This window comes from Pomacea canaliculata, linkage group LG9, assembly GCF_003073045.1.
Source record: "Pomacea canaliculata isolate SZHN2017 linkage group LG9, ASM307304v1, whole genome shotgun sequence".
Taxonomy (NCBI): domain Eukaryota; kingdom Metazoa; phylum Mollusca; class Gastropoda; order Architaenioglossa; family Ampullariidae; genus Pomacea; species Pomacea canaliculata.
In genome coordinates, this window is record NC_037598.1 from 24238997 (window position 1) to 24360117 (window position 121121).

At 38.9% G+C, this 121121-nt stretch overlaps 14 protein-coding genes across 19 annotated transcripts; 10 read left to right on the forward strand and 4 right to left on the reverse strand.

Annotated features, from left to right (window-relative positions):
• Window positions 1–25994: 25994 nt before the first annotated feature.
• LOC112571993 lies at window positions 25995–28653 on the forward strand. Its single transcript, XM_025251462.1, has 6 exons — window positions 25995–26008; window positions 26401–26563; window positions 26939–26966; window positions 27361–27546; window positions 27827–27942; window positions 28127–28653. The coding sequence occupies exons 1-6, from the start codon at window positions 25995–25997 to the stop codon at window positions 28250–28252; spliced, it is 633 nt and encodes a 210-aa protein (XP_025107247.1). The 3' UTR covers window positions 28253–28653.
• Window positions 28654–30020: 1367 nt separating this feature from the next.
• LOC112571990 lies at window positions 30021–34479 on the forward strand. Of its 2 annotated transcripts, XM_025251456.1 has the most exons (8): window positions 30021–30048; window positions 30426–30609; window positions 31693–31743; window positions 32151–32322; window positions 32638–32665; window positions 33030–33197; window positions 33709–33824; window positions 34226–34479. In XM_025251456.1, exons 1-8 carry the CDS (start codon window positions 30036–30038, stop codon window positions 34352–34354), a joined length of 861 nt encoding a protein of 286 aa, XP_025107241.1. In that variant the 5' UTR covers window positions 30021–30035; the 3' UTR covers window positions 34355–34479. The 2 variants fall into 2 exon arrangements, with proteins under 2 accessions (XP_025107241.1, XP_025107242.1); XM_025251457.1 differs by lacking the exons at window positions 30021–30048; window positions 30426–30609 and having other exon boundaries at window positions 31694–31845.
• A 942-nt stretch (window positions 34480–35421) lies between these two features.
• LOC112571992 lies at window positions 35422–38327 on the forward strand. Of its 2 annotated transcripts, XM_025251461.1 has the most exons (6): window positions 35422–35573; window positions 36182–36353; window positions 36559–36586; window positions 36987–37154; window positions 37501–37616; window positions 38002–38327. In XM_025251461.1, exons 2-6 carry the CDS (start codon window positions 36183–36185, stop codon window positions 38128–38130), a joined length of 612 nt encoding a protein of 203 aa, XP_025107246.1. In that variant the 5' UTR covers window positions 35422–35573; window position 36182; the 3' UTR covers window positions 38131–38327. The 2 variants fall into 2 exon arrangements, with proteins under 2 accessions (XP_025107246.1, XP_025107245.1); XM_025251460.1 differs by lacking the exon at window positions 35422–35573 and having other exon boundaries at window positions 36120–36353.
• Window positions 38328–40743: 2416 nt separating this feature from the next.
• LOC112571991 lies at window positions 40744–43790 on the forward strand. The gene is made up of 6 exons (XM_025251458.1): window positions 40744–40901; window positions 41653–41824; window positions 42190–42217; window positions 42584–42751; window positions 42998–43113; window positions 43507–43790. Exons 1-6 carry the CDS (start codon window positions 40816–40818, stop codon window positions 43633–43635), a joined length of 699 nt encoding a protein of 232 aa, XP_025107243.1. The 5' UTR covers window positions 40744–40815; the 3' UTR covers window positions 43636–43790.
• A 3353-nt stretch (window positions 43791–47143) lies between these two features.
• On the forward strand, window positions 47144–49696 carry LOC112571994. The gene is made up of 6 exons (XM_025251463.1): window positions 47144–47273; window positions 47683–47854; window positions 48014–48041; window positions 48395–48562; window positions 48815–48930; window positions 49410–49696. The coding sequence occupies exons 2-6, from the start codon at window positions 47684–47686 to the stop codon at window positions 49536–49538; spliced, it is 612 nt and encodes a 203-aa protein (XP_025107248.1). The 5' UTR covers window positions 47144–47273; window position 47683; the 3' UTR covers window positions 49539–49696.
• A 4065-nt stretch (window positions 49697–53761) lies between these two features.
• Window positions 53762–56698, forward strand: LOC112571996. 2 transcript variants are annotated; one of them, XM_025251465.1, is made up of 6 exons: window positions 53762–53920; window positions 54585–54738; window positions 55074–55101; window positions 55592–55771; window positions 56106–56221; window positions 56386–56698. In XM_025251465.1, the coding sequence occupies exons 2-6, from the start codon at window positions 54586–54588 to the stop codon at window positions 56506–56508; spliced, it is 600 nt and encodes a 199-aa protein (XP_025107250.1). In that variant the 5' UTR covers window positions 53762–53920; window position 54585; the 3' UTR covers window positions 56509–56698. The 2 variants fall into 2 exon arrangements, with proteins under 2 accessions (XP_025107250.1, XP_025107251.1); XM_025251466.1 differs by having other exon boundaries at window positions 53779–53930.
• Window positions 56699–59875: 3177 nt separating this feature from the next.
• On the forward strand, window positions 59876–63040 carry LOC112571995. The gene is given in 8 exon segments (XM_025251464.1): window positions 59876–60021; window positions 60230–60389; window positions 60665–60692; window positions 60889–61040; window positions 61042–61069; window positions 61793–61908; window positions 62322–62467; window positions 62814–63040. Coding segments are annotated over 6 exon segments (603 nt in total). The 5' UTR covers window positions 59876–60021; window position 60230; the 3' UTR covers window positions 62442–62467; window positions 62814–63040.
• A 2790-nt stretch (window positions 63041–65830) lies between these two features.
• LOC112571997 lies at window positions 65831–69061 on the forward strand. The gene is made up of 7 exons (XM_025251467.1): window positions 65831–65990; window positions 66246–66416; window positions 66690–66717; window positions 67070–67252; window positions 67864–67979; window positions 68441–68576; window positions 68853–69061. The coding sequence occupies exons 2-6, from the start codon at window positions 66255–66257 to the stop codon at window positions 68564–68566; spliced, it is 615 nt and encodes a 204-aa protein (XP_025107252.1). The 5' UTR covers window positions 65831–65990; window positions 66246–66254; the 3' UTR covers window positions 68567–68576; window positions 68853–69061.
• A 1342-nt stretch (window positions 69062–70403) lies between these two features.
• Window positions 70404–75837, reverse strand: LOC112571998. 2 transcript variants are annotated; one of them, XM_025251469.1, is made up of 6 exons: window positions 75438–75837; window positions 74270–74992; window positions 73308–73513; window positions 72132–72596; window positions 71303–71649; window positions 70404–70998 (listed from the first exon to the last, which is right to left on the reverse strand). In XM_025251469.1, exons 1-6 carry the CDS (start codon window positions 75516–75518, stop codon window positions 70592–70594), a joined length of 2229 nt encoding a protein of 742 aa, XP_025107254.1. In that variant the 5' UTR covers window positions 75519–75837; the 3' UTR covers window positions 70404–70591. The 2 variants fall into 2 exon arrangements, with proteins under 2 accessions (XP_025107254.1, XP_025107255.1); XM_025251470.1 differs by having other exon boundaries at window positions 75671–75834.
• A 2141-nt stretch (window positions 75838–77978) lies between these two features.
• LOC112572003 (putative universal stress protein SH1215) lies at window positions 77979–89948 on the forward strand. The gene is made up of 4 exons (XM_025251477.1): window positions 77979–78143; window positions 84469–84549; window positions 84934–85040; window positions 86407–89948. Exons 1-4 carry the CDS (start codon window positions 78080–78082, stop codon window positions 86608–86610), a joined length of 456 nt encoding a protein of 151 aa, XP_025107262.1. The 5' UTR covers window positions 77979–78079; the 3' UTR covers window positions 86611–89948.
• Window positions 89949–90367: 419 nt separating this feature from the next.
• On the reverse strand, window positions 90368–93844 carry LOC112572002 (transforming growth factor-beta-induced protein ig-h3-like). Of its 2 annotated transcripts, none has more exons than XM_025251474.1 (7): window positions 93724–93844; window positions 92189–92401; window positions 91810–92018; window positions 91431–91620; window positions 91093–91194; window positions 90818–90928; window positions 90368–90609 (listed from the first exon to the last, which is right to left on the reverse strand). In XM_025251474.1, the coding sequence occupies exons 1-7, from the start codon at window positions 93830–93832 to the stop codon at window positions 90482–90484; spliced, it is 1062 nt and encodes a 353-aa protein (XP_025107259.1). In that variant the 5' UTR covers window positions 93833–93844; the 3' UTR covers window positions 90368–90481. The 2 variants fall into 2 exon arrangements, with proteins under 2 accessions (XP_025107259.1, XP_025107260.1); XM_025251475.1 differs by lacking the exon at window positions 93724–93844 and adding an exon at window positions 92511–92609.
• Window positions 93845–95842: 1998 nt separating this feature from the next.
• On the reverse strand, window positions 95843–103250 carry LOC112572001 (synaptotagmin-1-like). The gene is given in 10 exon segments (XM_025251473.1): window positions 95843–97039; window positions 97547–97675; window positions 97970–98102; window positions 99265–99341; window positions 99983–100156; window positions 100469–100509; window positions 100512–100728; window positions 101212–101409; window positions 102497–102661; window positions 103105–103250. Coding segments are annotated over 9 exon segments (1218 nt in total). The 5' UTR covers window positions 102659–102661; window positions 103105–103250; the 3' UTR covers window positions 95843–96952.
• A 100-nt stretch (window positions 103251–103350) lies between these two features.
• LOC112571999 (protein transport protein Sec61 subunit alpha) lies at window positions 103351–113231 on the forward strand. Its single transcript, XM_025251471.1, has 13 exons — window positions 103351–103497; window positions 103767–103834; window positions 106657–106722; window positions 107040–107118; window positions 107249–107380; window positions 107712–107821; window positions 108147–108300; window positions 108646–108806; window positions 109198–109338; window positions 109601–109657; window positions 110872–111063; window positions 111415–111562; window positions 111862–113231. The coding sequence occupies exons 1-13, from the start codon at window positions 103491–103493 to the stop codon at window positions 111975–111977; spliced, it is 1431 nt and encodes a 476-aa protein (XP_025107256.1). The 5' UTR covers window positions 103351–103490; the 3' UTR covers window positions 111978–113231.
• Window positions 113232–114334: 1103 nt separating this feature from the next.
• On the reverse strand, window positions 114335–120773 carry LOC112572000 (ruvB-like 1). The gene is made up of 10 exons (XM_025251472.1): window positions 120535–120773; window positions 119297–119383; window positions 118903–119119; window positions 118244–118401; window positions 117659–117808; window positions 116725–116788; window positions 116331–116529; window positions 116003–116105; window positions 115730–115821; window positions 114335–115366 (listed from the first exon to the last, which is right to left on the reverse strand). Exons 1-10 carry the CDS (start codon window positions 120673–120675, stop codon window positions 115207–115209), a joined length of 1371 nt encoding a protein of 456 aa, XP_025107257.1. The 5' UTR covers window positions 120676–120773; the 3' UTR covers window positions 114335–115206.
• Window positions 120774–121121: the final 348 nt, after the last annotated feature.

Below are 121121 nucleotides of genomic sequence, written 5' to 3' on the forward strand. Positions count from 1 at the left end.
TTCTCTAATATCGTCCGCCCATCTCCCAGGAAGAAAACAGTTTTTCTGTCTTGAAGTTGTTGTAATCTTGTCGGACATCGTGACAAGTTTGTATTAAGGGATGGACGGACTGGGAAATGTACATTTGTTATGTCAACATCCGAGTGTACCAGTATGATTGCATGATCACATCACCGCGTATGTCCAATAACTGAACTGATATATGTTTATTAAAACTGTTTCTGGAATTCTGTATGTTGGTGAGGTTGATGGACTCTCCGACAGTCACTTTTATAAACACGAGCACTTTAATATAACAATATTAACCAACAAGATTTAGAATTTTTTCAGAACAGGAAGCGAAAGAAAGCACACATACACGCTAAGATGAACAAGGTAGAAAAATTTCGAGAAAAGATAACGACGGTTTGCCTCAACAGTTTTTGTAAAATAATTGCTGAACAACAGTTAGAAGGTCAAAGGTCACACAGTTTGAAACTATGTCTATATATTTAAAATTTAATTGTTCTAAAACAAAATGTACGGGACAACAATTTGTAGAACTTCTGAAATAACCGTCGCTTTAGAAAGATTAATCTGGTGTATCATCTGTAATTTCATCATGTAACTCGTGTCACAACAATTTTATTGTTTCCAATTCCTACAAAGTTCAGAAGACTTCAAATGTTATCTTCCTCACACAAAGTGCCGGAGTCAGGAGACATCCTGCTTAATGTAGTCAAGGGGGTGACAGTCATGTGATGACCCCACGTGATTACCTAATGACAGTTGAGGTATGGACATATGTTGCCCAATACCAGCATGATGTGTGTCCCTGGTAATGTGGATGGAAGTGATGTGTGCGTCTCCCGTCTTGTCGCCGTTGTTATCAGCTCGAGAGGCGCTGCAGCGGTTTCCGGACCTGGCTCGAGAGGATATTAAAAGTTCGTTTTGAGAGCCATTGGAGCGGATTCTGATCGGGGCAGAAAGCCACACAAGAACCGGTTCGAGGCTGTCGAGGGTCCTCGACTTTTGCAGACGACCCTTCCTGTCTGCTGCTCAGGAAATGCAGCGACAGCGCTGAGTGGCAAAAACAGGAAGAGAGGGCGAAAAGCAGAAACAGACAATTCTTTTTGCCGGCAAGTGTACACGATCTACATACATACCTACAACCGAACGCACACACACACATGCACACGCACACACATTCACTCCTTTATTTACCCTCCACCTCCATCCTCTCCAGAGTGAGAATGGGAGGACAGATTGAAATATAAAGGAAGAAGAGGGACATCAGTCACTCGGAGACAGTCTCTGAAAAACTAAACTTTTCACTCTCTATTCAAGAAGATACGAACTACATATCTATTCTGTCGGGTGATGAATAACTGAAGTGGTGACAGAAGAAGCAAACAGTTTACAGACTGGAGACATTGTCTTCCTGGACCACAGAAACTGCGATCATCAGAAGGGAAATTTCAAGACAAATCTGGAAAAAACCCAACAATCAAAGACAGTTATAAAAAGATGCTCACACTTCTATTCAGCCATACAGTCATACCAATCAAGAAAAATATATTTTCGTTTATTTGTTCGCTTATCTGTTTTTATTTTATATTTTAAAAAATGCAGTGTTGAATCTTTGCACGCAACCACTCCTCTCTCCTAACATAACGGGTACAAAAAAAAAAAGGGACTGAAGGACCTGGACATGAAAGACGAAAGCATCGGGACATCTGTGTGTCGGGAGGTTAGCAGGTTTATAAACAAAGCTGGAGGGATTTTCGCGTGACAGGCACATCGTATTCGTTATAATCTTTCACCACCCTCGTCCTGGATGCCGCCTATAACTGGGTGGGGAGGGAGATAGAGAGAGGGAAGAGGGTTGCTGCGGCCCACGAAGGACGACAACCCTGACTTAATTGCTGCTACGAAAAAGAGGCTGGCTGTCCTTGTGTCGCCAGCACTCCGCTCACCCTATCACCTCACGCGCCAGCACGAGACCTGAAGGGGAAGCGCGGCTGATGAATGCACAGCTGACTGAACAAGACACGCACCCATAGGGCGCCAGGGGAGACTACGACTTCCTCCGGTCTCCCTCCCAGAACGTGCGCGGTGCCCCTTGCGCGTGCGAGTGGGGGCAGGGGAGGTCTTTAAAAACGGGGCAGAAGGCGGGTGGTAAATCTACAGTAAATGTCGAGGGGCTTACACCCTGCAGCTGCTTGAGAGGCTTACAGCCTGCAGCTGCCTGTAAGCGTACCTAACTTTCTTCTGCGCATGCGTCGCACGCACTCAGGCGTGACATTCGACCTGACGTCGCGTTATGTAACAAGGAGAGACGCAGTGATGGCGCTCATGGTCTCCCCTATCGAGCCGCCTGGCGGCCATGCACTATATTTCTTTTGAATGTTTGTGGTTGATGCACAGAAAGAAAACAAATTGGTCAGGAGGAAATAGTGGAGGGAATACAATGGGGGAGCCCTGGCTCAAGGTGCTCGTAGGTTTGTCTATACAATGTGTGACATGGATATACATCTAGTCGCGTATGTGTGAGTACATGTGTCTATTCAGAGTCATGATTTGACAGAAAACCAGAGAAAAGAAAACAATACCAGTGAAGATGTTTTGCATGTTCTCCAGCTTGGAGTTTTAGAGTCGTTAATGTAAGTCGTAGTAATGACAATATTGAAAAAAATGATAACGCGATAAAAAAACAAGAGCGGCAGGAGGGAGGCGAACGCTTAGAAGTCACATTTTTACACTGAAAACAGCGTATGCCAGTTACAAAAAGTCTTCAGCCGTTCACATTGATTTTCCCATATCCAAATTAATCCTTACTAGCGCACACAATAACAGGGAAGGAAAACACAAAGATAAAAAAAGAAAAAAAATGGAGAAGAAAGTAAAAAAATGTAGAAAATGGATGTAAAACAGAAAAAAAGGAAAGAACGAATGATAAGTGATACTAAAAACTAACAAAAGAAAGGAAGTAAAAAAGAAATTTGGATGGATGGAGAACAAAAAGACTATTTCTTTAGTCGGTATGCCAAATGGAGCTCAAAATGTGGCATCAGTCGAGCAGGATTTTCTAGCGACTTCATCTAGTAAAAGAATTCCTCTTCCTTCTGACATAAAAAGAGACTTTGTGCTCCATCCTACATCATCTCGCCGAGCAGCAGCAGCCGGTGGGGAGCATTTAGTTGTCAAAGGGAGAGAACCATTTCAGCAAAATGCATTTGGCAGCAAAGCATGGACTCATTATGACTCATTATGACACAAACCCACCTCAGAGTCCAGGCATGGGGCTGGAGATGACTGCCACCTCCCCTTTCCCCTCCACCACAAATAGCTGCATGTCCACGTCTCCATGACAGTCGCAACAGAACTGCTGACAGGGCGAAATCATAAGAAACTCGCGGAATAAAAGAAACTCGGTAATCAGCTGTATTATGTATTCAGCTCCCATAAGAACCCGACCACTGTCTTCTCCATTTCTTTGACATTTTTCACGCTCACTGCCTCCCCGCTTCACAGTTCTTTGATTTTCTTTTGTTTTTGTGTGGATGTTTTTTCTGGTTTTGTTTTCAAGGAGGGTTTGCGAGAGAAATGTATCAATTATATTAACATGAACAGTTGAATTAAATTTTAAAAAGTTGAACTAAATAGAAAATCTCAGTTTTGTAGATATTCTTTAAATTTTCAAGACAAAGACAAAAGTATCGGGAAAAAGTTTCTATTGTGCCTCGAAAAAGACACAAAATGATATTGGAATTTAAAAGAAATATTAACAAATGAAGGAAGGGAAAAAGTGGAACAACGGGGGAAATGATGTAAGGATGGCAACATTGTCATCCGCTTTTGTGTCTTCTTTGAAAAATTGTCTTCCTCTTTGCCGTGTCTGTTAGAACATTTGTATTTCAGCTACTAATATAAGCTTTCGCTTTTCTTTTAGTTACAATGATAAGCTTTTTATTTTATTTACTTTTAAACTTATTTCTTTACTTACATTTCAGTTATTATCATAAACCTCCCTTCCAAATAACCAAAATCTTTTGCTCTTCTTACTGCTGACTAGTCATTGCCCTAACTCTTATAAAAGGAGACAAAAAACTGCATTTACCTTTTTTTTCTTTCTTGATGTTTTATCTCGAGAATCCTTATTCTTAATGTAGACATGAAACTGAACAACATGAACATATTAATATTCCTTAATACTAGTGGCACAACAGCGGTATCTTCTAGAAACTTCTTTTGATCTTGGCTTATGGATTGTGGGATTGTTAGCCGTTGTCAGGTCTGAGAGCACGTTCTGCTGAGATGACAAGAAAATAGGAAAACGCATAAAATAAACACAACAACAAACCATTTCAATCAGTTTGATTATCTTGTCGCAAAAGTCAAAAAACATCGGACGGGCTTCCGAAGAAACTTCCTTCGAGGATTTTAAAGTCAGTTTGTTTCGTCATCTTGTCCATCCACGCTTATAATGCAGATAATTCTAGATGAAGGATAATCACTAGCTGTAATCATTGCCATTTTCCTCGTCGTCCAAGCTTGTTTTTCTGTCGGAATACTTTTATAAAAATTGGCCTTGATTGATTCCAACTTCCTAGGCTTTGGTGAAAATTTAGGCTTATTCTTTGAAGCTAACTAGTATGATCCCCTTCTTTATTTGCCAATTTCCTACCTGCATGTCAAGCTGGCTGGAATGTCAGCTTCCAATGTGATCATCATCCAAAGTAACATAAAAGGATGAAAAAAAAATAAATCCTAGGCAAGTTTTAGCCAAAAGCAGCCTTGTTTTGTGAAAACTATTGGCAAGCCGAACTTCTTCCGCAAAGGGCAAGAACGCTAATGCTTCCACCAACTGCCAAGGTCGGTTATCTGTCTGATTCATTTGGATTTACGTTTCTTTTCCTGCTCTGGCGTCTTCTCGGAAGAATCGCAAGATAAATGAAGAAGGGAGGCTAGAAAATCGAGGTACTGTAGGATTTGTGCTGCTTCGCGGACCGCAAGATCAAAGAAGGCCTTAATGTGTGCAGACTGGTAATAAATTTCCACCAAAAGCCTGCTTTTGGATCAAAGCTGGATTCTAGAAGCTTCTCAATGCAAGACTTCGCTTTTTCCCCTCAGCTTTTTCGAGACTTTTGTTGCTGTCCTTATCCACGTGACTTTTATAGAGTGCCAACGGGTTTTTAACGGCGTCGCGGGGGTTGGGCCACCTTCACGTACTCACGTAGACCAGCGAGACAGGGACCGACTAACGGTTCTCGAAGATGTTTAAATGTGATGGGGAAAATCATTTCAGGTTTGACATCTGATGACCTTTTCCATGAAGCCGTCGACATCTCACTCCATCTTTTATTAAACTGTAACATTGGCAACATCAAGCGACAACAGTCAACAAAAAAACAACGAAACAATCACAAGCTAGAAAATTGTCACCTGATGTACAATATGGAGAAAGCGAGAACATGTTTCAGGGCAAGACATGACAATGACAAGAGCAAAACACAAGGACATATGACTATTGACAAACCTGGCAAACGAGGAGGTGACAAATGACAGATGATAACTCTCTTATTTTGCTTAAACAAACTTTTCTCAAGAAAGAACTAACCCAACACCGTTCTTGAAGAGAAGGACAGTCTTAGAGTGTCATGTCGGGTGACATGGAGCAAACCCGACCTGTTTCTACCCATTGACGACTGCGAAAAGGGGTTTTCTGTGTTTTCTTAGGGTGGCAGCTTCGTTCCGTCCCAAGTCATTGGTTTCGCCAAGATTCCTGTCTCCCATACGCACGCAGACCCGACTCCAAGTCTCATAATGCAACCCTGATGGAGTTGCGGGGCCAGACCCTGAGCAATCCGGTCATTGCCCCTATCGTGTTGCTTGCGATCCTGATAAGGATGTCAAAGATCTGTTTAGATGAGCTCTCTCTTGGTCTGAGGCCAGTCTGTCCTGCTAGCAGTTCATCACCGGCGGTGTTAATACCCTTCTAAATTACTTTCAGCATCACTTTTCTTGGGTGGCTGATTGAGCTGAAGGTTGCTTAGTTTCGGGACTGTCTACTGTTTCATTTCTATGGTAAGGGCATGAATAGTGATTGTGTTCATTCTTTTGGACATTTCTAAAGATTGACATAAAGCAAACAGGACCTCTATTGTTTCTTTGGACACCATGCTTGAGCAGCTCAGCTGAGACTTGTGACTTTCAACCTTCATACTGAGTACTCTTGACAAAGTTTTGGAGGACAGGCTGTGGTAGAATAGTCCAGGTCTTTGCAATATTCAACCCACGAGTTTAGTCGAGAAGTGACCTGTAAGAAGACGACCTTTTCGATGACTGAAGTCTTCTGGACACCCGTCTTGCTGAGGATCTTCATTTTTGTTACCGGAGACTTAACTCCGACCAGGCCTTGACTGTTCATGTTGCCATACTTTTGAACAACCTGCTTTTGAACTGATCTTTGTATTACAAAGAGTTATTTGCACTTGGAACCAAGTAAGCGTAGAAGATGTGAAAGCTGATTCAATCCAATTGCACGGAAACTATCCACCTGAGCTGCGGCTTAGTTTCTTTAAGTGACATTTTGCCATCTAAGGTTAATTCCCATTGGGTCAGTAGAAATCTCTTGAAAGAAGCTTCGGACAAAGATGCCTACTTGAACACGATTGACGAAATTTTCCGCAAAAAGGGTCTTAAGCTACAACTTGGAAGGAATTCACGATTGGCATTTTTGTATTTGTCTGTTAAAAGTGCTCAGTCCTTCGGTCCAGAAATCACAACACGCTTATGTCCTGATTGAAGTTGTTACAATGCAAATTGAATTATGTACAGCTTTGTGCAAAGTCAGCTCTGGTTCTCTTAAAGCTTCTACAAATTCTCTTGTTTTCTTCTTTTTTACATTCAGGGAATTGTTGTCACAGAGACAAATATAAAAATCGTGGACACAGTCAGGAACCTGAGTCTCTAAACGACACACAGACCCCATATCGAGGCTACGACAAGATGGTGCACACGTGGCAGTAGAAATAAAATTATCCGGAAAAAGAAGAAAATGTCTCAGATATATAAATCCACCCAGGAACATAGAAAATGGAGTAAGAGATTCATAATCGACAATATGCACAACACTTGACACAGATCGACAGTAAATACAAAAAAGTGATGGAGAGCCAGTTAGGCAAAGGGACATCACTCTCATGTTCCTGTGTAGCCACTGATTTCTTGCTGCCCTTCCTGTTCACATGTAATCCTGGGTTAAAGTTACTTCTCATTGAATATTATCACCTCTTGAGCGATAATAATCATTGACTTTTCAAATTTGAAAAAAGATAAACAAAAGTTGTAAAGTTGGATGATTATAAGATATCAACCAGAGAACGAGTCACACGGTTCTTTTCTCATTTTGTCTTTCTGTCTGACTCCTATCCTTACTTTCCCTTGCCTCTATTTATTTCTTTTTTCTCTCTTTCTTCTCTCCATTTCGTTTTCCTTTTTTTGTTTGTTGACATTTTCCTTGATTCTACTCCATAGCTGCTGCACATTTTAATAAAATGTAAGTTTCTCCGATTCTTGTGGCCGTGAAAAGGAAATAAATAAATATTTGCTACACTCTCAGATTTTCAAGTATCCACGTGATCTGATTAAGAAATGCATCAAGACAAAGGAAGAAAAAGTTTCTCGACAAAAATGTCCCAAAAGAACTCCTGAAAACAAATTCAAAAACTCCAGCAAAACCCTGGTAGCCAGGGGCACTCAGAATTATCAGAGTGTTACTCAGCTGCTTTAATGCTTGAAACTAAACAAGAAATTGCAAAGGATGCTCGGCACCAGCGCCAACATTTCAGCTCCAAGCTCCATTTTACTTTTAAAAGGCACGTGGACAAAAAGATGGAAGAAGAGAGAAATGGGAAGGTCGTCAGAAAGAAATAAGCTTTTCGTGTGGAAATATTTCAAAAAGAGCGAAAAGCACCGAGAGACCTAATGCGCGGAGACACTTTCCGTCGCCATTATCATGTTAGTCACCGGCCGTCCATCGTGCTCTGCGCCTGTCTCTCCATCCTGCCACCTGTTAGAGGCTGGCTTTATAAAGGGGTGGGCCTACCTCTCCTTGACCCTCGCCATTATCGTCCTCCCCTCTTCTCTCTCTCCACAGAGCGGTCAAGACTGCCAGCCACCGAGCACTGAAGTGTCTGCTGATTCCATAAAAAGGCCGCCCATTAAAGAAGCATCGCGAGCGTCCCCTATGTCATAAATAAAAATCATTCTGATGAGAAGGGCAAAAGAGGCTGAACATAATCTGAAATTAATCTAAAAACATTACTGTCTCTTTCTTCCACTCTACATTTCAACCTCTACTCTCTCTTTCTTTCTTTCTGTCCCTTCTTCTGTTCTTTCGTTTATTTTCAAATTATTCTACGCCGCTTCCCTCTTTTTTTTTATCTTTCTCTCTCTTGTTTTGAACATCTCTGCATCTGCTACTCCCTTCATCTCATTTTTTCTGAAAGAAAAAAAAAATGATGCGAATATATTTTTTTTACACACATGCACATGTAGAAATGATTCCTCACTCATGTGCATGACCTCCACACTCACTCCTTTTTTTCATCTGTCAATAACCATACCAGAACCTGGAGACAAAATATTTTATTTATTTATTTTTTAAGTGTATGTCAGAATGCTGAGGACTGAATACTATCCTCTTTTTTCAAAGAAAAATACTGCTTTCTGTCTTTCCGTTGCCTGCCTCTGTCATCCCACACACAAAGCAGACGCCAGGCAGGCCTGCCCATGGCAAGCCGGGACTCCCAGCAGCCTCTGCAGCTCACACGATGATGGCTGCATCCAAACAGCAGTGACATGATGTCAAGTTGCTGGCAAGATGAGGTAGCAACCGTGTGATGGCAAGCTTACACATGACACACAGGAACGGTCCTCGCATGGCGCTGCAGTCTTCTCGCGGCCTCATCCCATAAAAATTATAATTCCATTTCAGCTCATCTAGATGCCCACGCACCAAATTATCCTTCTCCGTCGGACAATAAGTCTCTTTCTCGAGCCGAATGGCACCAGGGACAGAAAAAAATTGTCGCGAGATTTTGCGGGGTGGGAGGACGGATGGGGAGGGATTGGGAGGGGGAGAGAAAAGACCTGTGAGGTTAGATACTGTATTTTTGTCTCCCCCTTACTTGACAGGGTCCGCATCTTTGAGGCTGCAGGAAACAACAACAGCATCAACAAGCCTGACCCCTGTTCCTGACTGGAATAAATGATTTAAATAAATAAGCGTAAAATGTTTATACCAGAGAATCTAGTAAAAAAAAAAAAAAAAATCCCAGTAAATTCATAATTTATAGCAATTGAAAAGAATGAAGTTCCTTTCCTTATTTTTCACTGAAAGGAATACAAAGTTAAATATTTTAAACTAATGGTAATTGCATTCAAACAGAATTACTTCTGTTGAGGTATATAACAATCACTTGTATAAAATTTCCACCAAGTACTAAATTCAAAGAGAAATATTTATTTATATTCATCTTACATAATATTTTGAAAAGGATACAACAGTAATGACTAATATTCTTGATGTTGATACATTTCTGAAATTACATTGTCCATCTGAAGTCTGCGAATGATATTAACACATTACATCTAATTAAAAATTAGAAAATACATAAAAATTATAACTGGTATAAACACAATAGAATTATAACAAATTAGAGATTATATCAAGGAAACTGTACCTGACATGAACAATTAAAATAATTATTGTAAATCATTAAATAAAATATGATGAGTGCACTAAAAAGCTGCGAGCGACATGAACATATTAACCTCTAACCTCTCACCTGCCGGCCAGCCCTGGACAGTGAGCACGAGCTGGTGGCACAAGTCTGTGTCTGGTGGCACTACAATGAGGTTGCTGTGCGCCTGGTGTGTTTGTGTCATGTCACCGTGTCATTGGTGATTCAGTCCATAAAGTGCGGCCAGCAATTTCTGTGGAGGCTGCGTCTTGCTGCTGCATGGCAAATGCAGGCGCGGAGAGGCGATACCACCAGTAATAAAATCCTCCCGGCCATGCCCCAGTCCCGCATACATTATCATCACACTAAAGTCGCCTTCACACCACGCGAGGTGTTGCCCACGGAGGGCAGATAACTCTAAATTACAACACATAAATAGCAACAAGTCTGAATAATTCTTGCTTAAAGTCGGTGTCATTGGAAATTGTTGACGAGGTCCGCTCACTCATTCACTTACTCGTCATGTCTTCTGCGAGTTTAATGCAAATGCTATTCAGCTTTCTGTATATTCAAGAAGCAAGCAGCGAACAGGTAAAAAAATAATTCTCAACGGCAAAAATAACCAGAACTCCTTTCACACAAAAGTTTCTTATCCTACAAAAACCACTGGAAATCTACATTTTACATTAAAAGGTTTTCCCATAAATTTTGTCTTTTTTTTATTCTTCTTCTCTCAATTGTCCTTATTCTAGAACTTACAAAGTTTTGTTTCTCTTGGTTTGGCTGCCTATTGATCCCGTAAGCCTAAAGTTTGGTGAATATATTACTTCTTCCACCTTCCTTTCATTTTTCGCGCACTTTAGCCATTAAGCGGAGATGGAAAATGGCGCTCATGGCTCTGTGAAATGGTTCGCCTCTCCGGCAAGTGTTGAAGATGCCAGGGAATATATATATTTTTTTCTTCTTCTTCTTGAAAGTGTCCTGCTGAGTTATCAGCTCCTGTTTCTTAGGCAGCCACGTGCTTCTTGTCATTTTGTGTTTGCGTGCTGGTCTGTGAGGCGGAGTGGATGAAATGGTTCTGTCAGATGGTCAAACTCTTTCTCTTCTTTTTGGTCTTCCCATCTGTCTGTCTCTCCGTCCGTTCATCTGTCAGTAAGTCATATGCATATTCTTCTTTACAGATTATGGGAGAAGCAAGACCTTTGGTTCTTCCCTTCTGGTGTCCTTTTATTAACAAGTTTTTTTTCCAGGTTTTTGGGCCATGGTTGGGAAGTATTCTGTATTTTTCTGTAGAATAGCTTCAACATTTTCCTTTGAACGACTGCCTCGTGCCATAATTGCCATCCATTATAGTTAATTTGATTTATATTACGAGTTTCTGCCTGCATTTTGTCAAGTATGCTTAGCCTCTTCTTTAGTTATTCCAGGTTTTCCCCCGTCAGGGCCGACTGCATTTTGTCAGTTATGCAGATCTTTCAATTATTTGCATCTGTGATGTAACCAAAGGCCTCAAAACATATAGAACACATTTTCAACGGTTTTTTTTCCTATATTTCGCTTCTGATACTGCGGAATAATGTTGGCAAATATTAAAACCACTTATGCAAACTAATCATATCAAGAATATTCTATTTTTAACGTGTTACTAGAGCTCTAGATATAAAATCTTACACTTCCATGGAGTCTGCAATATTTAAACATATTTATCATTGAAAACCATTATTAGAATGTCATTATTACAAACCAAAATAAATTATTGATTAATAGTTTCAAGAAATAGACTTTAAGCTCAATAGTCAAAACCGGTCTTTCAAAAACTGGTGACAACTATAAAATAATAAAATTCAAAGAGAAACTGAACAGCTGGAAAAGAATTGTATCTTCTAATTTTCCACCAATGTACTATTATCAGAGGAAGAGTAAGTTGCGGAAGGAGTTTTCTTACAATGTGATGGTGTTATTTGTTCTCTCTACTTCTCTCAGAAAGAGGGAGGTAGAAAAATGGGTAGATGAATAATGTAAAACAAACCAAAACTAACCAGAAACCAAATAAATTCAGACAAGTTTCAAGAAATTGTGTGCAAAGCAGGAGAAAAATATAAATCAGTTTTTATTTTATCTCAGCTTTGAACTGATTTTTAGAGCTTTACCCAAGTTTTTACTGCAACAGCTCTTGAAAGAAACAAATAAGTAACATTTTCTAATTTCCTACTTTAGTATGAACCTAGGTCCTTGTATTCTGCATTGTATTATAACTATATTTATTATATTAGACAACACGTCTTCTCGTTATCTCGTTCTCTCTCTCTCTTTAATATTATGTTTGAGTAACTCGCTAAAACCAGAGAGAAAGGCTCGTGTCATTACTAGCGCCAGTAATGATACAATTTCTTGCCAGTAAATCTTAAATATTATCCGATCGTCGGCAAGATGAATGGAATCGCAGGAACAATAAAACATCAAAATGGTCTGGACATTAAGCATGTCTTCCACAATGCGACACAGTTGAATAGAAATCGAGGTCTAGAATCAGTTTGAGCTTCACCAACAAAGATTGTAGCTAAATAAAACTGAAACATTTTTCTCACCACAGTTTCTCCTCACCGGGACAAAGAAAATTATTTCCCATTCGGTAAGTCTTCAGTCCAGTTGTCATGGAATGGTGCTCGTGTTATTATTGTAAATTATTACAAAATCTCTGTTTATAAATGTTTTGTTAGACTTTGTCGCACTGTGTGAATTCGGCTTTAGCTGCGTGGAATCCAGCAGTCTGACAGTCGCTTCTTCTAACTATCCAGATGCAAAGAAGACTCATTGTCCAAGTCCTGTCGCGGCTTCGCGGGTGACATTTGTGCAGATGAATGGAACATTAACAAGGAACGGTCACTCCTGTGCCGCGAGTCATGACCTCTCCTCTGTGCCAGCTGTCATGGAAAGTCAATCAACTAGAATAGCTTCCCCTTACCCCCCGTTCGAATTAGACTTTTATTCACAAATGACCATGTGAGGTCATTGAAGCCGACCATCCATCCCTACCGACGGCTGCGCTAATGGTACAGGCGGCTGATGAAACTGGTTGAAACAGACCGGAAGCAGAAGCGAGGGAGCCATAAACCAAAAGGCAGAAGTCACAGGAAGCCACGTCGAGTGCCAGGATGCTTGGGGCGAGTGGGGGAGCTAGCAGGGGAGGCAACCGTAGTCCTGTAAAAAAAAAAAATACACCGCTCCCTCACATAAGAAGTAAATACTATTCTGTGTGCTTTGTCGACATCTTTTTTCATCTGCCTTATTCTGTTTAGTTCCCGCCATTCCGCTAGACTTCACCTTCCGGCGTTGTGTTTGCTGTGCGTGAATGGAAACGCTTCTGGTTGGTAATTAAGTAATGGACTTTGGTTTCCTCCCGAAAGAGCAGCCTAACTCTTGAGATTTTAAGTGTCCTACCCGTCGAGTACAGGCCATCAAATTACTGCGAGAGCAGCACGAAAAGATGTTATTACTCTCTGTATATCAGATATTTTCCTACACCTCGGGAGAGCGCGAAAACCAGTTCTAAGGATGTACCCCATTAAACTAAACTCAAAGATTGCCAGCCACCCACGGAAACTCTGCGGCGACCGGAAGCAGCTTTTAGTACTTATTTATCGCTGGCTCCGACAGACGGGAGAGAAACAAAATGGACTTCCACACGCGAGAGTCCCGCAGACAAGAAGAGTCCAATTCTGTGATTAGGTGTGAAAAACTGCTGGAGAAGCCACCCATGCTGAGTTGGATAGAACTTATGGATGCTTGATGACAGCTGAGTAATGATTGCTACCCGGTGTTCGTCTGTCTATCTAATGTCTCTGTATTGTCGGAAGGAAGGAAGAATGAAGAAAGGAAAGGTGAGAACGCAAAAAGGATGGAGTTCCAGCAAAACCCATGGACTCGCTGGCAGATGGATGGAGGCTCAGACTAAAAACAAACAAAAAAATTACTGAAAGGTGGGTTTTTCGGCATGAGTGATTTCTGGACGTCCCAGTGGCGGCGGCACAAAGCCACAGACCTGGTGAGGATGTGCACTGAGGCATCTGAGGTACGGTGAGGCTGGTGAGGAGGTGCAATGAGGCCTGAGCAGTTTACCCAGCGGCTTACGAAGACTTAAGAGAAAAGTTTCGAGGTTCGTCGTGTGAGCTCGGCGAGACTTCAATTGTCTGCAGCTTAGCTGTGCGCATCGTGTGTATACAGGGAGTGCAGCTGGTGCTCGTAGCGCCTCCTGGTGGTAGATGCCAGGGTGCTCCACACACACATACACATCCACACACTCGCACAACTACAAATACCTGCACACACACACACACATACACATCCACACACACAAGTAAGACATCCCCATATATACATATACACACAAGTATGAACACACCCGCAGACACATATACGCACGCATATACATGCATAAACACACGCACACAGACGAACTCACCAGCAAACATATACAAAGGCACATACACACGTCTACACATCTACAAGCAAGCACGCACACAGCATGCAAGCATAATGCCCACTGACACAAACACACAAACACACAGATAGAGGCACAAGGGAAAACAATGAAAAGTTTATCTTGGCTGGAGAGAAGGAAGAAGAGAGAAAGAGTAAAGATAAATAAAGATAGAAAGAAGGCAGAAAAAGAAAATGACGAATAGATTGAAGGAGAAAGAGAGAAGGTATAAGAATGAATAAATTAAGTTACAAACAAAAAGAGAAAGAGGAATGGATTCTATGAGAGGGACAGAGTGAGAAGCTTGTAAAAAGACCTTCCATTAGTCCAGCCATAAAAAAATAAACGGACGGAATTGTGAGCGAGCGAGCGACAAAGATGCAGAAAAAGGGGAGACGTGGATAGAAAGAAAAGTGGCAACCGTTACCGAATTACACGCATCATGGTTCATCCATCACCCAGGACGTGTGAAAATGACGTCAAGGAGTTCAAAAACACTTTCCAACTCAGGCAGAACAAGGCCCTCCCCACCCCTTGTCCTCCCTTCCTACCCCTCCACCCCGTCATCGTCCCGCGAGGGCTCGGCTACTCTTTCAGCAGTGTGCGAAAGTTAATCAGAAATTGTTGGGCAGTGCAAGGTGAGCCATCGTCCCAAGGGGTCGTTAAACATTGGGACCCATCTCCACCCGCCTCAGTCCCAGTCTTTCCAATGTTAACGGAAGAGAGGGGTGTGTGTGTGGGTGGGGTGGATGGGAGAAAGGGAGAGTATCGCTTTTTTGACTTTGTCCCCTTGCGTTGGCCAGGACCACCCTCGCCTGCGCCCCCAAACACAATATTCCCCGACATCAATTGACTTGGGTCATTTCAATATGAGCAACTGAGCAGCAAGATGAATGCAAGATGATGACATGCAGCTCACTTGGGTTCGAATTAACGCAGGGGAAGTAGAGGGAGGGGGAGAGAGAGAGCCATAAAGACTTTTCAAAACGCAGAGTTTTTTCTGTGGAGCGTGCAGGTCATAATGGGGGGCTGGTGTGAGCCCTCGCTTCCAGCTCCTCCGAACTTCGCTCCGAGGGGCTGTTAATGTTTACATAACACTAGACCAGATCGTTCGGGGTAGGAGAAGCCCTGCTGACGAACCCGTGAGAAGGGGGCATAAATCATTAAACACTCGGAACTCAGCCCCTTGTCGTCGCTCTCTGAAGATCGCTGCCTGGGCTCTTTGTTGCAACTGGTCCAGGACAGGAGGGAAATTACTTGTCAGTCCAGATGCCTGGCTACCTGAACTACACTCACAATCTTGGTCTCTTCACATAAGCTAAGACCCTTCCAGAAACCTTCCTCCGTCTTTCTCTCTCTTGCTCTCTCTCTCTCAGCTCCAAGCCACGTGCACAGTAGTCTGTGAATCTTTATCGTGTTCGTAAAGAAACACCGGACATCGAATTAATTTGTTACTTACGAGACCTTTTGAGATCTCGCAGATGGTCCTGGTAGTCCATGGACTGGATTCTGGATGTACTCGGCGACCACACGTAATGCTTGTGAAAGATTTAGTTTGGGAGAGACATCTAATTGTAAATGAAATGATCCGGGGTGCCACAAAGATGGGACTAAAGTCGTTATCATTAGATTGAGATAATCGTGTGATTTAAGGAATTAATAAATTAATGAAAGAAAGACGAAAATTAGAAAACATATAGAAAGAAATAAAAAAATATTAGAAAGAATAACGAAAAAGACACTTTTGGTGGTGGTGTCCACTACCTGTCTTATTGGCGTGTCTTGTCTTCAATGTCCACTACCTGTCTTACTACCATGTCTTGTCTGTAATGTCCACTACCTGTCTTACCGATGTGTCTTATCTTTTCTGAACATTAAAGACATTGCTACAGCCATCTCACCATCACACAAAGTTAGCAGCTCTGATATTCACATCCGAATTCTCATAAATCTTTCGAATAAGCAGATACATGAAAAAAAGAAAATACACAAAATTTATTAGAAACCTTATGTATTCTGTAAAAAAAAGTAATACTAAGTTCAAATCCAGATTAAAGTAGAGAAACGTGTACACAGCAGAGTCACGGAGTATTTTTATGAAAGACAAGAAAAGAATGGCGAGGGCAGCTTGAGTTCGTGACCTCAAAGCTGTAGGTCTCCAGAGACCTGTAGGACACATTCAGTGATAGGGGCAGTCCACTCTTGTCAGCCTTATTCCCTTGCTGGCTTTCCATACAGCATCCCTGTGTGGCTTGTGTCACACAGTTATTCATTAAAGGAGCTGAGAGGCAGAGCAAGGACTTCCCTAAACGGCCTTCGTGTAGCAGCTTTAAAGTTTTATCTTTTTAGTTTTAGTGCCACTCTGTTTGTGTGCGTGTCTGCATTTAAACACAGGGTTAATGATGTCTACACTAATGTGGAGAGTGACTACTATTGTCTACACTAATGTGTACAGTGGCTACTATTGTCTACACTAATGTGGAGTACTGTTACCAATGTCTACACTAATGTGGAGTACTGTTTCCAATGTCCACACCCATGTTGTCGGTAAACATCATGAGACAGGATACAGGTACTAAAGCTCCTTGTGAAAAGGTGTTAGCTCCCATGAGTCCACACGGCAGGGGAGTTAATAGCTCCTTAAGATGTCTGAGAGCAGAAAGAGCGCTTGTTCATTTATTGAGACGAGCAAACAGAGGGAAGATCTTCTCGCTTCATTTGTGTCGCTAGTAGTCCAGTCAATATTGACTCCTGCTGAAGAGTGTCCTGGACGCGAGTGAGGTCCCTTGGCATGCTTAAAGACCAACCTGAATAGTTCGTGTTTTTTCTTTATTTGCAGATATTAGTAGATATAGGCGATATAAAACTAACCTGTAAATTTCAGCCTTCAAAACACATTCGTTAATTAATTACCTGCTAGCAAAGTACGCGATTTGTACCTGTGATCAACGAGCCCCGCTAACAGTGTACCAACGTGACGTAGTATACTGTTAGTGTGACGTAGTACACTGTTACCAGTGCTCGTTAATCGCAGGTTCGAATCGTAGCTTATAATTAATTAACAGATGGATAATTAACAAATGTAATCTAGAGGTTATGTTTATATCGCATATATCTAATGATATCTGACAAAGACCACAAACCGCTCAGGTTGGTCTTTAACAGCGTTAACGATTTCTGTTCATTATGGACCAGTGCTGCCACCTGGCCAGGGCCGATAGTAAATCTTGAACCTCTTGTGACAGAATATTAAGGATCGTGGGCAAGGGGAGAGAAAAAGGGGCACAAGCAGAGGGTGTGATGGACATAGATGGGATAGACACGTCATGGAGGAGACGGTAAGTGTAAAAGCAGACGAGAATCAAATTAAGACGAGGCTCAACAAAAAAATAGCTCATGGAGGCTGAGATATATATGGACATGATGCCGTGCTTGTCGGCTGTAACATGATCTGTATCTTTTCAAACTCACGCACTTATTGCACTCGACGCACATAGAGAAAGAGAAAGGGATAGAGAACGAGAGAAACATTTACATGTATATTTACACTCACACAGAGATAGGAAAAACACCAGATAAATACATATGCACAGAGAGAGAGAATTATATATACACACATATCTATATCCACACATAGAAAACACACACGCACACACATATAAAGATAGAAAGATATATATACCAAGAAAGAACAAATACCCAGAAAAACATATACACAGAGAGAAAGAAAGAGAAACACACATTCACAGAAAAAGAAAACACACCTACAGAAACATAGAAGTGAAGTACTGATTTTAGTGTTCCGGTATTATTGAGATGTGGTAACACAGGTGTAGACTGTTAGGAGTGTACAGATCGTAAAAGGTCTTAACGACTCTAACAGACGTGTATACATATAAAAGTGCGCATGTGCAAACAGTTGGCAGCAGACCACACCCCCGGCCAGGAAGATGAGCAGGCAGACAGAAAGACAAACGACCTGTACACTCAGGCAACACAGCACCAGAAAGCACCAAAGAGGCACAGATGAATGTCGGCCTCGAGACAGCCACGTTTAACTTTGTTTCTTCAGCGAGTGGTCAGGGTCTTGTGGCGGACGGATGGCATTTTAATCAAATAACGGTGCACTGGCATCCTGTAACACAACCCAGGTTTCATCAGGGGCAGACAATTCATTCCGTCCCCATTCGTCCCTGCACCACCCCTGGGAAATAGGTTTGGTCTTCTCCTTTCCGAGTGGTTAGTGAATTTCTCAGTCGTCCTTCAGTTTCAATGACCAAACAAAACAACAGGCTGCAGCAATACGGAGGAAAGCGACTGTGGTATTGCAAGTGTCTCCACTGCTTCCAAGCATGTTCTTTCTTTTGATTCCCAGGGAACTTTTAAGTGTACACCACAATCGTTGCACGAACGCATCCACAGAAGAGTGTTTCCCTTTTTTGAATCTTTCTCACTCACTCTTTCATTCTCGCCTCTCCCATTCTCTCTTTCATGCATTCTAATTCCCTTAAAGACACGTTCAAAACAAGCATGAACAAACCTTTGACCGAGTAAAATTTTTTTATATTTGTTCATTTCGTTCAATCATTTATTCCCTTGATTTGTGCCAACTGGCGAGTCGTTATGATGGTCCCCGGTAGGGGTCGCCAGGAGGATATACGCAGCGGTCAAGTCTCGTCACTCTCGCATTCATGAGCGGAGGTGAGGTACTCCTGCTTGCAACGACCAGTCCTCACCTTCATGTTTGCCTCCTTCTGTCCACATTTCCTTTTAGCTAACCATCAGAAATTTTGCCAGAGCTGTCTACAACTGTCTCAATGAGATTGAACTTTATTCACACTTATTCTTTTCTCGTCCTCCAACTATGCCATTGCATGGAATCCTTAATATTCAGCTGAATTTACTGACAAAATCTGTTTAAAAAATTCAGTATTAACATCAGGTTTTCTTTTCTTCTTTTTTGTGGCAGCATGTGTAATGCGTAATATTGTTTCAAAAGACGGAAACGAAAAAGTATCGAGAAGAGATGTCTGATTTAAAAATATAAAAAGTAGTGCTTTGTTAGCTTGAGAAGCAAGAAAATTTACGACAAGGAGTATAACATTGACGATATTATAAACATATATTTTAACAACTACATCATAAAAAAAGTTGGCATATGGATTTTTTTTTAGTGCCAAAAAGAACCTTGAACAAGTTACCTAGCTCAAAAAACATTTTCCACTTGTTTACGTCCAGAGAACCTCATAAGCCGTCCCGTCACTTTAATAAGCAAGAGACTTACTGCACACGCGCGCCATCTATCATTGCTAATGCTCTGCGCATGTCCAGCAGGCATCCATAACTGCGTGCAGCATTTCCCAGCTTCATCTGGTCCTGTAGCTAAGACGCGGCAGATCCATGCCCACCCCTGCCCCCTCTTTTGCCGGCTTCTTGCCGATCAGATTGCGGCCGTTGGACGGCGAATTTCGAGAGACTCCATTCCTTGTTCATGTTCCACTCCAGGAATGAGGGATTGCCTAACACTCGCCCCTTTGCCAGACATGCAAACCACCCATCAGTACGTCTTTCTGTGTCGGGCGAAGTTCTCGCCTCGATCCGGGAACCCTTTGAAGGCTTGCTTTCAATCCCCAATCAGGGGTCTCCCTCTCTCCCCTCTCAACCCACCCCCACACCCATGCACACTTGCTAACTAGGGTTGAACACGGGAGATAATCATCGATTAATTGCCGGCAAGGGCTGTTGTGACGTTTCCAGGCGGCTTGGTCCTGAAAGTGGCCGCCCTTGCAACTTCATCGTGGGCGCCTAAAAATATCGAGAGTTTGAATAAACCGCGAGAGAACATTTCCTTGAAAGGTATGGGAACAGTACAAAAAATTCTACATGTGTTTAATGCTCTGGGAAAAAGGTGAGCATTAATTCACAAATTTTATTACTTCCTTCGTTCACTTCCTTTCTTTTTCTTCCTTTCCTTGTTTTATGCAATCATTCATGCTTTTTTTCCTTACTTTGGCGAATAATTCAAATAATAAAGGTCGCAGCTATCCATCTAGAGAGGAAAATCGTGGATCTGATAAAAAAACAGAGACGGATCTCTTTTATTCCTGAAGTTGGTCGCTTGCAGAGAGTTGGTTTCTTGAGGAAAGATGAGGGACCATGAAGATGTATAACAAACACTGAGCAAAACCACTATGTGCTTAGAAGATGACAATGATTCTCACGCTCCTTAAAAACGCGGTCATGGGAAGGTCGTGCATCCATGGTGACAGGAATCGCATCAGCAAGTGGAAATGCATCCATGGCTACATGGACATGAGTCACTCACTCAAGAACAAAGCAGCTCTGGTTGTTTGGTACTGTCTCACTCTTCACCATCTGAAAGCCACAGAGAGCAACGCAGAGTTATTGTTCTTTCTGTTGGCTTGTGCGTGCATCCTTGTTGTGTGTGTGCGCGCGTGCATGCCGATCATTCAATACAATTCACACCTAATAACCATTTGTCTTCAGCAAATCAAATACCAACATATTTTCACTTTCCCACTAGTTGAAAATTAAATCAAGGAACAAAACTCAGCTGTAAGGTCACATCAAGAGGTGCAGTCCTAACAAGAAAAATCATATCAGCGCATCATAGGATACCCGATTATATTTATCAGGAAGATGAAAGAGCCGAGCTCATCTATTAAGAATTAAAAATTAATAATATAATAAGAATTATATGAACAAATTAATTCCACATCAAATATACGTAACGACATTATCTTTTTTCTTTAAAATTATCTGTCGCAATGATAAACTCTTCGTTTTATTTTCTTCTTTCTCACTCCATTTAACACTCGCACTAAGCTGACATGAGAATGTCCACACTCACAAAAAACTCTTTTTCTATAAATATACACAATCTTCTTTCACTTAATGTTACCGCCCTTTGAAACCATTATCTTTATCGTCAGCATAAATAATATGGAAAAAATATTTATGTTATGAATAGAAATAGTAACTTCATAAATAATTTTAAGCAGTAATGAGATGAAATTGGACAAACAACCCTTTCTTGTTTTTTGGGGTTTTTTTTTTGGTAGAGATGTTTTGGTATTTCACTCTTTGCTAAGTCTTCAGTCATTTAACACTCAACAGCTGATCGAGATTTATAAGTCTCCATGTTCATCGACAATCCCCTTTTGTTTTTGTTTTTTCTGTATTTTAATTCCGTGAACTTGGTTAATCTGGTTTCTAAAACTGTACACGAAACCCCATGGTCTAAGGGATACAACTGCGTGATAGCGTCAAAATCCAAGGGTATCTTCCCTTGGCTGCCACGTGCAAGAAATCCATATTTTTAAAAAGTAAAACTTAAGAAAAATTCTCGCTGCTGCTCTTTACACACACGGCGGCGAGTCATAAGGTTATGTTTCTTTCTACAGAAAAGCCAGGAAACATTACTGAGGACAAAAGAAACAACAAAAGAAACAAAAAAAAAAAAAAGAAAAAAAGACAAGAACAAAGATTAAACGAGACAGATCGAGACAGCATAATGAAATGCTACTCCTTTGAACCACCTGGCTGCCGTTGTAGTAGAGTTCAGACAACTCTTGTTGTGGCCATCGATAAGGTGATAGAATATGACCTGGTGACAGTCAACATACGATGTATTGCAAGTCAAGCGTGGTACTTAATGCAAGTATAGTTTAATAATACACAAACAATAGGACAATCAAACAATAGAGAGGAAAATAAATTTTGGTATAAAAAGTATTGCAGTATTTGAATGAAATAAGCAGTGTAGTATGCCACTGGAATAAGCAGTAACATTACTACCATATCCTGGTGCATTGCTGTTCTTGTAGAATGCATGATATCTCTATAATATTCTTTAAATAATAAAGTTGTCTGTCTCTTGTTTATTTTATATTACCATTAAAATGAATTTTTTACCATATATCAATAAAACCCAGAGATTGGATGAAAAATTATTATTTCGTTTGTAATTAATAATGATAATAAAAGTGGAATTTATGTAAATGATGATTCCGTCCATGAAGGACAATGCTCTCAGCGCTTCAGACAAGTAGGAAACATGGACAGAATACGAAAGACAAAAGGAGATAAAATACGCAGACAAGCAACAAAAGACAAACATAAAAGACACAAAGAGAATCAGGAAATTACAATAGGGATGAAGTAGAGCGGACTTGATTCTCTGATCGCTTATCTACAATCCTGCCTCATCATCTCTTCATATCTTCAATCCTACTTCATCTATTTTCTTCACTGCTTCTGTGTTGATGTGACCTCCGTGACAGTCTTATGTGTGCCAGTCATGAACAACTGTACGTTCTTGGAGCTACCACCTCCACCACTACTATTCTAATGGTTGCTAAAAATAAAAATTACAGCTGCAGCTGGTAGTGTAACTGAGCTGTAGTGACAGCATCTATGCAGACGGCATTCGCCTTGAAAACACAATAAACTCTTCTGAGGTCATTATTGTTTTTATGTCTCTGAGTGTTTACATTCTTCTCTGTAAATCACTTTGAGATAGCCTTTGATGTCAGGATAATGAGCAAAACAAAAAAAAAAACCAAAAAAAAGCATTTAATGAATTAATTAGTAGAACATTGTGTCGCAGAATGAAGGAGGGGAGAGAAGACAAGAGGGACACTGCAAAGCTAAGACGAGTTATATCCCTTAGATTGAGGGCAATATCTCTCTACATCTTTAGGAAACAAAACGTGGGTTTTTCATCTATATTTGACAACATAAGATGATTGTATATAAATTTTGTCGACCACAATAAGTGTGTGTAATTTATACTCCGCAGAATAACTCATATTCACAGACGGCAGCTTAATAAAAAGACGGTAAATTATTTTTTGGTCTTAATGAAGTAGTTCCACAGACACATATATCAAGCTACCTTTTTATATATATATGTGTGTGTGTAAAATATATTATTTCATAGAGTGAATAAGGATGATAGCGACATTTTTATTTCAAAGGAAACATAAGTGGGAGATAAAGCAGAAATCCTAAATCGTAGTCAAAATTAAGAGTTAATGTTCTTTGATTAAATGTTTGTTTTGTCTGACTCCTCCCCCCCCCCTCCACCCAGTCAAAAAAGATCCTTACAGTAAATAATGTCAAACAATCCATCAAGCAAGAAAAACAGTTTCATGATGTTATCAGCTTATAAAAATGTTCTCCTACAAGAGTTTTGCTGATATCATGCTATTCTAGTCCTTTTGTTAAGCATGTAGGTGAGCACATGCACCATAATCAGGCGCGCGCGAGCACTCACACACACACACACTGCTGTTTGTTTATGCAGTCAGGCAAGAAAACTCAGAATGAAACGCATAAATAAATCAAGAGACTAAAGAGTGACACTAAGACTAAAAGATAAGAATAAATGATAGAAGACGGATCAGAAATGGAATCGTAAAACTGTTGCGTCAGACGATGCTGAGAGTGTTATGGCCTTAGTCACCTCTGGAGCATTCATCACCCTGTCTATCGACACTTTTGTCGGTGTCCTGCACCATCTATCAGAGTTCAAAACAATCCCATGAAACACTTTCCCATCAGCTTAAACATCCGCGGGCAGGGCTGGATGGGTGGGTTGATTACGATGCTCACAAAGTCGGCAAAATAGTTTCCCACCCTCATTAGTCAGCTGTCGAGGTGTAAGCAAATGGGTCTCTAGCAACAGCTTGTTGTGACTTCACATCTTGTTCCAGCATGAAAGTGGACACATCCTTAAATTTAATACCTTTTAGCACTTACTTTTTACCTGTGTAAATCTCTTGCAGAGAAAATACACAACCTTCGGTTGATTCTTTCGTACTTGTGTTTTAGAAATTATTACTTTTCTAGTCACTGTATCTTCTCTCCATCTCTCCCCACCCTCCCACACACACAGTACGAAACACTCATTTTTATACGAAGCATAAAGTACAAGAATATATTTCTATTTCAATAGAATTAATTTTTTTTTTTACAAAAGCTTATATCAGATTGCACACGTGCACTAGTGTAGGTTTCTAAGATATACCTGGTTGGTACACAAATAGCATCTGACATGACATCATACATTTTGTTGAAAGAAGGAAAGAGTGATACCGTTCTTTATAGACCTAGTGGTAGTGTCAGCACCTAAAAGTGCACACTAGCCGTTTCAATACCTGTGTGACTCAGGGTTGTCTCCTAGCTGACCTAGCTGTGGAGCGGGCACCCATCTCCGTAGAGGGTTAGGGAGAGAGAAGACAAACAGAGAGAGGGACACCATCCTCAACGATGGATGGATTGAAATGAGTTTGGTCTCTAACATCTCCCTCTAACACCGTGAAGTCACGAAAATAATTTTTTCTTTTATAACTAGCCGTCTATAAGAGTAGAAAAAGTAGTTTTGTGACTTTTTGTACCGTCTTATTACTGACACGTACTGTGATGGCGACACAATAAACTTGAAACTCTCTCAATCATAAGTTAGTGGGGGATGTTCATTTGCAAAATTATTTGCCAATGGGTGTTATGCATCGTTATTTTCTTTTTGTTTGAGGGGTATTTGTTTGTTCATTTCGTTTTAGATACAAACAAAAGATCCCACATAAACATACATATAAGTCCATATTGGTAAAAACATACACAATGACACAACTGAGCCCACATACATAGAGAAGTAAGCTTCTACATTCATACAAGTGATGAGCTTGCGTCTTCAAACAAATCAGTCGATATGATTATGCAAGTGAGTCAATATTTCTATCTTTGTGATCCCAAATTTGAAAAAGCAGCCCCTCTGTGAACAAAATGCTCAACATAAATAAGCACATTAACCCATACCACAACTAAACAAACCTACTGATGGACGGACCCGGGGACCTCGTTGTGATGGAAGTTGCTGAAGTCTCTACGCTGTCATCGTCATGTCATATAAGCCATCAGGAGACACAGATTGGCATCTGCCTCATCGGTTTTGAAATCAAAGAACTAAAGCAGAATAGGAAAACAAAAAGCACAAACCATTGACGGTTTATGGAGAAAAAACAAAAAACAAAAAAACGACAAATACAGGGGCATGGAAGTCCAAACACTGAGAGATTATCGCTTTATCAATAGCAATAAGGTGGATTGTCGGGTTCAAGCAGAGTCAGTCAGGTCTTTCCATTAGTTTCACATCAGCGAAGCATACAAACGAATAAATATGATATAGAAATGATAGGTGCCTGATTTTTTTTATATTATTATTTGCGCAGGTGAATCACACAGACAGAAGACAGACAAAATGAAGAAAGATATCGATAGAGGGACAAAACAGGTGTACAGGTATACGGTCAGGTAACAAGAAAGCTGCAGACGCCATTGCAGTATGTCCTCCAGCTAATTGGATCGTCAGTCTTCAGGTTAGTAACTAACCCCCCTCACACACTCTCTCTCCCCTCCGCTCCCAGGGCCACGTCATCCGCCATCATGGACGCTTTGCCCCGACAAAACTAAAAGCTTGAAGACGACAACAGCAACGATTGGATCCAGCGAAAAAACCTGCTGACAACTGTCCAACGTATTGAGTGACAAGGACATGCTACTCCAGCCTCTCGTAAACTCTCGTCTCGTTCTTCTTGGGCTGCGACTCGAGGCGGAGCCAAGTCCCACTCAATGACAGCCCTCGTCCATCACCAGATGGAGGCCGCCGGGTATAAGAGGACAGGTGCCTGCGAGCCCTTGCCACAGAAGTAGTCACTGTCTCATCCGAAAAGCGCTACAGCTGTTGCGAGGTGAAAAGCATCATGGCCGAACACAGGTATCTGTTTCTGTCCGTATCATGATTCTTGTCAACATTCACAAAGTAGCAACTTTCCTCTCTAAACCTTAATCGTTCTTTGAGGTCCTAAGAATCATCCTGCAAAAAAAATATTTGAAAAGTATCCAAAGTCACCGTGGATTTGAGGACTAAGATGCTAGTGTTAACGTTGCAAGTAAATTGTTTGTTAGACAGACTCGGTGATGAGGCCAACAGATTAAGGAACTACAAGCTCATCACACTTTCTCTTGAACCTTTGTCTCCTCTTGAGGGGGTCTTAGGTTTATTAGCACGTCTGCAAAAATTAGAGTCTGTTGTCAACTTTTCTTTGTCCGTTTGTTTGTTCTTTTGTTTTTCTGTTTCATGCACAGTTTTTTTAATACTTTTTTCAGGATTCCAGTTCTCCTGCTCCTGGTAGTAGTAGCGGCGTCATCTTTAGCCCAACAGATTCTTCTCCAAAAGCACTACATAATTTATGAAGTCAGAAACATCGAAAAAACACCGGAGGAGGTCAAGGAGGAGATGAAAGACACTGACATCCTTTACTCATTCAAGGTCAGAACTTCTTGTAAATAAAGATGTTTCTAGATTCTGCTGCAGAAAAAGTTAGTTTGGCTTAAATTTGAAATCCAATGTTTCAATCTCCTATGCCATAATACATTAAAAAAAATATGCAAAAATGTTGTTTTATAATGCCTACACACTGTCTCAAGATTTGTCTTCTGTATGTTTTTTCACGAAAACTTAATAAATTAGCAGTGAATCAAATATTCGATTCTGTTATTTGATAGCTGCCTCACTTTACTTTTAGGAAATAATTAAATTTATATTTCCTTGCGTATTATGTTTTCATTGGAGGAGAAAATAGCTATTTATAGCCTTTTCATATCTGTTGAGTACAAACACGTTTTAATTGTTTTTAATTAACAGGCACTTGGCGCACCCTCATATCACATTGGTATGAAACATATTTATTTTTATTTCTTATGACTGAATGTGGGAATGACACAGAGAATTTTATACATAGGGGGATATCTGGCTGTTGTTTACCAAGACATTTAAACATACAAATATATCGTTCCAATAAAAATGTTTAGTTTAGTAGATGTTATTCCTCGAGAAGCATAGTGCCGCACAAATAAACATGACATTGTCAATAATTTTCTTTATTAATTTTTGTATGTCTGACATTTGAACTAAACTGTATATTTTTTATTTTTGTTCCGATTTACGAGGCATTAAAAGCAAATAAAAGGAAAAAAACGTTTAAATAGTTAAAACCATAACATTCAGAATCCTCTTTTGTCATGTGTATATTGATGGTGGCGAGAGTTTGTGACATGTTGGTGCAGTGGTAGAGGTCAACCCCCGGAACATGAGAAAGTTAGAAGAGGTGGAGCTGAAAGGCAAGATCAGGATGGTCCCTGTGGTTAACATGGTGGACGTGGCGGAGACCCTTGGCGTGTCATGGCCTCCCTGTGGAGCAAGATTGCCAGACGTCAACCTCACCCTCATCGAGCGCACTCTTAACCAGGAAGGTTAGACTGTTGTCTCAGAATCTCATTCGTATCTTCCTCAAGAGACTTTGCTGCTAAAGAAATTTAGCTCCTCTACTACTTCCTTTCTATTTATTTTTCTATCATGAATTAAAACATCTTCTAGTGTCAGATCTGAACTTCGTATGCCATTTCACATATAATTATGAATTCTAACTTATCTGTGTCATTGAGTACGTATCCCAGTACTCTTGTCACAGTAATAATGCTCCTGCACACTCGTGTCCCTCAGCATTTGAAATTATTGTAACACTTTCTACAGGACTGACATCGCAAGAGAGCGAGGCTCACCTGAAGGGGTTCATGGAAGAGTTGAAGGACAGACTTCAGCAATACAACTACCAGGCGTTCTTCACCATTGGCGCTTCTCCACCTAAGGTAAATAACCTGGAATAGACAAGTTGCTGTCGTCTTGTCACTCCGTACCTCGGTCTGCCAATCTCTTCCTCAGTCTCAACGTCCACTCTGTACAGACTGTCCACGGTGAACCATACCTTCCCTTGACAACTGTCATCGAGCACAGTGAAAACCACGTGATCGCTGTTTGATTTCTTTTTTCCAGATGTACATATACATCAACATTCCATACGAGGAGGTAGATAACTTTGCCTTCATAGGAATAAACCAGTTTGGAGGACCTGCGGCTGTAAACACCACCGTTAGCTTCATCTCAAGCTTCCCGAAGTAAGGCAGACCGCCCTTGCTACCTCCAGAGCCGGCTCGTCCTCGACGTACAATCATAAAGCCTCTGTTCACCATTTTACCGTTTCCAGATTCCCCACAGACTTCATACACCAATTCCACTGCTGATTCCGGCCCAAAAGTCCGTGGATGCTTCTTCTCCCTTTTTTTTTTTTTTTTTTGTTGACTGCTGCCAGAAAATATGGCTGACCGTGGGGCAGCCCGAGGTTTCGCTAAAGGAAGGGAAGCAAGAGGAGTTGTAGTCGCTTCTCTTTATCTCCCCTTACGACACCTTTAACGATACTTCTTTTGTTGAAAAAAGGACTCTGCCAAACGGTAAAACAGTCAGAGTCTCTGGGATAGGCAGGCAGAACAACCGAAAATAAACAAATGTTAAATGTACATCAACTGCTTGCGTCGCTTGGTTTGTGCGAGTGAGCGTTTGTGTGCAGCACGTGACTGTACAGACGTGTGTGCACGTGCATGCTGATGATTGGTACTTGCATTTTCTTTTTCATTTTTCATTTTTTGTCTATTACTTTAAGTTTTTTTTCCTTATTATAGCTTTTGTCCATCTTTTTTCTTCATCTCTTTACCTTTATCTCTCTATCTCTGTTTCTTTGTCTGTCTTTTTGTCTCTATTTCCTTCTCACTGATAACCTCTTACTTTCACGTCGTCTAACTTAGATCACATTATTTTCAACTCTTCTATCATGCATTTCTGCACAGACACACAATGACCAATAGTGCATCGACCAAAGTAGATAATGGTTGACCTTTACTTCACTGCGTCTTACATTACATAATCACTGAGATGCACCTTGCGCCCCAGTACAAGGGAGGGACGGCAGACAACTCTCATTGGAGCCTGACTGATCCAGTGACGCTGCCTTGCTTCAATGTGTTTTCACTGCCTCTTCAACAACTAATAATAATAATGATAAAAATAGTAATAATAATTAGTATTAAAATTACTTTAATTAGTGCTATTTTCGCTACTTTTGTAGCTGTGACGTTGAGGCTACTAACAGCTAAAAGAAGCCCCCGCCCCAAAAAAAAAAAACAAAAAACAAACAACAACAACAACAACAACGAAAAACAAGGGTCACACAACCTTTGCCGAACTGCCGATGAAACGGAAGTGTATAGGAGCGAATATTTTAGAGAAAAAAATTCTGTAAGAACCATCCAACGTCAATCAACAAAGTGGGAATGTTTGTAATGTTCTGACGAAGGAAGCACTGGTTAGAACGCTGGCGGCCAGACGCGGAGGAGAGCTGGTTTGAACCCCGTGGCAACTACCCCCGCCCCCAACACACACACATAGGTGATCAAGTTGATGGGAATGGTTGCCTCACTTTTCACAGGGCAATGCAGGTAAAGCTGTTGTGAATGAGTACATGGCTGCATAAAGGAATTCAAATAAAGCAGTAAGCGGGAGAGGAGACGTCCATCGCCCTCACAAATAAAAGTCTGTTCAGGATATAAAATGTGGTTTCTGACACCTAGTCCCCAAACGACCTCAACAAAGCTAGGAGACGACCTTGACCTTCATCATACATGTAACAGGTCACGATGACCTGCATCACAGAACTTTTTCACACAAGGCTTTAAAACCGACATTTCACTTGCACGTAGAGGAGGCAGCAGGCAGGACGAAGTATGTGTCTGAGAGGTTTATTCTCTACCACTGGCTGTAGCCTTTTGCATTATAGTACATACAAAATATAATGCGATATATTATGTTACTTTCTTCTGTGCCAGTCGATGTCTGTAAGCTGTATGTGTGTATGTATACAGAAAGTAAGTAAATAAGTACCCAACTAATTACCAGAATGTGTATGAAATAGGTACCACAATTAAGTACCAAGAATAAGTGTCTAAATAAGCCGACTGATTTGAAGAGTGAAGTGCACACATTGCATAAAGAATAAAGGTCACTCCCTGCTTCTTGTTCTTCACGGCTTTTTTCTTCTTCTCTTCTTCTTCTTGTTACCCTTCCTGCCATCTTTCTTGGTCTCATTGCACTTGACTATTGATTGTAATGAGTTGTGGTGGGTCTCGTATTGTTTCGTGTACAATGACGTCTTGTGTCTGACGTCTTGTGTGCGTCATTTGTTCCACGTCACTTGAAGCAGAAAATGACGTCATATATAATGAAAAGCAGTTTCTCTCTAAAGGCCAAGTGAGTGGGAAAAAAAACAACGGTCTTCTCCGCCATCTTCTTCATGACTCTTTCAGTGGCATTCCTCTGAACGTATACCTCTTCCATTCGATTCACCTACAAATCTTTTCATCGTCATCATCATCTGCGGAGGCTCGTAGAGTGGTGTGTGTGTGTGTAATACGTCATGCGTATGCAAGGTAAGTGTACGTTCGTCTTATGACATTGATGTTTTAGACACGAAGATCTGGATCATTTCTTTTCACTGCAGGTTTAACAAGTCTAGTTCTCTCATCAAGTGTTAGTCTCTCTCTCTCTCAGGGCAGTCCAGTGGCGAAATGGTTGTTGCCTGTCAGCGAGGGTTGGATGCTTTGGGTTCAACTTTCATCTCGGGCACTTGTTCTTTCTCTGCATGTAGCATCTGTTTACAGAGCTCTCTCTCTCCTCACTGATAGTGTAAATGCCTAATTCTTCATCTTAACGTCTTACTTTTTCGCTAGTTCTTCTCCTTGGACGTTTTAGTATTTTTATGCATGTGTGTGAGTGCGTGCGCGCACTGCTGTGTGTTTCTGTCCAAAAATGGCAATAGACACACATTTGTTTCTCTATAAAGAAGAATTTTTTTAGTATTATTAAATGCCTCGGGTAAACAGGTCACCTCATTCTTCCTCCATTATTTTTACTTTCTTCAAGCCAAAAAAAAAAGTCAGTTTTGTGTCTCATCAACAGTACCCGCTTCCTCTCCCAACCCACCACTACCCGCCTCACCCCCATAAAACACACTTGCCTTTCCCTGTTTCCATTTAATAGTCTCCATAACTTGCAGCCTGATCGACCTCAGCGTCTAGAGAGTTCTTTTTACGGCCTTCATCATCCATACGTAGTGGTGTGCATCCTAGTGCACTAAGGTCTGCACTGTTCTTGAACTCTCCAAGGATTTCTAGCACCTGTTTAAAAAGAGTTTATGCAGTTTTTGATGCTACAGGACATCTGAACCATAACATCTTTTAGTCAACTATAGTTATTGAATCTGCTTCAGAGTGGAAAATGTATCCATATTGGTGACCAAGTCAGCCATCTGCTTAAAAAATGAGAAAAATTATATTTCGAATTAGGCAATTATATCCGTTAGTTAGCCAGAGATGATTGATTAATATTTACCCCAAAATGAACAGTTAATGTGCGAATGACTTTGAAGATAATATAGGAAACATCCTGTACACGTGGACTAATTACAAAATTGATTTCGTTAGCAAGTGCTCGCTGCTGTAAACATTGCGCAGACGTGGCGAAGGCGGAGCTCTGACCATCTGCAGGTCAACCACGACTTACAGGGTCAACACCGACAGTACTTTAAGGTGTAACTTGAGATGTCCTTACATATTGGCGACCTCCCTGCTCTTGACGGATCAAGAAGAAGACAGCTGTTAATCCAGGCATTGCTTTCATTTTTGTTATTCATCCTGTGCACTTTTTCTTTTTCCGTCGTTCTTTCCTTCTTGCTTTGTAACCACTCACCTACCCGTTGTCATTAAGGAATTACAGAAGAAAAGAGACACTGTGTTGTCCTGTTAACGGCTTCAGCAATTTACAAGCAAAGTTCATACTTCGTCTCACCTTTGTACACTTTCTCTTCCTCTCACACTTTTTTAACAACATTTTTACTTTCCACCTAAAGACAACACCGCTCGACAATGCCAATGGTGTCCTGTCTGACCTTTGGTGACCTCTTGCCCCACAGAATGGCTGCGACTCTTGTCTTGCTGCTGGCAATGTCCATCCTGCTGCCCTCGGGGGCTGAGAAGGGTGCACAAGACCTTGTCTGGTTGGAAGTGGACTATGGAACATCGGACAAAGACCTCTCTAGCACTCTTCAAGACCTGATGAATATTCGAAAAATACTACTTGTAAAGGTAAAGCTTTTAGCGACTAGAAGCTCTACAGAAAATAATACCGTTCTTATTGGTTTTAGCTTCATTAACAATGTTATGACTAGTTTGCTGACTGTATATCAGAGACAAAAAATGCAGTTAGTTTGAAAGATGAAAAACATTCTGTGGAAACTCGTGTGATTTTATTTACAGTCTGTCTAAAGAGTTTCGTGTGTGCATGATGATCTTTACAACACATTGTACACAGATTCTCAATGTCAAACTTTGTTTGATATGCTTTTCGTGTATATATATATATATCCGATAGTCAAGACTATATTTTTTTCTTACAAACAGGAGCTCGGAACCTCTAAACTCGCAATGGGTGAGAAAACAAACACAGTCATCACACTTTCTGTTGTAATAAGGTTTTACAGTTTCTTGTTCTGCTCCGTTTATTTCTAGTCTTTTTGTTAAGTTAAGTTCAACACCTGTTCTTCCACGTAAAGACATCTCTCTTCCTTATGTGAGTATGTTTCATAAGATTTTGTGTAAAACTAGGAGTTTTTGTTTTACTCTTAGTGTAAACTGTATTTTAATTTTAAGTCCATGATGATAAACAGTTTGAAAAGTCTACCAAAATGTTTTCAAATGCATCTACATTTTTGCTTTTAAATGCACATAGCAAAGAAATAATAAATTGTATTGATGACATAAAGTCGTCAGGAAACCTGTTATATTTGTTTCAGTCCTGAGAGAACCAGACCTCGCCAAGCTAGCATTGAAGGATGTGCATGAGGTCCTCCCTGTGGAACTTTTTGAAGATACGACGGAGAAAGAAAGCCTTTCGTGGCCGTCTCATCCAGACATCAGCAACTCCAATCTCACTCTGTATAAAATCTTTCCCGGCTTTAAAGGTAAAACGAAGTACGATAGGTCGGGTCTCGCCGACACATTCCTTGTATCTCTAGGAAGAAACTGAACTGGTTGTCGCAATTCATTGCCACTTTCTGGAAAACTTGTGAAATCAGTTCTGATAAATCATAAAATAGTTCATTCATGAAGTACGATGCTGAAATAGCCTTTTATTCCATCACCCACACACGGATGCTCCTCCCACACACACACACACACACACACACACGCATATATACACTTAATCTGTGCGTGGGTGGTCTTTGACGAGTGTCTCAGAGGCATTGCCTGATTCTTGTCTTCGCTCCTTCAGCCAGAGTCCATGTAGTCCATGTGATAAGGCTGGGTGGTTGTATGGTTTGGGAAGTCACGGGTATGAATACAATTTTATGCCTATTTATAGGCTTATCATGAAGTTCACCGTGGTTGTGTCATTACTTGATGTTTCCATGTTGTGTGTGTGTGTTTATATGTACATTCTGCTGTACATAAAGTTCTGATGTCGGGTTTCAGGGCAAACCTTCCAGCAGTTCAGGGCAGAGCTCAAACAGGATATTAGGAATTGTGGTCATATCCTGAAAAACATCCCTCATCGCATTTACAGCTCCAAGGGCTACATGCCACCCAGGGTAACTATTTAAGCCCAAAGAATTTAACTCATCAGGACGAACTGAAATGCCAGTTTTCTAAAGATGTGAATATTATCTGCTAACCGAGGCACAAAGTTTACAGCCAGTTAAAATGTTTCGCATTTATGAGCCAGCAACACATTAAAAAAAAAGTCAATGTTGAATAGAAATAAATTTACTGTAAAAATATTTTCTCTGAAATGTGTTTTTATAGCATTGAGTTAACTGATAAGTCTTGCTAACAATGATGGAAGTGTTGTTCAGAAGATGTGTTAATGGGTCCACTGATCGGTGACCTGTTTGTCTTATTGAGGTTGGTTGACTGACCACCCAGAAGGTAAGACGAGGTCTTCGAGACAAAATTCACATTTTAACAAACTGCAATCGACTTCTGTTTCCAGTACTACGTTTTCATCAACGGGCTGGAAGACATTGCGAAGATCTGCAAGGATTTTGTAGACATTGACGGACGGAAGGGAATATTTGAGATTGAGGCTTCATACATCCAGATTCTGCACCTTGCAAACTAATGGCCGTTGACGAACATCGACGCTCATCTACAGCTGCTCATTGTTCACATCAGGAGAGGTTCAGTCTTCAACTGACGGAATTTCGTGTACACTCTTCACTGCGCAAAATAAACTTGCAATACTAACACAAGATAAACCCTTTTATTGAAATTTTCCAATCAATAAAGATATGCAAAAAATTCTTATTGTTCATTTTGATTTGATTTTTAATAATGGGAATGGGAATTGACTTAAACAGATTAAAATATACATTTTTGGAATTGTACATGAAAGTCATCAAAGCAGAGAGAATATAAAAATAGGAGAGAGACGAAGTAGACAGTGCAGACAGAGGAGAAAGAATAACAGACAGAGAGAACAAACAGAAGAGAGTTGAAAACAATGTTAGATATTACTTCAGAATTCCTAGATGAATATAAGTCTGGGAGTTAACCGTGAAGCAGCGGATGCACACAAGTGTACCTGCGACTACCACACACACAAACACACACACACACACACACACACTCTAACGCATTTATGAATTTTTTTAATGGAAGATAGACCTTATATTGAATATTACTAAACAATAAAGCTCTATCCAAACTCATTTTGATATAATTTTTCTTTATGGGAATGTGACTTCACACAAACAACCTTAACAAAGTATACTTTGATGAAATTCCACATAAACGTCGTCAAAGTAGAGAAAATATACAGACAGGAGATAGAGAAAGTAAACAGTGCAGACAGACAGAAGGAACAACAAGCAGAGAGTGGAAAATATTGTCAGATATTACTTCCAAATGTAAACTCCTAGACGAATGTGTCTGGAAGTTAATCGTTGAGATACAGATGTACACAGGTGTGCCTGCGACTACTTTATTTCACAGAGAGAGAGGGAGGGAACAGTCATATCTCTTTACGACTTTAAAATATTTTAGTTTCCTTCACAATATAATCTCTTGACAACCACATGTCTGCTTGTTGGGACCTGACTTTAAAATACAAGAAACATCATGTACACGTGGACTAATTACAAAATTGATTTGGTTAGCAAGTGCTCGCTGCTGTAAACATGGCGCAGACGTGGCGAGGGCGGAGCTCTGACCATCTGCAGGTCAACCACGACTTACAGGTCAACACCGTGCAGTACTTTAAGGTGTTCATTGAGATTTCTTTACATATCGCCGACCTCCCTGATCTTAAAGGTTTCAGTAGAAGGTAGCCAAAAATCCAGGTATTTCTTTTTTTAATTATCCATTCTGTGCACTTTTTCTTTGTCCATTGTTCTTTCCTTCTTGATTAGTAACACTCACTTACCCGTTGTCCTTAAGGAATTACAGAAGAAAGATATTCATCCAAAGCTATGTCATCGGACTAACAAAGTGAGGCCTAGGCATCAATTAATAAAGTTCAGACAACCGTTTTCTTAACGATATGTTGATTAATATAATGCTGTTTGGTCATTTCGAGTGGTAAGTGATTCTGGTATATTACAGTTGCCTACGACATACACGCTTGCGCGATTGTGTGTATATCGGGTGGGAAAAAAGAAAGGAAAAGACACATACAATAGCAAGAGATCATGATAAAAGACTGAGCTTAATCTTAATGTGAGTCTGTAGATTATTATTTTCATACCAGCTTGGTACTTGTGGGACACACTTCGTTGTCCTTTTAACGGCTTCAGCAATTTACGAACAATCATCAGACTTCCTCACACCTTTACAAACTTCTTTTCCATCTCACACATTTCACAACATTTCTACTTTCCACCTAAAGACAACACAGCTCGACCATGCCAGGGGTGTCTGGTGTGAACTTTGGTGACCTCTTGCCCCACAGGATGATTGCGACTCTTGTCTTGCTGCTGGCAATGTCCATCCTGCTGCCCTCGGAGGCTGACATGGGTGCACAAGACCTTGTATGGTTGGAAGTGGACTGTGGAACATCGGACGAAAACCTCTCTAGCACTCTTCAAGACTTGATAAATATTCCAAAATTGCTATTTGTAAAGGTAAAGCATTTAGCGACTAGAAGCTCTGCAGAAAATAATACCATTAGTTTGAAAGATGAAAAACATTCTGTGGAAACTCGTGTGATTTTATTTAAAGTGTCTAAAGAGTTTCATGTGTATGTGATGATCTATACAACACAATGTAGACATATATTTTGTTTATATATTTACAAATCATGATTTTATTTTATTTTCTTACAAACAGGAGCTCGGAACCTCGAAATTCATAATGGGTGAGAAAACAAACACAGTCATCACACTCTCTGTGTGTAATAAGGGTTAAAGTTTCTTTTATTGCTCCGTTCATTTCTAGTCTTTTTGTTAAGAGAAGCTCAACACCTGTTCTCCAAGTAAATAAATATCTCTTCCTTATGTGAGTATGTTTCGTAAGGTTTTGTGTAAAACTAGTAGTTTTTATTTTACTTTTAGTGTAAACAGTAGTTTAAATGTAACTCCATGATGTACAATTATTTAAAACAATTGGAAAAGTCTAGTTCAGAGTTTTCAAATACATGTAAACTAGAACTCAAATACATTTTCGCTTTTAAGCTAAGTCTGAATGTACATAGCAAAAAATAATTTAGCTTTGTATTGATGACAAAGTCGTCAGGAAACCTGTTATATTTGTTTCAGTCCTGAGAGAACCAGACCTCGCCCAGCTATCATTGAAGGATGTGACTGAGGTCCTCCCTGTGGAACTTTTTGACGATACGGCGGTTAGACCCGGTGTTTCGTGGCCGCCTCACCCTCACATTAGCAGCACCAATCTCACTCTCTTTACATTCCTTCCCAGTTTTCAAGGTAAAACTATTATGAAAGGTCAGTTCTCGGCGAGAAGTTTCTTGTCTCTAAGACGACACTCCAATCGTCGTTAGTTGCTGCCAAAATTGTGAAACCTTTGAAAAATGATTATTTAATGGATTGAAATCTTACTCCACCATAAGCGCACACAATGGCTACGGATGCACACAAGTGTACCTGTGACTACCTCATTTCACATATAGTGTGTGTGTGTGTGTGTGTGTGTGTGTGTGTGTGTGTGTGTGTGTGTGTTTGTATGTGTGTGTGCACTGTACAAATAGTACTGACAGTCCAACATGCGTGTTGTACATTTCACTGTACATACAGTTCTGATGTCATGTTTTAGGACAAACCATCCAACAGTTGTATGCCGAGTTAACATATGATATTAGAAGCATTGGTCCTATCCTGAAAAACATCCCTCATGAGGTGTACATCTCCAAAGGCAGCATTCCAATAAGGGTAACCATCTTAAGCGCAAAATTCTGTTTAACATGTTCATGAGCAACTGCAATGCCAGCTTCAGAAAGATGTGTTTTCTGCTAACCGGGTCACCAAGCTTATAGCCATCTGGAACATTTCGTATTTACGAGCCAACAGCACCTCAAATAAAGTCAATGTTAAATTCAAATGTTGAATAAATTCACTGTGGCATTGTCTTGCCTTAAATCTGTATTTCCTATTGAGTTGGGTTAATTGATAAGTCTTATTAACATTGAAAGAATCGTGATAGGTCCACTGATCGGTGATCAGTTTGTCTTATTCAGGCTGGTTGATTAGTCAATCAGTATCAAGTAATGCGAGGTGTGATTTCAGACATTTAACTAACCCATCTTCTGTTTACCAGGGTTATCTTTTCATCAACATGCTGGATAACATTACTACAATTACGAAAGCTATTCAGGACATCTTCGGAGGACCGCAGATCATGAGTGTTGATGTTTCGCACGTCCAGATACTACCCCTGGCAAACTAATCTGAATTGACGAATAACAAATCGCAACTACAGATGCTTATTTATATATGTTGTAAAAGTGTATAATGTTCAACTTACAAGTGTTCATTTTCGTACTTTTACAAATCCCTGTGCAGAATGACTTTATATTCAACAACTCCGAAAAATAAAGACCTTGTATTGAACAGGACCAAACAATAAAGCAATCAAAACCTACATTGTCATAATTCGTTTTAATTATTTCGTGTTTATCCGAATGAGAGTACACTAAAAATAGCTTAAGAGAATATACATGCTTGAATTTGTAAATAGAAAAGATCAAAGTACATAGAGAATTTAGACAGCAGGCAGATAAAACAGACAAACAGTCCGAGTATACGAAATAAAGTGAAAAAAAAAAATTCTAATGACTTATGTTTGTAGGTGTCCTTATGTAACACAATCGACCTCTGGCTCCAGCTGTAGGTTGTGATCAACGTCTTGGAAAAATATCTTCTGGACCTTCTGGATCCGAGATCATTATAGGGCTTTATACCTTTAACAACTGATTCTTGAAATTTCATGTCATTGATGGACTCATTGTTCACATCTGTAGGCGTTCAGTGTATTGTGGGAACTCGTGTGATTGTATTTACAGTCTGTCTAAATGGTGTCATGTGCATATGATCATTTAATACAAGACAATAAAGCAATGGACTGAACATAGACAACGAAAATAATAGGAATAGTGCTAACAATCTTCAAACAAACAAAAAAATCTAGCAAAATTAAAAACTGCATACTTTATGAAGTTTTTTTTTATAAGCAAGGTAGATATTAAGTCATCATGAAATCCACCATATTTTCTTTTTCCGCCCTTTTTAATTTAATTTTGTATTTTTTCATTTTATCCAATGATGCTTGAATACGTGTACATTCTTGATATTCTTTACCTACAAGGTACAGCATGATGTAAACTTACTACATAATTTAGCATTTATTACATATCCGCATAAACAAACAATTCATCATGTGCAAATCTGTATTTCTCCTGTCAGTACTCGTATCTCCAGGATAAAATTGAGGGATGCTACTGAAGTCACTGAGATGTTACTAACCCTTGTGGAAGAAGCTGAGAAGGCGACGAAGAAATTTAACTTATCACGGCCGCATCGAGACATAAGTAACACAAACCTGACACTGTATATATTCAGTTCCAATCTTACAAGTAAACAACTCTTAAAAGGTGTGGTCTGTCTGAGATGTCTGTTCTACCTGACTGTAGTTCAATAACACACACACACACACGCACACACACATTTGTCCCATTCAATGATGGCCTCACACTTCCAGTTGTTGTAACTTCGTGCTGGGTAAGGAAACGACTGAAAATGTTGATGTGTTTGTATCCGATGTTGATTGTTTACCTAAAGGGTGTAGAAAGCCTCGATGTTGTCTGGTTGATGCTTAATTCTTCTTCACCTTCACCAGCAATTGTAGTTGGTTGTGACAGGTGTCTTTGATGATTTTGTTGGGATTAAGTTCTGACCTCATAGGCGAGCAATGAGAAGCAACATGGTGTCCCTGTCTGATTTATTTTACTGAAGATTGTTTTCCTTTCCACATCGAAGTCGGCTTATGCTAGTCTGAGATATACCGCCCTTTCGTAGAGTGTGTGGAATCTTGAAAGAAGCAGAGAGTGGTCCACAGTGTCAAATGCAGCAGACAGGTGCAATAGAGTTAAGCAGAAACATCACCACTGTTAGGGGAAGATAATATGTGGGTGATCACTTTAATTCAAGTAGTTTCAGTTCTGTGAAAAGGTCTGTATGCTGACTGATTATGGGGGATGAGCTGGTGCTCTGGTAAGTACACCCACAGCTGTGTCAAAACTATTTTCTCTGTGATCTTTGAGAGAAGAGACAAGTTGGAAACTGGGGATAATTGTTCAACACATTGTTCAAGTGTGGATTTCTTAAGAAGTGACTTCACCAGGGCATGTTTGAACAAAGATGGGAAAGCACTTGCTTACAGACTGACATTTACAATGTTTGTGATGGCAGGAAGTAAAATATCTCATCACTCAAGGAGGCTTGTGGATCCAATTGGCAAGTTGCTGGCTGGGCTCTGATGATAATTGCGTATACGTCGACCTCAGAGACTGGCCGACAGAGAGCATCCCTGGGGAACATCACAAGAAATATTGTCAGGCGCCGACATCGAGTTTAAGGAGGATCGAAAGTCCAAAGTCTTACTCGAAAACTAAACACTAAACACTTGCGGCAGCTGTGAAGTGGAGTCAGCAGTGGGCAGAGATGCCGCCGGGCTCAACCCGGTCACGTGACTGACGATGTCGACAGCTTCATGGACAAAGTGCAATTAATTATTTGGGCCTGAAGATAGGCTCTGATGGCTCTGTACTTGCGTTCTAATCATTCATTATGTTGTGTACATAAATTAGCTCCCACACAGACATACACACGCGCGTGCACCTACACAACCTCTTTAACACCAGAAATAATTCAACTTACATTACGAGACGATCAGTTAATTATCTGATTAGTCAATTAGTTGACCACACGTTTGTTTGCAGGGATCCAACTTCAACATCCTGTACACGCTGACAAAACAAACAATTGATTTCATTGGCACGTGCTCACAGGTGTAAACATGGCGCAGGTGTGGAGGAGCCGGAGCCGTTACTTTCTGACTGTCGGTCACAACTGAATGCTGAGCATCGTTCAGTATTTAAGGTGCACATTGCTGTCCTGTCTGCTGTTGCACATTACAGTAGAAGATAGACGTGAATCCAGGTAACCCTTTCTTCCTTCTTTTTTCATTTATTTCTTTCCCGTATCCTTTGGTTGTTTGGGAAGTAGGTAGCAGACATCGCTCTTGTCTCGGGTACATTTTACGGTTGGGCACATCTCCTCTTCACTCACTTTTCTTTCTGAAAATCTTCTCGAGGTCAGATGCTGCGTCAGGTATCAAACTATCGTCTGGTCGGTATTCTAACCACTCACCTAACAGCAGAAGAATAAACAAGTTTTTTTCCAAATTATGTCATATGATTAAAACTTAGAATAAAGTTAATAAAATTCAGACAAAAAGTTTTCTTCTCGATAAATTAATTTGTTTAAAATGGTTTTGTCGTTACTATAGAAAAATTATGCTTGTGTGTATGAGTATGTGTATGTGTATGCTTGTGTGCGTGGGTGTGTGTATATGCATGGAAAGGGGGTTGGTGGTCGGTGGGATAGTGAGCACAAGCAAGAGAAATAAAATAGTAAATGATGATACTAAAGGAATAATTCCAAAGCTTAATACGGGTAAGATGGTCATTATTTTATAACATCGCTCGGTATTGCTTGACATTGTGTTGTTCTGTTGAAGGCTACAGTAGCTTCTTACAAAATCCGTCACACTTCTTCCATCTTTACCTATCTGTTTCCTCCCACTTGTCTTATCAACATCCCCTACCCTCCAGCTGAAAGCAATAGCCTCACTGAGCACAGCTCACCCAGTGCTGCCCTGCCTGACCTTTGGTGACCTCTTGCCCCACAGAATGGCTGCGACTCTCGTCTTGCTGCTGGCAGTGTCCACCCTGCTAACTTCGGGGGTCGAAATGATGAAGCATGACCTTGTATTTCTGGAAGTGGAATCAGGAGGTTGTATAGAAAATGTGTCTAAAATTTTTCAAAACAAGTCAATGATACCCGGAGAAGTTTCTGGACAGGTACGATGTTGATTGTTGCTCTGTATTAACTCAACTTTTCACACTGGTTCAGTTGTTTCCTAGTTGAGGTTTCCATTCAGTGTTTTCACTAGTTTACTGATGGTATTATTGCAGGAGAATCAATTATTACCACAAGTATTTTTCAAGATAAAGAATACAATGTGGAAACTCATGTTACTGTTTCACACTCAGTCTAAATATTGAATCATGTGTTATCTATATTTATGATCATACATATGAAGTTTGTACATTTTTTATTATCAAACTCTCATTTTATCGAATGATTTTGAATATGTATTTCGAGTATATATTGGTAATCGAGACAAAAATAAAGCAGCGTATTTCATTTTCTTTTTTACAAATAGGTGATCGGAACCTCTAAATTCTTTGCAGGTGAGAATATGAATATAGGTAACACTTTATGTACAGAGCAGCTTAAGCCTTCTTTATTCTTTTCTTTTTTTTTTTCCATTGCTTCTGCTACGGTACACCCAACAGTTTCCCATTTCATCTTTATATATTTGTATATTTAATAAGGTTCCCAGTAAACTAACATTTTTTCCTATTTAGTATAAACGGGTGTAATTTTAATTTACTTTCATGGTGTACCATAATTTTAAACATCTTGAAAAGTGAATACTTAAAAACACACTTTCAGGATAAAGCTTAATGTGTTTAGAAATAAATAATTTTGAGTTTATTACATATATGGAAGTTGCCATTAATTCATGAAGAAATCTGCCATGTTTCTATTTTGAGTCCTCAGAGAACAAGACCTTGGCAGGATGAACTTGAAAGATGTGAAGGAAGTCACCCCTGTGACTAAACTGGAGGACTGGGTGCAAAACTGGAATGCATCATGGACTATTCATCGAGACTTAAACGAGACAGATCTCTGGTTGTATAAAGTATCTCCTAGTCCTAAAGGTAAACAAATCTCACAGAAGCATCTCTTATTTATTCTCTGTTAGTGGTAAACAAATCTGTCAAAGGTGTGGCATCGCCGACTGTGGGTCGGAACTCCTGATCAAGTCATCGGTATTCGCTGCAAAACTTGTGGAAACACTTACTACAGATGTATTCTAATGAATTTGATAAATAGATTTATAGGTTTTTTAATTAATTTTAAAAATATAGTGGCATGGTATTTATAGTTGTGATGACGGGTTTCAGGGAAAACTCTCCAGCAGTACGATAACCAGGTGAGACATGGTGTCAGGATTGCTGCACCTGTAATGGAGAACTTTCCCAACTACATTCTCCTCTCGAAAGGCACCTTTCCACCGAAGGTAAGCATTCTAAAAACTGTTTAATTCAATCGTGATGGAAGGAAATGCCATTCGTGACATATTAAAACACCTTTTTGAGAAAAATGTGAGAGTTTGTTGCTGACCAGGTCGTAGATTACAGTCATTTGAAACATTTACTGTTTATTAACTGACGATATTTTTTTATGATGCAAAAAATAATTAAACAGTTTCCTGAAGAGTAATTTTCGATATTCTCTTTCTTTTATGGCATTGAAGTTTGAACTAATAATTCTGGTGGTAAATGTTAGTAAATCTTTCGATAGGTACACTGATCCCTCAGGATGTTTGGCTGTTCATCCAGCACAAACTAATTCAAGATCTTTGAGAATGAATTTAGACATTTAACTAAACCGAGTCGACTTCTGTTTTCAGTACTACATTTTCGTCAACAAGAAAAAAGAGTTTCCCGAAGATTTCAGAAATATCCTGAACATTTTTGGAGGGCCTGGAGAGGTTAAGGTGGAGCCTCTATACGTCCGAATTCTGATCAGGTGGCAGTAATGTTCACTGACCAACAGCCACGTGCAGCTGCAGACTCCAGTGTTCACAGCTGTGTTCAGTTGACAAAACTTTGCTTTCCTGTTCTTGTAAATCATTGTGCGACTTAGTCCTGTATTGAACTGTACCGAAAATTAAAGCAATGTTAAGGTTCTCTATCATATTTTTGTCTTTCTAATTGTGGGGATGTAAACACACACAAAGAGCCTTCAGCTATATGCGTGTATAAATGTCTACATGGAAACATAAAATACAAAATCAGAGCAGACAGACAGGCTAAAAAGTGTTGGATTTTCTTTTATTGTCGGTGTTACATTTACTTGGCTCTCTCTCTTTCTCTCTCTCTATGAACACTTGTGTGTTGGTGTGAGTGTCTGTAGGTGTGCATGTCTGTAAGTATCTACATGCTTGTGTGTTTGTATCATTGGTATCGCATCATTGCATAGTATCGGTGATGATGATGACGATTGATCATGATCATGATAACAACAATGAAGATTTACACCGCGCATTTCACCCCTATTCAGTTGACTGTGCGATTTAAAAATATTTTTGAATACAAATTAAAAAAAAACACTTAAAGCATGCATTCAAACAGAAACAAAATGTATATAACATACATAGGAGCACAGACCACAACATATTAACATACAAATGGCTAAAGACATGACAACAGATGTAAAAGACGGAGCAGTCTGCTCATGAAGCATGTCAGGGGTTCGACAGAGGAGAGGACTGGTAGGAGATGACATCTGTGGTGTCATCTACCCATATACCCATCTCCACTCCTTGTGGTAACACATTTTCCAAAGACAAGAGAGACGAGAGACCGCAGAGTACAAAGATGTCCATTCCGACCCTCACAATGGTGAGTGGAACAACAGTTGCATCAACAGTCGAGACAATTCATGATTTCATCCCGAGAAGTTGCTAGAGAGTTAAATTCCAGCTGCTGGAACAGTAAAATATATCCACACATACATGTAAATATACACTTACATTCATACATATCTGCATAAATACATCAAGACATAAAAACATACATACACACACCCATATATGTATTGGTTATTCGCACATTACTTAGGTCAACTGTTAAGATACTTATGAGCATAAAATGTAAACGCAAATACACAATAATATATGTATGGTAGGCAACCCTTACGTAAGTGTGCTGCAAATACGTTTATCCGTACATACAGGTACAACGTCTTAATTCTGAGAAAGAAAAATGTTAATTGTCATCGTGAGATGTGCAGCTAACAGTCATTCCGAGATGATCACTCACATGATGATCAGGTGACATTCGTCAGCAAAGGATCAGTTATTTAACTCGTCACAACAGGTCTGATTGAAGACCAGAAACGAAGCATCTTTACACGTTTACAAAATAACAACAACTTGATTTTGTCAGCACGAGCCGCAGCCCTGCACACTGCGCGAGGTTGGAGAAGACGGGGTCTTGACCCCTGAAGGTAGCGTATGACCCCAGAGGTCAGCACCGCGCAGTATTTATAAATGCATAGTTTTACTTACCCTGTTCGACTTCTGTTTCCATTTCTACTATTTCCTCAACCTGCACCTGGAGGACGTTAAATTATCTTTCACTTCTGCCCTGAACATTCTCGGAGAGCCGGGTTCAACCAAGAACGAGATTTCATATGTCCAGCTATGACACCTTGCAAAATAATGACCCTAGACTAACTACGGGGTACAACTACAGGTGCTCAGTGTTCACATTTATATGTTCAGTGTTTGCTACTAATCTTGGGGATCACTGCGAAATATGACCACGTATTAAACGTACCAAATAATAAAGCAAATCTAAACAAATGGCAGTTGTTGTTATTGTTATTTTATTGTTATTGTTGAAGTAACAGGAACCTAAGGACACTGTCAGTCTTGAGCTTAACGCGAGAAGTTTTCAATGACGTTTCAACGTGAGAGGATTTTATTCTAATTGTGGATGTTGATATGTAACGACTGTTACATTCGGAAACGCATGCTTCTGACCTTGCTCTCTCTCTCCCTCCATCTCTTTCTTCTCTCTCTCTTAGAGCGATCCAGTAACACAAACAGGCTAAAGACATATCAACAGACATAAAAGACGGAGCAGTCTGCTCATGAAGCATGTCAGGGTTTCGACATAGGAAAGGACTGGTAGACTGCGAGCGGTGAAAGGAAAAAACCGGAAGTCCGACCCTTACAATGATAAATGGCATAACAGTTGTTGCATCAACAGTCGAGACAATTCATGGTTTCATCCAGAAAAGTTGTCAGGGTTAAATTTATGCTGCTGAAATGTAGTTCCTAAAGCTGCAAAACAGTGCAGGTGTAAGAAAGGAGACCACTAGTGAACCACTCAAAGTGGTCCACACACAGAAGGTAAGTGGTCAGACATACAAGAACATTCCAGAAAATATCAAGTGGCGAAACAGAAGCGAGGATCAAACAGAAGACAAGAAGCATAACACACATAAAACAGAAATGGAGATCTGTCACCTTTCGTAGACATTGCTCTCATCTTGTCATCGTATTTTAACATTTTATCTTTTAATTGTATTGAATTTTTGTTGTGAAATTGTATCGTATCATTGTGTTGTATCGTTGTATTGTATCAGTGTATCGTAACATAGTATTGTATCATTATATTGTGTCATTGTATTGAAATGTTGTGCTGTATCGTTGCATCGTAACATAGTGTTGTAATATAGCATTGCATCACTATATTATGTCATTGTATTGTATTAATTTTTCCGATTTATAATTCTTGTTGATATTCCGTTGAACAAAAATATTTGCTTTTGAGGTTCACATTTTATTTCCTTCACCTTCCTTTTCACATCGTTTCACACACCTTGTGATCGTCCTCTCGCTACCTGCGTGGACACCTGTATCTGTCATCCATAGACACGTGCATCTGTTCATCTGCCATTAGGTTATGGACATAAATGGACCTGCGAGTACCTAATACATAAAACTATACATACACATGTCAAGCATGAGGTATGAAACGTATGTTTAAACCTACGTGCACATACACAAACATACTTTCATGTACACACATAGTTATATTCATACACACACACATACATATGTTTACACTGCTTACTCACACATTGCTGACGTCAACGTATGTGCACCAAAGATAAAATGCAAAGATATATATAAACATGAGTATGATAACCGTTACGTAGGTGAACTGCAAATACACTCATACATACACACTGACACACGTCCACCGCACACCTGCATACACAATGGAAGTTACAACGGTTTTAATTTTGACAAAGAAAACATTTAAAGCCATCCTGAGATGTCCAGTTATTAGTCATTTTGAGATGATCACTCACATGATGATCAATGGATATTCATCAGCAAAGGATCAGTTGCTTGACTCGTCACCACAGGTCTGATTGAAGACCAGAGACGAAACATCTTGTACATGTTTACAAAACAACAAATTGATTTTGTCAGCACGCGCCGCCGCTATAAACTCTGCGCGAGCCTGGAGAAGACAGGGTCGTGACCCCAGAAGGTAACGTACGACCCCAGAGGTGAGCGCCGCGCAGTATTTAGTCCGCCAGTCGCCACGCTGCTCACCTATCGTCTCTTGAAGATTGCAGCAGAAGACAGACCAGGTTACTTTTTCGTCTTTCGCATTTTTTTTTTCCTTTAGTCATTTTTGTCCCGTGATTCTTTTCTTACAGGTTGCATTCGGTAACGTATGTAAGTTAATCGACATTTTCACTAAAGTATGAACAATATGTCCAAAATATGATAATAGACAACCAAAATGTATTTGCCAAAGCTTCTAGCAGGTCTCTAGATCATTATTCCATATTCGTGGCTTTTTCGGGAGACACTGCGTTGACCTATCAAAGATTTCAGGCATGTCCTACAAAAATAGTTACACTTCCTCCATTATTCAAGTTTCTTTCACTCCCCACTTGTCTTATCAAAATGTCTTGCTGCACAGTCAATAGCCACATTGAACACAGCTCACCCAAGGGTGCCTTGCCTGACCTTTCGTGACCTCTTGCCTCACAGAATGACTGCGATTCTTGCCTTGCTGCTGGCAATGTCCATCCTGCTGCCCTCGGGGGCTGTGGAAGATGTGCAGGACCTGGTCTTTGCGGAATGGGACAAAGGAAGCTCACACGAACACGCCTGCTCCGCTCTTCGAAACTCGTCAGTGATTGAAAAAGGACTGACCGTGAAGGTACACTGTTGGTCATCGGCATTAGAAGGTTTCAATACAGTGCTATTGCTAGTATACTGATACACTTTTACTATGTCAAATTATGTTTAATACATTTTATCGATATATATTTGGCCATGAAGATAAAACTTAACTTAAGTTTCTTTTTCTTACAAACAGGAGGTCGGGACCTCTAAATTTGCGGCAGGTGAGATAATGAGCTTTACCGTGTTAATATGTGTCAATGAAGCTTACTCTCTCTATCCCGCTATTTGTGCTGTTGTATGCTAATTAGCAATTGTTTCTTTTAAAAGAAATATATCTTCTTTATGTAAGACTTCTTGTGAATTATTAGTCTTTATTTTTCACTCAGTGCAAAAAGAATTTTTATTTTAATTTAATTCTGTAATGCACATTAACATAGAATACATTTTGAAAACAAGCTTAAAACTTCACATGCAAACTCAATAAAGTTAAAAAAAAGATTCTTTTGAATGTATTATATATATAAGCACAGCAGACATTGAATCATCAGCAAACATGTTGTATTTCTCTTTTTAGTCCTCAGTGAACCAATACTCGCCAGGTTGAAATTTCATGGCTTGGTTGAAGCCGTCCCTGTTGTAGAAGTTGGTACTGTGATGAAGAGATTGAATGTATCGATCCCACCAGCTCAAGACATAAGTGACAACAATCTCACGCTGATTAAAATGAGTCCCAAACTCAAAGGTAAACGAATGTATAAACGAATGTATGTCTCACCGAGATGTCTCTGATGACTGTGGGTCTGAGCTTCTACTCTTTGTTACCGAGTCGTCCCGACTCGCTGAGAACACTTCTGACTGAAAAATCAAATTTAATTTGATGAATGCTTCCCCAATTGAGCATTTGTGTGTGTGTGTAGATATTGTGCAAATCTGCATATATTCCGTCTTAGGTTTCTTGTATATACCACTGTATGTTCAGTTTGATGGGTTTCAGGACAAACTCTCCAGCAGATCGACGCCGAGCTTAGATACTTGGGCGAGTACATGAACACCGTCCTACAGAAATGCTCTCACCGCGTTTACATCTCCAAAGGCACCTTTCCCCCAAAGGTAAACATTCTAAAGGCTGTTTAACCCAACCCTTACTGCAATACAGCCATGACATTAAAGGCATTGACAAAGATGTGAACGTTCACTGCTGGCCTGGTCACCGGTCTTACAGTCAGTTGCAAACATTTTCTATTGACCAACTAACAACCGATCTCACAAATATAATGTTTCACACAAAAGTGGAAGAAATGTTCTTGTATAGCTATTTTATTTGAAGTCTATGCCTCATTTAGGATCAGGTGAGTTAGTTAATTACATTGATAGGCAGGTGTTCTAATCGATGAATTGACTGGCTAACCGTTTCGTCCTTTTCAGACTGGTTGACTGATTAATTACATTTGAATAAGTGTAAGATTTCGGCAAAGAATAATACTTCACTCTCTCAGACCAGGCAGCAGTGGGTTAAAGTTTATGGTTCGTTAAGCCAGTATAAGACTGAGTTCATAGTTTTACTAAACTTAGTCGACTTCTGTTTGCAGATCTACGTTTTCCTCAACATGCCCCTCGACCAAATTCGCCAATTCTATCCTAGCCTGGACATTTTCGGAGGGCCTAGTTCAACCAAGAACGAGATTTCCTACGTCCAGATCCTTATCCTTAGAAATTAATGCGCATTGACCAGCAGTGGAGTACAGCTGCAGGTGCTCAGTGTTCACAGCTGGACGTTCAGTGTTCAGCTGACGAGAGTTCTCTCTCCCTACCTTTCGAATCACTGTGCAAAATGGCGTTGTATTGAAAGTACCGAAAATAAAGCAATCATAATTTACATTGTTCTTTTTCTCCTTTGTCGTCGTGGAATGCTTATTACAATTTTTTAGTGAAAAAAAAAACTGAATACACTCAAACAACTTTAAACTTGATGTCAGTATGCATTTGAACCTAGCGGCAATGCAAGCAGACAGACATGACGAGCTAAAAGACATCAACTAACAGGTTTCAATGACTTTTTAAAGTGCGAGATTTTTATTTCAATTTTGGATGTCATATGTAAAGATTGTTAGGCTCTGCAGCCTCCCTCTGTCTCTCTCTGTCTCTCTCTGTCTCTCTGTCTGTCTTTTCTCTTTCGGGTGATTCGGTGACGTAACGGTTAGCGCTTGTCATGATTTTGAGGAGAATTGGCTGTCCTGGGTTCAAATCTTGTCTCAGGCACACTGTTCTTTCCTTGTATATGGCACCTGCGCTGGCTGCTTTGTCCTCATGTATCCCGTGTTGCTGGCTCGGAGTAAACACTAACTGCTTGTGAGAGTGAGTGAGTAAATGCGTTAGTATGTGTGTGTGTAAGAAACCAAAAGAGGATGAGAGATTTTTAACGATTCTATGGGTACAGGCTCACACACAATAAAACAAAAAAACAAAGTCGACACAACACTTTCTACACAGAACGTCGGCATCCGCCTCCCTACGTTTTCACTTAGCAAAATGACAGTAAAAACAAACATGGCTATGTATCTTGAATTAAGAATAAGACTGTTGTAGGAGTAAACTTAAGGGTGGTACAAGTTAAAACAGACATCACAGTCGACTTCTCTCGTGATTCATGGTACACTAGGTGGTGGAGAAAGAACTACAACCCATTGACTATGTAAAGATGGACAAGGTCTAGGTACAAAGCTATGCCTCTTATTAACATTTAATTAACTCGCAAACGGGGTTTCATGAAAGCATCTCAACAGGACTTTCAAAGTACAATGGGTCATGACCAAGGTCCACTGATTCTAGAGTGTGTGGGGTCCTTAGTGTGATGTAACAACATCGTTTCAAGCACAACGATGGGCAGACTGTAAAACTCCATGAAATGAGGCCATATGTCTCAGATGCCTATACCGACTTTAGTTTTAAAAGGTAGAAATCTGGATTTATTCATTTTAAAGATCGTATACCTGACAAAGGTGTGGAACACAGGACTTTACAACGAGGGTTGGTGTCAACGTGTCACGTGCTGCTCCATTGTACGATGAGGGTAACATCTGATGCCACTCACAACGAGCACAGCAATACTGGGGAGGACATGCTGCAGTCTTTCTTTATTCTAATCATTCACATGTGTGCTATTTTTTTAACTTTCGGTGAATTTGTGTTATTTTTGTTTGTTTGCTTGCTCGCTTAACTAATTACTTGTTTGCGGGTTTGTGTGTTTGCTTATTTTTGTTTGTTCAGATGATGCTGCAATCCAGTTCATCAGCGGAACATTTTCTGTCTCTCAAAAATCTTTTAAGGACCTTTGGTAGTTTTGTGCACTCTTTCTTGGATCTGTATGTGTGTGTGTGCTTGAACTTTATTACAGATGCAATAAAAAAGCAAGTTAATTTATTAAATAATTTTATTTAGTATTTTGCATATTCTGCCTCCTGTACAAAGAATTGCCCTTCGGGAAATGCAGATAATCTCTAATTTTCACAATCTTGAAACTGCGAAATAATGTCATGTTTATCGCGGTGCATTGACTAAAGTAAATTACATTTTCTTGTGTCCAAATTAAAAAAAAAAATTTGGAAGCCTTTTCACTATTTACAAATATGAAAAAATATCATTTCTTACCGCTCAGTGTAATGCCGGTTTGGAAATTCTCTCTGCCCAAGGACCCGCATCTTAAAGTGCTGTTATCATTATCCTTGCTTCGCTAATTTCTTGAATTTCAAATTATTTTAAAACTCAGGAAATTATAAACAAATAATATTGTGTTTTGTACTGTTTTGCTTATCTCTTGAAATGGCCTGGCGTACTTTTCCAGTACAGCAAAAGTTGAAATTTCAAAGCCAATTTCTCTCTCTATCCTCTCACTCTCTTTTAGAATCTGTTTACTAAAATAACTACGATATAATAAAGGTATTTTTTAAGCTAAGCCGTCTTCACGCTTTCACACAAAAAGATGAAAAAAATATTTGTAATATTTATTTCAAGGCCTGGTATCAATTGCTAGGGTTTTCTATCCACCATGCTTGAGGACCCACAATGACCATGTGTAAGGAATGAATAACTTCAATGGATTTACCTTTATGTCAATTTGAAAAGATAATTACTACCTTCTTATATTTATATCCTCTCCCTTTCATATTACACTTTTTGTTGTAAGAGTGTTCTGCAAGTTTAGCACTTTTTTACATTTTAAGGCAATCAAAAGCGGACTGCTTATCCAATCACCTTAAGATCTCGTAGCACCCACTAACATACGATTTATTGCGGATCGGAGCACAAACAACTGCTTGTGTCCGACGGGAATCAATGTAGAGCCATCTGGCGTGGACAAGATTTACACTGACGATGGTCAGTAGCTCTGACCCCATGCCGCGGGGACGTCCATGAGGAGGGAGTCAGTCCACGGCCGGTGATTAGTGGGAGGACCTGTGCAACGATCTCTAAGATTAGGTAAAAACATTTGTCTGGAGTTGTGTCTGCTAGTCATCCATAAAAAAGACTTCAGCGATGTTTACAATGGACTTGCTAAACACTTTGTTGGTATCGGCTTGTGGCTACAAGGCCAAGCTGAAATAAATGGCTTCCATCAATCTATCCTGCCTTTACTTCTAGTCTTAATTTTCTGTTGACTAATCAATGTGGAATGATTTGCTAGTTTTGCTGACTCAGTGTGTCTAACACTTTTAACAAAAGTTTTTAATTGTCTGACCGCTACACCTGTGGCTATTTTTGCTGCCCGTCATGGGAAGTATTCTAGAAAATAATTGACTCCACGACAAATTCTATCAACTCCATCACAACCCATATTTCACTAGATAATGACATACACCAACATCCCCTTTACATATAAATTATTAAAGGTTAGGAGTACAAAAGAAAAGCTGGTAACACTAACTTTCTACAATATGCAAGAGTTCAAAATGCAATTAAGCAGTTTCAAAATAAATCACAGATTAAAAACATAAAAGGAACTGAAGAAAGAAAAGAAAATGTCCGAGAGATAATGTTAAGGTGACTAAATCTGTACAAGTAGTGCTTGGAAACTCTGATTCTCTGCCCAATGGAATTGTAAAAAAGGAATTCTAGCTTTGAAAAAATACTAGAGAAACTTCTACCACATGTTAACTCTGTCCTCTGTTATCCTTTGCTAACTATGCTGTGTGTTTCATTGAAGAAGAGGATAAATTATCTGTTAGGGCAAGGTCAGTTTGTTAGTATTTTCTAAAAAGATTTACATTCAGTCAAGATCAGCATATCATTAAGAAATTTTAACTTCTGTGATTCTGTTTGGAGAGCATGAAGACATCTGTACTGGCAAAGTGTTAGACTTAATCATGTGGCTAGAAAAACATTATATTTATTTGTGCAAATAAGCAAACAATACACATTATGTACACGTTCCTTTAAGGTTGTGAAGTATAGATACAACTTAGAAAGAGATATAGCAATAAAGAATAAGTCAGACTTTTGTCACATCTATCATATTTTAATCCATACATACATACGCACTCATAGACAGACAGACAGACAGACACACAGAATTCGACGAAAAATTACGAGATATTTATATTTGAAAAGAAAATTAGTTTCGAGTTGACAAAAATTTAAACAATCTCTGACTAAGTAATACTTAAAAAAACAATTTGTTTAAAACGTTTGGTAGCAGAGACGGTTAACCATTCAATAGCCTGGTGTTTATTGTCACTTTTGTCGCCTCGTATGTCCTGTGCGCTAATTAACCTGTGGTCACAAGACATTTTAGTGCAGGCGATCCGAGTGCATCTCACTTAGTCCAAGCCAGGCAATAAAATTGGGAAAAGACTCCGCCCTCTGTCCACGCCTCCAGCATGCGTGGCCATCCGCGTGGCCATCCACATGTCTGCTGACGTCATGCTCATTAACATTCACGTGTTCATTGAATCGAGGAGCAGGTGTTAGCTGTTTGTGGTTATTTTTTTTTTTAATCTGACGAATAACAGCAGCTGCCTCCCGCTATATAAGTCCGTGGTGACTGGTCCATCCACGCCATCTTGCCGTCGACATTGCCGTGCTGTGCTTGTAGAGAAAGCAGCAAGTGAGTCTAGGTATCTGTCTATCTCCTGACTTTTGTCTTGTTCTTATTTCTTTTGTCTTGCTTTCTACCTCTATGATTACATATACATAATGTATATATTGCTGGTTCTACTGTTCCAAAACAAGGCAGACTAGACGCTCTAATGTTTGGTTTTTAAATAATGTTTGGTGACAAAGTAAGTTCCAACACTAAGAGTTTTTAAATGTCTTCTTAATCAGATGTTTATTGTGGAATTATGATTAATAAATATGTGTGTGTGTGCGTGAAATACCTGACGAGTAATAAAATAATTTTTCCGTTGTCATTTATTAGGTATTAGGACCTTTGACAGGCTGCAAGAAAAGTAGCAAAACGATTCTTAACTGCAAATGTCGTTAAACATTTGTTTGTGAAGCTCACAGATAAAAATATAGCTTCGATGCTTACTTTCAAGACATTGTAACTTTGGTTAACATAATCAGTCCAAACGTTGGTCAATACACAGTATGGACGAGTGCCTATGGCCACTGGGGCTTTAGGACACAATTGCTGTTCTTCACTTTGAGACTTCTCTCACGAAAGGCCTTTATGATTTCATTTTCATTGTCCTTCCTCCGTAACGAAGAGTAGTTACTTGAGATTTTATTCTTTCTTCCTTTCCAGACCTATTTTCTTTATTTTTCAGAATGTATGCCCTTGCAATTGCACTTCTGGCTTTTTCTACCTTTGTGTCCAACGCATTTGCCAACAAGGAGTATCTGCTCCTGGACATCCGTGATGCGACTACCAGCGAGATAATTAGCGCTCTGAGAGATGTCGAAATTGAATTGAAAGTCAAGGTATGGCGTGCATCATCCAAAGAATGTGCAGAAAACCACACACACACACACAGAAACAAAAGCATGGCCGAGAAATTATTGCTTCAAACCCTGAATTGCTTGTTCCTGGTTTTAAAATGCTGTCGAAAATTCAGGTTTTACAGCTCCATGAAAGAAGATTTAAAATAACTTGCAGATAAGATTAATATCCAGAACTATCGAATCAAGTTTTAAATGTGTGTTCTGAATATACTTTCAGTGTAATTCTTTGCACAGATTATTACAGGACGAATTGAATTTCGGACATGGTTTTCGGTTTGATACTAAATTGATCTATGCTTGTATATTTTTAACAGGCAAAAGGAATAGCAAGGCATCTGATAGGTATGAAACCTTTTTGCCTATCTTCAAAGAAATACTGAATGGTGTCCTGTTTATAAAATAAGAAGAGGAATCCCTGGAGTATGTGGGTCAGAGTGTCGCATAAGACATTTGTTTCTGTGTAACCTCTCAAACTTGGTCCAAGAGGCATACAGCCATCATTAGTTACAATCGACATCAATAGTACACACATTACACAGTAATGACATTTCCCAGAAGAAAAGTCAAAGTTTGAAATCATTACAGCACTTCACGGACTAAGAGACAGTAATTCACATCACAGACAGTAATTTGCAGTACTTCACACACGGTATTTTACATCACTTCACAGTCTCTTTCCCTCTCCTCCCTTCTTTCCATATTGTCCAGCATATTTATTGATGGTTTTATCTTTGTTTTTCTTATTCTTTTTATGGTTTCTTCAACAATAGGTAAAGAGTGAATAATAAATTTTATATTTTTTGTTTGCATCCTGTTTTATTGCCATTGACAGTGGTGAAACAGAATGATGCCAACCTGCAAAAGCTGGGAGAAATCGACATACCCGGGAGGTCATGCTCCACCCCAGTGGAAGACCTGGACAACTTAATGGAAGACATTGGCATTTCCTGGCCCAGGAATGAACTGACCAATGTCAATGTCACTCTCTTCGAAAGAACCCTGGACCTCAAGGGTAAGATTCTTGTTCAAATTGACAAAACAGAACGGGTATCCCTGATAAATAAAAACCAGATCTTTAAGTATATGGTCTGAAAATTACTCCCATAGTTTAATCTTAAGCCATGTTGACTACGCTTCTAAACATGACCTCAAAGGTCAACACGAGTACAGCATTTTTTCTCTAAAATATATGAAACACCAATTTATGTTTTGTTCCTTTAGTAAACGAGTGAGAACGAGTGAAACTTTGTGCTTCTGATGACGAACGATTGTGTGATTGAGAACCGTAATCCCTGCTTACTCATTCTCTCCCCTGACTGATTCTCTCCCTTGATTTTGGTCTCCAGACAAGACGATGGAGCAGTTCTGGTCGGAGGCGAAGGCATACGGACAACTTGTCAAGCCAGTGCTCTCTTCCTTCACATACCGTGCTTTTAAAGCCAATGGCGCCTATCCACCCAAGGTACACACCCAGACACATGCACCCTCAACTTTTGTCTTTCTTACTTATTCTATTTTTATTCTTTCTTCTGTCATGTTTTCATATTTTGTTTAGGACTATACCTTTCGAGTGTCATTGATGCTGTACTCAGTTCTGCTAAATCATTTTCTTGTGTCCGCTTCCAGGTTTACTTCTTTGTCAACCTACCTCGTGAGAACTTGAATGATGCCAGCAGCAAAGGCATTGACATCTTTGGAGGGCCTGGGAAAGCCAGGACCACAGTTCAGTACGTGACAAAGCTGTCTTAAGCAAGCTGTGCTCAACGACACAAGGCTGGTGAGCACGTGACCCCGTCCATGGTAACGTGACCGGACGTTCTCAAGAGGCATGCGTCAACATTCACCTTCGTCATTCGTAATCAGTCTATTCTCGCCTCCCGATGAAACGTTTTAGCTTCAACAGCCAAACAAAATCTTCAATAAAAGACGAGCGACATTTCTCTGGCTTCCTGCTTTGAAACTGTTTGCGTGTGAAAGACAAGAAAGCAATGTTTATGACCATTCTTTATTAAGACAGTGAGGCTGCGCAGGACCGGAAGTGTAAACTGTGTGTGTGTGTGTTTGTGTGTCTTGTGTGTTTTGTATGTGTATTTTGTGTGTGTGTTGTGTGTGTGTGTGTGTGCTGGCAGATTGGACATTTCTTCAAAGACAGCAGCAGCAACATAAACTCTGAACTCCTTTATAATCTACCAGAGACTATGAGAAAAAGACTAAGTACATAATTGTAAGAACGACTTGGATGACGATGAGTTTTTCAATATTAATGTAAACAACTACACCATGAAATACAAAGAACATCAAAAAATATCGCACAGATCCACCTATCAATCCAAAGCTGAACCATCTTCTAAAACTGTTTAAAAAGCCACCAAGCCAGCTCTACTGTCGTAAGAGGTTCTCAGCAGTCTCATTTCCGTGAATGTCTACAGATACATATAATTATAAGTGATGTTTCCATGCCATGAAGACAAATTTGTCATAAACTGCTGACATAAGTCACGTGATGCCACACGTCTCAGTGTTTCAGCGTAAAACTTCGTCCATTTTGGTTGATGGATGTGATAGGACTGACAAGCTCTGCATTCATCCTTCACAGAATTGTAGTTTTAAATGCAAGCATCTTATTTTTACATATAATAATTTTTTATTTACACTGCTGCCATTAAAAGTAAGCATATTACTCAGAAACTCGACGTCGACTTGCTATCGCACATACCCGTACTACAGTGGAACCCGACTTTACCATCACCTGACACGTGACCCTCCTAGAATTGTTTACATTCGCCAAAAAAGTGTCTGTTATGCTTAGTTTGAAAATACACCGTAGAAACTTTTAATAAATGCATAAGACAACAAATAACTAGATTAAATGGTTCTTATAAAATTCTTCAGAGAATTTTATTAAGAGGTTCGGATTCGTAAGAAAAAAGTGTTAGTCCCCAGGTGTTATATGTGCCTTGGTGAGGAAGAGACAATTAGTCATCTGTTTGGAAAGAGCTACATCTGGAATAGGAAATGCACATCCTTTAGAAATTTTTATTTAATGTTTATCTATACAACTAATTTTAATTGAAACTGCACAAAAAAGACACTACATAGAGTGTTAGACTTTGTTTGCTAACAAATCACAGTACCTAAGAAAATTGGAAAGAAACAACATACTCTATGTTTGTTTTTTGTTGTTGTTTTTTGTTTATTTTTTTTGGGGGGGAGGGATAAGGCTGCTTGTTTGTTAACCTTTTTTTAATTGAGAAACGACATAAAAAATAATAACGGGATTCTATTTTCATCACAGTAGAAGCCACACACTCAAATTTGCTATGGACACAAAAGGTAGAGAGTGATAATGATGATAATAATTTATATAGCTCATACCCATGCTCACAAGCAGCCTGCTGCTATCGCTTGAGGCAAAAACAAAACACGGAAAGCTTACGAAGGATAAACAACGGGAGGCTGGAAGAAATTAAAACACAGTAAGGACAGTTTGTACTGAATGTGAGAAGGGTTGGGTAGCCGATGTAGAAAACGAAGGAGAGGAGTGACATCCCCGTCGAGAAACTTAATCTCTTGTTTCTTCTTCTCATTTTTTCCTTTTCCACATCCGGATTTTTACTTCTTATCTTTTGCGTACAAACAATGTCTGCTCGACAAGCTCCAGAGAGCCCAGAACATTGGTGTACCCTGACTGTTCCTTTCTCCACCTTACTCCTACCTGTTCGTTCCTTCCTGTTCCTGGCAATGTTAGCTGTGAATGTGAATGGTTGTTATGACTGTAATTTCCGTCTCTGCCCCATGATCTCATTTCCTGCTGATCCCCCACCACCACCACCACCACCACCACCAACAACAACAACAACAACAACAACAACAGCAACACCAAATAATATACATTCATATAATCGAATCTACATATGCACGTATATTCACACACACACACACACTCTGCTAATATAAAGAATGAGACAAAAGGAAAAGGAAGACACAATAAGATCAGAGATTTCATTAGCATCTGACCAGAGCAGCTGTCGGCATCGACAGGTGACCCTAAAGTAGAAGGTGAGCCACAGAAAATTATGGGAACAGCGGCAAGTAAGTAAGGAGACCACAATCTGTATCCAAGGACAACCTGTGAAGTAGCTTCGACTGAACGAGTCTATCAAAGTGTGAAAGAGTGCAGAAGGGATAACCTGCACACCACCAGCGAAAATAGTAATAAATATAGTCAGAGAAAAAAAAATTAATATGAAACTATTAAAATGTAATTTCGAAACATAAATTTCATCATCATCATCATCATCATCATCATCATCATCATCATCATCATCATCATCATCATCATCATCATCATGACGATCTCATATGTTCTCCGCATTGCACTGAGCTGTATTTGCTTTTCGTGCTGAACTTTTCCACCATCTGCATAATCTGCCAACAGAGATAGAGAGGAGGGAGGAGTGAGCCCCACCTGTCTAAGCAAAGCAGTAAACAACAAGTAACAAGCATTTGTACCTATTTCCCGTCCATCAACCAAACACCTTTTCAACAGGTTCTAGTGTTTGTTTACGTATAAGAAAGGAGGTGTAATTGGCGATAAACACTGAAGGTCTACTACATAGTTAGTCACACCTGGAAACATTTTTTCCCTGACTGGCTTATCTCAAAGTGTAATTGGCGGCGTTTGCAGAGAGTTTCTGATGATCTTCTCGGTTGGGTATTGGCCATCGATTATGAACACAAAAATCAGACTATTTCATGCGCGCGCGCACGCACACACACACACACACAGAGAACAAAAGACAGATTAAGTTCGTCTGTACATGTAAAAAGCGACACTCACAGCTCGTGGTCACGTGACGCTCGCAAACACCTGCCTCCGTCCATCAGTAAATCAGGCGGCGCACCATGCAGCCCTCGACTATACGTCAGAGAAATAGCCTCGTATACACGTGTAACGGCAACAGGTTTGTGTCAACAGACACTCTAACGAACACAGTAATTAGATAATAAACAATGGCGGTCAGGGGCAGGCTGCTCAAGAACTGCTGACGCCCCCTGAAGACCAGGAGGTGGGGCGAGTTGGGAGTACGTTGCGTGGCCACACGGGGGCGCTGTGGTAGAGAGTGGCTACACGTGCTACCTGCAGTGACAGCCCCATACATTACAAAGTCCCCAGTCCTATATAAGCTTACACCTGTTCTTATAAACACTTGTGCCTCATCCTTGAACATTACCAGGCAGCGCTTGCGACACAGTATCCAGGTAATCCCTTCTCGCTCTTGCGTCCTCTTCCTGCCTTCCTTCCTTCCTTTCTTGAGAGTACTGATCGTTTTGTATTCCTTTCCTTTAATCAAAGTCTCATCTGGTTTCCCTTTACATTTTTAAAACCATATCTTTATTTCTTTTCTGTAATTTTTCGTCAATATTGTTTTCGTTTGTGTGTTCTCTTCAATCTTAATTTTGTGTGCAGAATGTTTGTGGCTACATCCCTGTTGCTGGCAATCGCCACTTTGGTGGTTAAGGCCTCACCTCACAACTACCTGATAATGGACATCGAACCGCCAAAGAGTGTGTCCGAGAGAGACATTTTAAACTTGCTGAGTCCACTTCAAGTCAAGCACTCGTTCAGGGTGAGCTGTGGCGCACACCCGTGCACCCAACGACACTCATTCCCACCCACAATCCCACAAGCTAACCATGCACACACATGTACATACGCACATACCTACGTACATATATGCATACACTCAGTCATCTGGGTTTTCTAAGCTTTGCTATTAAGGGCAAGTAAGTATATCACTTACATTTTTTACTGTTAGTTTGTTTTTGTTTTCTTTAATGCCGAATATTTCCGACATGAAACTGTTAATCATAATCGGATTCATTTCTTTTCTTTTTCGTTCAGGTTACAGGATCCACAAGACTGTTGATTGGTAAGAAAGGTTATTTCTCCTCTTGAATGAATGATAGTCGGAAGGAAGCAAAAAGTGTATATACTTAGATACGTTCGCATATATGCAGACATACAAACAATACACATACATATGTTTTATATACATATAAATGAATCAATACCTAAATACATACGTGTACTTATACATTCAAAGTAAACTAACCTTCTTGTTGCAGTGATCAGACTCGATGCCCAGAGCTATGAGAAGTTGGACGAGATAACAGTGCCCGGAAAGGTTGAAGTCATTCCTGCTGTCAACATGGCCGACACCATGGAAAGATGCGGTGTGAGCTGGCCACGGGTGGAACTGACCGACGACAATGTCACCTCTCTTTGAAAGTGAATCAACTCTAACCGGTAATTCACTCAACCACTGTCCCTCCCTCTCTCTCCTCCCTCTCTCTCCTCCCTCTCTTTGCCAGGCATGCGCAAGCAGTCGAGACGGATTCGTATCTCTCAAGTTCCGCAGATGGTCATCTGGTTTGAAGTTAGCTCTAAAATTTCTGTCCAACTTATTGGTATTCTCTTTTACGGCATTTTGAATTGGCGTGGATTTTTCTTAAATGATAGTATTGTCTTCTGAATTGTAAGATAACATACTAATTTAATTGTTTACAGTTGTTATTATATATATATTTACTGCTTAGTCTAGGACCCTTACGACTTCGTTCTTCTTCCGCTCTCTCTTCCCCTTCATATATATGTATAGTCCAATCGTATATCTACGTGTTGATAAAGTGCACCAATGAGTGTCATGTCCAGAAACAGAGATATCAAACACTATAGAATAACCACTTTTATTTTAAAATAATCAGAGTAGTAAATAATGACAGTGGCTTTGCAGCCTATGCTCCTCGAGGAGCTATACACTGTCATAGTAGTCTTCATAAGAATGGCTAATACCTTTAAGTCCTATTTAGTGTCTGAAATTTTATTAGCATTTGAGCAGTCTGAACTATATTTTAAACCTCCTGCCACTGTCATGTTCTCCTGAGGGTCTGAATCTTTTGTGTCTAGTATTCTAGATGCTTTAGCTTAGTGTTAGCAGTAGATTATCTTTCTTCTCTTTTCTCTCTACAGATGTCACCAAAGAACAACTCAAAGCAATGCTGATAGGATACGGAGAGCACATGAGTGGTCTGCTACAGGCACACCGATTCGAGTATTACCAAGCTGCCGGTGCAACACCACACAGGGTCCATAACTCAGCCTTCTCCCTATTATCTCCCTTCTATCTGTGATATCGATTCTGCCAAAACTTTCTTTATCTTATGATGATGATGATTTTGTTTTGTGTTTCTTTGGCATGTGCTATTTCCATCTCTCTTCTCTCTCTCTCTCTGTGTTTAACCTTTTGCAAATTAAAACAGTTCGGATCTCTTTGTCCTCAATAATTTCATTAAAACTCTTTTCGAATACTCTAATAAGCTTTGTCAACAGAATTTTTTAAGTCGGTACACTGCACCTCAATCACCTGAAGGTCACATGACAACTGCTACAGGTAGCTTCGGCTTGCAAATAAATGACCTGCATCTTGCTTACTTTCAGCATTTCGTCCCACAGAATTCATGCAGCAAATAAAAACCCTGGTTCTTTTTTTGCAATCCAGCATTTCGTCTTCGTGAATTCCGTCCCGGATGAAATTGAAGTCTTTGGCCGCGAAGGTGTGGACATCTGGGGAGGACCCGGGGAATTCGTTGTCAAACCCCAGTATGTCACCAGAATCTGAACGAAGCCTCTTCCGCCAAACAAAATGTGAGTCCATGCAAGAACATTTGTATTGCCTGCAGTTTCAATTTAAGAAGAGCAAAAAAGAAAAGAGATTAATCTGAAAAAGATTGTCTTCACAATCACTCAATCGTTGTTTTAGCCTTATTTTCCAACTGAGCAAAAACGGTTTTACCCGAGAATGGAAGAAAAATCTAAATTAAAAACACTTTAAACACAACATCGACTGTGTTTAGTGCCGACAGTGTAGAAATCCAGTTCTTGTCTCGCTGCAGGAAACACAAGACTAAGTACGATAACTCTCTTTGTAACACGATTGCCACGTGGTTGTCGATCCTGTGCTTAATGTCTTGGTCTTGTTCTTCTGTTTCAGACAGGATTGCTGACCCAGCTGTTGTCAAAAGAGGGCTAAAAGGACAAACAAGAAGTACTGCCATCGTTGACAATCAGACGAATGTAATTGTTTGTTTATTTTTTTGATTTCGTGAACAAACAAGGCGATCGCTATTTTATTCTTGAGTCTACTTCATTCTGCTACGTGAGATGCCACGGATGAGTCAGTAAACCTCACATAAATAAAGCACCATCTCTGGACACTAATCTGAGTGACCTTGTTATAGTATGTGACAGCATGTGTGTATGTGTGTGTGTGTGTGAGCTCATGCATGTGTGTTCGTTCGAGTTACGAAGCTCCAATATCTACCACAAAAAACAATAAACAAAATTAAAGCATTTAAAACACAAACCAAACACCAGACAAACTACTAATTTTACTCACTTATCCAACGAAGATATAGGCATAGATGCACAAAGAAAAGAATAAATGCACACAATAAAAAAAGTTTGGTCTGAGCGCTGTCGTTACCATGGCAATATAATCAAGAAGAAAATCCAACACAAGTAAACATCGAGCAGATCCCCTTGGCTCGGCCTGCTTGTTACACTTGGTCAGTGAAAGCACAATGGTTGCTCTCCCATAAAGAATGAATTCTCCACACACTCCTGCTTGGTGTCAGTGAACAAAATTAAAATGTTGAGAATTATTGTAAGACAACAGTAAACAACAGACTGAAAACAATTCAGCGCCATATTCTTCCAGTCATGTCCTCGTGATGTATTCTCTGTTGTTTTCTGCTCCATTTCAAGAGACAAATGAAGAGAAAGACCTATCTATTATACTTGTACATCGTGTATTACAAGATTATAACAAAATGTAAGGTGCTAGACACTTTCTGGTTTGACTAGTTCATTCCATACAGCCTGAATGCTGTTTTATAGTTTCTTCTCCCATAATGCATTGCATCACAAGATGAACAGGACAAAGCCGGCATTGGTTACTACATCTTCAACTTGTGACGGAGAATGCAGCGTTTAATAATAAAACACCTTTCCTTCCCAGGGGAAGTACTGAAGACAGTACAATAGTAAAGAACAAATAAGTATATCAGATAAATGCAACAACAGTAAATGGAAAAAACATCCAAATGCGTGTTTGAAATGGAACGCTATCCTAAATATCTATTTATCTGTAGGAAAAAAAGTGTTGGTGATTCCTAAAGCTGATGCTACAGACGAGACCCAATAATAATGTCTGTATTTAAGCAGTGTATAAAACGTTGAGTACCTCAAATGTATACCTGTAAATTTACAGATGTGTGAGATTAGTCTTATATATGTTAGTGTATGCGGTAATGGACTACTGACTACTTAGAGCAGATTTAATTCCTGTTTTGCACACCTTCTTTCCAGGGATTAAAATATAGTAGATATATTTTTAAAATAACATTTTAGCAAACTACGGAAATTTTTTTTTGGGGGGGGGGGGTGAAACAGGCATTACATTATTATTTCAAAGCAAAGCTATCAGTAATTTCTTAATTGATTACAGGTTTAACATGAAAAGGTATAGCAACACTTTATTCCCGCCACCATCCGATTGGCGAATACTGGAGCGAAATGTAGCCGCCTGTGTGTGTTTATGTGTCTATTTAGTTTTTTACCAACTCGTTTGTATGTCAGGTGTGTGAATGTGTACGTGAATAGAAAATACACGTCAAAATTGTGCGTGTGTCTGCGTGCGCGCGCGTGTGTGTGTATTAAGGAGTTAAAGCTGTGTGTGTGTGTGTGGTATGTGTGTGATTGAATGGGAAATCCGATCTGTCACCTATGCATATAAATGACTAAGTCATGACAATGAGTGTTGTTGTTGTTGTTGTTGTTGTTGTTAATAATGTTGTTGTTGTTGTTCTTTTTAGCCTTCCGTTTCGAACACAACGATTCACCCCATACACGAATTTATCATGTACATATTGGCCAAATGAAGTTGTCCTGTATATATTTGTCTATCGATGTACATACAAAGACAGCTCACAATGAATAATGAGGATAACAAATGCAACATAAGCAACTAATAAATGATAGACAGAAGCAAATAAAACGTAATTGTTCCAAAATGAATCTGTTTGAATTTATATTTAGTACTGTGGTGCTTTTGCTTATCATGCCGATCGGTGATGGTGAGTTTTCTGAGCAATTACAATCGTTCAGAGTAGAAGTTATCGTTTCTAGTTTTAATCACACAACACACATTGATATCTTATGTTAATTTAAGTTTTCAACCTTGAACGCTTTAAGTGGGGTCTACCTTCAATCTCACAATTAAAATATCACTTATGATTCCAGTTATGATGACTGTTTGGTCGACTTCTCCTCATAGGCTTAAAAATTCCTCCCCGTATTTCTATTGGTCGATCTCTGAAAACTTATTTATCATTTATTCAGAAGTTACCGAGTAATGACAGCAGACAATAATGGTCACAGGGGGATGAAGAGGTTAGTAGTTAAGAAGTTTTGTCATGTGCCAGAACATGGCAGGACTACTGTTTCTCGTATCATTGTCAAACATTTCTGCGCCCCATCTGCACATCCCTGGCGAATGCTTTCTCAAAGTCCAAGTGTTTCGTTCCTGGATGACCCTTCCTGTGATTTGCATCCTCATCAGGCAAAATGCCTCGTCGCCTAAACATAAGGGATCCTACCTGGAATAAAGATTCACCTGGAAAATCAATTTTCTGACCTCGTTGCCGAAAGATTTACCTTTATTTTCCGAGGTAAGAATTATGACCAAGCTGTGAATGAGCTGTCACGCTAACTACCCAATATACATCGACTGTGACACAAGTGCTGTGGCAACAACGTTTATCACTCGAGGATTCACCCCAAAACGGCCATCTTTGTCGCGTCAGCTGTCACGTGATGTGTGCAAAGGGAGGAAAACGACCAATAAACATCAGACTCGATCGTTCAAGCTGAGTGCATGTTCTCCTCCCACTGCACACGTGAACACCGCCACTGAGTGAGCTCACTTTAATTCTTGCTGAAATATGGTTTCTAGAGACTGCTGAGTTGTCGCCAGGTGGCGCTGGTGGTGACAAACCCATTCATTACATAAACCTCCCGTGCTATATAAGCCTGGTCCAGGCTCCACATCTAAGACCTTTTAGTCGCTACCCCGAACATTGTAAAAGCTCGAACGCACCATAGTGCCAAGGTAACACTTTATTTCTTTCTTTTATTTCTTTCTTTCATTGCTGCTCCCTTCAGCAAAGAGGTAACTTGTGTAAAACTCTTCGCAAAGAAAGAATGTTAGAATATACTTAGATATCATCAGAAATGTTCCCTGATATAACTGATACATTTCCACGTGTTTGTTGTCCCGTGTGTCACCTAATATTTGCTAAATGTATTTTCTGTTCTTCTTTCTTTATCCTTCCACTTTTTTTTTCTTTGTTTTGCTGTGTTCCAGGCCCTGAAGATGCTCGTGGCGACTCTAACACTGGTGGCATTGTCCGCTGTCTTCACCAACGTCTATGGATCAGACCAGTACACTATACTGGATGTCTACAAAGCTTCAAACGTGTCTGTCGAGGACTATAAGGACCTGCTGAAGGACCTTGATGTCGTGCACTCCTTTAAGGTGAGGGGACACAAAGAAGAGAATTTTAAACGAAAAGTGCGTGTCTGTCTTCAGCATCATACTGCAGTCGCTGAATCAAGAGTATCCAGGAGTTTTATATATATAGAATATACGAAGGCGCAGATAAACACACCTTTATGGAAGATAGCTATTGAACTTTCAGACACGAACATACACCTACAAGTACTCATACACATATTTATTTTCATGTTTAAATTTACTTGCACTCGTCATCATTATAGTCACAGTCATTTTATTTTATTCTTTTTACAGGTTCTTGGATCATCGAGGGTTATTTTTGGTGAGAGTTTAAACATTTTCTCCTTAGTCTTAGCAGAGATCGTTCATGGTGTATTCTGTTAAACTAATGGATGGATGGCTAGACGGATGGAGGGATGAGAAAGAAACTACTAGGGATAGGTTGATATCATGATGGAGGCAGAGCAAGGGCCGAATAGTGGATGTGTGGTGGAATAGAGGGTGGTGAAACCGACTGATGAAGTTATTCAATTAAAAACTCAGTTTTTTGCTAGGTGATCAAAGTCATCGGGGTTTTGTTTTGTTTTCTTTTGTACGGGGCTCGAAGTCTTTTCGCGATGCTCAATATCCCAAGTATTTCCACGCTGACCAGAATCAAAAATGTCTGTTCCCAGTGGTCAAAATGAGGGAGGACAGCTATGAAAAACTCTCCAAAATCAACCTGCCTGGAGACGTTTATTCAATACCTGCAGGAGACCTGAGCGACAAAATGCAGAGTGTGGGAGTGGAATGGAAAAGATGGGACGACCTGCCTGATGCCAACCTCACACTCTTCGAAAGAACCCTGGAGCTTAAAGGTTACAGAAATATTTTTTGTATTTTTTGCGCTTATTGACTGCTTGATTGATTGTCTTATTTTCGTAATGTTATTTTTGAACAAAAATAAAATAATGGAAGAAAAGAAATAGTTCTTTATTCTAACGATTCTCTATAAGGGGAATTCTGAGATTTCCTGACTAGAAATGCTAGTCTAAGCGGAGCGAACATTCCTAACCCTTATACTAACCTGTATACTAACCTGTATACTAACCTGTATACTAACCTGTATACTAACCTGTATACTAACCTTTATACTAACCTTTATACTTAGGCCACTGGCTAACCCTCCGTGTTAACTTTGAGGTCGCATCATGCCTCCAGCGTAGTTCTACATACACTACGGGTGCATCAAGAATAATAAGCTAAACAAAAAAACAATTTATCATTCAACTATGTTTTACAATTAAACAAATAATAAATAAACAAATAATATTAAATAACATTAAGTTTAATAAATAATGTTAAATACAAACTAAACGCAAGTGAAGACAACTCAATCGTCTCATTAATTAACAAAATAACCAATCGACTAATTAAGCAAGTATTCATATGAGTGGCTCAACATGTCAAAATTGTCCTTGTGTTGCAGGGGAACCTTTGGAGGGTCTCGCCTCACATATGAAAGCATTCGGTGAGAAAGTTAGCCATGTCATGGAGTTGTACCCCAACAAAGGATTCTACCTTCTGGGACGCACGCCCCCCAAGGTACACTTCTGAATACGGCATTGCTTTGTTACCCATTCTTTTTTAACTTATCCCACTCATATACACATATATGTTCTATATAATCCATTAGCGATACTGTGTATTTTATGAATAGTCCTTTTTTCCACCCTTCCTTTTGCAATATCATGTTACTCTCAGCTCTTGTTCTTGTTATTTGGTTCCTCTTTGTGTTTTCTGTATTTGATTTTATTCTTCGTTTAGTACGTTTGTTTATTCCCTTATAGTTCAAATGTTATTTGTTTGTTTCCCTGTCCCTCGTATGCTGTCCATGTTTCGTTCTTGTTCTTAAGCGCTAAGAGCTTGGTCCTTATGAGTGTGTGTATGCGCTTGACACATTTTGCATTATTTAATTTTTTTAACAACTCCAACATTTTTTCCGTACCATTAAAGGGTGCCTTTGAATGTTTTGAAAATAAATGTCTTGCTCTTGCTGTATGCAGGCCTTCGTCATCGTCTCCTTGCCGTTCAGATGTCGCCAAGTACGTTATGGAAGCGACTTTGCTCTCAACTATTTGAACGGTCCAGGAGACAGCAGCACGAAAGTGGAATTTGTCGCCAAAGCGTGAAGCAGTTGATGTAAGCAGTATGTTGTCATTAAGTCTAATGTAGACAGAATACTGTCATTACTAAAATGTGATATGCTATCATTATTACTCTGTTAGTGCGTGCGTGAGCGTGTGTGCTTGGTTGTCTATATGAATACTTGTGCATGCGTGTGTTTGTCTGTGCATATACTTAAGCGCGTTTGTATGTATGTATGCATACGAGTGAGATAGTTAAAGATTACACTTAGTACTAAAAATTTAATTTATAAATTATATAACAAACAGATGATTGTTCTTGGGTTTTCAGACGTGAATGCTGACCCTGGTCTGGGCTCGACATCGAATGGAGATTATTGTTAATAACATCGGCGATGCAGTTTCGACTCCCGACGATGAGTGTAGAAGCCCATACACTCAGCGTTTCTCTCTTCGTTGTTGTCGTTTCACTGTGTGCTCACTGAGGAAAAATTAATATTGCATCGAATAGAACAGAGCAAGTAAATGTTGAAACACGTTTCTCGGGACTTGTCATCTTATGACTGGGTCTGTGTTTGAGTGTGTTTGTCAGTGCTTGCATGCGTGTGTGTGTGTGTGAACTACTGAACACCCTCACCAAGACACCCTCACATAGGCATACACACGCAAACATACACATGACATTATTATTATCATCAGTATTTTAAAAAGTATGATTAATATGGCGTATAATCACACTCACCAAGAAGCATGCTCTCAGCCCTTAAAATTTCAATCATCGAAGACAGCAATGGCCTGTTTCTCACAGAAAGCACTACTATACTAACTATTGAAAGAACCTGTCAAGTTTCTACTGAGGACAGATGCCAACATCCTCCAAACAAGCCGACTAGAATCAGTAAGCTTGTAGACCAGTCTTAGAGGAAAAGGTCAAGAGAGAGGTACGCAGTCTGAAGGGAGGACAGATGTCCGGCAGATTGCTCCTGATGTTGTACCTAGAACATCAAACCAATGAGTTTGTATGAGTAAGATCATCACCCATGTAGGACACCAGGAACCCCCCTTGTGTGTGTCTGAGAGAGAGGGGGGATGCATTTGCAAACAAATGTGTAGGATTTGTGTGCTTTTATGAGATAAAATCGTTTCGTGAGTGAATTCCTTCAAAAGCCAAACCGAAGAATTAAATTTGATGATTATAAACTAAGTGCCTGCGTAATATAATATACAAGGTTTTGAAATATTAATTATTGTAAGAGATTCTCTTTATGGGACTGGAAAACATAAATCTCTCTTTCTTTCTTTCTCTCTCTCTCTCACTCACTCACACACACACACACATATTTTCTCTCCTTTAGAGACTTTCTCCCTCTTAGTGTGTGTATGGTGGCCGGTTATCTATATATATATAAGCTGTGTGTGTGTGTGTGTGTTTTGTGTGTGTAATTTATATGTATAAGCAGAGATGAGTATGTGCGTAGAGGTGTCATACGTATATAAGTAGATATGAGTATTTATGTGTGCATGTGCATACCTCTGTGTTTAGTAAAGAATGACAGAGAGAGGGGCAGAAAACAACCCTCCAAAACTTTTCACTTGTTTGCATGTGTTTATATACTTTGATTTATTTGATTGCATGTGCAGTGACGTGATATGAACTAAAGGGCTAAAAGAAGGAAAGAACAAGTGAGTGAGGCAAAAATCTAGCTTTAAATGGTTTAAAATTATTAACTGTTACAAACTGACCAATGAATGTGTGCACAGAGCAGGGGAGACGATAGGAAAGAAAGGCGACAGACAACCACAAATTATGAGCATCTCCCTCGTAGACAAAGCCAGGAATGCATTTAATGGCTCTTCGTCCCACATTCACAAACACACCACATTCCAGTCATATGTATTTTTATTATTTCATTAGGGAAGAGAAGGTCGTCATGAGTATGTTGGATTTGCGGAGTTTTTCGAAAACGAGGAAACATTGTAACCTGTATGTGTATGTTTGCAGGACAGATGTTTCAAAGTTCGGCTAAGATTTTATTTCATTCTTTAGTCTGGTTATCAATTTGGATCATCTTAATCTTGACTTAAATCACTGTCGGCAGTTCTGCTTCGATCAGCATGTGACGTTTGCGGACGCGGAGAGTGACTGACGATCACCAGCTGTGACGTGCACCTCGACAGGGCGTGGAGGCGAAGGAGGAGGTCGTCGAGGCCGAAAATCTCCAGACACACGATGACCTTGCGCTCCAGCCCTCGCACGAAGTCCCGATCCGCCACCCACACCACGTCACTGACAGCGCTGGCCACGTCATCGATGTCATCTGCCATCATCACCCGTACTGGGACGTTCGCTGAACGCAGTCCCGTGACTATACCCGCGCTGTCGCTTGCCCCACCCCACCACAGCACCAAGACATCCTTCCACTGCAGTCTCGGTGGCTCAAGTGATGGACTTGCAGGAGGGGCAGTGAGAGTTGTTCCTGAAACATTTCGCGTAAACATCCACTTTAGATATTTGTTATTTACCTACTAGTCTAAAAATAAAACCATTCGAAAAAAAAATCATAAAACTATGCTTCTAGAAATGTTCGATGACTATTTTTACTTCGTTCCTGCCCTTTGAAATTTTTCTTTTATAGTACAAGATAACATGTGTGAATATGATATTTACGGAAAATATAGATATGGATGACAATAACTCAATGAACATGTGGGACTCTACTGACAAGAACAAGGCTAGATGAAAACTTCAATAGCCGACAACAGTGACTAAACTAAACCTACCTGTATCTATAAGTCTGTACAACAATTTTCCCAGCTGTTTGCCGCAGTCTTGGCAGTCATGGGTGATGCTTTTTGGATGATCTAGGCCGATCCACTCTATTTGTGGGCCATCTGTGTGGCTGGGTATACTCAGTGGACTGTAAGGTCGGACATCGCCACTCAGTCTGATTTCCGATGCTTGTGCGACCTCCCTTACCACCACGGGGGGAGAGCGGAGGGGCTTGGTTAAATGTTCCTGTTCCCATCCTCTGGGTGAGAGATTGTATCGACAACTTGCTGCCCAAAGATGGAGGTCAGGAACTTGTTTGAGAAGCTTCTCACAGAAGGTCTTGAAGGCCTGTGGCCTACTGAGTGTGTAACAGATTAACAGACAATCGTCACTTTTCTGTGTGTTTTATATATATATATGTGCATGCATGTATGGTGAGAGAGAGAGAACACAGACCTCAATTTTTTTGTTTTGTTACTAAATATCTGTAAATCTTTGATGGCTTCTAATCTTCTTTCCATATATAGATGTGCCCATCAAAAATACAACCCAAAATTTAACTATTGTTCCTATGCTATTTTAGAATCTATTTGTTAAGTGTATGTATTTTTTCCTGAAAGTGAATTGAGCCTATTTTAAACTGAAAAATGGGATATAAAATAAAAGCAATAAAATTCGAATCATCTTCATCAGTATGATCACATCATCATCATCCTGCACGCTTGTAACCAATACGTTGATTTTGTCTGAGCGCGTGTCAGGCTGAAATATTATTGTCACTAATGTGATTTGCATGGTGGGGCATATTTCAGTTCGTCTATCACCAGCTGTCCTAATTACCCGTAGTCGGGTCCCACTTCGTCGGCGACGACATGCAATTGTTTTCCCAATGCATCTTGCGACAAGTCGGTCACAGCTTTTTCCACATCCTTGTCATCGCCAAAGTTAAATCTTCGCAGATGAACTTTGCTGGGTGTCGCTGGACTTTCTGTCTGCAGGAGGAGATGATGCAGCATGCTGCACGACGCACGGCTTCTCTCCCAGGTACTCACGATGTAGACGGGGTGGTCGTCGCGCAGCCATTCTGTCGCCATCAGCTGAAGCATCACAGTCTTCCCCGTGCCTGGCGGTCCGTCCAGGAAGACTAGTGGGGTTTTTGTCTGTAGTAGTAGCATCTGTTCTGGGAACAAAGTTATTTCAGCAAAAAACATTCCAGTCGCAGACACAGCCTGTGACAAGGTCTTGACACTCAGTCGTGGGGCGATTACACAGGGCACTGTCACTGTTGTAGCTGGACCACAGAATCTGGAATATCATACAGATACCTCAACAAGACTTATGCTCGTATTTAACTGCTAATTTTTATCTCAATTAATCATGGCTGAGCTACTTTATGGCGGTTAGTAACTAAATTGTTCCCACCGACTTCCACCACGCATGCGCAGACCATTTTTTACATTTAAATGTACAATTAAAACACAGTATTGTTTGACTTGGGATTGCTTTTGATGTAGCTCATATAGCGTAGTGGATAAGGCAAACGGTTTTAAATGTAGATGTTGTAGGTGTTATTCTTGTGAATAATATTAAAGATTTATGTAGCACATGGGATTTATAGGCAGAATACGAAGGACGGGAGGAGAAACAACTACGCAGACAAGTAATAAAAGACACTTCGAGAAATAGGGGAATAAACAGTAAGGAATAAAGAGTTCCATAAATCTGCACACAAAGATGAGCAGGCAAACTAGTCAGCTGCCTATAATCACAACTATTGACAACTATTTGTAGGTGATGGTTGATTAGTTGGATCGTTTGTGGCCGAATGAACGAGCAGATAAAGTGCTGGCTGGCAAACTGCGATGGGCTGTTTTCTGACTTGTATTTGTCAGATTTATCATAAATAATATGTCTTCATTTCTCCTTTTCTAGTCCTGAATTTCCCTGGCAGCTGGCAATAAAGTTCTTGAAAGACGCATATTCTGTGTATTTCACGGCCAGTGCTTTCCTCCTCACCTTGCCACCAGTCTCTTGTACTGGTCAGGGGTCATCTGAGGATTGGGTTCAGACACCTCCACCCGTCGCTTCCACCATTCACCTAATTCCCTCAGGACATTGTCATCGACATTCCAGGGTGCCTTGGGGTCAGACAGCTGGTCACAGCATAGACAAAGGCTAGCGATGTTTGCAGGATCGGCTGTTCCCAGGCAACAACACAAGTCCTGTAATTCACACCCACACACGGGTATTCATAAATTGAGTATTGCAAAAAAAAAAGCAAACATATGGTTATCTGAGTGAACTTCTGAAATAGTATATACACTGATGATTGGTTGATAGTGTCTACGCCTCATTCTCTCTTTAAACCGCATAAATAATTTCTTTGTAGTTCAAGTGACTGGTTCTTGGACCACACAATTTGACCAACCTAGGACAGGTTAGCCGTAGTGCAAGTGCAAAGGACAAAGTTCGGTCTCACAACAGCGCTTGAACTTGCTCCCTCACGTGACCCGAGTCAGCCGCCCTGCAGAAATCCGTTTGAACCTCAATGGTCCAGGGTTATAGTAGCTTAGTATGGACAGGGGAGTTTGTGCATACGAACCTGAACGACAGCCTTATAATACAAACTGATTCATCTCTTTTTTTGTGGCAGTTTTTTTTTAAGGCCCACCACAAAACTACAATTTTGGGCTGGATTTACAGTGGATATATCCCGGTTGTCAACCATATCTATAGCATGTTTCGATTACCTTTAAAGGGTGATTTTGTTAGTGCCTAGAACATCACGCTTTACCACCATTACTGTAGACCGATATACCAGTTCCCTTAATTATGTGTCTTTTATTCTATCATCATTTGGTCACTTGCACGCAAATATAAATATGAAATTCTCGAGTGAGATGTTTGTTCATCGTAAATATAAACACGTAAAACAAAAGTTTATCCATGCTGCGCGTGTGCAGTCTCTGCATCCTTACCCGTGACAGCTTGGGGTCGCCGTCGATGGCCTGTTGCACCTGAGGAGCTGTGAGGTTCGGGAGAGCCATCGTCTTACACACGCGCAGACCGGGGGCCACATCGTGCACGAGGTGAGACAACATGACTTCCGCCTTGTCCAGCTGAGACACAGCTTGTCCAAGTTTTGCTCTTATACTTTTATCTATATCTTGCTGTGACATATTCAGAGCTAGTACATTGTCTCCCACAGATTTCACTTCGCAGATAACGAGGCCGTAGTGTCGGTGAATGAGTAAAACATCAAAGTCGCCATCTTTCCAACTTTCTGGGTGGTGAGGAGGCAGGTTCTTAGCTGAGGGCAACTGTGCTGCTGCAGCAGCGTAGCAAGGTTCACCCAGGTACTGTCCGAACTTTAACTGACTCAGGGCAACAAACACCCCCTTTTTTTCTGTTAGTTTTTGTAAACAAAGGATCACTCTCTGCATAGCAGCATCATCTCTGATGTCGCTGTCTTGCACTGGTGTAGGTTGTGGTGACGTAGTTAAAGTAGAAGGACTCAAGGCAGGACAGATGGACGGCCCAGCCTTTCCTGGAGCTTCTCTAATAACTAGAGCTTCATTAACCGGCGATGAATACTTGGTCATGGGCACGCGGTTCACGAAGACAGGAGGAACAAAGTAAGCTTTACTTTCCAGATCAGGAAACGCGTTTTCAACCCAGTTTGTCCAAAATTGCTCACTTCCCTGTAGTGATAAAGAAGTAGATAAAAATATCTGTCAATGTTTTGCTAAATGTGTAAGTATTTCTACTTGCATTGATACAAACATAGCGATGACTGAATATATATTCGTCGATAAAATAATTTAGTGTTAAATCCTCATACCTACGGGAACCGTCAACATACAGTTTTTCTCCGAAACCGGGTCTAATACTAATTTTTTCTCCAAAAAGGAGTATTAGGGGTTATTTTTCAGGCGATGTCTAGTTTTTAAATATATAAATCTACATTTATTCTAATACAGTAGTAATATAGTCATCTTGTGGAAAATCGTCATAACTCTTCAAACCCTAAATTTGCACAGTCTCTTAATGTCTTGCACAATCACAGTCTCTTAATATCTTGCACAGTCACCCCTAGTTAAAGTCAAGATTCTGTAGTCACGATGATGACTGTCATCAGCGTCTCACCTGCTGTGAAGAAGACGACGGCTGACCACTACTGTCTGGCGACTGACCACTGGTCCCTGCTGTCTGAAGATCATCGGACATGGCTATGAACTGATAATGGACGAGGTTCTACAAACTGAGGAGCTACGACCTCTTTGACATTTGTGTCCTGGTGGATGTCCGTACACTTGGTGCTTTCATCTACCACTGTTCTTATTTTGTTTGTAGCTTTGCTTCCATCACACAACACTAACCTTTGTAGAGCGTGAAACCATGTGAGCCTAAACCGTATGTCTTCCTCAGGTAGGGACTTTAGTGTCTCAGCAAGTTAAATGAGTCTTCAAAATGGTGTCTGTGACAAGTCAACTCATGTTCAGCCTGTTGTTAAGGTTATTGGACGACATTCTATACAATCGGACTTTCCCGCAATTGCTCACTTGCGTGATATTGCAAGGCCAACGGACGCACTGACAACATCAATATTACATTAAACCTCTTGGTAATAATAAAGCAAATTTCGTTCCTTGTTTTAGTTCGTATTAAAATTGATAAATATTTTTCTGCGCTATTACTTTCTCGATTTTTAAACTTTTCCTATCATGCATAGATGTAAATCAAGTGCTTTGTTTTGGAATTGTGGATAATATTTTAACTTTGAGAACATTCACATTACAGGTGGTATATTTGGTCGTACGCGTGTGTGTGTGAAAGATAAAATGAAAGGATGGGAAAATAATTATAAATTTGAGATGTTTCTTGGGCAGGTCTTCGGCTCATTTCAAGGGTGGATAATAAATTATACATTACATGTTACATATATGTATTAAATATTAAAGACAGGCACTTTGCATGCTGAATTGAATTAGTCATCATCTAATTTATTTAAATTTCAAACTTCGAGGCCTCATAGCTGTAATTTGCTATATTGACAAATGTAGCCTCACAGCCATTATATAACTAAAAACAACAAAGACAATATTAGACTTTTTTAAAAAGAAATCTTCATCTTTCTCAAGACTTTTCATTAACTTTAGACAGAAGAATATAAAATACACTTTCAATTCTGTAACACCAAAAGGGACATGAACTGGGAATGTGTAGGCCTCCGCACGCCTGTGGATGGGAAATAAATTTAAACTCTAGCATCACTGCAGGAATTTTTCAAGGGAAGCAATTTTAACATTAGCAATCTAAATGTTCTTCGATGGTTTTTTCCCCTGATTATACATTATTTGTTGCCTTCTTTTTCTTTATACACATGGTTATATAATCAAAATTTTGACTAACCCTGTATTTCGCTGTCAGCAATTACTGGTTCTCCTGGCAATCCTTCTTTTCGAGGGAAAACTGCATTTATTTCAAACTTTAAGACATAAACCTAAACTGGTATATAAATTTTATTAAAATTTAAATTAAAGATCGATGGAATTAATTGGTGAGTATAGATTTCCTTTCTTTGCAAAACTTTTTCATAAAAAAACAATTATCATTGGTGATTGATGTGATGCTGATTTGGTCGTTATCTCCCATTTTAGCCTTATTCCGATTGTTGCTGTCTGAACTATGTAAATATCTGGTGCGTGTCGTTGTTATGACAACCTCAATAAATGTGTCTGTTGTTCGTGGGGCTTTCTTCTGCTCGTTAAAAAGAAGTGCACTTTCGCTTGCCAGTGCTATGTGAACCGACGGAACCTGCAGTCGAACGATTGGCACGCAGATTCGTGTGGATGAACAGCTTCTAAGCAGGTATACGTGTCGATCCCTGCCTCGTTGCGAATTCCACCAGGACACATATACTTATAGCCCACATCTCACAAGAAAGCTGCATGGAAAGCACGTTCAGGTCACGCAAGTGCTCTATTAGGAAACCTGTACCCGTTGTTCCATTAATGTTAACTACCAAGTAAGCGGGTGTGGTTGTATCACCTGTCCTGTATACCCACGGTGAAATATCCAAAATGCACATGTATATGTATTGGATCTGCCAAGTCGCGATGACTTATAGACGTTTCGACATTATTCTTTTTTTCAGTTGATGCCGAACGTTCATCAAACAAGTTATATGTTTATTCTCTTTGAATTTTGCATTTAGAGAGATATATATGGAGCTTGCAATGTCTGGGCATACGTATATATATAACGTACGTGTTACACAAACGATCGAATTAATGCATGGTTGATACTTTTTATTAATCATTGCTTTGTCCTGAGTTTTCTCTGTGTGGAGACTTGGACTCGGTTTGACAGACGTGAGGAAAACTAAATGTCAATGTGAATTTCTCAGGTGGTTCTACAAGCCGAGGCAACGTTCACGTTTAGACGAGTACTGTTCTGGGAGGAGATGGAGGTGACGCCACCCCGCCCACGCTCTATATATATAGCGAGCCAAATATACTCTAACGGAAAGGGGTTGGGGAGAGACAGCGTGTGCACTCTAATAAAGTGATTTCACATGTAACTTAAATGTTGTTTAATTGCTCCATTCCATTTTTTTTTTCAAACCTAACGCCAACACTGCCAGCCTGTGACGTCACTGATCGTTGAAACGACCTTGACCCGGGAAAAGCAGGTGACCCCTGAGAGAGGGAGAGGTTTACTTCGCACACGCGCTACCTTCTCAGCCGACTAGAAGCTTCACGGCGTTGCAGGAAAGTGCAGTGAACATGAGTGGAAGGAAAATTTTCGTTGCTATTGATGGCAGCAAACCATCCGATCTCGCCTTCAACTGTAAGTAATGGAGTTTGAAGTCGTGTACCTAACGGTTTTGTAACGGTCTCAAGTCGAAACATTTGCACAATTTTTTGGTTGAACCCCACACACACCTTTACTAATGTCTAACGGCAAAACATCCGCATTCCGTGGCCGCTAAAGGAAGATTTAAAAAACAAATTGTGCTAAAGCATGCTATTTTTTCTGCCATGTAATGAAAAGTGTCGGAAGAAATAATCGAAGTTTCGGAATCTTCATAAAATAATCCCAGCGTGTGCCGATGTCAGCTGAAACCAAAGATCGAGTTTCAAGGCTTTGCTCCACTGACTCTGTTGCACCTGTTGACCAGGGAATACGATCTGCAAACAGATACTTGTACAGTTGTACTTTTACTCTGACCTGCCTTCTTGACTCTAAAGGTCACATAGTTTCTGATGAGGTCGGTCAGCTGTAGGACTGATCGAGCTCTCATCGTTTCATTCAGACCAAATTTCGGTACTAAATTAACCGTTAGGAAAGTCGGTGTCAGTGATGACCTACTTTATATCGGATTGCATGAAAATTTCTTTTAATGCTACAAGTCCCAGCTTAGTAAATTTATTTCCCCACCCCTGCCTCCAGAAAAATCGTATTCACGCTTTTCCAGGAAGTGGTGAGCTTAACTTTATTATGTCTGTCAGTATAAAAAGGACAGAAATATTGGACAGAAAGCAAAAGTAAAATTGTAAGGCTTTACTCTCTCAAAATGAATATAGTTATTAAGGTTTTAGTGCAACGAATATTATATTAAAGAGGATCAACTTTGAGTCCCATTTTACCTAAGACTAAAGGCGATAGGAACAGTAGGCATGAAATGGAGATCTCAGTGCTGGACAATGCCAAAATGTCATGGCTTTTTTTTTTCCTGCTGAAGGACAGACCTTGAAATTTCCAACTAAAATGATCAGTCAGCATGTCTTCATTCTCCAATGAAGACTTGATATCGCTGTCATGGATGCTGTAATTTCCTAACTGCATGTTTGTAATAAACTGTAAAACCTGCAAATTTTTAATCGTACCTCAACGATACAACTTTATTGATCCCCAGAGGCAATTCAAGCAGCTAGCAACTTGATTATCTTTTTTAAAAAAACGGATTTCAGTTTCAAATAAATTGACATAACCTTGATTAGCATGGTTGCCAGGAAGTGCAGTATATAATGGTCTGCCATCTAACACATTTTCGTATCCAGGGATGTGCATATTATTCTCAACTGTTCTTATTTAGAGTAAGAAGCAGAGATTATGGAACTAGGAATGCAAGAATGATTCAACATATTTTGATCCTGTTTGTAGATGACCTAGTGCAACATTGACTATTGCTGTCATATCAATCATTGTACTTAATTTTTGTACTGTTTTGTTTCTTCATCTTATTGTTTTATAGCAGCTGTTTATCAAAACTGTACACAAGTTTTATAATTTTTATTTTTAAAAAGTGTGTGCATTCTTAGCCTGTGCGCAGTTATAATATTGTATCAATACATAAAAACTGAACCCGTAGTGCCTCATTAACAGGTATCTATTTATGAACTCAATATAAAGGGGAGCTTATAATCTTCGAGAGAATGCATGCACACATATATAAAAGAAATAAATACAATAAATAAAATATTTTGAGGAGCCAGACTTTATCAAAGCCCTATACTTGTCCTGTTCTACTTCATATATCAGGTTCCTGGATAGCAAAGACTTCTTTTTCTTTTTTAAGCTTAACTCAATATTTTAGTTTGTATTATTTCTATTGATGCTGTCATTTTTATATATTTAAGACATTTCTGGAGAGTACTGATAAAGTAGTGGATCACTCCCTTTGGATACAGCTTCCAAACATGTAAAATACATTTAGTCCATACTTCTATAGTTTTAGGTACACAAATTCTATAAGAGCTATATATACATTATAAAAATTAAGAACCACTAAGTCGATCAAAGATCTAAACATAGGTGTATAGTTAAATTTTTAGCAGAAATAAAATTATTTAATTTTTTTTAAAAGATGGACTTGTTCAGCAAGGACAGAGAAAAAGTGTTTTAACAATGAAAGCTTTGAAAATGTAAAATTTGAAAAGAAATGGTGACGGTATCATTTCAGTGTCATGAGATAATTTATATCTTCTTGCTACGCTTGTCAGGCACGTGGTCTGTGTCCTTGTCTCTTGAGCCAATGACACTTTTTATCTTAACCTTCCCTCAGGTAGGAGGATTGTATATTTCCTTTTACTTGTCAAATCAAGAGCTACCGGTACAGGAGAAGAGTGACACAGAGACTAGCATTATTATATCACACTCAGTCTGCGTAGCAAAGTCATCTAGTATTTCATGTTTGATCGTTGGCAACAACACTAGAAGATGCTTCAGAAGAAAAATATGTTTTTTTGCTAGTGAATGTATAAATCCAATACTGACAGTGAGACTTACAATATGCCAAAAGCCTTTCAGTTTTAACATCATACCACATTATTTTTTGACTATTGTGGGTATGTGTGCATTTAGGATTTCAACACGAATATTTATTAGACTCCCACCTTTATTAAAACTAACTTACATTTAAGGAAATTCCCTCTGTTATATTTAAATAAACACTGTGAGTAAAATTAAACTGTTTATCAAAGGCTTGCATGATGTCTCCCTCCTTTCTTTTATTTTGTGTTTTTATTCATGATAATGAATGTGTGAAAGCGTAAATAGGCTAGACTGCTACTTCCAAACATTGAAGTTAATAATGTGCTAGACTGTTCCCTGGTAAAACATGGGGATATATCAATATAATACTATTACTAAGAAAAATGTATTCTAAAATGCAGACAACATCATTTTGGGTATCCCCTGATACATAGCCTGGTAGCACTAACTGTGCTATTTTATTGATTGTCCTCAAGCTGAACTTTGTCATCATCCTTGATTTATTCATCTAGCTTGTTTGGGGTTCACAGCAAAGTTCCTGCGTCTGCAAAAAAAATAGTTATATTATTTTTTAACATTTCTAGGCTATGCGTTACATAAAAATGGAATTAAAAAAACAAATTGACTCAGGGTATAATTTCATAATAATCTTATGATATTAGTATATCTAAAAGTAATAGTAAAATCTGAGCATAACTTACTAAATAAATTTCAAAATGCAAATTTGCTTCCTTGTAAACTGATGGGAGCATGCCATCTTTCAAGAGTTAGAGTAGTATACCTTATAGACAAGGTTACCAAGAACAAATACTGTGCAAGATCACATGTTGAGGCAGTAATGCTTCTGACAACAGTTAATTGTTAAAGGTTTGCAGACTGTTGCCATTTATTTTTTGTTAGTTTCTAGTAAGTTCATTATTCTCTAGCTTGGTTAAAATGGGTTTTTAATTCATACTTTTTATACTATCATCCAGACCTCAGTGTGTCTGTCATATTTAAATAACATAAAAATAAGGATACCCTACAGTTACTGTAAAAGTGGATATAATATCTTCAAAATGTCACAGTAAGTATTTGGAGAGGACAGCACGTTGATCTATACACCTGATGGCTTTTCCACTGTTATCTTGTCTTATAGTCTGAAATGTTAAGGGGCAAAACCCTAGCAAACATTGCTGGAGGAAGGCCTCATAAATGCAAATGAATGCAGCCAGACAGAAGAAGTGTAATAGCTTTCAGCTGCCTTTCATGGGCATGCATCTTTTATAGCAAAGAATCGAATAACAATGTGAAATGGGCTTTGAATCCCACCAGTCTAGGGGTCAGGGTTCCCGAAATGTATTACCTTCGGTCTGACACAGTCAGAGGAATAATTAAGCAGCATAAGGCAGAGGGATCTTTATATATGGATTTAGTATGCACATATTCAGACACAGAAGTGTTTTGTGGAAAGACAGTAAACTAGGGCAGATCTTGTGAGAGATTGCTGGTGTTCTGGAGAGAGGACTCCTTTCTGTAAACAGCCAGTGCAGCTGTAGAACTGTGTTAGCATAGGACAGATGTAAAACTGTGTTAGCATAGGACAGCTGTAAAACTGTGTTAGACACAGGACAGCAGTAAAACTGTATTAGACATAGTCATATTTGGTGGCAGTGGAGGGAGTACATGAGAAAGAGAATGTATAATCAAACATAAAGAAGACAGATAACACTAACATAAAAGTAATTTTTTTTTTGTTAACTGTTTAGAGTTATGGTCAGGTAAACACACTTCAGCATTTTTGGATAATTTTGGTGACATTATTTTGGTTACATCTTTTCTCTTTTTTAAAAAAAAAAATAGAGTTAAGGTCTTTCTTTCCCTCTCCCCCTCACCTGAAACAAATTTATATTCCTGCTTGAAGTGATCTGCCCAGGGACTGGTTGGGAGACAGTGGCTTAGAGGTCAGCAGAGAAGGTCACAGTGTCCGCTGTCACCTTGTTCACCTTGCTTAGAGATGGGTGCAGTTGTAAAAAGAAAGTGCTTCTTTTTCCTTCTTCAAGTGCTCCCACTAAATTATTCTTGTCACAGGAATCTCATCTTGCCATGTTCCTCCATGACAGACATGACACATCTCAGCTGTATGTCTTCTTCTCAACTCTCCCCTACTGACCCAACCCCATCCCCTCTATCTGTTCGCTCTTTTAGAAAAAGAAGAAATGTACCAAAAAAAAAATACCCACTGCTGATTTGTAAGATAGTAGTGGCCACATGTTCATTGGTCATATCAGGAATTTTTTAATCTAACAGTATCATTTTCCTTGCCCACAAAAAGAAGAGTAGTGTCCACCAAATATTGGAATAGTTCAACCATATAATATTTCTATTTGGAGGAGGAAAAAGACAATGATAAATCTTTGTACTCCAGTCAGTATTTCAACACTTTACAAATACAGATGGTTCTACATTGTTCAAAATTAGTCATTTTCAATTCAGAAAGTGCCATGCAGTCCACTTGCTAGTGCGACAAAACCTTTTTAAATTTATCAAGAACATTTTAGTTGTGTGAATGCTTCATTTAAATTACAAATAATAAACTAAAACGACCAAATAGAAATGATAAAATTGGAAGAAACAAGTAGTTTTGTGGAAGTGAAAAGATAGTCATAAGACTAGAATAAATGTAGGTTTTATATTGATATTCCAAATAACAAGACATTGTAAACAACATTTCCTTCTGAACTGATAAGACAGCATAGTGTATTGTGTTTGGCACAATTTCCTATTAAATTAGACATAATATCAGACCATATAATATTATTCTTACAACTATCATTGGACAACAAGGAGGCAAAATTGTAGGACCACTGTACCAACTGTTTACTGGGTCAAGATCTTTGACAGATGGCACAAACACTATGGTGTCGAAATATAACTGCTCATTGTTTGTTTGGTGATGCAATCCAAAACATCCTTGAACTATGTGATGTTTAACAACTAACTAGAAGTAGCAGGAAAATCCCTGGTCACAATAACAGAATAGCTCTCAAAACTTGATTTTCAAGACAGAAGTAGCTGAGGTTGAAGTTCACGTACAGAAACAACTTTTGATACATGTGTTGCTCCAATCTCACTCCAGCCAAGCCTAGTCTTGTCTCTCAAAGTCTCGGGCAGAATATAAATAGCTTGAAGGGCAGTTTGGGTCATATATTTGGCTTGGCTGGGTCGTCGCTACAGGTTTATTATTCATTGGTGACATTTAGATTCTGTGGATCAGGTCTCAAAAATTACTGAATGTATGGGGAATATTTGTGTGTGCAAAAGTCTTAATATTAGTTCACTCTTCTGTCCACTCTTCCGTCATGCCACTCAGTCGACAAAAATCTGCATCTTTTTATTAACTAGATTCCCCATTCACCCCTCCTCTCAAAAGTTATTGCTTAATAGATCTGATTAAAAAGTTCACCCAAAAAAGAAATGTGGTTACGGACTCTTGCTTATGCTGTGAAATATGAAAAAATAGCTGATTCTTTGAGCATTCTTTACTTTTTGCACACAACAGCTTATTTCTTCTTCTTTTCCTTGTATGCTGATGAGTGATAAGTCTTAATATTAATCTATGGTAAAATTGATAGCTGAGTTGACAAATAGGGACAATATTTAGGCCATTTTGGTAGTTATTCTGTTGAAAATGCTGATATTTCCAACACCAGTGGCAGTGGAATGATATTAAGTTTTCTACTATGGTTAAAATTATCACTCAAAGACTCAGAATGTATTTCTGCCAATATGAGAATGATTGTGCATGATGCTGAAAGTGGATCTTACTAGTACTGGTACTATCTGTTGTGCAGTTAATAAAAATACAGATATAATTGTTTTTGTTTCTTGTTTCACAAACCTTATTCCCTGGTTTCAGGGTGTCTGGACAACATACACAGAGAAGGAGACCTAATCTATCTTGTGCATTCAGCAGAATACAAAGTGGACATAGGACTTTGTAAGGACAGTCTCTCTATATATCTCAGTGTGTTTGTGAACTGACCTAGAATTTTTCTTTTTTTTTAGATATGCCTCTTGCATAATAACTTATTGAATGACAGAAGAGCATATTAGAAAGAAAAAGAGAGTGAAAAGGTGTATGTGTAAATGTGCATGTGCAGACATTTAGGAGTACACAAGTTGAAATGTACAAATGTTTTTCCCTTGCTTACCATCTCTTTCCATTTTATCTTCTTTACTTTTTATGTTGTCCTTTTTTCACTATATTAAATTCTTACTCATATTTCTGACATTACTTCTTTTAATAGATTTTACATCTGCTGTGGTTATTTTTGTAATACTGGTTCTGTTTTACTTAACTGGTACTTTTTATGCTTTCCAGCTGCATTTGCAGGAAACTATGAGAATGTCACCAAGGAGTTCAAAGAAGAGGACGAACGTATCAACACACTTATTGGCAACTACATTGAAGCATGTAGAAAGAGACAAGTAGGCATTTATTAAAACTTTCCATAAGACTATGCAAGGAGGCTGTAGGTTATATGAGAATTTGTAGTGAATGTCCTGCTGTTCAGGTGTGAATGTTCTATTGTTGCGGCCCAACTTGACTCGCTGGTCCACAAGTTCAGTTAGCATCAGAGGTTAAAGCTGCATAAAAAGGTCGCATTAAATGTTAGGCTAGGGCAGGTGTGGATGCACGTTGCTGGTAATGTGTGGCACTATTCAGTTCCCAGTTAATATTTTGATGATTTCTATGCTTTTTTTAACATCTACTTGCAATACTTTACTGCAGAACATTTATTTGCCTGAAAAACACTTTCATTAAAGGTTTTTCAGTAACTGAAACTAAAATTAAGAAAATTTGTTTTCTGTGCTGCATGGTTTCTTAAACAGAGGGTGAAAACTGAGGGCCCGTGGCACACTAAAATGGGAAAGCCATATTTGACAGCATTTCTAAAACACCCTTTCATGACGCCATGTTTATCAATATCTGATAATGCAATGTTGCTATTTTGTATAAAAGAATGTTGAAAATACAGCAGAAGGGATTATGGAGCAAATTGAGCCACTAACAGCCAGTGTGTTTGCTTTAGAAATTCATGAGCAATGTGATGAAGAGGAAAAGACAGTTGAAGGAGTGTATGGGTGTATGGTGTATTTACTTGTTTTCACTTTTGCAAATAACGCACTTGTTGGGACTACTGCATGGAGCATCAATGGCTATTGTAAAACAAATATAAGAAGATACGAAGTTTCTGGATTTACATTGGCTGTGGAAAATGAGAAGCTAAACGCCTGCCCTTGCAATAAACTTGTGGCACTTTAGCAGACATTTTTCCTGGGTCTTCTGTTTTGCAAATACTTATGGATTTTTTTATTAATGAGCAAATGGGCATGCAAATGGGTGCTTGTGCACATAAATGCATGCACAATAATAATAAAATTAGTTTTTATAGTGTCTTTACTCGCTATTGAGGTGGGCTCAAAGCGCTTTACAAAAACAACACTTGAGGATGATGATGGTGGGAATAATAATAATAATTATTGCTAGGGGCTCAGGGTCATCATTTCTGGAGCCAGTTAAGTATGGGTGATCATGAAGTAGTGGAAAAAATCCACATACCGTTTATCAGGTTTCATGCACAGATCTGATAGCAGCAGGGGAGTATAAGGGGCGTAATAAGGCACAAGGCCCTTATATGAGAACATTGGAAGATTGCATGGTCCATAGATCATAAACAAGTTATGCATAACATTTTGTTGACTGTATAGCATTTGGGAGTCATGTCATAGTGTTATACTTTTTTAAATCGTATAATCATGAAATTTGAGTCCCTACAATTTCATTTTGCAGGTACAGGCCGTGGCAAAAAAGTTAACAGGAATGAAGCCAGGGGAGGCAATCATCTCTGCTGCGGTTGAAGAAGGTGCCAATATGATTATCATGGGTTCCAGAGGTCTAGGAAAGCTGCGGCGAACACTCATGGGTTCAGTAAGCGAGTTTGTGGTTACCCATGCTCCTCCAAGGTGTGCAGTTACCATCCTGAGAGACTCTTAACTTAATGCATTTCTGAAGTGCTTATGATATGTTGTCAGACAACAAATCATAAAGATCAAAATAGACCATTGTATATTTTAATGCAAGAATAGGTAAAGAATCGCAGAAAAATTTCTTGGAGGCTAGATGCACTTTGAATTGTGGTTTATTTGAATGGAAAAATTGATGATCGTTTCTTCACATGGCAATACAAGTAATGCAGAATAAACACAGAATTTGGTAAATTGTGTGCCAGTCACACATTGGCTGTGGAAAATGTAGTTTTAGCTTTTTTCTTTTTTGAATGTACATATGTAACCACTTATACTTTCTTGATTAAGATTTTTAAAAAGTAGTGACTAGTCATTTGGTTTGTCACATAGTTTATTTTTGTTCCCCCCACTCCCCTGTTATTGTGGTCCGGTGGCGCTACAGTCAGTTCCTGTAGTAACCAATACAGTGACAGCTCACTGTCCTGGGTTCAGATCTTGTTTTAGGCATCTCATTCTTTTTCTTTGTGATACCTGTTTGCTGCTTTGCAGGGATGTAACCTTAGTTTCTGGTTCGGCATAAAACACCTCCCCTCCCCACCTCCATTTTCCTCTTCCTCCATCCATCTGTAAGGGGTAGGTAAGATGCATCAGTTTTGGCTGTATTATAATTAGTATTTTATTTTGTGGGATTACAGATCTGCATTATGCTACAGTTTTGGTAGCACGAATTTCCAAATCAAGTTTTTTATACTGCTAAATTTACTAAATAGAAAAGAAACCTTACATAGGTATCAGTTCACCAGTTAAAGAAGTCTGTATTGTGTTATATTACTTGGAAATCAGTAATCTTTGAACAATCTGCACCTTTTGCTCTTTTTCCAAAATGTTAATAATAACAATCAATATATAAAACATCAGATACTGTTTTTATAGTGTTATCTTAATGTTGATTATTATCTTATCTAAAATCTGTTATACTGTGTATGTTGACTATGCATAATGTGATAAAAATGAGCTGAGCGTGATCATCTTTTCAACGCTATGTTGCCAGATTTTTGCATTTTATATTGGGTATTTGCTGTGCATATGATGGTATATATGCTAGAGTGTGCACAAAGGTGCACACACACATTTGTATACCATTTCAAATCATTGGCCTGTTGTCATATATTGATAGCAAACTACCTGATTAATGTTGCGAGAGTACTTTTTTGCTTTGTTTTGTTTTGCTGTTGGTTTGTTTGTTTTTTTGACGTAAAAAAAGCTATTTGATTATGCACATTTATTTATTTTTTTGCCAATGTTCTTCTTCTCCTGATCTTTTAACTGGTGTTGGGGGACTAAAGTTGTAAGGTAGACATGAGGGGAACATGGCTTACATTCGAAAATAGTAAAATTGTCACCACTCTTTGTTCCTGACCTGTGGGCCACCTGACAGGACTCCACACTGACTAGCACACTAACTTAACTGAGTATTGCCTGTTTTCATTAGTATTTCCTTGACAAGAAGGCATCCATTTCATGCAGATGTTCTCATTAGGATGTAGAAAGAGTAAAAATGCATTGATCAAACAAGTATTCAATGGCACCACATTTATTGTTTTTCAGCATAAGTCCATATGATACTTTTAGATTCCAATGTAGTTTGCATTATCATGGTTTCTTGTATACTATACTTCCATGCACATTTTAAGCATTTGTCTTTTTTCTTAGGACAGAACTGGGAGATAGCATAAGCTGCAGTTTAAAAACTTTCAGATGATAATTTTAAGAATTTCCTTATGCTGTTTATGTCAAAATAAGACCATGTCTGTGAACACAGATTGTACCATAGTGGGCTTCTGATATAGCAAGAGAGGAAGGCTATGTGTATGCGTACCATATGCTGCAGCCATTATCAGCTAATTTGTTCACATTTGCTCTATTACTTTAGCATGTCATGGTTATAAATAGAGGATGTTGGGATATGGTGAAAAAGATATACTCCCCAGACTCATTTTTACATAAACTCCACTAAATATAGTAAAGTATGCAATAATTTTGTTTAAGTTTTTTGAATATATTTGTAAGTCAAGATAACTGAAAACATTCCAAGTCTGATTAGATAATAGTCCCAACTGGTTATCTTGTCGCCCACTAATCTCAACAGCCCCTACCGTTGTCCTTTGTGCCAGAACAGAATTCCCATAAAAACCCTTAGTTATGAATTGTATGCCCTCTTTATACTTTTTTATACAAAGTTACACCCCATTGTTGTGGATCATGTATCATATGCACTCTTTATTCTCTTTATGCCCTCCTTTACCCTGGCCTCACATAGAATAGACCATAGAATATTTGTGTTGAACAGATAGCAATGAGATAGGACTGTGTAGTGAAAGAAGTGATCATGTGTGCATTTGTTTGACAGGCGGAGTTGTGTCGCTATGTGCACAGTCAGTTGGGGTAGTTACCAAATTTAACTTTCTTTGACAATCTTTTATTCATAAGTCTCAGAGGAATTAAGGTAGTAATGATAATTATTTAGAAGAGCATTTACTTATAAAAACTACCACTATATGTTTCCAATCTAGTTGCTTTTTTCTTTATATAGTTGCTGGCTTAGAGTAAAATCCTGATTCTCCTCCCCTCCCACAGCCAGGATATTTTTCAGGGTGTTAGTGAAAATGTTTTTCTCTGCCAGTGAGGACTCTTGAGCTTTTCCTCTTTTTTTTTTTTTTTTTTATTACTTTCATAATGGAGTAATGCAAATGGTTTAGCAGTGGGTTTCCCCCCTCAAAGTTTTGTGCACTATAATTCGCTTTTATTTTGCAGCACTCTTCCATAAATCTGCATTTCTTTCTGTATCAGTACATATCCTGCTTAAAAGAAATTATTATTTTCACTTGAATCTAAGTTTTCAAAAAATAATCATCTCAGATCGGTTTTTTTTTTTGGTATTGTATTTTTTCCTGCTACAGACTTATACATGTTTACTGCCAAGTCTGTCAGCTGTCTAAGTCATTATCTTATCATTGATCAGAAGTACTTGTATTGTTGTAAGCTTCTCCTATTTTAATTTTTGTATGTTTTTTCCTACTTTTTTAATAGTATTTCTAATTTTATATTACGCTTATTCAAGTATAAACGCAAAGCATGGAAACTTTTTTTTAAGGATGATTTTGGTGACGGTAGTCAGCACTTCAACAACACCGATAGCAAAATAGGGAGGGCTACCTCCCTTGCATAGCATCTTTATGCACCTTTCTTTTTGACCTTTTGTTGTATATATCCAGAATATTTTGCTTAATTAATAAGATTTATAACATTGTTCAACACCATTTTTGTGACCGAAATGAATGGAAATAAATAATGCATTAAGATACACTCTTTCGATATTCTTGTCAAAAAATACTTTGTTCAAAATGTTCTCTATCATTCTTTTCATGTTAAAAGTGTATATGGGTGCTTGTGTGTAGATGATGAATTTAGAGTGAGAAAGATCAAGCACCTCATATATATATATACACACACACTGTTGTCTCAAGTACTGCAAGGTAATGCCAGAACGAGTACATTTACTCGTCTTATGGGAACAAGACCAGTCACCCTTCCAGAACGGTTGTGGAGGTACTGCTATACAGTTTTGCACAGAGGTCACAATTTACACTTCCTGGATCATGTCTACAAATGATTGTGGTAGGAGCAAGATTAAGTACCAATGGCATTTCAAGTTGAAAACAATTCGTTCATAAGTGACGTTTGTACATACGCTCACACTTAGAGTAGACTAAAAAAACGGCACATTCTTTGAGGTCTGTACTTTATTCACCAAATACAGAGTAATTTTAGAGTTTGAACTCTACAATAATTCTGTAGACATGCATTGAGCGGGAGACTGGACTGCTCTACGTGTTGTGTCAATTCTTGAGACTGCCTTTGGGACAGAAAGGACACAGAAGCGAGTCTATGCTCTGGACGACGCCATTGATGACGCTTCCGTCAGCTCCCTCTTCCACGACTGTGGCTCCGTTGACATGAACACCACCTGGAATGCGATATAAACGTTAATCAGCTGAACATCCCTGTCCATGCAAAAATTAACATTTTTCCTACTTATCGAACGATACTATAACCGTCTGCGAACAAAGAAGAATTTCACACAACTGCAAAGTACCCGTCTACTGCTAACACTGAAAGCGTGTGGGATGGGAGAGGGCAGAGATACAATTGCCAAGCAGCTTAGAGAAACTTACCAGCAGAAATGGAAATTGTAAGCTTGTCACCGTTGAATGTGTCTAGATATGTCAAGTGAGGGAGACTGGCTCTGCAGTAGGTACCGTTGACAATGTGGTACAGAAGTAATTCTGAAACCAAAATCGCATGGTTTGGTAGGTGTTGAAAACATTACCGTGTTTTTACTGCAAAAATGTTCTGACATTTTCGAACTATCCTTGTAAATACTTGCTCCGACTCCTGCAATATTTTTGTAAGTATTGATTCTAAGTACTAAGACCAACAGTTATTTTACCTTTCAAAATATTTGGATTCGAGAACAGATCATCTCTCGTTTGTTGTGTAAGTCTGGCAAACGCTTTGTCGGTAGGTGCGAATAGCGTAAACGGACCCTCACCTGTAAAACGCAAAACATGCTTGTAGGCAAAATGGAACATTAGAAACAGATTGAAATTTAGTTCTGTTGCAGCTGTACAAGTAGACAGCTGGTAGGTGTAATCTAACAATCTACTGGATCTTTAGACAAATTGCTGTTAGAACTGTTAGAGATTATGTTACATTATGTCACAGGTCTTACTCAAAATCTCGCAATTTTTTATATATACACTTAAAAATCATTCTATGCGAACTCACCACGAAGAAGGTCTTGCAAACTGGTGACCTGCAGAGCTTGGATAAGAATGGTGAAGGCAGGGCAGGCTGACAAGACATCAACGATGGTACCGGAATTTGGGACCATCACTCGCTTGATGACGTGCAACACACTGTTGGAGGCCATCTTGTCCTTACGTTGATTATCTATTACAGAGCACTGTACTGTAACCTGTAAAGAATGTGAACTACCTTTAATAAATTCATCAACGAGTTGCTAAGGATAGCATCGAATCTTAGCTCATAGAAGGCCAGTAGCAGTTTTATATTGAGGAGCTCAAGGAGACATCACCTCAGATCCTAAAGAATATTTTTTTTTTTAATTTTCTCTGTCGTTGAACTTTACATTTTTGAAACTTACCATTTCGTCGTAGACGTTAAATCTGACGGGTATGCCAGCAAGCGTGGGTTTGAGCATTTCGTTGGCGATATCGTCTAATGTCACCTCGTCCTGAAGGATGTGGTAGTTCAAGAGCTTGACCAAATACGAGGAATTTTTCATTGCTTCCTTCTGCCACGGGGGTGCGTTGTTGAACGCAGTGTTGGAAGGAGCAAAGACAGTGTATGGACCTGAACAAATAAAAATTGTAAGTGGATGGAGAATATTTATGGACAAGCCATCAACTAAAGGTAATTCATGACAACTCTTACAACGCGATTATTGTTGAACTGCCCGTATGGTGAAGAGAAAACACTTACCAAAAAGAGAACTGTTATCGTATTGAGTCTCATCCGCTTACCTTCAGCTTGCAGTTGAGCCACCAGACTCGCTTTCACCACATTGTCATAAAAAACGCTTAGGTTAAGCTTCCTGATGAGCTCCAGAAGGTTTGCCTTGTCATTAATAGATACCAGATTAAGGTCCGACCCCTGTACAAAACCAAACGTTGCAGCAGATGCGACCACGAACAACAGGACAACCAGCTTGAGAGGAGCGGCCATGCTACTCATGTCTGCAATGAACACAAAATGTTTGAGTAACAGGTTGATTGTAATTCCACAAATTCCGATACTATCAATAAAACTCCACTCATTTGTCCTAGGTACCTAATCGTCAGTTACCTTGCCAGCAGTTTGATCCTAACTCTTGGTATACAGACCACCTGTCTCTCCCTATATGTCTGTGTTGCATCCCACCCACCTTAAATTTGTAACAGCTCGTTTAAGGCCGACAGGTTGACTTGCACGAGGGTTGCGCATCTTCACGCTGAGCACGGTTACTGGTCAAACTATGCACATATCGTCGTTATCAGGTACTTCTGTTCAGTTGTATCGAGTATCGTTATTTCTCATGCTTATCATCACCCTAATACACATTTTGTACAGAACGTGAAAACTGCCGTTAGCGAAAGTTCTCAAACAATACAAGGTTTGTGATGTCTTCTGCTTTTCGCAAAGAGCACTCAGGAAAAAAAATGTGTCTCTTCTACCACTTTAAAACCGATCCACTCCCACCCCGACACCCCGGTGTGGTACCCGAAGGTGTGTATAGTCTGTGGTGGAGGCGTGATTAACGGGGTAAGTGTAGGATGGATGGGTGTCAAGAAACATTGTCAGACCTGGAAGATGGAGAACGTATATAGCCTCTGCGCTTCCGTTGTACTTTGTGCATGTGTGTGTGCGTGCATGTGTCTGTTCTCATCATTTTGTATCCGTTGCCGTGTGACGGGGGGGGGGGGAGACTATAGGCGCTCTACTGAGCTGTTAGTGGGGGATTGAGGGGATGGGAGACCTTCATAGTAGCAGGCGAAGCAAGAAATATATCCTGCAGATACTGAGGTACAATGAGATCTGATTCAAGTCATTCATATCCCCACCTTCTCTCAACATCTAGCCTTAACTGAAGCCAGTTTTACAAGCCATTTGTATTAGTGTGATGATATGGACTAGTAATAATAACGGATATCTTATACAATTGAAGGGAAGTATACGATAACGACGATACGAGAAGGCTGAGGAGGATATTGAACAAGACCTAGTCGAATTGCTGAAGAATCTGAACCTGAACGTGTTCTATGACAATGTGGAAAAGGCTGAGCTGGTCGATGAACTAAAAACTGAAGGTAAGATCGAGCAACATAACTATTTAACATTCACATGTTTGGGTTATAGGTTCAGAGGTTACAAAAGTCACAAATCCTTAATCGCACTTAATGAGCCTTCAGGTTGATGGATCGGCTACAAAGTCTAAATTGAATAAATAAATAGAATAATTAAAAATTGTAGTCTGTTAAATGCTCGAAAATATTGTTTTAAATTTGTCAGGTTCGCTCACCATCATTGCACCAACCAACACAGCGTTCAACGCCATGCCGCTGTGGCAGAAGAGAGCACTCAACAGCTCCACCTTTCTGGTCAAGGTCCATCTTCTCAAATACCATCATCTCCAGGACGAGGTGTCATCGGACAACATCGCCAATGACATGCTAGTACCCACCCTTGCAAACATGGCCGTCAGATTTAATATCTACAACAAATTGGTGGGAAGTTTACTTTTTTTTAAGATCTTCTGTGTGGAACTAAGCTCAGGTAACTTAATTTAACAAGCCTACAGGTTCAGATACAGCACACGAGAGGTACTGAGGAGAAACTTTTATAACTCCAGTATGTTGAGTAGATGAACCCAGAAAGGTGATGAGAGCTTTATGCACTTCACAGGTCACGGCGCAGTGCTCTCCAGTTGATCATCAACGTAAAGACAAGATGGCCTCCAACGGTGTGTTGCACGTCATCAGGCGGGTGATGGTTCCACCCCATGGAACAGTCGTATTGTTTCCTCAGTTGACATTAATGAACAAATACGTGCATTGTCTTGTGGCTCACTTTTACCATTTTAGCATTAGCAGTGGAATACAAAAGGCTTTAGAATGCCATGTTGCAGCAAATCCAATAGAAGGATTGAAAGAAGTGTCCATGCAAGTAAACATTGATGGGATGCCACTGTTTAAAAGCAGTAATGGACAATTCTGGCCTATACAAGGGTTGATTGACAAGCTTTTAGAAGTGCGCCATTTTTGATAGGACTGTTTTATGGAGATGGTAAGCCCGAAACCCTTGAATTTTTAAATGCCTTTGTCAAGAATACCAAGAGTTAAAGCAGTCTAGAGTTAAACATAAGAAAGCTCAATATATCAGCATTAGTATGTGATGCACCTGCTCGGTCCTTTATGAAAAAATATTAAACCTCACATGGAGTACTCTACCTGTGAAAGATGTACACAGACTGGTGTTTGGAAGAATAAAATGACATTTCCAGAAGTTAATTCAGAAGCACGGTCAGATCGTTCATTTGATGAGATGACAGATGAAGATCACCATGTAGGTTCTACACCACTCTCAGGGTTAGGGACTGGTCTTGTCTCGCAAGTGGTGCTGGACTATATATATATTATGCACCTTGTTTGCTTGGGTGTAATGAGACGACTCATTTTTTTTTTTTTTTTTTTTTTTTGTGGATGAAGGGTGAGTCGATCTAATGTTAGGAAAAGTCTGGTTGTCATTTCTATCATCTCACACACTCTGCAGGACTTCGCAAACTGCTTGCCATCAGAATTCACGAGACGACCAAGGTCTTTGGCTGAAGTCGCTCGATGGAAAGCAGTTGAATTTCGTTCAGTTTTTATTGTATACTGGAATTGTTGCTTTGTCAGGACATTTGCCAACATAAATCTTGCAGCGGATTTTCAGGTTCCTCCCCCCCCCCCACTTGGCATCCTGTATAAGCAGCATTAATTGTTGGCTTACGTACCCAGAGCGGGATCCCATTTTATTTTGGGTTTGCAAAATATTAACATCTTTGATGAATCATTCCGGTGTCTTAGTGTAATTTTAAAAAGGGTCAAATAACTATAATCTGTATCGAACGCTTGAATATAATGTCCTTAACACGAGAAAACTGGGGTGGTGGTGGTGAAACTGATAACTCGTTTATAATGATGCGGGGTGGGCACGCGTAGTGGTTTAAAAACATGAACTTAATTGTCACCAGTCAAAACCACCATTAAGATTCCGATCGAGTTCAAGATTGCGCCTCGGGGATATTCTTTGTATGTGACTCGATCTGTTTGCAGGGCTGGCCGTCGGGTGCTTTTTTCTAAGTTTTCTCTCCTTCCACAGTGCAGCCTCCTCCCTTCTCGATAGTGCGAAATGGCCTGTATATATAGATGGAAGACATTTCCCGCACTTTTCTTAAAATGTTAGAAAACGAACCACGGCCACTGTGACAGTAGGATTGGCGTGCTGCATGCTGTGCGTACAACTCTTCATGCGCTGGGGTTGGTTGGGGTAGGGATTGCATGAGAAGAATAGAAAAAGAATTTTTAAAAATGCTGTTCACCTCGCTCGCACACATCTGCTTGCAAATACATATGTAAGATAATAATAACTGAATGTTCTTTAAATATATGTCTCTTTTATTATTTTACAATTATTTTCCTGATATAAAATTGGCATCTTCCAATTAAAGTTTCTACAGTTCTAGACATCATTCCATATACAGTTATTCCCAATTGTAACGAAAGCGAAAACAAATATTTTTTAATCAGCATGGTCAAGCATTTGATAACAGAAATTTCTGTTGGTTTCCTTGAAAATGCTAAGATTAATATCAATAATATAGAGGGTATATGACATCACAACTATGTAACCCTAACTCTGTCCAAGCTCACTGCTGACAAATGTGGTCATTTTTATGAAAACATATATATGTACAAACAACAATTCAGTGCAGACACTTAAAACTTGCGAACAAGAAAAACTTCAAAAATTAGAGTCCTAGAAATTATAGGAAACAGCAAAGTTTTACTCTGTGAGATTCTATGTAGCACTCCATATAGTAGAGTACTGAGTTAATTATGTCCTTGGTTGTAGAGGGTAGGGTCGAACAGCTCCAAGGACTTAACGTCTCTTGAGTACTATAAGTTATGTCTTTGGTTGTAGAGGGTAGGGTCAATACGTAGCCATCAGAGACTGACGAGTTGCATGGTTACATCTACACAACACAGATATGTGCCTGTGACTCAATAAAAAGTAAACTGCAGAGCATTTTGACAAGTTAAAAATTAAGTTTCTTGCTCTAATTTTTCCTAATCTGGAGGTTTGTTAAAAAAATTCCGACACTAAAAACACTTCCAAAAAACAGAGCTGCACCTGAAGGTTTCGATCAGTATACTTTGTATAACCGGGACGTTCGTGGTATAACTGTATACAGTTTTACTTATAGCTCATTATATATTTACAAAACGGGTTTATGTTTTTAAAGATTGTTACACCTAATTTTTTTCTGCCTCTTTTCTTCTTTATAAACCTTTCCTTGTGTCAATGCTTAATTTTGAACTTTTTTTGTTGCTAGATTTTTGTGTCAGCTGGGGAAATTATCTTGCACTACTAACTCCCTTCAAATGTATGTTTCAAATGCTGGGTTTAAAACTTAAAATATTTTAACATATGTGCCTGTTACTATATGGCAGTTTCAACGTCCAAAAGTGAAGCATTAATTAGCATCCTTAATAGACTGGCACACCATCCACCAAATGAACATGTCCTTTCATTGCTGACTTTCGTCCGGCTTTTCGGCATCTCACGCTCACTATCTGAAAAAAAAAACAAAACAACAAAGAAAATCTTTCAGATACAAAAATAAATGAGAGAGTGAAGCTAGAGAGATGCAAAAAAAAAAAACGAAAAACAAAATCAAAACAAAAATATTTTTATGTAAAATCTGTGGTGGTAATTTGTTTATGAAATAACCTTTGAAGTGAAATAAACCCACATGTACTGAATAACTTTAATTTTGTCCTTCTGCCAATCACTTAACAAATATTTTTCATATAAAAATGTTAACTCTGTCGAGTCCATGTCTATGATACAATTTCATGATCAAAAACACAGAAGTGTAGGCATGAAAGTGAAGAAAATTCAGCACAGTCTATGGGATAGGTATTATAAAATTAACTTTTTCTGTGGTTAAAGATATTTTTCTCATAAAAATGCAACACAGGAAACATGATTGCTTTAATTATATCTACAAAATAGAACAATTTTGCAAGTTGTAAGAAATATTTTTAAGGATGTAAGATATATGAAAGTGATTCACTGACCTTAGAGCCTGAAAGTGGTCCAAATAGAAAGTGTGGAAGGCGAGCCGTGGTGTGGGCTAGACAGGCTTCCCGGATTTCCTGTGTTACTACATGCTGCATCAGCTTATTTTGCATTGCTGCAGAGTTTCTCTGTTAGTTGGGAAAGAAAGCTAAACATATTTTACTCAAGCCTACATAAGACACATGTGCCAGATAATATATTCCCTGTGTAAATGTATTGCATACATGTGATCCCTTCTTCACTACACACATGGTACACATATAGCTTGTATATCTGTATATGCACAGGTATGGGCATGAACATGGATGCAGTTAGCAGAAAGCTAGTTTAGTGAGTCTGTGCATGTGTATGTGTGTATAAAACAAAGTATAGCAGATGTTGGGGGGATTGGACGAAAATATGCTGATGTATAAGATGTTTACCAAATCTGCAAGCTTCAGTTTTCCTTGAAAACCTTTCTCTGTGTCAAGAGTCTCAAGATCAAAGACAGCTTGTCCCATCACTACCTTTTCAGACCTTAAGTCTGCACTGTCCACAATATCGAATGTAATAAATCTGCGAAAAGAGAATGAAAATGTTATATGATAATTCTATAGCCAACAATTAATATGCAGAGATTGGTTGCTAAAAAATATTTTGCATTTTCTTTACTCTTTCTTTCACAGACGATCATTATATTTCTGCACTTCTATCATGAATTTATAGTTTCACCAAAGATCATAAGTGTACGTGTTGGTTTGACAAACCCTAAACTCATAAACACAAGATCTAATAGGACCTGGACTCATTTTACCACTTGTAACAGTGAAGCAATGATAGTACAATGATTATGTTCCAGAAATATAAGGGTTGGATTGCTTAATTAGAATTCAAAGTCCTTAAAAGTCTCTTCTCATTTTCTCTGCAAGCATTTTATTTGACAGCGTAGAAGGGGGTGAGCTGTGTGTTACTTCATTTGCCCTGGGCTCCAGAATCCCTTTCTTATGCCGCTGCTTCCACCTAAGCATTTTTCAAAAACGATTTCTTTTTCAATCTTTATTGTGATATTTACTTTCTCACACAAATTGAAAAATCTTGAACTTTTGATGATCATAGTTTGGTGAAGGTTTGTTTGTTATGGACTGTTATCAGAAAACTTTGCAAAGTTCTTAGAGCAAGGTAAATGAATACTGTATACAGCTAGTTACAAAAGTGTATACATTGAATTAAATTTTTTTTTTTTACAAAACACATTTGGATTGACCTAAATCCAGACTTTTAATGTCACAAATACTGAATTTCATGCAATAGGTTCTGGGTGTGTTAATGAAATCCTGCCAAGCTGACCCTTGTGATGTCCTGTACATGTCTGTTTTTCCTGTTCTTAACAATGAGACATGCACAACTGTGGCCTCAAAAACAAAATGTGGGCAAAAACAGTCCATTTATCAGTTTAAATAAAGTTGCCATCTAAACTGAGGCTTTAAACTCAGAAGAAGGCAACACTCTCATGATGGAAAAGATGATGAAGATGTACTAAACTCAATATAGATTTCAGATTTTGTACTTTTAAGTTTCAACTATGAGATACATTTAAGTGTTAAATGAATGACTCCCAGTAATTTCTCTTCAAAGCTAAGGTCTTACATCTTTAAGTGCTTTGATCATTCCTGAAATCTGAACTCCATTTTTGTAAATATCTGTTAAAAAAAAAAATCACCTACTTATAAATACTTACCGGAAGGATAATTCTTCTAATGGGATTTCAAACTCAAATGATTCTTCCCATTCTGGATCAAGTGTATTTTTCTGCACCTGTTACAACATGGAAGCGCCAATGTATACATAAGCAAGCACTCCAACAACAGTCACTGTAATTAAAGGGGGAACAGACCCTATGTCAACAAAACTCAAATAAACTCAAACCACAGAACAAAATGCAATGTTCCAAACTGAATTTTGGATATTTAAACTGAACAAAAATTCAAAGTATGAATGCATCACCAAGCTCACAGATTCAGTTCATTAACCTCAGGCAAGAATTTATTAAAATATTTTTCAAATTAAGTACAGGCTTTAAACTTTCTCATTTTTCAACAGTATATGAGAGGATGATAGGGATTCCAAGCATGCTTTGGCCAGCAACTGTCCACCCAGTAGCAAATATAAATACCAGATTTAATCATGGATGGTAAAAAGGCAATGGAAGTGTGGTTTTTAATTTAGACATGGCAAACCACTCACAATTCACAACTTTACAGCCTGTAAAGCATGGGACCTTTATATTTTAATCTACCATAACGTCGACATAGTAATCCTACCAAATCTTAAAAGTGAACCCTTTTGGGGTTGATTGGTATAGGTTACAACCCAAAAAGATTTTTTGTGTAGTGCATGTGTACTCCTTTTAAAAAATGATAGTGAAAGTATCATTTAGCATCACAATTAAGATGCACCTGGCTGGAGAAGTATGCTCCAAGGCCAGGGATGGCCGATTTAATCATGGGGTCTGCTGACTGGTGCCCAGCTCTGGGTGAAAGTCCACATGCTCGATGAACTGTGATGAAAAGATAGTGAGGAGGCTGGAACTGCAAACTGAGGTCAAGCTCACCAGTTATGGTCAGATCTGTCTGATGCCAGAAAAAAGGCTGATTATGATGGTCCATGATCGCCATGAAATTCTGATTTAAAAATGTTGATCATAGATTATATATATATACGCACTTACAGTGCACACACATGTACACATATAATATACACATGCCTACAATTTGAGCATATATGCAATACATTCACACTTCTAATCCTTCTCTAAAGCACAATAATAAAAAGAATAATAAAGTTTGTTAAGCACATTTCTCCATTTGGATGCATGCTTGATGCACTACACATATGAATGACTACTAACAAAAGATAAAAAATATAAACTTTAGTAAATTTACCTCCATTTTCAGATCATACCACGCTGTTATGACAGGCTCTCTTGAAAGTTGAGTGACTTCATCTCAACAATGACCTCACCTAGAAAGTCATCTTGATTGGCCAAATCATGATCCCACATTTGCAAAACCACCTGAGATTCAGTGAGCTCAGATTTACTGGCACAAAAAGCGAAGATTTCATTGTAAACAGGACTCCTGGTTCCCTCAACTATTTGAGATGTCTTAGTACCATGGCCATGGATATCAGGAAACATCTGAAGCTTTAAAAGAAATTTTTAACTTTAATAAATAATAATAATACTTTACTAAAAAAAATTGCTTTTCATTTAAAACTACTTTCCATCAAATTAAAGCAGATGCCTTTGATGGAAATGTCAAAACTTTCATCATTAAGCAAATGATTTAATATGCTAAAAATAAAACAAATCTATCTCTGTAGCTCTGTAAGCATTAGCTACATCATATTACTTTGATAATTTTCTGCTGCTGTGCCACAAGCATGTCACAAATATTATACACAGCTTGTTTTTCTCTAATGTTACACTTATGTAAAGTTAAATGTCTTAAAAAAATTCTACTGATTATCAAACAAACATAATTAAAGCAAAATAAAACAAGGGAAGGACAAGAAAAGACTATATGATGTACACAGTATGATAAAGCTGCAATATAGATATCAATTATTGATGTACAATTGTTCTTGTCTTCTTGTAACAGCAGTGGGGCACTAAAACACGATCAACCTTGGCATAAGGAGCTGAAGCCTTAGTTCGCAGGTCTCCAGCTTGAAGATTGTTGCACTTAATTAGCTTGACAAGAAGCAGTTGTCTCTTGACATCATACTTGAAAGACAGCTGCACCTGACCATGAATTTCATGAGGTGTATGGATGATGGCAGGATCAAGCTGTTTGAAGAGTCCTTTCAGAATTCTCATGCTTTCCTGTGTGAAAAACTATCAAAATGTAAGGTACAATGCTTGATGAATTTTATTTATACATATGAGATTTTATGTGTCTATTTTAATAAAAACATGCAAAAAAGACCATAACAATTGGGATACATATAAATGCTATGGTGCTGATATTTGATGATCCTTTCTAAAATATTCTTCTCAAGTCTTTCAGCTATATATATATTGCTCACCTTCAGGATACTTTTTCAAGATAGTCTTCTCACTGAAAAATTTATACTGAGTTGCTTTTTATATATGCTTTTGCATGGAATTTGTTTTCTAAAGAATTTGGCAGGAAATGCTTTTTGAATGCAACAATACACATTTTTAGGAAAGTTCCATATTAATTGGCATTTAATAATGAATAATCTTCATCAAATTCATTTAGTGTTTTTACCTTGCCAAAACCAGATGCATTGCACTTTATAAAGACAACCTGACACAAAAAAATCTCTCATGCATCAAACCTAGATCTTCTAACTCACAACACACACATGTACATATACACACACACAATAAGAAAAACAATAATTAAGACACTGTACCAAACTTATTTTGCTAACCAAAACCCATAGTAATGAAAAATTTCATCTTTTTGATAATGGTAAACAGTGACAGCTAAGAACAATTAATTTAAGATATTTGAATTTTAGATAAATGTGCATGATTGCATATGGGTGTGGCCATATAAAGTAACACATATTTGACTAAAGAATCACTAATGCCAAAACTGCACTTTTGGATATTACCACTTTTTGCAAGAGTATATCTGATTGATAATATATTTATGTTATCAATTTGATTTTTTGGATTGAAAGAGGGATTTAATTTATGTAGCAATCATATATATTCAAAGTATACAGCAAGAGGTTATTAGTGCTGGACATATGTTTTAATTATTTTTAATGCATTTTTATCATGATGATAAATGAGCAACAAATAATTGATTTAAGAGATTAGCTCTTTTTTACATAGCATGTCCATTATATAATATTTATTTCTTTGACTTAATTAATGAGATATTATATATATTACTTCAGAAGTATATATATATATATCACTATACATCGCTTACCGTATCCTGTTTGTGACAGTCAGGGCCTTGGCCATTGTCTGTTCTTGTAAGGACAATTTGGGATTTGACCTTAGCATCCAAAACAGTAGCTAAGTCTTTGATCCTTTTTGAATTCTGTGTTAGGTTTTGTTCTGTCGAATGTGTAGACTGTTCACTGCCCATGATCTACAACGAGATACATAGATAGGGAAAAATTAGTCCTTATGTGATCAGAATTTAAATTTTCTACATAATAGTTATTGCTAAAGTATCCAAAAGCTAGAATAATTTTACGTACATTAATTTGTAATGGATTTGTAATTAATGGATTATGAATGTGATGTGCATGCGATCATGTATGACTTTAATCGAGCTGGTATGATTGACTGCAACACGACTGCCTGTGGGTTGATATATATAATCGAGCTGCAACTGAATTGCCCTCTAGGGATTAATAAAGTATTATCTTATCTTATCTTATCTTATCTTATCTTATCTTGTTCACATCACCAATTATACAAATACATTATAAAATACATTTCTTTTATGATTCGTTTTATTTATTTATGGTATTCGATTGGTAATGTGTTAAACTTATTTTTATAACATTTACTGAAAAAGAATATTACCACAAAAAGCTGAAAAAGCAGAAAAAGCAAACGATTTTTTGTGTTAATTAACACTCATCACTGAAAGCACAGTCCTAGGACGCCATGATGTTGACATTAGTGACGGCTCTGCCTCCACTACTTTTAATTAACACATTATAATATTTAAGACTTTCAGGACTGTATAGCATATTAAAAGATAATTGACTGCTACTTAAACCCGACATAAAATTTATAATATAAAAATATCATTTCTCAACACTTAGCGCAAGTCACGTGACTTCCCTTTTGACGAGGCGACTTTCCGGCTACGCACGCTGGAACAATAATAGCTGAACTAAATTAATTTTTTTGTTGTTGCGTAGACGCAAAAGGACATCTGTAGTTGATTAATCAGACCACTAAACATGGGAAGTAAGTTTATGAGTAACAAAATGTTTATGTCTTTTCACATCTGTTGATTTGAGATGACAGGTAGGGCGTTTCATCAAAGCAGTTGGTATTGCTTACGTGGCTAACTCAAACAGTATCATCATGCCAGGTTACCATCTTTTCCATTACGATGACATGCTAGCTTGCTCTGATTTAACTTCCTGTAAGATTTTGTGTAAAGAATACAAGGTATCATCAAAGGAAATTATGCTGGTTTTATTTTAATTATACGATTAAATTGCTTTTTTCAGTCAAATTCCTGGAGTTTGTGAAACCGTTCTGTGCCGTCTTGCCAGAAATCGCCAAACCGGATCGAAAGGTAAGTAGTTACACCCCTGAGTCCCATTTGGTAGTGCCATCCTGACACGTTCCGTAATATATGCGCGTACTAGAGTTTCTTTCTAATTTATTCATTGAATTGTCATATTGTCTGCATTGATAAACTGTCCATGTTTAGAAACGTGAACGCCTGATTGATATGGTGTTCCATATGTTCATCAGTATAACGACATTCGTCTTTCCTAGTTTTTAAGGATAATACTCGTAATAGCCAGTTTACCAGCTGCTCGCTGATGTGGTTTCCCCATGTCATTAAAAGGAAAAATACCGATAACAGTTTTCTTTGCAAATTTAACACAAGTTTTGTTTAAATGCTTTAGGACATAATCAGGCATTCCATATGCTCTGAACAGCGATTCATGTTAACACATGTGCGCACATATAAATATAGATATGATCGCAACAAAATTACCATGTAACAAATAACTCCTGCCTTTATGTTGTAATTTCAAAGAATGTATATAGAAAACATTTTAACGTAGTTCATAATGATACCACATTACTTTTTAAACGTCTTTATCTTGCTCATAGAAACTTTTTTCCACTTGATGTAATGTTAATCATTTATGATCATTATATTAATTAGCAGCATTTTGCTTTGTTCTGATAATCAGCTGATTGTTCCACAAGGGAAAGGGCAAGCTGGGTTTAAGTGATAGATACTTATGTTAAAAATTTCAGGTTGCTAAACAGTTGTTTCTTACAGTTGTATCTAAAAGATAGTTCTTATAGAGCAGAAGATTGCCCCCATAGTGTGTTGTCAAATGACATTGTCAGAACTATCCAATATGAGAGTTAACTTTCAGTTTCCCATCCTGCATTTGGAGATGGGAGAGTACTGGCATGACAGGATAATGTTACAAACATGACATAAGAGTTTTGAGTTGGCAGCTGCATGCATTCTTTGATAATTGGTATCAAAGTTGTAGGGCGATTAGTCTCTATATGTAAAAAAAAAAAAATAATAGAAGATGGCATTGCAAAGCTGAATGACACTCTTGTGTTAAGACTTGTTGACTGTACAGAAGTTTGTGAAAAAGTATGCAGACATGGCAGCCTTTATGACTTAGTCTGAAGCTGTGTTTTGGACATGGCTGTAAGTAGATGATTCCTTTAAAACTAAAAATTTTTATGAAATACTTTGATTTAAAACATCTATACTTGTATTTATGCTATAGTCTACTTAATGATGCGCATACTCACACTCTTAAGGAGCATGCTCTTAGTGCTTAAAGGCTGATGTCTACCAACTGGACGGAGGCAAATGGTGTTGCCCGTGCGAGGGAAGGTAGGAGTACACGCGGTGCAGATTGCTATCAGACATTCGTCTCAAATTACTACCCAGACAAAAGGTGGAATGGACATTGCAGGCACCACCGACTAGCCTGGCAACTAAAAGTCTTCCTCACCCGACCAGTACTTGCTGTAGGGTCTGAGTGCTGAGGCAAAACACCTTCCATGTGAATATAATGTCGAAGGCAATAACCTAGCAATACAATGTCTTTCTCGGCCGAGTACTTGCTGTTGGCGTTTAGAAAGCTGAAGCGAAACGGTTTCCAACTGAACTTACTGTCAGGGTTAGGACCGGCACTTGAATGTATTCTCCATTAAATAAAGAAGGAAAAAAAGGGAGAAAAAGATGAACAGTGGAAATGACAAACACAAAACTGAATTTTGAAACTTTATTTTACTGCTTTTGTCTATCTGTCTTTATCTCTCTATATCTTTCTTTACTCTTAAGGGATGGTATTATTCAATATTTTCAGTTTATTTCCCTGGTGACTGATATAAAATACATCTGTGTTTGGGTGCAATGTACGTACCTTTTCAAATGGGCAACAATTCACACCTGTGACACCTCTAAATGCCAACACCAAGTACTCAGCTGAGAAAGACTGTTTATTGCCTGTGATCTCCACCCTGCCTCGGGGCCAGGGTAGCAATTCAGGAAAACTGACCGCTTGTACAGCACAGTGTACTCCTACCTTCGCTCGCACGGGCGAAACCATTTTTAAAAAACGCCCATCGGGACATCAGGCTTTAAGAACATGGACATCAGAGAGCATCCAAGAAGAATATCACAGGAGATACTGGTAGGCTCCAATATCAAGTCCAAGGATTATCTAATGTTCAAAATCTTGTTGAGACACTGGGGCATGGTCATCAGCAAAACAGTCACATTGCTCAGCAGAGGGTTGCTGAAGCAGGGCCATTTGTAGTTGTGCTTTGAATGCAACTATGTCAACACCGCGTAACAGATGAGTGAGTCTAAAAACTGGTTCAATCAATACACAGTAATGATCAGATGTTAGATCTTGAGAAACATCAACTGGAGGCACAAATCGATCATCAGGTTGATGCATGACCCAGTCCAAGATGTTATCTCTTTTATGAGTGGGTTGCAAAACAGACTAGACGAGACAAAAAGTGTGCAACAATTGTGACATTTTTACCTTGATGAATTGTCAAAATGGACTTAACATCTCCAAGAAGCACTGCAGGTACACTGAGTGCATTGCTATAGTCCAGCATATCATGAAATTCTGAGAAAAAGGTAGTGGCTGTGAGTTTGTTCTTGCACTTGGAGGGGTTTATAGCTGCAGAACAGGTGTATCAAGCAGTAAGGTTAGGTAGACTTGAATACATTCAAAAGATGTATGTAGGAACAATAAAGCAGTAGTAAAAGACAGGTACTTGGCAAGTGATAATTTGTAGATAATAGCAATGCCACCTTCACGTGTATGACTGGGGGATGATTTCAGACAGTAGGAACGGAATGGTGCTTTTCTGTTTATTTAACAGATCCAGTTTCGAGAGAAGGTGCTATGGACAGCAATTACTTTGTTCATCTTCCTTATCTGCTGCCAGGTGAGTGCTCTCAAATATATCTATGTATGACTAATAGCTGCTGAAGTGTTTATGGTTTATAGTCTGATATTTTAAGTCGTTCATAATATCATTTTATGAAATTCATAGAACAGCTGCTGAAAACATTAGACATTCAAAATAACTGTAAATCCAACTGTTGTCTGTATTAAATGTTCAGGCGATAGTTCGGCATTTAAATGTGTCAGGAGTGAGTTAAAAAGTACCTGCAGATTTGTTTAGTGGAGCATCTAAAACTAGCTGCAGTCTAGAAAACATGCCTTTCAGTTCATGGAGTAAAGTTATGCTTTTTTCTTCAGATTCCACTGTTTGGCATTGTCTCATCAGACTCGGCAGATCCCTTCTACTGGATCCGTGTCATCCTGGCTTCCAACAGGGGTGAGAATAAACTATAATTAGATGATGTACACATACAGTATAACTGATGAAATGTTGCAACTGAGTGAGTGTTCTGTGTTTACTGTAGTGACAATTCTGTGGGTGATGAAAATAACTGTTGTGTGCCTAGGTACACTGATGGAACTGGGTATCTCGCCAATTGTCACGTCCTCACTGATTATGCAGCTTCTGGCTGGTGCCAAGATTATTGAAGTGGGTGACACACCCAAAGATCGCGCTCTCTTCAATGGAGCCCAGAAATGTAAGTCTGCAATATTTCCCTTTTCGAGGGACAGTATTACTAAAGTTGTTACTACTACTGTATGCCTAACAATTACCAACTCTTACAAAAGAGCTTAATTAACTTGTATATGTTGATATTTTCAGATGAAAAATGAAAGGTGTGTTGTGTTGTTTGTGCTTTTACTGGTAGTTAAGAGATACATTGTTGTAGTTACAGTGGAAGGTAAAACATGTATATGTTAATTAACATTTGATCTAACGAATAATAGACTGTATGTGTGTGTTTAGTAGAAAATCCTGGTTTGCTGGTATTTTCTATAATACAAAAGATCGGTTTTCATAATTTGCAGTGTTTGGTATGGTGATGACCATTGGACAGGCTATTGTATATGTGATGACTGGCATGTATGGTGACCCTGCAGACATCGGTGCCGGTGTTTGTCTGCTCATTGTCATTCAGGTCTTTATGTTTTTTACCTGTTCTAATCATCAGATTTGGTAGGGCAAGATTTTGTTATATTTAAAAATAACACATGATTTAGCACTGGTCTTACTGCAACGATGCTATCCTAGAAGACTGCATCGTTTAACCAAAATATGAAAGGAATAACAACCATGCACCATAAACATAAAATGGCATCATTTTGTGATATTCACTTCATTTAAAGCTGCCTGTGTGGGTGCTGTAAGATCTTGAAAGATAATGTTAATCTGAAGATTGTTTGTATAATAGAACAGTTCTCAAATAAATTTGTTAATTTGGTTTTTCTTGTTCATCATGACAGTTATTTGTGGCTGGCATTGTTGTCCTGCTGCTTGATGAGCTGCTGCAGAAGGGCTATGGTCTGGGTTCTGGAATCTCGCTTTTTATCGCCACCAATATCTGTGAGACTATAGTCTGGAAAGCTTTCTCTCCAGCCACTGTCAACACAGGGAGAGGTAAGTCTGCACCCTGGATGTTACCCGTTTCCCTACATTTTTATTTTACAGTATTAAACATGTACAATCACATGGTCATAGAATCATTCAATATAATATGCATATAAAATAATAGATATAACAGTACAGTATAGACCTTGGATGTTGGTACTTAATAAAAGAAGAAAGGAACTGGTATTTAATGACTTAATCAGTAATCGTGCATACATACATTTTTCTTGCTAAGAATTTTCAGCTTCATCTAAATACAGTAAGTTTGCTCTGTGATTTATAGCATTTTTCAGACTTTGCATAGCCCATTTTTAAGCTTTTGTCTGAATGTTTTCTTTCTGCTCCTTATTTCAGGAACTGAGTTTGAAGGTGCAGTCATTGCACTGTTCCACCTGCTGGCTACTCGTCAGGACAAAGTTCGGGGTCTGCGTGAGGCTTTCTACCGACAAAACCTTCCCAACCTCATGAACCTACTAGCCACTGTCTTAGTCTTTGCAATTGTCATATATTTTCAGGTATGGGTTGTTTTTGATTGTTTGTTTTTTTTTCTCTTTTAATTTTAATTTGTGTGGATAGTGGTAGGAGAGTTAAGGGTAAAAGCTAATTGTCCACAGTAGGATCAAAGGACAGCACTTATGATCTTTGCTGTTTGTCTTTTTATGGCAGGTTTGAATATATCAGGACATACATGTAATTGACACGCTGTGTTGTCAGACTTACTATAATTTGGCTAAGATTATGAAATCAAGTGTACTTAAGTAAATGCTGGCTGCTTAATCTTCCACTATAATCACTTCATTGCTTGCACCATTTCCTAACATCATTGTCTTGTAGAAGATGTGAAAGAAGATGAAAATTATTTTTGAAGCCTTTAAACTGGATTGCACATTTGTTTTCATGATTCAGGGATTCAGGGTGGATCTGCCTATCAAGTCAGCACGCTACCGTGGGCAACAGACCTCCTACCCAATCAAACTGTTCTACACTTCCAACATCCCCATCATTTTGCAAAGTGCTCTAGTGTCTAATCTGTACATCATCTCCCAGGTACATACTCGTCGCTGTTCCCTGCATTGTGAAATAGGAACAAGTCCTCTGCTCATTGCTTCACCAAACCCTTTCCTCTTAAGAGTAGAGATTAGTGCATTGACAGGATTCTTTTAGAGCAGATGTATAATAGAACAGCTTGTGTTCATCCACATTAGTGCAAACACTGACATTTTCTGAGTGGCTGTTGCCACTAGATTAATTTTATCATACTAAAGCTTTAGGACTGGGACTGTAGTAAAAATGACATCTTCCGTTTCAGATGTTAGCCACAAAGTTCAGCGGAAATTTCTTTGTCAGCTTAATTGGAGTCTGGGCTGTAAGTATTAATGGATTTCTTTATAATTTGTAGAAGTGGAGAGGCTTAAAAATGTTTTTAAATGACGACTGTGTGAAATTGATCTCTTTCATTAGGCTCTTCTGTAAGAGGTTTCCCATGTGCTTGTTGTGTAGTAATTGGATCTATATATTTTTACTGTACAGTTATCTGATTGATTGCATGTGTAGATTTAATTCTTCTGTGGGTGTTGCTGTGACTTTGTGTTTGCGTGGTTTTGTGTGTCCAAATTGTGAACTCATTCAACGTGGAAGAAAAGTAATGCAGTTGAACATTTAGAACAGTAGTGGTGGCACAAAGTAATAATAGTAAAGTTGATTTATATAGAACTTTACACCACCATCAAATGCAGGTTTAAAGTGCTTTACAAAAAGTACACTGTGTTCTAACACCTATTGACAGTAAAGACAACCAGCACTGACAAACTGTTTAAAAGAGCTTTCTAAGAAATTTTTAAGCAATAGGATTTGACAGCGATAAAGTTTTTGTTTTCTTGCACTAAATCCAAACGAAAGATAGTAACTATAAGATGGAGAGAGGTCCTGTCATGAAAGAAGTTATGAGGCAAGAAATACAAATTATTTACACTGTATATACAAACATAAAGTGCCAAACTGAAATATTTTATTAGAATATATATTAGACATTACTATTGTCATTTTTTGGGCTGTTGAAGAACCTATCCATATCAAATTGAGTAATTGTCAACCATCTCAAACATGATTCTTGACCAACTCACGTATTGCCTGCTTTCAAATATAACAAAATACTTGATTTGTTTAGCTCTTTCAAAGAAGTAATTTATGATAAAACAATCCCTGAAGTAACTGCATGTGTTTTGGGACACTACCCTGTTCACATTACAGTGTGTGAAACATTTAGATGGTGGGTTTTTTTTTTCCCTTTTGACTTTTTTTTAGTCTACCAGATGGCAGTATGCAAAATATTGTTTCCTGCCTTGCATCTCCATGTGAAATGTTAAAAATGTGTCCTTTGCTCACATGTTTCTGCATTACAGACAACTCTGTAAAACATTAATGAAAAGAGATAAATATGTTCATGAAGTTTTTATGATAAAAGCCGTAAAGCAAAATCAGTTAATGTCTTTGATTTGAATCTGATCGGTTAGTAACAAGTGCCTGTTTAAGAAATTAAAACAAAAATACAATCTGGGTTTTTTTTTATGATTATTTTAGGATGTTGGAGGTGGTGGACCTGCCCGATCTTATCCTATTGGAGGACTTTGCTACTACCTTTCGCCTCCAGAGACCCTGGGCCATATATTAGAAGACCCTATTCATGCCGTGCTGTACATCATCTTTATGCTGGGCTCTTGCGCCTTTTTCTCTAAAACTTGGATTGATGTTTCAGGTTCCAGTGCCAAGGATGTAAGTTTCTTGTCTCTTGCATTAATGAATGGTGTACACTATGTTGAGACTAGCAACTTTACAGAAACAGTGGCTTAGTTTCTCAGACTCACTTTCTGAAATCTTGATGTGGCCTTCAGAAATTGTTGCATTTATGTGTCTTTTTATGCATCGTGGTTTTTTTCTGTAGAGAAATGAAGGGATTTCTGAGTTTTTGCATTTTTTGCCTATCAGTATTTATCTTGTTTAAAAGACAGCTTCGTCCTCTCTGCTCCGCCTTTGAAGAAAATTCTAGCAATAGCTGTCCTTGATATGCAAAGCCAGGTCTGAAGAGAAAATGTTACGGTAACTGGGTTGCCTCCTCCTTTACAGGTGGCCAAACAGCTGAAGGATCAGCAAATGGTGATGCGTGGCCATCGTGAGAAGTCCATGATCAAAGAGTTAAACAGGTACATCCCAACAGCAGCTGCCTTCGGTGGACTTTGCATCGGTGCCCTATCTGTCCTGGCTGATTTCCTTGGTGAGATATGTTAGCTTGGTCAGACATTAGACTAGCGGAAAAGGCTTAGCTATTAATAAATACACTTCTGGCCTGGGCAACAAGAACCCAGCAAATGTAGAAAAAATCTTGTGTTTTAACAGCATTTTTCCTAAAGATTTTAAAAATTCTAAAGTTACTTTAATAATTCTAAAGAACTTTGACTAGTCTCCTTTCTTCTACTCCCTTGCTTGTAAACTTTAAGTAATAAAATAGGGTAAGTAAAATAAAAAGGTTTCCACTGGCTAGGAAATAACATATATTTCTTTTTCTCCTTATAGGTGCAATTGGCAGCGGCACAGGTATTTTGTTAGCTGTCACCATCATTTACCAGTACTTTGAGTACTTTGTCAAAGAGCAGAGCGAAATGGGTGGCATGAGCACCCTCCTTTTCTAACCATTCACTGCCTAGTGCCAACGTTAGCACTCTTTTCGTAGAATGTCTACACACATTGGGGTTTTGTCAGCAGTTCAGCTGCTGTGCTGCTACCACCTACATCCTATTTCCTCGGCTTCATCGTGCAGCAAGTGGATGAACATAGTAACTAGTCTTCTGTGACTGTTGCAACGTCCAGCATTTGGTTTAAACATGCCATGACACACACAAAAATGTGTCTTACATGTCAGAGCTTGTGCTATACTTTGCAAGAAAGAACTTGCCTGTTAGTTTTTTTTTTAAGTTCAATTTCTGCTATACAGAGTCACAAAGAACCTTTTTAATATCTTAGCATTTCTTTGATCCTTCACTTTTTTAATTAAAAAAAAAAAAGCTTGCAGAGGATCTATACCTCTTTAAGAAAATCTCAGTAACATAGAAAATGGCAGATGGGCAAATTACATTATATGCAGTCTTTATGGTTTTTAATGCGTAAGTTTTAGAAATATTAACATAAGCATGGCGGCCTTGGCTGCTTGAGACTTTGGTAAAGGTGTGTAATGATAAAATCATTATGCATCCACATGTTATAGAGGTGGCGTTTTCTTTTTTTCTCTTTTTGGTCAACATTATTGCAGCAGAAGTGTTTACTACTTTTTCCTGGTAAAGGGGAGGGGGATGGGCTGGTGTAAGTATGCATTATGCTTCGCAGATGTTTGGCAGAATCGTCTGTCTAGACACTGCTGATTTGTTCATTTGTCAGAAATGTTTCATTCATAGACAGTGTGGTTATTTAAAACATGGGTTTGGTTGTCTTCAAGTCTTATGAGCTCAATAATGTGTTTTCTAGGTGTAAAACCTTCACATCAATTCAAAATTGGACATTTTCTTCCTTGAAAAGCAGGGTGCTCGAAAAGTTTAATGTGAAGTGGCCCCTATGTAGTTATTTTTTAGAAAGTATATTTATATATTGTCTGTGTTTATAGTAATTCATGCTTCATGATTCTGATGCAGTTGTGCAAGACCTTTAGATTTCAGATATTTTATAAATGCCCCACACAGGGTGAGGGTATGAACAGCATTGTGCTGCATGCAGTGTGAGGGTGGGTGGGGAGGAATGGTGTGCATCTTCAGCAAGACACTTTTGGTGGTTCCATTCTGTTTTCAGTCCATGGCATGCATGTTTTGAGATTTTGTCATCTTTGTGTGTGGATGGAAAAGCGTCTTTATTGTGAATGGTTAAATGGGTGACAGTAATAAACATTATAACACCAACAGGCAGTTGTCTTTTCATTGCAATGTGGGAGTGAAGCATTCGAAGATTCTGTAAACGATTGTCTGAATGTACCCCAATCATAGGCATAATCTAAACATTCTAAAGAAGCATGTTTAGACATTATCCTAAAAAGCAGTTGCATTGAAAATGCTGTACTTGCCTGCAGGAGTTACTGAAAAAAACTGGTGTAATTGGGGTATCAAAGGGGGATGTGGGGATTAGGGTAGCTGCTGTTACCTACAGGTGTAGGTGGTGCTCTATTCCACTTATTCTTGCACAAGCGACTTGCCTTGTCCACAGTAGTGTCCAGTGCTGGTTGCCAGATCTCGTCCTTATGTTGCACACTATAAGGCTCGTAAGGTTTAATATGCATAGCGCTTTTCCATACCATTAAAGGTGGGCTCAAAGCATAAGGCACGACTGTCCACAGTTCATGGCGATGGAGGAAGCTACAGTAATGTGGGAGAATAGTCTATGTAGTAACTTTCTGTATATACTGAGAACTCGTAATCAAAATGTTCTAGATCAATCCATTTAACAGCCATCTGCAGTCGTGTGCAACACGGGTTCTATCTTTGTATATAGCTGATAAATATGGACTACACTGTCAAACTGACTGACAATTGTAATCTGCTTGTATAGTTACTGACCGACAATAGCACTTACACAAAGAATACAGACCCAGACTGTATATGTAGGTTGGTCAAAATACTGGTCACATACATCAGCTGTGTGTAACTGTTATTTAATAACAGTCAAATAAAGACATCTCTCACTCCATGAACATTTTAATTAAGACAAAGGCAGTTCACTTATCTCTAGTTGAGATAAAGCAATGGTGGCTTCCCTTATCTTCCCTAACCTTCTATGGAGTCAGGTTACCCATTTCCAACAGCTGGTTTGACTAACCCTATGGGAATCAAGCACCTTGAGGTTCAGATGCTGATGCTCTAACCACTATACTCCAGATAGCTCATTAAGCATATCAGGACCTAGATAAACCAACACAGTGTTTTTGAAACCATGCAAGTTTAATCGACATCTTAACATGACCAAAAGTAATACTTGTCTTTTCACGCAACATATTCTTTAGATCAGGGATGCCCAACCTACTGCCCGCGACACGAAAAAAAGAGAAGTATTTATCCCTACGTAGGGGCGTCTCTCAATCTTCCGATGGATTTCATTCTAGATTTTCATCTTCGGGAGAAACCAGTGTTTGAGAAGGAGGGATGCCGCATTCCACAAGGGATTAGTGATCTTTTGATTGATTAATATTTGAATCAGCCGTTAAAGAGATTGAAAATACAGACTCCGGGCTTTCTAACAAGGTATAAAACAAGGGGGTTCTGATAAGGAAGCAATACCGAAACAGCGTTTGAATTTCGTTTTCCTGCGGAAATCAGGACGGATTGCCTTGGGGTACCTTGATTAAAATGTATTTTCTGACAATTTCTAACTTCTATTTTAACAAGGACAGCTTCAAATATCTCACTAATTACTACATAATTAATGGTAAATACAACTTGCTTCTAATAAAAATGGTATCTGTTCTATGTTTTTTTCTTTTTTGTATTTTTGCGGTGAAGTGGCCCGCGACACGGCTGTCCGAAATGGATATGGCCCGCAGGCCGAAAAAGGTTGGGCATCACTGCTTTAGATGAAAAATAAATCATTTTGTCATGCACCTTATGAGTTTAACTTCTAAATCTTGAGTGCAAAAATGTTACTGAACAAGGCAATAGCTCCACTTTTAAATGAAACCAATGGCATCCAGTTGGAAACATGTTGCTGTTCTGCATGTAGTGACTGCTCATTGCAATCAAACGCTTACAGCATCCCTGCTGTAAGCATGCAGGAGCAAGTGCTGCGAAGTCATAAGATCAGATGCACAAGCAGCCTACACCTTTTTTTCCCTGTGACAATCACCTCTAAGACCAATGGATGTTGAAAACAGAACCCTTCTGATGTCTTTTATTTCATGTACTTGTCTTCCTGTGCATGTAAAATCTTTGCAGATGCTTTTGCATCAAAGAAGAGTTTGTCTATTTCCTCCACTTCCTCTTTACTGACTGCATCCTTGCCATTTATGCGTGCCAAAATGCTGGATGGCGTCAGCAACTGTACAGCATACCTGACAACAGATTTCATGTCTTTAAAGAAAGTATACCTCAAAATACATTTTTTTCTTAGTCCCTTGTTTTTAAAGAAAGCACAGCTGCCAGACATGAAAGGTAAACATACAAATCTTTAGTCTATAAATAACTGACAGTTTTCTTTGAAGCATTGTTCTTTGGCCTTTAAGTACTACTGGTGGTTGCTTTAAGTCAGAAATGGCTCTTCAGTTTCCTTTCTAGCTTTTAGTGAGTGGAGCAAACTGAAACATGACCCACATTTTCAAAGATGCATCTTGTTATCTTATTACAATTTGTGCAGACTTAAATGTTTTCTCTCTCCATCTATATGCATGTAATTTTCTTATTCTTTGGATACTAACCTTAGGGTTGTTTTAACACCAATCTCTCCAAGCATCAACAGTGCTTCTTCCTCAGTTTGTATGCTTTCAGTCTCTGCTCTAATCCGCAGGATCTGACATAATAATAATAAACAAAATATAGAAGCACCAAACACTAGATCAGCCTGACAGGTGATACATGAACTTCAACATCTAGAAGACTAGGATTTCTCTTAACATTTGAACAGCACACCGGATTAGTATAATTGCATTTTCACTGGCCACAGATGTTTGAAATATAAGGTTTCAAAGTACCTGCGTCATCTCCTCTTGAGAGTATGGCAATGTGCGAACAATCATGACGCGGTCCAGCAAGTCCATTGGCATGCCATGTGGAGATACAACATCCTCTGTTCCTCTGTACATGAAAAGACAATTTGTTAAAGCCCCCAGAGACCTGAGAGAAATGTTTGAGTCAATCCTCAAAGTACTGTGAACGTGTAAGGACCTTTTTTCTCAAGAACATACACAACTAATTTTTTTGTTCCTATATTGTGTAAAGCAAAACCAACATTTAACTTCTGTGTGCGTATACCTATCGCCAGAAACTTAAAAGAAAAAGAAAACAGCATAATAAACTAACCTGATGGTACACTTGCCACGATTGGTGGCAAAGATGACAATTGGTGCGATGGTTGATTCCAGAGCTCGGTGCAAATAAGTGAAACATTCAATGTCTAGCATGTGTACTTCATCTACAAACAACACTCCTGGCACCAGCTCGGCCACACCCTGGTCAATGTACTTGTTAACCACCTTGTTGATCTCTTTGCGCAGCTTATCTAACATGAAACAGAAAAATCACAAGTAAGCAAAATGGCAGTCTCATCCACCAAAAAATCTTATGATTTCATATTATCGATCGTTATCTTATGCTCTCTACTTGGCAAAGATCTCTTTTAAGACTCACAAACTATCACAGGTGGTGAAAGTAATTGTAACATTGTAATCATTTCAAGAGAGGGCTCATAGCTCACCTGTGATCTCTGTTTTCTTTGGTTTCATCAACTGCCCCATCATAGACATAATGTCATGGCCACCCTGAATGAGAACAAAAAAGATGCAAAAGCATCTTGTTGTAAGCCTATGTACAGGTGGTGATATAATGGTACAGTACTTGTATCACAAAGCATCACATTCAAGATACAGGCACTCTCTGTGCTAATCAGTAATGATAGATGAACATAAGGTAACAGATAATGGATGGTGAGATATGTTTAGGCACACTGAACAACATATTATGAAGAACAAGAGTAGAAAGTAATGCAATGGATGAAGGTATAAAGGGACACAGATACTGTAAACAGTGTAGAGATGGAGTAGTTACGGTCATGGTTCACATGACAGACAATACTGCAAAGGAATTCAGGATAGTACTTTATGAACAGATGTTTTCAGACAGCATTTGAATGTAGCCTTTGAGTGAGAGTAGCTTATATGATGTGGAAATAAAGAGTGCCACTGCTTGGCAGCACAGAGGGAAAACGTCTGTTTTCCAAATGTGACTGTCTTTGTAGGAGGGATAGATAGAATGCGGGAGTCTGATGAAGTAATGAAGATGAAATCGTTCCAGTTTCGATAAGCAAATACAACTTGAAATGCAATCTTGATTCCTCAATGTAAAAACAAACAAACAAAAAGCCCCAATGTCACATTTTAAAATGTTACATACATTTGTACTATGATTATGCAAGAGAACATATGTCTAATGCCTAGTTTAGACCTAGCCAGTTGCATATTAGTGTCAAGGTAATATGGAAGAGGGTCTGAATGGGAGATGAAGATTCATCAAATAAATACAACTTATGAAATATATATATAATAAAAAAGTAAACGCTGATAAAACTGAGTTGATCAAGTGTGCCTTACCTCATGACTGATATTTTGACAAGGAAAAAGGTTGGTACAAACCTGAGGTCGGGCATTTGCTACATCTAGGTCATGCAGCGTAACATCCTGAATGACTTCCTTCTTCTTGTGCACATCTCCTTTAGGCAGGGGAACATATTCCTCTGCTTCCAGATCAAACTCTGTAGCATAACTGTCCGAGCGTCCCTGTCGCTGAAAGCACAAATAAATGGTATTAAAAGGATCATTTTGCAAAGATCTACTTGAATATTATGCTTGCTCTGCAACCATCTAACTTTTATGCCTCAATTTGCTATTTTTTTTTAATAGTACTAAAATAACTTTAGTTTTAGCAAAATCTTCAGACACAACGAGCACTACAGTACTCCAGCAAAACTAACAAATAACGCAAAATGCACACAATAGCACCGGCCTATTTTCAATTTCCCCATATCTCAGCTTCTGCATAAAACCACCTGCATTTAACACCATCATAACAATGGAGCTTCAGCTGTTTTGATAGTTACCCAAGGAGAAAAAACATTTTTTGTTCAATCTGAATTTACTGATATGTAATTTTAAAGATTCAGAAATATGCTCCAACTATTTCTAATTAAAATGCAAATGGGAAGGAAATTAGAAACACACCTTCACAGCTCCACTGTTTGCCTCGATGTAAATCACATCACCAACCTCTACCTTCTCTTTCTGAAGGCTTTCATAAATGGATGGGTCAAGTTTGAGTTGCTTTGTGCCTTTAGCAGTCTTCAGGCCAATTATAACATGACTAACAGTCTTCCCATAGCCTGCCAAATATTCCAAACAAAATGAATCAACTGTGACAATGCTGACTAACTTCCAGAATAACAACAATAATAATTTACAACAAAGTTCACCACACTTTACACAGTATCTATAAACAAAACTGAATAAATATTAACCATAGCTGTTGGGGTAAAAAAGGTGAAGATAATAAAGGGAGATCACTACAGATTAAAATAATTTGTATTTACATCCACACTTTAGCTTCAGCAAACCAACATTTGTACACTCAGGAGCTGACCAGTGTCAATCACTTTATGAAAATCAGGAAAGCAGCATGTTTAGCAGTTATTTATGACAAATGCAGACCTGGAAAAGAACAGCAGAAAGTGAGGCAAAGGACGTTGGAACCACATGGGCCCAACTGAAGGGGGCTGCCCAAAACCAGGTCTGCTGGCGAGGTGTTGTTGCGGCCCTTTGCTCATAGAGGAGCAACAAGGACTAAACTAACTAAAATATGACAAAAGAAATCCACACAGTTATACCTCCCATTGGATTCTCTGTTTCAGCTGGTGTCAGCTCTGTGACCTCCCCTTCATAGACTTCTTTTGTTTCCTTAATACGAAGGCCAATGGCTCGGCGGAAGTTTTCCATCAACACCTCTGTTTTTTTAATTTCAGAAGAGTACACCTCACTTCCCACCATAGGACAAAATGGCACCTTGCTGCCCAGTTCCTGTGCTATGGCTAAAGCTATTGCAGTCTGAAATGAAAGAGTCACAATTATGCCACCATAAAAATGAACACTGCAATCAATAACTACTTATCCTATTGCTATTTATATGACATTTTAATTTGATGGCATGAAGCCGTTGTTTCAATTAACTGACAAAATATGCACTTATAATAAGAGGAGACCTAGAACTAAAATTAGTCTCACCTTGCCTGTTCCTGGAGGCCCAGCAAGCAGAACAGCCCTGCCAGCCATTTTTTTTGTCTTTATCAGCTCCACCACCACACCTGCTGCCTGACATAAAACATATTTTGACATAAGATTTACTACTAGCCTAGATTTAAATATTTTTATGGTCTGCAACTTAAGCACAATAATCTCTACTTGCAAGATAAAAGCTGTTCAAACCACATGAGATGGTAAAAACCTACATTATGATGGAACCATGACATACTCATATTGTAAGGGTTACAGCTGATGGGAATGTTGTAAATCCATAGTTATATTCCAAACATGTCATAGATTTGACCATTATTATAAGATCAGGGTTCCCCTCACCCCTTACCAATGCGCATCTATATCTTTAATACAGGAGTCAACATCTCTACTTGACAATCTGCTTGAAAATAATCTACTCATGTTTCCTCTGATTGCTCCATTTTTACTCTTAGATTTTCAATCTACTGATACATTTTGATACCTATAAATTGGTTGGGTTGTTTTTGTACTGTTAGTTGTGCCATCATGTGAGCCAGCTGTGTACTGCTTATATGTGCAGGGTAATTACATGTCAGTGGGTTTTTTTTTTCTTTTGGGGTGGTGGGGGGAATTTCAAGAATTAGATCTTGTAACTTACCAAGCTCAATTTAAAAAGAAATTTCACTGAAGTCAGTTTAGTTTTCAGTGCACATAGTTTATGTACTTGCATCATGCAAGACACATATTGGGCATCTGCCAACTATATGGGTGCACAAAATACCTAAAAATCTTACAAAGACAAATCCTCTTTGTCACAAAACACACTCATTTGACTGCATTGAAGATACATTGTGTTGGTGATTGTGTGTTAGAAATTTCTATGCAAACCCTTCCAGTTGTTAAGGACACATTTTGATCATCAAAAGCAAGCGAAGCTGAATATTTTTGAGCTGCATTTTTTTTTTCTCGTAGAAATGGAGAATATGCTTCTCAATATCAAATGCACTTCGAATGCACTTCGTGTTCAGCTTTTTCTAGATTTTTTTCACGTCTGTTCTAACATTTTTTAAGGCATTTCATAAATATAAAAGTTAAAACTCAATTTGTTTTTTAACTTTCAATGTGCCATTCATCATCATTCCTTGCTACTCCTCGAGGAGCACAGGGCCGCAACAACAAATGTGCCATTCAGGCTCTGGAATTTTCTCTCAGGATTTTAAGTCCTCAGGTTCTAAACTTTCTCTTACCTCCCTAGCAAGCTCCTGTCCCACCAAGCCAGCTGACGACTGAACAGCATACCCATTTTCATCTAATCCCAAGCCTTTAATATGACTGTGAGATGCTATCCTTTGAGCTTTTGTGGTACTTTTTACTTCTTCTATCTTCATTTTGCCTCCGAAACCGTTGCTTCTTTCGGCCTAACAAGCAAAACACGCGCCCGCACGTTACGACTTGTCGTCTGTGCCACAAATCGTTAGAAATTGAAATACCGGATGTGCTATTGGATTTCGACCCAATTCTGTGCCCAAACCTCCAAATATTAAAAATGATTTATAAAAAAAGTAAGTTTTACTCTTTCCAGCAGCTAACAACATTTCCTCCTTTTTAAAATAAAACATCTAATGACTCTTTCTGGTGTAAATGTGAGATGTGCATTGTGATGTACTGATTTATATATTGAAAAAAGCTATATGACATGATAGATATTTCACTTATAGATCCTGTAATAAATAAAATTTACAGACGGCAGATAAAAAAAAACTGTCCTGTAATATAGTTGTACATTATTTATATATTGCAGTTTGTGATGACAAAGTATTATTTGTTTATAGAA

Coding starts and splice junctions, on each gene's coding strand:
- LOC112571998 (XM_025251469.1), bottom strand. CDS start 75,518: ATGTCCGATGATCTTCAGACAGCAGGGACCAGTGGTCAGTCGCCAGAC. Junction 73,514..74,269: donor GCGACCCCAAGCTGTCACGG/GTAAGGATGCAG, acceptor TGTGAATTACAG/GACTTGTGTTGTTGCCTGGG. Junction 72,597..73,307: donor TACAAGAGACTGGTGGCAAG/GTGAGGAGGAAA, acceptor ATGATATTCCAG/ATTCTGTGGTCCAGCTACAA.
- LOC112572002 (XM_025251474.1), bottom strand. CDS start 93,832: ATGATGGTATTTGAGAAGATGGACCTTGACCAGAAAGGTGGAGCTGTT. Junction 92,402..93,723: donor TGTTGGTTGGTGCAATGATG/GTGAGCGAACCT, acceptor TGTTCATTGCAG/ACATGAGTAGCATGGCCGCT. Junction 90,610..90,817: donor TACAATTTCCATTTCTGCTG/GTAAGTTTCTCT, acceptor ATCGCATTCCAG/GTGGTGTTCATGTCAACGGA.
- LOC112571993 (XM_025251462.1), top strand. Junction 26,967..27,360: donor CGCACCCTCATATCACATTG/GTATGAAACATA, acceptor ATGTTGGTGCAG/TGGTAGAGGTCAACCCCCGG. Junction 27,943..28,126: donor TTGGCGCTTCTCCACCTAAG/GTAAATAACCTG, acceptor TCTTTTTTCCAG/ATGTACATATACATCAACAT.
- LOC112572003 (XM_025251477.1), top strand. CDS start 78,080: ATGAGTGGAAGGAAAATTTTCGTTGCTATTGATGGCAGCAAACCATCC. Junction 84,550..84,933: donor CAAAGTGGACATAGGACTTT/GTAAGGACAGTC, acceptor TATGCTTTCCAG/CTGCATTTGCAGGAAACTAT. Junction 85,041..86,406: donor AAGCATGTAGAAAGAGACAA/GTAGGCATTTAT, acceptor TTCATTTTGCAG/GTACAGGCCGTGGCAAAAAA.
- LOC112571994 (XM_025251463.1), top strand. CDS start 47,684: ATGACTGCGATTCTTGCCTTGCTGCTGGCAATGTCCATCCTGCTGCCC. Junction 48,042..48,394: donor GACCTCTAAATTTGCGGCAG/GTGAGATAATGA, acceptor TTCTCTTTTTAG/TCCTCAGTGAACCAATACTC. Junction 48,931..49,409: donor AAGGCACCTTTCCCCCAAAG/GTAAACATTCTA, acceptor TTCTGTTTGCAG/ATCTACGTTTTCCTCAACAT.
- LOC112571996 (XM_025251465.1), top strand. CDS start 54,586: ATGTATGCCCTTGCAATTGCACTTCTGGCTTTTTCTACCTTTGTGTCC. Junction 54,739..55,073: donor AAATTGAATTGAAAGTCAAG/GTATGGCGTGCA, acceptor TATTTTTAACAG/GCAAAAGGAATAGCAAGGCA. Junction 55,102..55,591: donor AATAGCAAGGCATCTGATAG/GTATGAAACCTT, acceptor TGCCATTGACAG/TGGTGAAACAGAATGATGCC.
- LOC112571999 (XM_025251471.1), top strand. Junction 109,658..110,871: donor GCTTAATTGGAGTCTGGGCT/GTAAGTATTAAT, acceptor TGATTATTTTAG/GATGTTGGAGGTGGTGGACC. Junction 111,064..111,414: donor CAGGTTCCAGTGCCAAGGAT/GTAAGTTTCTTG, acceptor CCTCCTTTACAG/GTGGCCAAACAGCTGAAGGA.
- LOC112572000 (XM_025251472.1), bottom strand. CDS start 120,675: ATGAAGATAGAAGAAGTAAAAAGTACCACAAAAGCTCAAAGGATAGCA. Junction 116,789..117,658: donor TAGCAAATGCCCGACCTCAG/GTTTGTACCAAC, acceptor GTTCTCATTCAG/GGTGGCCATGACATTATGTC. Junction 115,367..115,729: donor GGTGTTAAAACAACCCTAAG/GTTAGTATCCAA, acceptor ATCTGTTGTCAG/GTATGCTGTACAGTTGCTGA.
- LOC112571992 (XM_025251460.1), top strand. CDS start 36,135: ATGCCAGGGGTGTCTGGTGTGAACTTTGGTGACCTCTTGCCCCACAGG. Junction 36,587..36,986: donor AACCTCGAAATTCATAATGG/GTGAGAAAACAA, acceptor TATTTGTTTCAG/TCCTGAGAGAACCAGACCTC. Junction 37,155..37,500: donor ATTCCTTCCCAGTTTTCAAG/GTAAAACTATTA, acceptor GTCATGTTTTAG/GACAAACCATCCAACAGTTG.
- LOC112571991 (XM_025251458.1), top strand. CDS start 40,816: ATGCTGAGCATCGTTCAGTATTTAAGGTGCACATTGCTGTCCTGTCTG. Junction 41,825..42,189: donor CCGGAGAAGTTTCTGGACAG/GTACGATGTTGA, acceptor TTTTACAAATAG/GTGATCGGAACCTCTAAATT. Junction 42,752..42,997: donor AGTATCTCCTAGTCCTAAAG/GTAAACAAATCT, acceptor GACGGGTTTCAG/GGAAAACTCTCCAGCAGTAC.
- LOC112571990 (XM_025251456.1), top strand. Junction 32,323..32,637: donor GAAAAATACTACTTGTAAAG/GTAAAGCTTTTA, acceptor TCTTACAAACAG/GAGCTCGGAACCTCTAAACT. Junction 33,825..34,225: donor AGGGCTACATGCCACCCAGG/GTAACTATTTAA, acceptor TTCTGTTTCCAG/TACTACGTTTTCATCAACGG.
- LOC112571997 (XM_025251467.1), top strand. CDS start 66,255: ATGCTCGTGGCGACTCTAACACTGGTGGCATTGTCCGCTGTCTTCACC. Junction 66,718..67,069: donor ATCATCGAGGGTTATTTTTG/GTGAGAGTTTAA, acceptor GTCTGTTCCCAG/TGGTCAAAATGAGGGAGGAC. Junction 67,980..68,440: donor TGGGACGCACGCCCCCCAAG/GTACACTTCTGA, acceptor TGCTGTATGCAG/GCCTTCGTCATCGTCTCCTT.